This window comes from Sabethes cyaneus, chromosome 1 (assembly GCF_943734655.1).
Source record: "Sabethes cyaneus chromosome 1, idSabCyanKW18_F2, whole genome shotgun sequence".
Classification (NCBI taxonomy): domain Eukaryota; kingdom Metazoa; phylum Arthropoda; class Insecta; order Diptera; family Culicidae; genus Sabethes; species Sabethes cyaneus.
The window spans coordinates 68,489,703-68,608,119 of NC_071353.1; the positions used below are offsets into that span (position 1 = coordinate 68,489,703).

Here is a 118,417-nt window from a genome sequence, read left to right on the forward strand (position 1 = left end):
GTTTCCATTACAATTTTCGTTATTACCATCATTACCATATTCATCATCTCCATCATTTTCATAATTATCATAATCATTTTCAACATTCCATTATAATTTTCATTTCCTTTATCGGCATTTCCATTCCTATTTTCGATATCATCGTTTTCGCTTCAAACTCATGCCACAATGTGTTGTGAAAATCAAGCTTTAGTTGCCAATATCTAAATTACACTGTATTTCGTCCTTTTCATTTCGATACTCAGAAAAAACTGGCAAAAACACGCACACAACCAAGAAAGTTCCTCTCAATGGAGCTATCGCACACAAGCGATTCAAACGCACACGAGCGATTTTCAACAGCCCTCCCAGAGGCGTTCAATATACGCATACCAACGTATTTCAATAAAGTAAGACGCGCCCAAGCGAATTACTATAAGTCCCGCTCAGGGGAGATATCGCACTCAAGCGATTCAAACGCACACGAGCGTTTTTAATAGCCCTCCCAGACAGCGTTGCCAACCTTCCAGATTTGTCTGGATTTTCCAGACTTTTTGATGCCTAATCAGACAAAAAAAGACGTTTTTCAAACATTGTCTTCCATTAGATCAAATGACAGCCAGATTTTTCCAGACATTTTTATTCTCGTTTTCCAGATTTTCGTAAAAACCGGTTGGTAACGCTGCTCCCAGAGGCGTTCAATCTACGCATACCAGCGTATTTCATTAAATTATTCTGCCTTCTCAGATGCGCACGAAGCATGCGTACACAAACCAAACAGACGCGCACAAACGTCTTTCGTTCCGTTTCAAACAGGCGTTTGCCAGACGCCACCAATTTTTCACTGAATAATTTAACCAGAAACTATACTCACTCTTTGGGAGCATTTTCCTTCTGCGCCAATGTAGTATCCGTCAGTGTTAGTTACTGTTAACCGAACCTTTCGGACGACAGAGCAACAACAACCGATAAAGTCTACGTTCGTCCAAAAACTGGCTTTTTGCTTAGAGCATAATATAACATGCCCCAGTATGCGTAAGTCTCATATTGAACGATTTCTTGATTTCTCTCTGTTTCCCTCATCGTTCGTACGATGAATTCTCGCAACACATGCGAGAGACTTTCAGTTACACTGAAGCAAATAATTCAGTTTCATCAGATTTATTTTTACGTTGATTCATCTAACTCGGTACATTCCCTACATAAGTATGTATGTATGTATGTATGTATGCGAGTGTGTGTATGTATGTATGCGTGTGTGTGTGTATGTATGTATATGCGATTTGCAATTTTAAGATTTGCATAGAAATACAAGAAGAGTGAGAAACATTTCAATTGTCATTTTCTTTACTTGCTGTTACTCGCAAGCGGACGAGCGAAGCAAAAAGCGAAGAAAAATATTTGATTTAACCATACTGGTATAGCGGTGTATAGGATTGAAAATACTAATGATTTGATTTACCCATATAAATTTATACCAATTTCAAACAAATTTTGCGCCTCAATAGATGCTTTTTCAATCAATAGATACTAGAGCTTAGAAATTTTATATGAAAAAGAGGAAGAAAGGTTACTAATAATTCTGTACGATTTACGAATACGGATAAGGCCATTACAAATATTTTATAAAGTTTTTGTCCTTCCGGTGTTCGGACACTGAAGGGGGGGGGGGGGTTGAAAAAAACAAAGTGAATTTTTTAATCGAGCAAAAAAAACATGGATTTTAAGAATTTCTATTTAAGGTTTCAACGTGAAAACCGAATCTATTCTTGCTTATAATATATACGTTATTATTTTCTATGCAAAAATATACGAAAAAAGACAAAAACGAAGGAAATTTTTTTGGACGATTTTCGGAAATTCCATTGTTCGAATTTCTGTTTCGTGCTAGAAGCGTTAATTTAACTCGGAGACTCATTTTTTGAGTTTTTCAGCCTGTAGAGCCCACAGACAATTGATTTTATGAAAAGAAATTTGACTCATCCTACAAATTATTTTTTTACCATATCCCCCCCCCCCCCCACCCCCGATTTTTCCAGCCAATTTCCAAGGGGGGAGGGGGTGACAAAAGCTTTAAATATGATTTGCAATGGCCTAAATATGTGTCCACCCATACCAGCAAAAATAACAAGCGCCGAAAATTATATCGATCATATTTTCCAGCTAATGACTATTTTTTCATTAAAGTTTATTCAAAAGAAGCTCAAGTTTTGATTTTTATACTAAAATAATTAACTGAAAGAGCGCCAACTAAGAAAAAGTCCAATTTCTCTTTTTCGTTTTTCATATCTAATGCTCTACTCAGTTATATTTTCAAATTAAGATATTATCTTTTTTCTTATATTTAAAAATGAAGTTAATTATAGATGTTCCTGAGAAATTAAAAAATAATTATTGCGACAGTAGAAAGGCTAGGTCACACCGCTAGGTGGATTAATTCGGTTTTTTTGAAAAGTACAATAACAAAACTACCACCACCAAAAAGCTCATAGAGCGCAATAAGAGAGCTCTTTGTACATTCACTGGCCTAGTAACTGGGCACTGTCCGAGTAAATATCATTTTAAAAACATTGGTCGGATTGGTAATGATATCTGTCGCTTTTGCAATCTTGAAAGTGAAACTTCGGAACATCTGTTATGCAGTTGTGGTGCGTTATATAAGTATAATCAATATATATATAAAATGCCAGTGTCGCTGCAGTGCGCGTGGTAAACATCACACATGTTCAGATAATGTATTTACATTATATATGGATATGTGTGTGTGCCTGAGATACATCAAAAGAGTTTAAAATTTAACAACCAGTTTAAAATTTCAAATAAGGCTGCCAAGCGACCCCCTGGCACGTCGCCATTTTTCTGTGACTGAATCTGAAACGTCAAAAATACTGGGCGGGAAATCACTCCATAGAAAATCAATGCGACGCCATTGTTGTTTGGGGTACAATACTGAGGGGTCCAACTTAATGGGGGTAATGTCAAACTCTGTAGACCAAGATAGCGATGTCGTGGAGGTGCTGCCAAGTAATGCGATTGGAAACTTCGCTTGCTTCAAATTTCTGAAAAATCGGTGCAAAAGGAAGCAGTTGTGGGATTCAATTCATCCGGACGAAAAGAAAAAGAACGTTTAAAAACATTTTACTGGCATGAAAACACAGCGATGAGCGCACTGATGACTAGTGATGTCCGTTAATCGTTCGATTAATTCAACTAATCGAATAACACATGGAATATTCGAATAATTTTTAATCGAATACTGCCAGCACGAGTAGTTGAATTAATCGAATAGTTCAATGAGTACGTATAATGCCCGAATAATGCTCGATAATCGTTCATAATCGTTCGATTAATCGAATTAATCAAAGAAATATTCGAATATTTGCAATCGAACACCACTGACACGAATAGTTGAATTAATCGATTAGTGCAGACAACGCTCACCGATTAATCGGTAATCGAATAATTGAAAATTTCGGACATCACTACTGATGACAGCGGACAGCACCAACCAGCGCACAGATAAAGAACAGATAAAAAACAATGAGCAACTTTGACAATGAAGTTCCCGATTCACAGACTTAATACAGATTGTTAGCCACAGACTTAATACAGATGTTTACCACAATGAGTCCTGTAGAAAGACAGCGACACTGGCATTCTATATATATTGATTCTACTGTTATATACGAGCAGATTTAAATTTCTCGATAAGAGTTGTTTATCTCCCGGTGAGCTTTGGTCTGCTAATCCCGGGAAGGTTATTGGTTTCATAAACCATATCATACCAGACTGGGAACGTGTAGCGGCAAGTGGCCAATTACTTGTATAATGGTGTTTGGTTTGCCTGACACGTACAGCAAATAAGGATATACTACAAAAGTTCAATTCAATGGACAAAGTAGTCTAAGTCCCCCCAAAAAAAAAACAAAACTATTCATTACCTATGGAGTCAGATGTCGTAGGCCACCATAAATTTTTGAACATTGAGCATTTATATGGTTATCCCATTCTAGGTTTTGCTGAAAAATGACTCCCAGATTGGAAGCTTTTTCAAGATATTCTAGAACGTCATTATCGAGAACAAGGATAGGCAACGAGGTAGGTAGCTGACCTCTAGTGATAAACATTACTTTTGTTTTAGTCGCGTTGATGGGAAGAAGATTGCGTTCTGACCATTCTGAAATATTTTTAATGTCAGAATTGATTGAGCTACCCATTTCTATGACTGAATTATTAAGAAAGAGAAAGTAAACTTGGACGTCATCCGCAAACATATGTATGTATAGAGCTGAACTTCAATACTGTCGGTAAATCATTAATGAATAATGAGAAAAGTAGGGGACCTAGCACCGATCCTTGGGGTATACCTGATAGAATTTCAATTTGATTCGAAAATATTTGGTTAACTTCAACTACTTGAGAACGATGTGTTAGGTATGACTGGATCAGATATACTGCTTCCCGAGAAAAATCAAACTGATAAGTCAATTTTTTTAATAATTTTACATACGATACTTTATCAAAAGCTGTGGAAAAGTCAACCAGAATTAGAAAGGCTACTCCTTTTTTTACTCGTGTCGATGGATATCGTCATTTACTTTTAACAACGCAGTAGTAGTGCTGTGGCCTGCCCTGAAACCTGATTGATACGGTGTAAGCAAATTGAAGGTATTTGAAAAGGCTTGAATTTGATTTTTGATTATTTTCTCAAAACCTTTCGACAGTGAACATAAGATACTGATTGGGAGAAGGTTATTTAGGTGATTGTTTCTAGATTTTTTTGGTATTGGGATAACTTTTGAAACTTTCCAGCATTGGGCGTATTTAGAGGTCGAAATTATTAAATTAAAAACATAAGTAATAGGTGTTATAACAAACGCAGGGTGGCCACAGAACTTTTTGAAAAAAATTCCCGACTTTTTCCCGATCGGATTCAAGTTTTTCCCGACAGAAACTTCCTTCATTTTTCCATTATAAAATAAAGGTAACATATGATACACAGCACCTTTATTGCAGTTTGCAGAGCAGAGCTCAAGGATCGAAACTATCACTCTACTATGAGTCTATGGAGTGCACTCATCGATTCTGCCACGAAACAGTAGTGGAAGTTCAAATAATGTAGTAGCCGAAAATCAGGTATCTTTCTGGACAGCCTGGGTACGACTGGCTCTCAAGCCTACTAAGTGTGCATCCAAATTAGTTTAAGAGTGCAGCACAACTAAGGGAACTTTCCCGCCAAAACAAAGTTACATTATTCAGGGTGCTTGGACACTGCGGAAACGAGAGTAATAAGCTTGTTGACAGCTTAGCGAAACAAGGATCAGCTCAGACAGCAGTCCGTCAATGATACGCCAAGCTGAGGAGGGCTGTTAAGAAGTCTTGTAAGCAGGACTACAGAGCCAGGGTCAAATATCTAGCTGATGAATGACGACGTTACTTTTTACAGCCTTCCGCTAGTGGCAAATTTTCGCAGGCTTCTGTCGTGCTCTGCAAAATATCTCAATGCTCGGCGTTTTCCTGGCAAAGCACAGAAGACGAATCGATTTGCTCTCTCTCAGTCGAATGTTACCTTCGTCGAGTTTTGTGTTGCTTTTGCAATGCTTTGATGCTTTGCTCTACCGGCGAGTGAGCATCAGTTTAGTTTCATCTTTCTTTTTCTGCCGGAGCGCTACCGAATTCATACTCTCAAGGTCACGGGACAAATCGCTCCAGTCCATATAATTGCCTAACGCATATTCTCTTTGGGGCACGGAGCAAATAGCCTCGTGTCTCCAGCGTGCGAAGAAAATATTAGCTCTGCTAGTCGTTTTCCGCCTTCTGCGCAAGATGAGTGGTCGTAAGAGTAAACAGCATTTAGGCATCGTTCGGAGGGCAAGGAAACGGTTGAACAGAAAACGAAAGCAATTTGATCGTTGTGAAAAGCAGATTACTCTGCCTATGTATGCACAAGATAAGCAAAATGAAGCCTGGGCAAACCCATCTTTATTAGCTCAGATGCTGCATCAGCTTTTTAGCAATATATTAGCAATAAGAAAACTGCAACTTTTCCGATGGACTGGATGCAGGGCATATTGGTCAAAGTCCCTAAGAAACTAACTGAACGCGGTAACTGGCGTAACATCACGTTGCTTTGCATTACTCTCAAAGTACTCTGTAAGCTAATCCTCAACCGGATCCGAGAAAATCGACGCTGCTCTCCGGCAATAGCAAACTAGATTCCCTGCCAATCGATATAAATTCTGACCTGTTTTCTTCTGGTACTTGTTGATTTCGAGAAAGCATTCGACCGAAACATGAAAACATCTGGGGCGTACTAAGGCGTAAATGAGTTCCTGATAAAGTAGTCTATCTCATTGTTTTAGTGCAAATTGCTGCACGATGGCTTCCTGTCGGTCCCTATATGTGTTACTGCAGGAATGACATAAGGCTACATATGTACTGTCACCGCAACTGCTCCTCGTTGTGATGGACGAGATTTTAATTGGAACCATTGACAGTGAACCAGACCGAGGATTACCCTAGAGTCTTTTGACTTTGCCGCCCAGTTAGCTTCGAGGTACGATGCTGGTTGAACAAGCCAGTCGTCGTATGTTCGAATCTCGGCTAGGCGGTGCTTGCTAGATAGAGTCAGTAGGATTTTTACACTGGCCCCGTAATTTTCCTGTACTCTAACAGCCGGCTGCGAAGTCTGTTGATGTAGAAGGGTAATGTCTAAAGACGGTTTAAGCCCAAGACTTTGCTTTTGCTTTGCTTTTGACTTTGGCCGACGACATTCTCTTGCTCTGCTGACGACAATATGATGTGCAGAACAACCTTGATGACAACTCCAAGATAGTAGGTCTCATATTCAACGTCGCGACGACCAAGACAGTGAGATTAAACATTATTAATCCAACCAATTTCAAAGTTAGATCAGGATGGCCAGGGATTTGGGACTATGAAATTTGGGAATTTGGGCTCGACACACAAATCAGATTACCGTACCGATCCTAATACGAATTTTCAATTTAAACTTGAAATTCGTTCGATTGCCTGCAAGACGTGGTCCGTCTATTTGAGCCTTAATCATTCATGTATTTGGTCTCCGACGCGTTGATTTTAAGCACAATCATGCCAGGCTCCGCTTCCAGTCTAGCACAGACGGCCTTCGTCGTGGCAGAGTTTCTGTCACCTGCTTAGCCACCTGGAAAAGTCATCTGGTTAACCAAGTTTGCTACATTTATTGAGAATCAAACCTCTCTTTTTGAAATCTGATCGTTGGATCACCTTAAGAGCGATGTTGAGAATCATACAGGATAAGTTGTTCTTCAGCACCCTCGCTGCGTCTCGAAGAGATTCAGTTCTATGGACTTAACCAGTCTCTCCCAGCCGAGATTCGAACATACAACGTACCTTAGTGCCGGTTGGGAGGCCATAACTTTAACTCTATTATTTCAATTTGATTTTTTGTCTGATGAGCAAAGCAAAGCCGTGGGATTAAACTTCCTTTCTAAGACTTGACCCTTCTTAATCGACAGACTCTGCAGCCGTCTATTAGAGTACAGGACAGTTACGGGGCTAGTGCAAGAATCCTACTGACTCTATCTACCAGCACCGCCTAGCCGAGATTCGAACATACGACGACTGGCTTGTTAGGCCAGCATCGTACCTCGAAACCAATTCAATTTCAACCAAAATAGTTTTTAACTGAAAATCATTCTTCATTTCCTGAATAAGCTGTTTACGGTTAAGCTATGTCAGATTTGTTCTTGTCCCCCCCCCCCCCCCCCAAGGAACTTTTCTGGCTACGCTTGTTACCCTCCCCTATACTACAAAAGATCTATTCAATGGACTAAATAGTTTAAGTCGTCCACCTTTAATAAAAAAAAAACTGGAATTATCCGGGTTTTTAAACTCGATCCAGGTAAAAAAACTTTTTCTTAATGATTTGTTTTAAACTTAAATATCATAGTTTAGTAGCTACAGGATGATTCTAGCTTGACAATTATTGATGTTTCTCCGTAGAGTTACAAAATTACTATATTTTTTATATCCGAATAATAAAATCCTGCAGATAATGGAATCAACTTTTTTTTAATTGTTGCATGCTATAATTTATAATACAATATCATAATCATCATTATTATTAGTATTAGTTACTAATAGAGCGATCAGTGGGAAACATAGGGTAAACGGTACTTGCTAGATTATTGAGCAACATGGACAAACAACTATGATTTCTAGCACTTGTAATTTCGATCACCGCCTCATTTTTGCTAAGGAATAGAAATCTAAGGAAGACTACGTGAAACTATCATGTTTGTTGGGATGTGATATATACATTTCTAATTGATTCAAATGAGACCTTTTTGTTTTATCTTTGTCCTTTATTATTAATACATTTGAAAAATATTAACCATATTATCAATATAACTATTCTAATTTTATTTGATGCATTATTTTTCTCTCCTAAAATTTTTTCTTCGCGTTTTGTTCGTTACATATGTTCACAGAATAACAAAAATAATATATTACAATGATAGTTGGAATAGTTAAATAATGATGGAAACGTTTAAATTCCCGTGAATAAACTATATTTGGAGACCGCGCAAGACGGGATCCTCGTAAACTTTCGTGAGATAAATACGACTAAACATTTTTCCCTGACTATTTTCTTCGTTTGTTCGCATGTGTTTGAACAGAATGCTTTTAGAGTACAAAAAAATAGACATGTGCTTTTGAATCTGGGAGGAAACTCAGTTGTCTTGGAGTTGGCTCGGTAGATTGATTAACGGTCTTACCAATATTAGGATGCAAAATTGAAATAAAAATAATGTAAAATATTTCAACTAAAACTTGTTTTGCTTTTGTTAGAAGGGGTTTGGATTTCTACAACACACATAGAGTTTTCAAAGACAACAAGAGATGAATATATTTCAAAGTGATAGATTTACTTTTTACTTTCTTGTTTTGTGTGTTTCATCTTTTTCAGTAGATCAATAAGCCAATATATTGGTTATTTCAGCCTAAGATATTCTACTATTGCTGGCAATAACGCAACGTCTCAACGCATTTGTGTTAAGTTACGATTCTTGCGCAAAGTGTACTCTAAACTTTTGACACATTGTTTCAGCTTGTGTGCGATACGGTTGTTGGGCTAAGTACCAGGCCAGGCGACTTAAAATTATTATTATCCACAGTTTGAATTAAAGTCACACAGCTTTTTCAAGTTGTTTTAAAAATAAAAATCATGGTTCGAGTAACCAAAAACCGAACTAGCGAAACTCATCCGTACTTTAATGGATGTTAGCTATTATGTGAAGTAAGAGCAAGTCGGGAGTGGGTTGTATCAGCAAATCTCTTCATATCCTGTAGTTGAAGTATGCAAAATCAATAAATGTCTCAGAGACAACAACAGGGACATTGGGGTAAAACGAACTCAAAATCTCTTTGATGTTGACTGCAATTAACCAAAGGCATTAAGCCACCTTCATATAAATCTTGAGTGTAATGCAATTATTAGTAAGGGTATAGACGCGGCCCCAGCCATGATTATTTGAATCTTTTCAGACTACCACGAAACGTAATAATAGTTTGATATTGAAAGGAGTGCACTATTCTCACCATTATGCTCGAGTTGACAAGTGACGAAATACAATACGACGAATACGAAATTCAAAGCGCAGTATTGGTCGCTCAAATCGAATACTGTCAATAATTTGTGTTGTATAATACACAGTTTGAACACTTTTATTGAATCTATGTTAATAAATACAGTTCAAGAGGAAACGAAAAATGATTCTAGCAGATGTATTGAAGATATTTAAATTTGATCTCTCAATATATGCCAGATGCGTTGTTATAAAAATAAGTACATATGCTTTTTGGCAATTTATTGAATATTTGACATTGATTAAGTTTACTAGCTTGTGTCTGTAATTAAGTGATTGATAACATGTTCAAGACACCTTTCATGTATAGCATGAATAATCAATAAGTTTAGAAGATATTGGACACATTCCGCCGTGACGTTACAATGTTTTGACTTTTCTTTGCACAGTATTTATGTTTTAGCTGGGAAAATCGTTGAGAAACCCCCAAATATTATTATATATTTGGAAAGAGCATAAAATTTCCTATTAAAAGTGAACAAATTAATAGCATTTGCTTTGCCCAGATTGTTTTGGAAAGCAAATATGTAGCGTGACGTTACAACGCGCCAGAAATACGTCTTTTGGTTCTTCTGTCAAAAAACATGAAAATTCTGCTCTCTTTCAAATTTTATCTAAAGATTTTCTTCTATGATTTGATAAGAGATGAATACTGAACAACTTGCCGTTTTCAGAATTCCGATAGTTAGTGAAGTTAATTTTTAAACAGCTTTTACTTTTCGTGACGTTACAACGCTCTGCTTTGCACAGAGAGGGTCGTAGCTCCGTTGTAACGTCATGAAAAATCTGTTCATTTAATATTCGTTAATTATCGCTGTTGCTGCCCTCTGCACATAAGGGATAATCCAAAAATGTGTTGTTAATTTGTCTTTCACTATTTCGCCTACGTAATTGTGGGGTTGTTCACAAATTACGTCGCGCAGTGGGTGGGATGCTAAGAAAGTGAGACATAAGTAATAGCATCGAAACCTTAAGACATAGCATAATAGTTGCTTCAGAAAAGTTTCTTCATTTAAAAAGCACTTTCTAGTGGTGAAAAAATATTCGGACATTAGGGTGTCCTCAAGCAGATACAAAAAATATTTTCTCTATTTTAAGTCAGAAATGATAGCTTTCTGCAAAACATTTGTATAAAAGCTAATTTTAAGAAACTTTGTTGAATACTGAAGATTTATATTTCGTACATGAAAAAAGTTTTAGAGCCAAACTCTTAGGGACACCCTCAAAAATAGTTTTTTTTTCTTCGATCTAGTTCTTTAATAACGCTTCGTATGGCTTGAAAATGTTCTAATAAATTGGTAATCTAATTAAATTGCACATTTTTGTCGAAAATAGTAGGCTCTATCTTTTTCCCTTTAGAAGCTATTACTGGCTTTTTTATTTTTACATGTACTCTTTAATGTACTGTATCTCGGGGAAAAGCAGCTATAAGCAGCTAATCTCACTTGTTTTTGTGAGTCAATTTATGCTGTATTCCACCATGTACAATATAGGACAGAACACTGAGGAATATCTAAAAAAAAAGGTATTATGAAGGCAACCGTAGGTGAACATGTCGAAATGAAAGAAACAAGGGATAGCTCCTAAAGGGAAAAAGATAGAGTTCTAGTATCTTCGACGAAAATGTGCAATTTAATTTGATTAAAAATTTATTAGAACATCTAAAAGGTGTACGAAGCGTTATTAAAGAACTAGATCGAAAACCCTGTTTTTGAGGGTGTCCCTAAGAGTTTGGCTCTATAACTTTTTTCATGCAAGAAATAGAAATTTTCAGCATTCAATGAAGTTTCTTGAAATTAGTTTTTCTTCAAATGTTCTGTAGACAGCTATCATTTCTGACTTAAAATAGAGAAAATATTTTTTGTATCTGCTTGAGGACACCCTAATGTCCGAATATTTTTTCACCACTAGCAAGTGCTTTTTAAATGAAGAAACTTTTCTGAAGCAACTTTTATGCAATGCCTTAAGGTTTTGATGTTATTACTTATGTCTCACTTGTTTTGAATCCGTCCGGCTGACCGCCGTGACGTTACAACGCGAGTTTCAATCAGTTGTAACTTAGGTTCTACTTTACTTATCATCATTCTTTAGGCACCGTTTTAAAGGTATTTTTGAGTACAAAGAGCATACGGATTATTAGATTGTTCGAATTTGTACTTTTCTGCGAAAGCGAAAAAGTACGCCTTTTTCGTGACGTTACAACGCAAGAAAATGGCCCTATTTCATCCACTTGAAATACAAAATAACTGCAAAATTACATCCAAACTATTTTTGGAATGGATTCAGCATATATTCCCTTGTAAGTTGGTCGAAAACAAGTGATATTATGAAAAGTTTTAGCGCACTGTAGCAGCATTTTCAAAAATATCACGAAAAATCATTTTTTTCTTGTAAATTTCATTTATTTTCGATACACGTTTTATATAACTTTCGAAAATGCTAGAATACCAGTTACGGCAGTTTTGAAAGGTTCAAACATTGCCAAATCATGGAAAAATAATCAACAATGCAAAAAGCATGTTTTATAAAATGTCTGATTGGTATACCGGCCCGCGGAATGTGTCATTGGCATATTTTGAGCATATGTATGATCATTAGATGAGCTACAAGTCAACCTTTCCGAACCGTCGTGTTTTGAAGTGAAGTTTACTCAATTTTTAGGTTATTTTACTGTATCGACCAATTGGAAAATACTAAGGCAACATTGGTATGACCAGTAAAACTTGAATGAATGCAATTTGGTTAAACATTTCGACTGAAGGACTGTAAATTAAGATAGTCAATTCAATCTTTTAATTTACATTGAAATATCCTATTTATGTGGAAATTTGGATGTGTCATAGGAGAGGCTAGGGCTATAAAATATAGGAAAAGACTCAGAAATTAAGGATACTATAAGAGGTCTACCCACGACAGACAAATTTACATTTTGCTCGGTAAGTTACTTCCCATACTATGATAGCAACTGCTATCTTTACGATGCCAGAGATTAATCAGATAAAATAAACAATTAGCCAGTTTCAAAAGTATACTGGTCAATCACATAATTTGATGTTAATCTATTTCTTTTGCAAATTCCACCAAATGAAGTTGTGTCGTAATATGAATAATCATACATAAAATAACTGGAAGTCTTTTTCAAGCACATATTACTATTCTTTGTTATACAAGTCGTTAAGTTTTATGTTGAAATATCACATTTGTGTTTTCTTTACTATTATTGCTAGCATTATTCTGTTTGATAGAGACTTACTCCCATTAGAAGCAGATTCGAGACTAATCTCAATCAACAGATTCGCACTTCTTGACGATCTTAAGCTTACAATATCAATAGAGTATCAGAATAAGAAGGTTATTAGTGTGGATTTCGGTGCCAACGGCGAGCTACTGCGAAAAAGATGCATTATTATGTGACATCAGTTTAAAAGATATATTTTTGAATTTGATATGGTTCGCTTTTCAATAAGCCGTAGGTTTCTGTATCGTCATATGCGGACAAATAAAACACGAAAAAACAAATGTTTGTTCATTGGAAATAATCGCCAGGAAGTTACAAATGAAACAAAAGTTTTTATTTTAGATCGCACAGGTTTTTTCTTTTCTTCAAAGTGTATTGCTACACTTCGATTCATATTTGTCCCAAATATATACATGCCGTAGGACAAATATGCCATTACGAGTAGTATTGCCTGTATCTGTAACATGTGATGTGCATCGCAAACTAAACTGCATGTTTCAAAAAAAATGTCAAAACAACAAAATTCAACGAAAACGATGGTTATCTTTCCGTGCTAGCTTCGCAACAGCTGACCAGCCCGTTTGCTAGCTTCTTCAAGTCTGGTAGTGTTTTCATCGCCCTATAAAAATAAAGAAAAAACGAAAAAACACGAAATAAGTAAACAAAAAAGAAACGACTAAAGTTAAGATTGAAACTAAACTTAACAGAAATTTAAAGCATAATTAAAAACTGTACTGTCATTTTTCCGAGGCTCTTAGTTATGCGTCGTGGTATACATTTTCGTTTGGAAATGCTCGTTATCATTATCACGTATTTTCTCAAGTTATGTGTTGTTCAAATAGGTAGCTTTTACTTTGCAACTGTACTATGACAGAAATGGATAGGCCCATAGAATGAACGGTTTATTATTGTTTCACGTTTTAGTAGTTAGTCACACAATTCTTAAGTTACTTTAGCTAGAGTTGAGAATCAGATAATTTCTGTGAACTAATGATTTTTCAAATTTCTTTTGTTATTGATGTGTTTTTATTCAGAAAGCCGTTTAGATGATATTTATTTAAAAAACTGTTTTAACTGTACGAAAAGATATTGAAGGTTTGCCTACAGAAGCGTAACAGATGTAATCATAAATAACAGGATATTTCTTGCGTTCATGTATTTACCGTACTTATTTACCGTATTGCCTTTACAATAAACTTGCTGAATTTCTGAAAGCGGGATAGTTACACACTAAAGGTCGTTTTTCGTTTTCGGTGGGAAAAAGTATTGAAAACGGAATTGATTGTTATTTACTGTTTGTTATAACCATAATCTTAGGAAGCCTAGAAACTGGGAATTCATGTATGTATTGACCTCTCATAAATCAAACTCATATGATTTGTCTAGAAAGCTGCAAAACTAGGTTGCCTACAGCAAGCTAGGATAATAGTTCAACGGTAAATGCACATCGATTCTATATTGCTTACATTTGACCTTACATTTCCGAGCGAATAAACGTTTATAACGTAAAAAACAGTAACACCAACAAACGGTCGCTTGTGGCACAACGTTGCAAATGCGCACTTTCTATTATTTCCCCTTAACAAATAATTCAACCGATGACCAACATCATCACTCCCACCATATGATGTAATCTGAATAAGTAACCGCTTTTAAACGCTGGTTCTCTGGCCAGATACTTTGGTCCCATTATTTTTGAAAATCTCGATCTATGGGATATCCAATGTTTATGGATAAACATAGCACTATGCTATTGTAACCATCGTTGCTTTTATATGTGACTCATTGTAACAATCAAATGGAACTTACAATGAATAGGAATATTGAAAACTAGACTGAGATAAAAGCAAATTTGCTTATTTTTGAAATACTAACCTTCAATGTTCGCGTATTGGGGAATTTCAATATATTTCTCGTAGTTTTAATTTGTTTTGTATATATATGTATATAATTTAACAAGCGGATTTTTAATCTTTTTTACAAGGTTATTATTTTAATACATACTTTTGTTATGATATTCAGATGGAGATACCATATTTATACAGGCAACAATAATCTTCATATCTGTGATAAATACTCGTGATAAAGCAGTTTAAGAGAGATCACCTATATTGCATTTTAAAAAAGTCGATCATTTTGCCTATTTATAGATAACCTTATCATGAAAAACTAAATAATAAAAGTATTCTTGCAGCTATTTTTCCTGATGCAGCCCACATAATTGGATGGAAATAATTTACTAGAAGTCAATTTATTTTTTTTATTTCATTACTTTTGAATTGCATGAGTTTTGCATAGAAGATAGTAGCGAATATTAAATTGAATTCAATTTAAGTGACTACAATGTACGACGTACATATACTGCAGAATTTTGAATCTTTTGGTTCATATTTACAATAAAAAACATGAACAACAATTTGTTTCTGGGTTTGCAATTTTGATAACATTGGAAAAATTTTGCAAGACACTTATGACAGTTAGCTCGGTAATTGGTTCATAAATACAAATCACCGTCACATTGCGAAGGTTCCGTCTCAGCCAATAGTGAGTCAAGACCTTATAACGCTCAAAAGTAATTAACTTATAAATTGGTTAAAAAAATTGAATGGCTCTTCAACAAGCAATATTTAAAAATCACGCAAGAATGGTTCTTGCGCGGGTGATCCTTCTTAACAATAAATCTTCCGATGCATTCTTTATTTGCCATCAATGGAAGATTGCCTATGCTCTGCAAAACAAGCTAATTAGGATTTATAGCTAATGAACAAATTTTATAGCGAGGCTAACCTTGTTTAGAAGGTTTGATCAATAGTATTGAAAATGATTGACAAAAATATATATATATATTTTTTCATATCTCTTTTTCGATCATATAATATTTAAGTGTTATTTGCTGTGGATTTGAAACTATAAATGATAGAGATTTCACTTTCACTTCTCTGTGTCACACATTCGGAATGCGCTAGCAATCATACATACAATCTTATCCAGAATAACATTAAACTTTCATGCTTCGTTGGGCCTGTTTATTTCAGAAGACTGTGGGCTCTCTCGTTTGCCGCTGCTATCCTGGTTGCGTTGGACTCTCCCTGTAGGATGTGGATGCCGTGCGATAAAGTAAGTGTCAAAAGGTGCGTTAAACAAAAATAAGTATTTATCAATTATACTATTGAATGTGCCCGGCTTCTAAATCAATATCACTTGGATAGTTATAGAATAACAGATTGTTTCTATAGGAATTATATCAGTATCATCGATTTTCCTGAAATAACAATCTCGCGCAAAATGAAATCAGAGTTTAATAATACCATGATCAGATTATTCATTGAAGATTTAGGTAAAGAGTTCTTTATTGTTAAAAATAAATTATATAAAATTAATTCAGGTAATACAATGTCTCATACTTAATTGTTTGTTTATCTGTTGTACACATAAAGTTTATACTAGAATAAGAAGAAAACGCTGAAGCATCAAATCAAACATCAACGAAATTCTGCCACTAATTACATATGTATAGTAAGTTGTATAACCAAAAATGTACAAATTATAGATAACCTTCTTATTTGAGCAACGAATGTGCTTTCTCGTTTGCCACCTTTATCCTGTCCTCGTTGGATGCGCCCTGGATTGTTGAGAAAAGTATAATAACCATCACCACATGCAGAGTTAGAAGCAAGTAATAATTGATTTATTGAAATTATTGGATTCTACTATTAACTATCAACAGGAAGGTAACTATCATAAATGTGTCTAATAAATGAGTAGTCTGAAGAAAACAAATTTTTGAATTAAAATTAATCTACATGTTCTACACTAATTGAGTGAACTAGAAAATATTTGTGTATAGTGTGCGTGTGCGTGTGTGTGTGTGGGTGCATGTGTATGTGTGGGTGCGTGTGTGTGCAATGTTTGTGTATGTGTACAATGTTTGTGTATATGTGCAATGTTTGCGCATGTGTGCAATGTTTGTGTCTGTGACGTTTGATGTGTGTGTGTAATGTTTGCATGTCTATCTATTTGTATGCAATGTGTCTGTGATTTGTATGCGGTGTGTGTATGTTCATTTGCGTTTATTCGCGTATATGTGTTCGTGTGTTGGCATGCGTACACATTTGCATGTGTGCATGCGTGAATGTGTCAGAGTGGTGTGCGTGTAATGCGACCGAGCGTGTGTGAACTTGCTACAGAATTCGAACAATTTTTCTGATACGAGCAATGTACAACCAGAGTATTAATTATCCCTTTTATCAATTTTCGCAGCTCGCAGTTTGCCATAAATCTATGTGGAACATTTTTCGACATAGAAGTAGCTGCCGCTGGAAGCATATTTGTCCCATGTTACAAAACACGAAAATGAGAAAATCGCACTCAAAGATGAAAAAGTGATTTTTTTAAATTATTTAGTTTTGATGTTTATTATTTATCCCTCTTTGAGATAATGTTGAACAACTTCGCTAAATTCTGAATACAACTTGAAAACATTTTATGTGAAAAGGTAAATGCAGCGAGACAAATATGCGTCTTTTTTTCAGTGGGACAAATTGTCTTCAAATTTTTTCGAGGTTTTCTAATATAAACACCATGTTTTCGATTCATATTATAAAAATACATATATAATTATAACGTTTGACAACAAAATGTCGAAAATGACAAAATGTAACATGGGACAGTTATACTTCCACTGGCAGTAGGTACATGTAATAATAATTGATGAAGACTATTTAGTTAAGGAAATATTTGCAAAGTCCGAAAGACGCAACTAAATTTGTAGTAAATATTGACAACCTTAATCTTGAAAAATCATGAATAATAATTACATTGGTTGATGTCAAGGTGAAATTAGTCGTCATCGATTCTGCAAATTTCAAGTTTTTTTTTCTTTGAAACAAAAGTTCTGCTCATGAAAATATTTTCGCTGTTTTCAGATTGGTTAGAAGAATGCAGTGAATACGTTTTTGAATACAGAATCCCTGAAGTTTTTGGAACGTCTTAGTAGAATACGAAACCTAAGGTAGTGTCGTATTAGTAGAATACGACACTGAGGAAACCTGCAAGTCGTAGGCGAAATACGTATCTGTCAAGAATAAAATGTAGAATTAAATTGGATAAGTTTTCTTTTTATTTAATTTCCAGGACAGAATCCCTGTTTTGTGCCCAAAAACTGCTTCCAAAATTGGACTTTCCGACGAAAAGGTAATGACTGCTAGTTTCCCGTAGCATCATAGCATTACTTCAGCTTCAGCTATCGCGATTATTGAAAACGCTGATGAAAAATGTATTAACACTGTTCTCGTTTGTTTACGAACCTAGAGTCAGCAGTTATTAACCCCAAATTGTTAATCTTCAATGGTTCGATAACACACGCGTTTTGTCTCTTGGGTACATTCTCCACTGCGACCGGTTATTTGATTGATATATTTTAGCAGGCCCCTATTTACTGTAAACCACGTCACGGTGTCCTATCACTATTAGCATGAGTGGTTTCCACTTGATGATTAAGGGCTTTGTCCCAATAAGGTTTTATATAACGAATACAGTTTATTGTCTTATTGGGAGAACTCGTCCATACTACTGAGGGTTGTATTCAACCCTTACCAAGGAAATAACTCGTTCTATTATAGAGTGGTTCTGGTCCAATCGAAGATTTTATCGATCCATTTTCCACTGACTAGCATTTTCATCACCTTTAATTCCACAGTGCCCAGGTACAAAAACAAAAAAGATTTAATGTTCATGTTATTTCAGCCACCTGCTGTAGGAATTAAATGCATTTCCAAACCAGTTTAGATGAACACGAAACTGACTTCAGTGCTTTTAAAGCAGCATAGCTGTCAGAAAATATACATAAATTTGTATGTCTGACAACAACAGATCTCTAATAATGATCGCAGTGGTTCAGTCTCCTGTAAATTCGCAGCAGACAAACTGCAACATCATTCAATGGTTGAAATACAGTCGGCCATTGGTCCATGGATATTGATAGGATCCGGTACCAACTCTGTTGTTTAATTTAGAGTCGTCACTGTAGAAGATAATCGATCCTGGTTGAATATTATGTCTATGATTTCTGCTCCGTGCAACTTGTTTCAGTCACATGGAACAGTCGTGCAACGTTCAAAGTTATATTAACTATCCTTCCAGCCATCCTAAATTTAATTAATCAATTTGAATTAATTTGAAAAACTGAGAGATCGCAGTAAACCGCGACCACGAATGGTCGTAATTTTTATCGTGTCAAAATTTTTCGAATCTGACAATTTTTAAATTACCTGTATTATGGAAAAGTTTTGCAAAATAATAAATGTCGATGTTCTTGTGTTTTGTGATTGATTATTAGCTATTACATGCCGAAAGCAGACCTGGAGCTACTTTTTCAGACACTGCTCTTGCTTCAAATTGTAGTGCTAGGGTAGATGTTCCAGTAATGGTGGGATTATGTCGGAGGATAGTACTTAAAGACTATTTGAATGCGGGTAATTCCATCTCAAACGTACACAAAAATCGGAAAAATTGGATCCAACCATCAGCGATTTCAACCAAAGTTGGCATAATTGTTCATTCCGACCCCACAACCAATTTCCCAAAGTTTTACGCCAATTGATCAATCCCTCTAGCAGTTGCGTTACTTCTTTTTTTTACAGATTTTCAAAAAGAGGCATTTTTCGGGTTTAAAAATCTCTGAAACAGTTTAATGTAGAGACATGCCAATATACCTTTTCTGTGGGTTTTTGGCCGCGCAATCGAATGATGTTATCAGTCTTTATCTAATTTTCAACATCATACTTTTTTTTGCAATTTAAAACGAAAAATGCGAATATCTCAAAACACCCCCAATTTTATTTTCAAATAAATATGCTTAAAATGTTAGCCAGAGAATTCTACATAAGAATTACTTAACTAGAAAAAACAATATTGGTAGTTTGGGTGATATAACATTTTGAATATTTGGGGCAGGCGTAATTCTATTTGAATGGTCGAATCCAAACCTTGTGTACGTTTGAGATGGAATGACCCATGCTCAATTTATCATTTTTCAATTGAACTAGATGATAATATGGTGCGCTATAATGTTGGCTTTAAAATCATACCAAAATTATACCATTCTTTTCGTTAATACATCTAAAATATTGTTTTTCCTGACACTAGTCTGTGCTCCTACAATAGTGGTAATATTCCTCTAATAATGAAAAATGTTCCTACAATAGTGGAATTTTGCGTATCGCCTTTAAATTACTCGCGGTGACCATAGCAGCAGGTAAAAACAGTGTAGGCTTATTAAAAGTATTTGGTTTGATATGAATATGAGAACGTCATTGGTCTGCCCAAAAGGAATTTGTAATTTTGGTTGTTTGATTTGTATGGGTGCCCTCCCTTCTAGATGGGGGAGGGGTCTCAAACTATGCTAATAACATTCATCAAAACATACGTAATGTGTATGGCAAGTTTCATCCAAATCCGTCGAGCGGTTTGCGAGTCTATACCGGACAAACGAACAGCATTTCATTTTTATATACATAAGAGATTTTTAGTGATTGGGATGTTTGATCTATTTTAAGAGAGCGAAATAAGGCGCTATATCCTTGGCCTATTGCAGCCTGGCTTTTGGTGTTGGTCTAAATACCATAAGTTCATCCCCGAGGGTCCGGAGTATTATTTAACTATTACTAGCTAAATACTCCCAACGAAAAAAGCTCAGTCACTAATAATTAATCAGAAGCGGTTGGTACGAGACGTCCCCGTTTCTTCTTCCCCTGTTGATTCAGAAATGTATGTATGAATAATATACATTTCACAGAATCGTCTTTGCGGTAATGCTTCACAGTTGGCCTGGCCGATTTGACATTTGTGACATACCCTCAAGTCGCTTTTTACGCGAAAGATACGTCCCGCGTAAATCAAAACCGCGTAAATTCCGAAATTCGCGTAAAAAAGCGCGTAAATTCCGAAATTCGTGTAAAAAAACCGCGTGAATTCCAAAATTCGCGTAAAATAAACCAAAATATCGCGTAAAAAAAGCTTTATGGATTTCAACACTACGCGAAAAAATAGACGTTTTGAGCACATCCGCGTAAATTCCGAAGATCGCGTAAATTCCGAAATTCGCGTAAAAAACCGCGTAAATTCCGAAATTTGCGTAAAAAAGCCGCGTAAATTCCGAAATTCACGTAAAAAACCCGATTTAATCCACCTAGTGGTGAAAGGAACCTTTGTTATACGGTCTTATTTGCTATTTGAGATAGAAATCGACACGTCTTCGGAACATAATTCATCTATTGGTTAACGTTGCGTGGTGCGTTGGTTTTCATAAAATTTTTGGAAATTGAATAAGTTTACAAAATTTAAACAAAATAGCAGCACCTATAAATTTTGATAGATCCTTTTTCATGAAATTACTGAGTAAGGGTAAGCTGGTTGTTACTAATTTTAGTAAGTGCAAGTAAAAGCAAGTTATAAGAGGAAATATTATTCTTTAACATATACATTGCGTAGTAAAAGTCTAGTTTATAGGTTTTTGAACTACGCATAAATTTCTGTAACGCCATTATTTTTGATTGACATCAATAAAGTTTTCTTGAATAAATTTCATCAATTTTTATTAACCTTCGATTACTCACGCTGTACAACACGCATTTTGTACAACACGTGTAGGTTTTTGAATGCCATATTGTTATAAAGTTACAAATCTCTGTTTAACTAACGTATATTCTTCAATTACCTTGTTATGAGCAAAATGTCATAATTATTCAATGCATTAATACTTTAAATTGTTGGGCAAATAGATCAGCATAAACTGACATCACAGAAACGAAGCAATCAGCATGTGAGTTGTACCACGATTGGCCCTGGAAGTTTCTCTCGTTTCTTCATATGTAAAAATGGTGTCTGTATGCAGCAACACAATCAGCAAATATAAAATGTTTAAAATGTATCTGTTGGTAGTCGAGTCATTCGGGGTCAAAATTAAGGCATTTTTTTTAATCAAAGTTCTACAGTATCTAAACAAACAAACATAGAGGTATACTATATTCATCAAAGTTGTGTATTTTTACTATTTATACAATTTTGTAATACATGATAAAGGAATACAACAATTACAAAAAGAGCTAAAATAGAAAAAACTGATCTTACAAATTCATATACAATAAATAAGATTTTTCTCTCTTCGCTTAATAGATAGAAGGTTACTGTATTCAACCAAATTTCTTGTAATAATATGTTCTAAAACTTTGCAGAACACATCAATGTGTTATATTGAAACTGAAGAAAAATATTTTTTTTATTTCACTTTTAGGGGGATTAATCAAAATTTAAATTGCACAAGACGATAGAACTTTCAATTTTAAGAAATTCTTCCGAAGGTTCCATAAACTTAAAACCAAGTTTTCCCAGTCAAAATTCTAATGCGCATGTCTTTTTGGCTTTGGGCCATTGTGCGCGCGAGTAACCGAATTACAAAAGTCGGCGCGAGTGTTGGAGGGTTAATATCTTTTGATCGGCAAAACCGATTCTTCTGAAATTTTGCAGATATATTAGTAGCATTAAAATCTCTAATTTGATGCCAAAATAATTCAAACTAGATAAATCATCTTAGATGAAATCGTTTAAATTATTGTAAATTTTAATGTGTTGTATTCAATTGATCATAACTTTCAAATTAAAAGTCCAATCAAAAAACAAATCAATAGTGATCTATTAGGTTATGTTAGCTGTCAAATGAGACTAATAGCGTCTAAATCGCTTTAGTCATTTCTAAGAAACAGGCGATAATTATTACCTTGTCAAAACAGGTTTTTTAAGCATAACTTTTAAACTGATTGTTTGTTTTCAATAAAATTTATCCGAAAAATTTAGTGTTAACAAGAGCTTTCATTCGATACCAAGATCGTTGAAATCGGTCATTTGGGTCCGGAGAAAATCGTGTCACGTAATTTTTACTTGTTCACTTATAACTTTTAAACGAAATGTCGGACCTCGAAACAATTCAATAGTGATATACTAGGCAATAATATCTTTCAAACAAAAGTAATAGCGAACAAATCGGTTCTGCCATCTCCGAGAAATAGGCGATAGAAAAGTTGCGCCCCGCACATACATACACACATACACACACACACACACACAGACATTGCTCAGTTCGTCGAACCCTGTCGATTGGTATATGTGGCTCGGCCCTCCGGGCCTCGGATCAATTTCGTGTTTTTCGACCAATTCCTAAACCTTTGTTATAGTATAACAAAGGTAAAACAAACCGCGTAAAAAGCGATTTTAGTGTATCTAGGATATTTTACAAATGTCAATACTGACAAGAAAATAATTCGAATTATTTCTTTGCTTAGATATAAGGCTTATACAAAAAAAGTTTATGTCCGGGTCTCAAAATATTGTCGAAGGGAGGGGGGGCAAGAAAAAAATAACATCAAACCTTCAATAACTAAACAAAAGAGAAGAAACCAATGTTTATTCTTCCATATTATTAAGATTTAATATACCAAAATTTTGTACAATACTTTAATTTTATTTCAAACCAAACCAAACTTCAAAATTTTTTGACCCAAGCACATAAAGTAAGCATCCTGGTAAAGATGAATCACTTTAATAATAGTGGAGTGCCACAGGATCCACAAACGTATACTTCATTTGAATTTTGCTTTAAACTTGTGTGTCAGTCGGTAGTTACCTTGTTTTTTTTTTGGATAATCCAATTCCGTGTCATTTACTAGTTCAGAACTCGGTAACCACGAAATAGTATCGTAATCTAATCATAGTGTGGAAATGTGAGTTTAGGCCCTACAACTTTTTTAATTGGAACGCATATGCTGTTCTACCGATATGTTTTAAGAAAACATATCTCTGAAATTATTCACGTTTGAAACCGCTTGTTTCTAGGTCAACCTTTTAGTCGTGAATATTAGGCGGCCATTCCTCAGCTGATGCTTGTTCTCCAACAATAACGTGTTTACCTTTGTATATTAACCTATTTCCTCCCAGCGTTGCGAAAACGCAACGCACTTTCATTCGATTCTAGAGAAGGCTCGGTTACATGTAACATAATTACAGCTGTGACAAAACAACAGGTTTTGCTTTTTACCGGCAGTTAAGGAAAAATGCTCATAAAACTCGATTTTACCTCTATTAACGACTGACCTATTAATCAGTGTTAGTAAGAATCGGTTGCTTGCCAAAAAAAACTTTGTTTCATAATTTTGATTATTTTTGTAATTTTAAGATAGGTTTTGAGCTTTGCGTTGCGAAAACGCAACGCTAGGAAGAAACGATATTCAAAATTTGCAACGGGAACGTTTGTTTTCGTTCGTTCGCTGCGGTGTTTCATTTGATGTAGTTGCTTTTTAGTAAACAAATGAATGTAAATCTTATCTTTCGCTTGTTTAAAATGTCTAGGAAACATTATAAAAGTTTACATAACATAGAATTCGCAGCTTCAAACACTGGTGGCAGATGGAGCAGCCATTGTGATAAGAGCGTAATAAAATTGTTAAAGTACCTTTGCCTCCGGAATATCTGGAGGAATTGAGTGACAGCAACGACAGTTTCATGGACCCATATTTAATGTTACAACCTTTCCGGAACGTGTTGGTAGGCATTTAATCATCTGTGATGATATGCATATAGCATTCAAACTGCATACTATGCGTCTAGTGCAAAGATGGTCTCCAACCCAAATGTTTCAATACTTTATATATAAAAATGGATTTCTGTCTGTCTGTCTGTCGGGATGTTCCTTATAGAATCAAAAACTACTGAACCAATCGGCGCGAAAATTTGCATGTAGAGGTTTTTGGGGCCAGGAAAGGTTTTAGTGATGGTTAGAGACCCCTCCCCCACTAAGAGGGGGGATCCAATACAAATGAAACACAAATTACTGCATAACTCGAGAACTAATCAAGCAAATAGAACAAAACTTGACATGTGGGTGTTTTTGGTGACAAGAATTTATTCTATGGTAAATTGGGACCCCTCCCCTCTTTAGAAAGGGAATTATGACTCCTCTCCCCTTTAAGAGGGGGGGTTTCCATACAAATGACAAATGAAATACAAATTTCCTCATAATTCGAGAACTAATCAAGCAAATGGAACCAAATTTGGCAAGTGAAGGCTTTCGAGGGCAAGAATATTTTCTATGGTGAATTAGGACCCCTCCCCACTTTAAGAGGGGGGGCTCCTGTACCAATGAAATACAAATTTCCTCATAACTCGAGAACTAATCAAGCAAATGGAACCAAATTTGACATGTAGGTATTTTTGGAGGCAAGAATATTTTCTATGGCGAATTAGGACCCTTCCCCACTTTAAGAGGGGGAGCTTCTACACAAATGAAATACAAATTTCCTCATAATTCGAGAACTAATCAAGCAAGTGGAACCATATTTGGCATGTGGGTTTTTTCTATAGTGAATTAGGACCCCTCCCCACTTTAGGAGGAGGAGCTCCTATACAAATGAAATACAAATTTCCTCATAACTCGAGAATTAATCAAGCGAATGGAACCAAATTTGACATGTAAGTGGTTTTGGAGGCTAGATTTTTTTCTATGGTGAATTGAGACCCCTCTCCACTTTAGAAAGCGAGTTATGACCCATCTCCCCTTTAAGAGGGTAGGCTTCCATACAAATTAAATGCAAATTTTCTCTTATCTCGAGAAATAATCAAGCAAATGGAACCGATTTGGCATGTGGGAGTTTTAGATGGCAGAAATTTTTCTATGGTGAATTACGACCCCTTCACCTTTTAAGAGGGGGGCTCCCATACAAATGAAATACAAATTTCCTTATAATTTGAATACTAATCAAGCAAATAGAACCAAATTTGGCATGTGGGGCTTTTAGGGGGCAGAAATTTTTTCTATGATGAATTAAGACCCCTCCCCTATTTAGCAGGGAGGGGCTCCCATACAAATGAAATTCAAATTTCCTTATAACTTGAGAACTAATTAAGCAAATGGAACCAAATTTGGCATGTGGGAGATTTTGGAGTCTTGAATTTATTTTATGGTTGTTAGAGACCTCTCACCCCAGTGGTAGGGAGATATGGACTCTCATACAAATAAGACAGATTTTTTTGCGAAACTCAAAAACTAATTGAACTCGAGAAATTCGAGACTCTTCTATAAAACATTAGTCAATAACAAGACCACAAAAACTATCTATAGTAACACTAGATCATTCAGGACGAGACGGCCGTGAGTGTTGCCGGCGACCCGCCGTCGGAAGCGCCGCCCACTGGGGGGAGGCAACTCCCCGCAGAAATCACTACTGTCTAGGTTTATTTGTTTTCCTAGGTCTACCTGGGTTTCCTGGAACGAGCGACAGCGAGTAAGGAGAGGATCGCGAAATGGTACTTTCCGCTTAAGGTTTTTCGCAAAATGATATTCGGCGAAACGTTGTACAATCATGGCGAATATTACTATCCGCTTTCTGGCTATGCAAAGAGGGGACATGGGAGTTGTTTTCTACTTTACTGTGAGGAAAAATTGCAAATTTGTATATTAAACTGCCCATTCCTGGTAACTAATAAGCATTAACATTACAGCAAATCAGCGTATCTGGCATTTTATACTGCACGTTATTGTATGTTAGCTTTTTGACTGCATAGGTGTTGTAAATTGGCGTCCAAAATTGTATTCAAATTCTTCGTGTCGGTAATTAGCTGTAAATTAGCATTGTCAGCACTATAAGAAGGTTATCAGTAAAGTAGCTGTATATTTTGCCAAAATAGCATTTAAGTAGCATTTAAGGCGACTTAAATGCTTATTGGCCTACATTTGAATAGCATTGGTGATGCGTATTGGTTACCTGGGATGCTTTCATAGTTACGTAACTGGCAAAATGAATCATCTAAGGTTGAACTCCTCAGAAACTTGCAAAACTCGAGATTGTGACAAAGATCATCCGAGATTCATGATTTATGTACAACACAGGTTAATTTGTGGCAATACGAAGTTTGTCGGGTCAGCTAGTCTATCATAAAACATAACATGTAATACTCTAAGTCGTTTATTCAATCTTTATCAATACTAAAAATCACAAAAAAATCCCAAATTTGATTTAACGGTAAAAAAGTATGAAGTATTTATATGAATAATAATGAAGATATGCAAAAACGGTATACCCTTAACGCCCAGCGTTGCGTTTTCGCAACGTAGCGTTGCGGGACACAGGGTCAAAATTAAAAATACATGTCGGCGGCTTTTTCTTAGTTGACCTAAGAGAGAATTTTCCTAAAAGTTTCAACTTTCTATCCCTGCTGGGAAAAGTGTGGGACTTAATGGGTTAAGGATGCAAACTATATCAAAAATTTCAAATAGATCATTGACATCCTTTCTGCATGCATCCAAAAAAACTATCTCTTTGAGTTTTACGTACCCAACATTCAAAAAATAAGGTATGCACTTGGACACTACAGAATAAAACGACCAATTTGAACTCCCGAAAGCACCGATAGCTGATATTCCGGTGTGTCTAATTTGTCGTATTTCTATTTTTATCTTATCTAATACCTATGACCGGAAAAAATAATCCCACTGCAATTCGGAATATCTTCGTCAAAAGAGGTAGGGTATGTTGCTAGATCGTCATAATTGTCTATTCCCGTCCTATCCAACACAAATTATTAAAAATATCAGCATTTTTATGACATACAACGCAAAACTAGTTATTCCCTAATAATTTACTTTGTTGTCTATCAGACGCGATCAATCAAAGTGAGCTGAGATCTATTTAAATGTTTTTTATCATTAAAGAAGTCCTACTAGCCAAATTTTCTACGTTTTTTCGTGCGACGAAGAAGACAGTGTCGACTAATCGTTTTAATTTCCGTCATTCATAAATGAAAATAACTCACGCAAGGCATTGTCGTTATTCTACTTCCAGGAGAACTTGCCTGACCTGCAGAAATTTTGTAGAATAACATTTGTCATGCCATCCCACACAAATACAATCGCGTTAGCTTCGTAAACATTGTTGTGATTTTTAGTTCGGACGATGAAAAATTTTGATGGACGGATTTTAAAACGGTACGACGAATTTTAGAAATAAAGTTAGTTGCGTAATTTCCATAATATGCTTTAATAGTCGCTTTTCAGTGATTTGAAAGTTCACGGATCGGAAGGTAAGTGTGTTTTAGTCAAATCAGCACAAGAACTTTTGAAGTATTCATTATCCATCCATCCATCCAACAAATGATGAAAATTAGAATGGCTTGACTTATTACGACGGGAAAAAGAAAAAACCTTACTGAATGTTACTCACATATTGTTTGATTGAATTTTGTCTCAATCTAATTCGGTTCTTTTATAACAAATTGAATTAAGATGGAACAAAATTTAAAGCAAATGAAGCCAAAAGTCTGATTGTAAGCACCCTAATTTTCGGTCAAGCAAAATAGCTGCCTGTGAATTGCAGCAGGAATCAGAAAGCTTAATTTGTGAAAGAAAGTTGATCAAGACTAAAGGGATAAAGCGCCAAACAGAATGCTGCGTCAACGCGTCCGTCAGCATTGTTCTGAATCTTAAAGTACTCCATAAACTATTTATGCTATTTAAAAGATTAGATCGAGAAAATAAAATACTCCGGAGAAAACGGCATGGTCCCAAATTTATGCATGCACAAATATCTGTATTTATGGCAGCTCTGAACAGGCCTCGAGAAGCTGCGAAGCTGATGCGTCGGTGGCCACCATCGTTCACGTTGATGTGCAGGCTATGGGGCCATATATACAGGCCCATGTGTGCAGGCTATATATAATACATATTATACTAGCTGACCCGACAAACTTCGTATTGCTACAAATTAAACTGTGTTGTACATAAATCGTGAATCTCGGATGACCTTTGTCACAATCTTGAGTTTTGCAAGTTTTTTGGGGAGTTCATGGGTGTTTTAATATACAAATTTTCCTCACAGTAAAGTAGAAAACAACTCCCCCCATTTCTTAGCCTGATAAAATAAAGCGGATAGCATTTAAACATTCGCCATCATTGCAAACCATTTCGCCGAATACCATTTGGCGGAACACCAATTCTCAGTTGACCATAACGCGGAATACAGAGTTTCGCAGAATACCATTTCGCGAAAAACCTTACGCGGGATGTACCATTTTACGGAAAATCTTTTCGGAGAAAGTAGGTACCATTTCGAAGGGGTGACCCAACTGAAGGAAAGTAATAGAGGTCAGTAGATCTAGGAAAATAAATAAACCTAGATAGAGGTGATCTAGAGGCCCTGCAGTGGCCGGTGCTTCCGACGGGAAGTCGCCGGCAACACTCGCAGCCTGTGGCCGTCTCGCGCTGAATTGCCTAATGTTAGTATTGATAGTTTTTGGTGGTCTTGTTATTGATTAATGTTTTATGAAAGTCTAAAATTTCTGGAGTTCGATTAGTTTTTGAGTGACGCGAAAATTTCTGTTTCATTTGTATGAGAGTCCTTATCCCCCTACCACAGCACCCACACGTCATATTTGGTTCCATTTGCTTGATTAGTACTCGAGTTATGAGGAAATTTGTATTTCATTTGTATGGGAGCCCCCCACTGCTCCTAATTCATCATAGAAAAAATTCATGCCTCCAAAAACACCCACATGCCAAATATGGTTCCATTTGATTAATTAGTTTTCGAGTTATGAGGAAATTTGTATTTCATTTGTATATGAGCCCCCCCCCCTCATAAAGTGGGGAGGGGTCTCAAGCCACCATAGAAAAAATTCTTGTCTCCAAAAACACCCACATGTAAAGTTTTGTTCCATTTGCTTGATTCTCGAGTTATGCAGAAATTTGTGTTTCATTTGTATGGGAGCCCCCCCTCTTAGTGGGAGGAAGGGTCTCGAATCATCATAAGAACCTTCCCTGGCCACAAAAACTCCAATATGGAAATTTTCACGTCGATCGGTTCAATAGTTTTCGATTGCATAAGGAACAATCAGGCAGACAGTCAGAAATCCATTTTTATAGGTATAGATTTGTATGGAAGCCCCCCCCCCCTCTTAGTGGGGGGAGGGATCTCTAACCATCATAAGAACCTTCCCTGGCACCAAAAACCCCTACATGCAAATTTTCACTCCGATCGATTCAATAGTTTTCGATTCTATAAGGAACATAGAGCAGACAGAAATCCATTTTTATAGACATAGATTTGTATGGGAGGCCCCCCCTCTTAGTGGGGGGAGGGGTCTTCTGCCATCGAGAGAACCTTCCTTAGCCTCAAAAACCCCTACATGCAAATTTACACGCCGATCGGTTCAGTAGTTTTCGTTTGTATAAGGAACATAGGGACAGACAGACAGACAGGCAGAAATCCTTTTTATAGGTATAGATTATATATACCTTTTCCCTGCTAGAGATGTCCTTTAGTCGTTCGATTAATTCAACTAATCGAATAACAAAACATATTCGAATATTTTTTAATTGAATAGGATAACGACACCACAAATCGCCACTTTTTCAGACAGCAAACAAGAAAATCGAGATTCATTGACATACAGTTCCATATCAATGAGAATTGTTTGGGCTATATTAAACAGAAATATTTTTGCTATGTTTTCAGCATAAAACATTGGCCCAAATATTTAAAAAAATCGTTGTCAATGTAAAATTTCTGATGCATGTTGAGGGACCAGTTTTCGACCCCCAAGATCCAGTTTTCGCCATTTCTGTGCTCCAGTTTTCGCTACCCCCAGAAGCATTGTTTATATCTTGTTCTAGTCTGAAGATCCATTTATCTTTATATTTTTCCGAAAAATAGAATTAATTTTCAGTTGAATAGTCAAAACAGAGTAGATTTTCGTTAAGAAATAACCGCATCACTGGTTCCCGCCATGTGGTTAGGAACGGTCCATTGATATTCGCTAATTGTGAAAAGTGGTTCACGTTTAAATCATTTCTATATGATGACCCCGTTCCGTTACCCTACTACTGGCACGAATAGAAGAATAAATCGATTAGTGAAGACAACGTTCATCGATTAATCGAATAATCGACGTGAATGCTAACCGCTTACCTGGATTGACCACATTAAAGTCATGGATATTTATCATAATGATTTAAAGTCTGCTATCTGTGCTAATATATGGCGGATTGAAAGAGACTGGTAATGAGGTAATGAGAAAATTATAGCATGAATTACATGCTCCTTTACATAAAAATGCTTCAACCATTAAGTCGTTAGTACTACAATAACTACAGTAATTCTCGACCAAAATTAGGTTATTAATTGTCAAATAACATACATAAGAATTTAAACTATTTATCTTTCTACGAAAACTAAAAAAATTGTCTTATTACAAGAATTGGTTTGCATGGCGAAGCGTTATACAATGTACAATAAATGATAAGTGTTGTTACATTTTGGCCATATGATTCACTATATACTATAAAAGTATTATTTGTACAACTTTTAGAATGAAAAAAGTTTATCGAATAAATTAACATGGGTTTGCGAATTAATCCTGGATGACATTCTCAGTGTCTTTGACCTTAACCTTATAACGGGTAACATCATGTAATTGACCAAACTCGTGATTTTTAGTACCGTGATAACCGGATTCGAACCCTTATAATCTCAGATTATAGCTTGGTTCGACCCATGCACCTTCCAGCATTGGACAAAAAGTAGGAGTCACAACGACAACTTGTTAAGCGTAGCTACCTATTACCCCCCCTCCTTTCCACGCTTTCCCATCTATTCTCAAACAATCCTTCTTCATTACTTTCCCTTACCATCCCTTCATCAATTGTAGAACCATCGTTTCAAAAAAATATTAATATATGCCTGACCGCATTTCAAGGTCATGAATAAAATCACGAGGTTTGGTTAAGAAACTCTGTCCGGACTCTGTACCGGCACAGAGATCTTTTCGCCGTTCTCAATATCAGAATTTGCAATTGCTCTCCTTTCGTGCAACAATAATGCTCCAGGGTTAGACGGAATTAAATTCAAATTGTTGAAATATATACCTAACTCTGCCAAAAGGCGTCTATTGAACCTGCTTAATAGGTTCCTTCAGCTAAATATTGTTCCGTATGGCTGGAGACAGGTGAAAGTTATTGCCATTCGAAAACCAGGAAAACCAGCCTCCGACCACAATTCGTACAGGCCGATTGCAATGCTCTCCTGTATCCGGAAATTGATGGAGAAAATGATCTTTTAAATTGAATTACTTTCAAATACTCAATTTGGCTTTCGCAAAGGTAAAGGAACAAACGATTGCTTAGCGTTGCTTTCTACAGAAATACAACTCGCTTTTGCTCGTAAAGAGGAAATGGCATCCGTATTCTTGGATATCAAAGGAGCTTTTGATTCAGTTTCCGTGGAAGTCTTAACCGAGAAGGTTCATTCACGAGGGCTTTCACCGAACTTGAATAATTTTCTGCTCAATTTGTTGTCAGAAAAACACATGCTTGTTAAACATGACGATCTGACAACCTCCCGAATCAGCTACATGGGCCTCCCCCAGGGCTCTTGTTTAAGTCCTCTGTTGTATAATTTCTACGTTAACGACATTGACGAATGTCTTGCTAACCCATGCACGCTAAAACAACTTGCTGACGATAGCGTTGTATCCGTAACGGGAAACAAAAGCGATGATCTGCAAGGTCCTCTGCAAGATACTTTGGACAATTTGCCCAGCTGGGCTCTTCAGCTTGGTATCGATTTCTCCCCGGAGAAAACTGAGCTGGTCGTTTTCTCACGGAAGCATAATCCAGTACCAATGAGGTTTAAAAAGGTGTGGCAGATGAAGACATTTGATGGTATTAGTAGCGAAAAATCAGAAAACGACGTCAAACTACAAAAACAAGCCGTGTCGGACAATGGGGTTTGTTTTTGGAGTTTAACGTCACGCTTCATCGTGATTGGTCGATTTACGATTCCACCCACACCATGATGAAATTTCTTCATTGCACTAACATCACTTAACCACCATTGCCACACCTGTATATATCACATTGATCCAGTACAACTGCAACTTCTACTAATGTGTAGAACGATCTTGCAGGTTTTAGTCACAAAATATCTCGGGGTCTGGTTCGATTCTAAATGCACTTGGGCATGCCATATTAGGTATCTGAAACAAAAATGCCAACAGAGGATCAATTTTCTCCGTACAATAACCGGGAACTGGTGGGGCGCCCATCCAGGAGATCTTTAAAGGTTGTGCCAAATAACGATACTGTCGGTTCTCGAATACGGTTGTTTCTGTTTCGGCTCCGCCGCGAACACGCATATTATTAAGCTAGAGAGAATACAGTATTGTTGTTTGCGTATTGCCTTAGGATGTATGCAATCGACACATACGATGAGTCTCGAAGTGCTGGCTGGTGTTCTTCCCTTGAAACACCGCTTTTGGGAACTGTCCTACCGTCTGCTCATTCGATGTGAGGTTATGAACCCATTAGTGATTTGTAATTTCGAGAGGCTTGTCGAACTTCAATTTCAGTCTAGATTCATGACTTTATATTTCGATTACATGGCTCAAGATATCAGCCCTTCTTTATACACTTCCTTTTGTGTCGCATCGCAAGATACTTCTGATTCTGCTATATTCTTCGATATCACCATGAAAGAAGACATAATTGGTATCCCGGATCAAATTCGTGCACTTGAGATCCCTAAGATTTTCTTCAATAAATTCGTAAACGTTAGTTCCGATAAAATGTTTTTTACTGATTGATCTAAGCATAATGAGTCCACTGGCTTCGGTGTCTTCCATGCTTCTTACAAACTCGATGCTCCTGCTTCTGTGTACGTGGCAGAATTGGGCGCAATTCACCACGCTCTAGGGATTATCGAAACCATGTCCATAGACCACTATTTTATCTTTACAGATAGTCTCAGTGCTATTGAGGCCCTTCGCTCAATGAAGCCTGCAAAGCACTCTCCGTATTTCTTGGGGAAAATACGAGAGCTTTCAAAAACTTTGTCAGGGAAAAATACCAAGTTACTTTAACGTGGGTCCCCTGTCACTGTTCCATTCCGGGCAATGAAAGGGCTGACTCATTAGCTAAGGTGGGCGCAACCGAAGGCGAAATTTGTTGTAGACCAATTGCCGATAATGAATTTTTTAGCATTTTGCGCCAGAGAGCGCTCATCAGCTGGCAATCCTCATGAAATAAAGGAGAACTGGGACGGTGGCTATATTCCATTACTCCTAAGGTATCGACGAAAGCGTGGTTCAAGGGGTTGGATATGGGTCGAGACTTCATTCGTTTGATATCCAGGCTCATGTCCAACCACCATACGTTAAACTCGCATCTCTACCGAATGGGACTTGCAGAGAGCAATCACTGCGTTTGTGGCGATGTCTATCACGACATCGAGCATATTATATGGTCGTGTTCCGAATTTTGTGATGTCAGGTCCCAGCTAACAGATTCCCGTCGGGCCCGAGGAAGACAACCAAACGTGCCGGTGCGAGACATTCTGGCGAGCAGGGATCTTCAGTACATGACTCTGGTTTATAACTTTCTAAAGAAAATAGACGTAAGAATTTAATACGCTCTTGTATAATTCGCAGACCAACCATCCCAACGATTCCCACGTACCAATGCCACCCCAATGAACACACATTAACTCTAACGTTTCCACGAAGTACGCTGAAAAGCACCTTATCTATTGGACCCTGCCCATCGCAAATGAAAGAAAATAATAATAAGCTTCGAACCCTTGAACCTATCCGCCTATCCCTCCTTGTCCTCCAGCTTTGGGATATAAGTAATTAAACCATACTAACCCCAGTAAATCGGGTAATGACATGATAAATGACATGATAAAAAAAAATTGCTGTCGAATGTTATGATAGAAAAAAAAATATATATTTTGTAAGCTCAAGTATTATAAATATCGCATTTTAAATTAGGCCATTACAAATATTTTATAAAGTTTTTTTCCTTCCGATGTTCGGCCACTGAAGGGGGGGGGGGGGGGGGAGGAGGGGGCGAAAAAAAAACAAAGTGAATTTTTTAATTGGCAAAAAAACATGGATTTTAAGATGGATATTTTAGGTTTAAACGTGAAAACCGAATCTATACTTGTTTATAATATATATGTTATTATTTTCTATGTAAAAATATAGGAAAAAAGACAAAATCGAAGGGAAATTTTTTTGGACGATTTTTGGAAATTCCATTGTTAGAATTTTCATTTCTGTTTCGTGCTAGAAGCGTTAATTCAACTCGGAGACTCATTTTTCGAGTTTTTCAGACTGTAGAGCCCAGAGACAATTGATTTAATAAAAAGAAATTTGACTCATATCCTACAAATTATTTTTTTGCCCCCCGATTTTTTAAGCCAATTTCCAAGGGGGGGGGGGGGGTGACAAAAACTTTAAATATGATTTGCAATGGCCTTAATTAACGGCAATGATTACTAAGTCATTAAACAGTACGCAGCGCATACAGCGTGCAACGATTTCAAAGAGCGATTGAACTGATTAAACAGTCGATTTGACCAAATATGTTTTTCGGTGATAAGTATGAATTGTGATGCAAGCTTTTTCATTAAGAAAGAACCTTGCCCAAATTATTTCCAGTGCACATTTTGTCAATTTTCTGTAGTGATGAAACCTAACTAAACCATGTAGCATATGTACCATTTTTACGAGGCGCATTGCGATAACAGTATGGACATTATCTATTTCAAAACCTATACGATTGATTTTAACAGCCAAAACTCTCTCCTAGCCAAAGGTATTGCTCTGCTATTAAAATGGTGACCCAACCATGCGACATTCTCTTACTTGGTAGATTCTGGTCGTTTCTGTATTATAGTCGCATTTATGACTATTCTATAAATTTTTACAATCGCGAATGCAATTTATAAAGTTGCAAAAAACACAAATATTACAATAGCTTAGAAGCTTTCTGAAGATGCTAAAATTAAATGATAAATTAAATAGTGTGCGCGAAGAAGTAAACTTGTTTGTTTTTCCATTACATTTAATATATAATACAAACTTTTTTACGTTACCGTCCTGTTTTATATATCCAGTTTCCTTTTCAGTGCATACAAGAGATCTTATGTGCTATATTTACATTTATATAAATGTAATTCGAAATAAATAAAGCAGCTAATTGCACGCAGCCAAACATAAGAATTAAAACTTACAAACTGATACTAGAGAAATAAAAGGTAATTAAATTTTTATAGCATAAAAAACGACAAACGCAAGCTTATTAAAAATATAAACAATTCAAACAAATATTATAGCAGGTGTATTGAAAGGTGATAAATAATCTGATCAAAATTAGTCACACTCTAATCAGAAATGGCATCAAAGCATCCACCATTTTTATTATAATTAGATGCAAAGTTTACATCTCCGAACAAACATAAGGCATAAGTGGAACAAACTGAAATGATATATTTTGGTCTTACCTTACGATTGACTCTGTCAATTTGTCTGTTCTGATTTTCGAGTTCAGATCCCATATCCAGGGCCATGTTTCGCAAATTACCGATCATTGTATTAACCTGTCCCATGTTTTCTTCCATCTCGTCTTCACGCGCGTCGTTGGTTATTCTTTGAAAAGAGGCATATAAAATTTTATTTCTTGATTTCGGAACTGATGGATCTTCTTCTACCACTACCGCCAACATTCCCGTTTTTAGTATGTTGGTTAAAATATATATACAGCAACTTCATAAAAAAGTACTGCCAAATTTTAAAATGCTTCGGTTTTGTTCAAATGTCGGTACGTGTTCTGCTCCGCTTGACACCATTGCAATGATTCGATAGGTCTATTACAAAGAATTGAAATTAGTTCTGAACTGCCCATGGATTCATAGTTGACGTAAAAGTCAAAATGACCAAAATGTACTTTTTCAAACAACATTTGTTTGTTCGAAAATATTCTAGAAATTTGGGGAAATAGAGCTACTCTGCATAGTTGACGTAACTTGCCGCATAATCATCTAGCATAGCAACCTGCTTTTCACGGGTTTTACGCCAAGTTATGAGAATAAACAGTCTGTTTATTCGCATAAATGGACGTATGTATTTTTTGAATACAATAAACGAGGAATGAATCACAAAACCCCATAGGCCCTCTTTTGACTAATAATCTCCACTAAATTGACAGATTATTTGATTGAAAAAGTATGCAGTTAAGATTATATGGCCTTAAACATTTTTCTCGATAAAAGTGCGTGTTTTTGGATGAACCATTGGTAGAAGCATTGTCTTTGGTTGTTTTACAATGCTTTAATGTTGCTGTATATTAACATACACAATTTTCGGCTATGTTATGGTTTTTAATCAAATTTGAATGTGGGTCCTACTTGCCCCGGTAAATGAGGCAAGTGGGACCTAAACGCCATGATTTGGAAAATTCCCTTAGATTCATTTCATGTAAATCGATAGTCCATTTTTATAATTGATGCGTCGAAGTGATACCACAGAAGAGTTTCTATGCTGCAAGCTGCAAGAATTTTAAAATAATCAGAGGTGTGCAGTCGAATATACCATAACTATGCAATTTTTAGGTCCCACTTGCCCCGGGGTACCTTATCCCAAATCAAAACATACGGGTGAAAACAAACTAACCATACAAGATTTGAACAAAATCGGAGCTCTTTGAAATTTCGATAGAACTTTTTTTTATCAAATTGGTGTATGTATGTATTTACTTATAAGATGTACATAATTAATAAAATATATAAGATGGTGTTCAGGAGATTCCTCCAAAATACCACGGTTTAAGTTACGAAACGAAACAGTAGAGTAGGATCCGTATTCTATCATTGTGAAAGTATATGTGTTAGTTGAATCTTTGCCAGATCACTATAAAATAACAAAATAGAATCTTTAGAATATTTCTTAAAAATATTAGATTCGGAGTAGGGTTGCGGAGCTACAAATACAGAAATCGGCTGATCGGCATATTACTCAACACCGAAACACGTGAGCAATTATTGGTACTAATAATCCATAATGCAAAGTAAACATACACAAAAAAGGAATAGCTAATTAGATTAGCAAATAAGCCTTCACTGGTTTCTTGCACATACTGTTCAATTTAAATTTATTCTGTCTTTACTTCTTCGTAATTAATTTTTTTTTTATTTGTTCAACGTTTAGTTGCAAAGATTGTTCGCTAACTTTAGAATGTGGTATGTATTAAGAAAAACATTTTATTTTCATAGAACTATTCATTATCAGTACGGTCAACTTTCACTCGTTGGGCTATCTTGAAGTGGGCTACGTTTAATTTGGGTTCCCGTTAATTGGGTTATAGGAGGCCATCCAAAACTTCATTTCTGACAGTGTATTTTTTCTTCCGAGAGGCTCTTGGAAGATATAATATATAATATAATAATATTTGAAATATTATTTCAAATGCAGAAAATAGGGCATATAGTCTTAGCAACTGGCCTTACACTTAAAGCTGTCAAAACAGCTCGAACGAGAAAGAAGATGAAGTAATGTAGAAAATAATTTATATAGAAAATATCAAAATTAATTGAATGGTATACAATTGCATTATGTCGTTTAGCATCATTTTAGCATTACGGTAAAACAGTTAAAAATACCTCCATTGTCATATGAAATTCTACTGCATTAAGTATATTAATGCTAAGGAAAGTGCTAACACATTTGAATCTTAGTAACTCGCTAGCTAAAAAGTTAGCGGTCAGCTGATTAGCGGTGCCTAACTCTAGCAAATGGCTTTTGTTGTAATATTTTTATCTGGCTTTATTATTTTAGTCTGGTCTGCTCGACAGGCCTGAGTATTTATTATACAACGTAGCAGTGTGCATGGAAGTAGTGGGGTAAAAGCAATCAAATGCAACCAAGACTACCGAAATAAATTGGACCCCATTTTTATACACTTTATGGTATTGACATTAGTTTGAATAAAAATAACATTGTAATATTAATCTAAAGCGACCTGCCTTATTCGAAACAGATGTATTATGTTTTGATAAGTCTATGAGTTTTTTGTTTGTTTTGAAAATAAATTATCTGAACTATATTTGCAGACAAAATTTTCCAACTAACGTTGACCTGATCATGAAATCGTTCAGAGAAGCCCAAACTGTAAACTCTGTCATTATCAAAGCAATTGGCAAAGATTCAACATGATTTTGAAGCTGGTTGTAATTTAAATGTCAATCATTTAAGTTGACGATAAAATACAACATCAATCATTTGACAAACACAAGAAATACCTTCCAATGTAACCGGCTTGTGGTCCTAGTCCATTACGGTCGTCCATAACTCTTTGTGGTTGATTGTTCACAACTTTACCATCGTCGTTACCTTTCCAAGTTCCGTCGTCTTCCTTAAAAGATGCGCTCCTAAGGCGAAGATGATAATGGTCGATAGAATATGAAATAAGTCATTAGTTTTTTTTTTAGGAAATTGTATCCTAAAGCAACCTTCTTTTACTATTGTTGGAAAAACTAAAGATTTACAGACGCATAATTTGACTTATTTCGAATGTCGATTAGTTCCATTGCTACGAGTAGATTAGAAGAAAGTATATTAGTATAAATGGTCATACTTATTGCATGGTAGTACACAAATGCCGCAGCATTTCTCCATTCCGCTGAGATTCTTTTCGGCTTCTCGCATGTCGGCATTTATTTGGTCCATACCCTCCTCAATGCGGTCCAGTTGCTCTGTAGAATCATGAAATCCAGTCATGTCACACGAATAAATTCAAATGAAAGCATTAGAAATTGTCATTCAACTAGAAATAAATTTGGGTTATTTGATGGATTGAGTAGATGGACGTTATTTTTTCAACATGAAAAAGCATTGTGTGCATGGTTTATGAGCGTAATATAACAAAAAAGACTAATAATTGTGCTTTTGCTAGAAGATTCCAATCGTATGGTGTAGGAATATAGTAACTCGATAAGAAGTATTCAAAATATAACAACTGTTCTTCATTGAAAAGTATAAAATGATTGAAGGAAATCTAAAGACGAATCAATTTAATAAAACACATGCAAATTGTTTCTATTCGCGAATGATGAAAAGGAAAACAGTTACTTTTATAGAAAAAATTAGTAGTACAATAGGCAAAGTAAAAATATTTCTACTTTATCGTTGACCGGTAATTGTAAAAAGACATTTGATTTCTAGCTATTGAAATAGCGAGTATTTATTACAGATGAAGGATAATGTGTTTGTAGTAAAATTGTTATTTAGAAGTGTATGTTAAGGTAAGGGAATCCAAAACACAAAGTTCAACACAAACGGTTAGTAAATACTGGGACAAGTATGTGATTCTTTCAAATATTCTGGTAGATTACTTCAATGTTCTTGCAACTGTTAGAGTGAAAGAAAAATCATGTATTGTTATCTCTGATAACGCAACCAGCCTACATAGTGTTTCATAGTGACAAAATAACACAACTTTTAGGTTAACTAACGTATCACAGATTAGCAGTGTTGTTATGATAAAATTGCTTTCTAGCCGTTCAGTTCTTCCAACAATAAAAAAAAATTTTATTGAGTTGAAAACTTGAAATTAGAGATTGCATCAATATGTCAAGGTTATGCATTTCAAACTATATGTACATAGTAAACGAAATAAGATAAATTATACACGACTTTTTACCGGTAAACAAAATCTTACAAAAATCAACAAACTAAGTATGAATAAAATAATCAAATACTTAATAGTAAGAAAGATTAAAGTTGTGTTTTTTTCTGAATACAATGTAACGTATGTTATTACTCACTTGTGGTGGATCTACATTGAGAAATAGTTGTATTTTGTGATGGAGTTCTTTTTGATATATAATTGTAAGGCAATAAGAAGCAGAGTTTGCGTTAGTTGTTCGATGTGGAAAATTTATGTGCGGTGCTGTTTAAGTTCTGTTGCTAATCGTAAAATCAAAATGATTACATATTACAATTGAAATACTTTACTATCTGTAGTCTTGGTTTGTTAGTGAAATGATTTTTCAAGTTTTTGTGCTCGCTCTGAACGTTGTACATTGTAGTGATTTGTGATTAAAATTTTGTTTTGTCCACTGTTGCTTGGCCTACATATGGTATCAACTCATTAATTGAATTTAAGAATAATATTGAGTTTGATTATAGAAAAGATAAAATAGTTGATAATTAGATCTCGAAATTTATTTAAGTGTAGCCCTATGATGTGATGCCTTCATGCTCAACATATTTTATTTCATTGTAGAATTTTCTTCCTTACCCTTAAATTTTGGTTCTTAGTAATAGCATTGTGCGAAGCTTTTGCTTTCTTCAAATTAAAAAGGAAAACCACCAATAAAACCCAGCTTTTCAAAGACCTATGTATACCAGGCAGGCATAAAAAATTTTGATTTTAGCGCATTGGTGACATTCCTTTGCAAACTAATTTGTATTGAAAACAAAAACTATTCGCAGGCTCGGTTGATTGTTAATGTTAGTACAGAAGATAACAAGCAGTTAATGTCTTACCTCCTTGCTCATCCAGCATAACGATGGTACGCATTCCCACTTCAGTGCTCTAGATCAGAAAATATTACAAATTGCGTCTTAGCAAGTACCGTATCATTTAAGTAACTAAAATCTTAAGTTACTTAGAGCTATGTTTGTATTTCGTAAAAATGACAAAATCGTTCTGAATACAATTATCTGCTGACTGAACCATGTTTAGCCGTCATTTTATAATTGTTATTACATCAGTATTACATATGTGTATCAATTTATAAAAGCCTCACTCACTAATCACTACAATTTTGCACACTTGTACTTTGCTTTGCTTTGCTGCTTATTCTTCTTAAGCAGATAATTATAACTAACTTCATATTGCAACATGTTAAGTCGATCTTTCAAGTTGAAACTTCATAGAATTTATAACAGACGTAGCTTACCGCCTTGCTTACAGACAATGAATCAACGATTTAGATCCCGCTTCTTCGCTCTACAATTGGGACAGGAAAGAGGAAAAAATATCAAACTAATGCTAACTATACATAACTTCATCATCCAATATACCAAACAGTTTTATTTTAATTACAGTTATTTTTACACATTTTAACTCTCTGAAGTACATAATTAACTTAAAACAAATCCGGCAGATGATTTCACATCCACTTGGATATCGAACCAACTCTTTAACTAAATATACATTTTGTTGTAAGTGTAGACTGAACTAATGTAAAATGAAACAAATATCACAACAAAAACAAGCACTCTAAATTCCTACAATGACAATAACAGAAACATAATCATATAGCTAAGAACGACAAAGATTACATAACTAAATTCGCACTTCCAAAATTTAGCGGCTAATGAAAGCAATTGGCAAAAGTTTTTTACAATAAAAACTCTAAATATACTTTGGAAAGATATTTGAATTATTATCTGATTATTTGAAATGTGTTTTCAAAGCCTAAAATAACAAAGAATTTGTTTTTGGTACGTGATAAAAAAGGTGTAGGTGTTTTATTTTCGTGTCTGGGGAGGTTGAATGGGAAACATGTGGTAGGGTAGGACGGGGCAAAGTGTGTCACGGGGCAAAGAGTGTCAGTGAAGTTTTCTATGTCCTATGACATTATTCCAAGATCGAAATATTTTTCTTCAAAACATCTCATCAGTACCTTTTGTTACCAGGGATAGATAATAAATGAGTTTCTACTTAAAAATCATTGAAATTTTTGGCACCGTCGCTTATGTGATACTTCAAAATGGAAAATTAGTTATCATTTAAAAATGCAATGTCTTTAACCCATATTTTAAATTAAGTAATTATTTAGGTTTAACGACTGCATAGAAAAGTGATTTACATGTTTATTCAAATAACATGAATCGGGGCAAAGTGTGTCACAGTAGTCTGGGGCGAGGGATATAAATGTAAAGTTAGAAAAATATTGCTTTGAATACATTTTAAACATCTACCGTTTAATCTGGATTACCTATATGACATAAGTGTGCATTAAATAACAATGATTGAGAAAAGAACGCTTAAAACAACGTGTCGAAAATATTAAATACACGTTGCGGAAAACTGCAAAATTTGCACTGATTGACTTGAACATGCAACTACAATGGTTTTTCACTATTTTAAATAATTTTGCTGAAACCTACCAATTTTAACCATCCTGTTTAAGAACGTGACACACCCCGGTGTTTTACCACCGCCAGAAAAAAGGGTCTTTTTTAAGCTCTTGGAAAAATAGAAAAAAACATTTTCTAATGCTCACTATTTCCACGATTGTTTAGAAAATATCCTAAAATGTTATGTACACAGCGCATTCCGGTTAAAATATTAATATTTTTTAATTTAGCATAGTTTGAGCTCACGTGACACTCTTTGCCCCGTCTTACCCTATATATTAAGGTAATTATACTTTACCCTACACCTTTCAAGAATTTTTGAGTTAAATCTGTGAACATACAAAAGACGCGCATCCAATTCAAAGTTGAGTCGGAGTGCAAAAGCGCTCAAAAATCACTACAAAATTCCCATGATTCTCGAATTATGAGTTACAAAGTATCCTTTATAATAATTCAATTCAATTAGGACAAAGTTCAGTGCAATGGAGTCAAAGATTTAGGAACGTAAAGTTCGTATATTTTCTGCTAAATGGTCCAAAACAACAGAAAACCTGATAATATCCTAACCTTAGAAACACTTTTGGTTGCAAATTGTTCCCTCGCAAATAATTACTTTTATTTTTCTTCGTAAATTACTCAAAAAAGCAATTTTACCCAATGTACTTTTCATAATAACGAATCATTGTTCTTCGTTGGTGTTGGAACCTATCAGTCAATCACAGAATGAACGTGTGCTAAAAATGAGCACGGTTCATTTTATTAACTAGTGAATATAGTGATACGATAGTTCTTTTATCGAAGTTATTGCGTAGCTTAACCATCGAAATGTTTTGCAATACTTTTCAATTGCGGCATTTAGCTTCGATCTTCACTGATAAACCAGAAACGATTCATTTTTATCCTCTAACTACTCCAGTATAACAATTTTAACATGTTTCATAGAAGTTATGACTGAACCTTTGCTTCTGGCTATTTTTATTATAATTATCGACAAAAGTTCAAAGGATCCAGCAAAGCCAGTAAATAAAAAAATATTGCTAGAAAGACTTATTTGGTCAAAAGTTAAAAGTGTAACGGTAATCAAATGTCATACCTGAGCAGCGATAAAAGGCAAAATAATGTTAAATACCTACTTGTGTTATTTGAATAACAAAGCAATAACCACAGTCATGTTAAGAGTTTGAAATATTATATTTTAGTGTTATTAAGGTATTAAATATCGAATGCAGTAGCATATGGGATATTAAAAAACATTTTATGATAACACAATCAGTTATTAAACTCATGTTACTACCAACATTCCAAATATCTACTCAATAACTTAATGTGTTATAATATATATCACCATATCTACTAACAAATTATATTATCATAACGCAATAAGATATTGGTAAAAGGTATCTACGGTAAAATTGCAACACACTCAAATTGATCTAACTTGTTGGGCAAAACTGGTGGAAATTTTGCGTGAAGAAAGTTCAAAGTGCATTGTTTACACTGTGTAAGTCTTGTCACCAGGTGCTTAAAGATCTGGAAAATGACATCGAAAGAATAACCCGCTCATGAAAAAATTCTGTATAAGTACATCGAAAAGAAAAATCGGTAAGGCATCGGTAAAAAGTTGAGAATCCCGAATTCTACGGTTTCTCGTGTCATAAAGCGGCTCGAAAAACGTTTGGCTGTCGATCGCAAGCCAAGATGCGGAGGAAAAAGTTGTCCGTATATAATTAAGGATCACATCCGCGTAGTTGGGGTCTTCGACGGGAAACCAAATTCCTCCGTTCGAGATATGGCAAAAAAACTGAATCTGTGCAAAAATTTACTGTGCACAGATACTATGAATGGACAGATGTATTTGAAAGGGTGTCTCTAAAAGCTACAACGGTCCTACGGTCTTCTGGCCGGATTTGGCTTCATGCCATTACGCAAGGGACGTTCTGGAGTTGTTTAAGGCAAATAAGGTCGATTTCGTGCCAAAATATCTTAACCCCTCAAATACACCGGAACTGCGTTCAATCGAAAAATACTGAGCTATTATAAAACAAAATCTTCTGAAACGTCCTAAGGTAGTCAAAACAGTTGAAGATATGAAGTAAATATGTAAAAACATGTCGATTTTTAGGTTGTGCAAAATTCGGATACGGAGACGAAAATAAATGAAATAAAGACGCTAAAACTAAGTTTAATTGTTTCATTTAATACCCTGGAAATTTGATGGCAATCGGATAAAAACTCGAATTTTGCGAATTTCTTTTGAGTGCTGCAATTTTACTGTCACCCTTCGAGATATTCTTTTGGTATGGAGTATTTTGCACGATCAAAATTGCTGTTTGCAGTAGGAATAATATCATCAATGTCAAATTCCAAACACCCGGACTCACTCCTCCACTTTTTGCCCATACACACGGGCCCCAGCTAATGTCACTCTTGTTAGTGACGTAATCTCAAATTACTCCAACGCCTCCTGCTCAGGAAGGTATAAAAACACTCCCACTTTACTGTCAGGTGTACAGTTGTATTAGCATTGGGGGTTACGCAACATGCTCTCTAACCTAAACGGGAGATAGGCCAATAAATAACACTTGTGAAGAGTATTATCGAGCAGCGATTCATCGTGGAGTTTAGAGTGTTATATTACGATCCTGTTAACGAAAATTTCCAGCTATATCCGTTAAGCTCGCTGCTCCAAAATAGAGTAAGATTAAAAATTTTGTAATTTTGAAAGCTATGAAATAACATTAAAACAGTTAACCATTAGATATAATTTTTATTTTTTAAAATTTGTTGGACACTGAAAAAATACAGAAATATATGAGGTTAGATTAACCTGGAATTCACAGAGATGAAGAATGTGAGCCTGCACACAATATTTTTACATTCTAAATATTAATTTATAGAAAACGTTTTACTTGATTTAGACTCTCGGAATATTGTCTGCGGAGAATCTAGTTCCAAAGTATACAGCGGCGATATACGCATAAACGGTTTATTTCTACTGATTTTGCACCATAAAAGTTCGGGTCAATATCGGTTGAGGGAATCATGGCGAAAATGGCGATTTTTTGGTAAATTGAACATGGCAGACGAATCCAAGATGGCCGCCATTTTCTTTTCACTTCGTTTGAAAGCTCAGTTCTTCTTCTTTACGGAACTGTGCCATTTATTAGTAGTTTCATTGCAAATTTAGGAAATATCACATGATATAGATCTCCAGGTTTGCTGAATATTCCACACTTTTAACTGTCGGGCTCCTTTGCGAGCGAGGGGTCCACTATTTCGAGGTATTATTTGTTTATTTGTTTATTTGTTATAAAATACATCATCTGACAATAGTAGTCTTAATGATTAATAAGCAGCACAAAACAAGCAGTATAGATATACACAAAAAAACATATTCATCTTCGAAGCCGTTGTTTAAACGTTGTTGCGGTAATATTAAAATCAAACAAATCAGCTACAGCATTAAGGTGAAATTAGTCATCATCGATTCTGCCAATTTCAAAAGCAGTTTTTTTGTTTGAAACAAAAATTCTGTTCATGAAAATATATTCGCTGTGTTCAGATTGGCAAGAAGAATGCAGTATTTACATTTTTATAAAAAGAACCCCGTTTTTGGGCCCAAAAACTGCTTCCGTAATTGGGCTCTCCGACGAAAAGTTGTTGACTGCTAATTTCCCGTTAAAGCTTGTCGACATGAAGCGGATAGGGTCATGTTGCCCATATGTTGCATTTCGCTGAGGTAAGTACAACAGATCTCTGGGCCTTAGAGTCCTTTCGGGTGCATACATATTAAGCTGTCGTAGAATAACAGGTGCATCGATCACGCCAGACAAAACCTTTCCCACAAAGACAGCTTGAGCTTCGAACCGCCTTCGCTCTAAAGTCTGCATTTCAAGAAGTTGGCAGCGCTCTACATACGGTGGTAGCTGGTGTTGATTTCGCCATGGAAGAAATCGTAAAGCATATCGCACGAATTTTCGCTGAACGGCTTCAATTCTTGCTATCCAATTAGCATTGAATGGGCACCACACAACCGAGTTGGTCTCAAGGACGGAAGTGTAATTCTCATTTTTTAACCATTTTCAACCAATCAAGTACAAAAGTTCTAATATTTGAAGACCTCGTGTCAGTAATGGCCCCGTTTCAACGAGAACTAATCAGATATAAATTTATTCTAATCATTACTTTAAAACTAACCAAAATTGTATGAAATAAGGAAATTTATTCATTTGCTTAGAGGTGTCAAAATGAATTCAGCTAGTATTTTGCTTAAACGTTACACACACATCCACTTTAATTTACATAAAATTAATTAAAGTTATGGAAAGTTATAGTTTACTAGTTTACTCGTCTTTGTAAAATTTGATCACACAATTTCTTGATGCGGAACGAATTATAACAGTGAATTTTTAAGATATAAACAAAACGTTCATGCAAACTGCTGTTGATTTTCGTGTTTTGTAACTTGAGATAATTATGCATCCATCGGCAGTTTAGCTTTTACGCCGCGCGGAGAAACATTAGATTCCATGAAGTTATCCACACGGCAAAAGAAACTGTTTTATTCATACGGGCTAATATCAAACATCCGCCCTCTCCTCTTGTTCCCACACAAACGGGCCTTAGCTAATGACATTCTCGTTAGTGGCGTAACCGTAAATTGTTGCAAACCTCCGGTAGTTGGGGTCAGCTTTGCCTTTTATTGCAGTTTCTTTGTGACCCAAAAATTTACAGTAAATACGACACGCATGAAAATTGGGAAAGCGATTTTGATAAGTAGATACTTCATTTAGTGAGGATTGACCACAACACTTTTTCTACAGAGTTTTCATAGCTAAATTGACAATGTTCCTTGGTAGAAATAAACCGTATACATTCATATCGCGTCTCTTTTCCTTTGAGGTAGATTCCCACTGACCAACGCATCGGGAATCCGGTTTTTATGCAATGTATTTATCATGAGTCGTAATATTTGATTGTTCGAATAGAATAAAATGGAATATTTTTTTCACACACTCTAGAAGTCTATTGTTAGTAGACGAAACATTTCTAAAAACAATTTAGAATAATAAAAACATTGTGTGAATGCTAAATTTTCACCATTCTACTGATGCTATCCAGGTCAACATGTTTGTGTCACTTGGTTTGTAGACCCATTTTAAAACTGTATGAAAAAATTCTTTGATATAGAATTTATGGTTTCCACAAAACCGATTTAAAATTAAAAAAATTCTTGCACTTTAAAAGGTGTCGAAAATCCTCGTAGCAAATTACGTTAAAACTGTCCGGTGGTGTAATGGTATCCCACTCGGAAAAATATGTAATATTCAACAAACAGTATCAAGAGGGAATTAGGCATCCGTTGATTCGAAATTTTGTAATAAGTATGACAATCAATAATATATTAGTTTTTCTCATTTCGGGTATAAGCTCAATTTTATGATTGATTATATTATACAATTACTCACTTTTAATAAATAGCAAATCGTGAAAAGTCTTGGCAAACTATTTTTGTTGGATTTTATTGAAAAATGATGTGGAAAAATATATAGTCCCAACAGTTTAGAAATTTGTAGGGAATAAATCTTCTTATAGTGCTCAATATAATATTTTTATGACGATAGAATATCTTTCAAAAATTGTTCCTCAAATGTAAAAAAATACTTCGCGTCTGTAAAAACAGTGCTGTGAAATATGGTGCGCTATTTTGCATACAAAATATAAATACATAAATAGATGCATGTATGAATACAAAGCAATATTAAAGAATCAGTTAATCGAGATTCTAATATGAACAACTTTTCGTTCATTATCGTATACAAATGTCTGAATTCGCATCATAAACAGTTATCTAGCTACTTTTAAAATTTTATTAGTAAAATCAAATCTTTAATGCAGAAATATTAGCTTGCTTGAAAACAAGCATTCTTGGAATGTATACGAATTAAATCTGTAGTCTTTTTAAGATTACATTAGATATTCGCAACTAGTATTATTTTCAGAAAGTATGGTTGGTTCATGTATTGGGAGTGCAATTAGATATGCAATAATAACGCTATTTTTAGAGATTATAAATTTTTAAATGTAATTAAATGTAATTTGTAACCAATCGGAAAAAGCAAATTAACAAGTTTCAAGATGCTACTCAACAGAACTTATGAATTAAATCTAAAACTAAAGAGATGTAGCATGAAAGTTTGCGAGGAGGCATCAACATTTCGTTCAAGAAGACGAACTAATACTGCTAGGTAGTAGAGATAGTGAAACTGTCGAAATTTAGGAACTATTAAGAAATTAGCGACTTTTTGATGTTTTAGGATATTTTAAAAGTATTGAGAATAGCATGGTTTCACAAATGAGGAGCAGGGGAATAATAAATATATATTGCGACACGCGTCTTTATGGCGACTCACCTCCCTGATCGTCAAGGGCTACTAGGGTGCGAATCCCAGCTTCCTTGCTCTGTGTTTGGCGGCATAAGAATGATTAGGCAAGCAATAAGTGTCATTATGTAGTAGGACCCGTAATGTTTTGTAGATATCTCTGATTAAATTTTGAATAATTAATGTATTGTTAACAACGAAAAATTTAAAAAAAAAATAGCCAAATCTTGTCTCCTGAATGTAATTACTACTGCTGTGTTAAAATCGATTTTTCTATTCTGTGAAAATCTCATTTCTTGTTTTCGAATATGACCTGCATCAAATCTGTATGTAATGCTAAATCAAGTGCGAGTTGTAATGAATATTTGAAGAACTTATAACTAAGAATGATTTTCGGTATAATATGGTGATTATATTGTAGTAAACATAAATGCATTGTGGATCAGTGTTATTTAGCATTGTAGCATCTAATCTGTCATGTCAAAATAGTAGGTTCAGTTTATATTTACCTGTATTACAAGTTTTACATGTGCAAAATGTTCTTACCATACATATGTATATTTTGAAGTTGAAAAACAAACTAAAAATTGTTATGTAATCATATGTAATCCTCAGTTTATTTGATATTATTTTTGGAATAAATCAATCATTCTTTCGCAATTTTGATTTTTTATTATCATTTCAAGACATTAACAAAAAGTAAATATTGCAAACATGTTACCATAGACTGACTAATTGATAGCAAGTTACAATTTGCCCGTAAAGTTCACTTCACACTCTGTGTAGAACAACTGATGATTCATTTCTTCAATCTTGGAGTTTTCACTCTGTACCGAGACATTGACTTTCGAAAAACGCCTTTTAAAAGCAGCCACGAACAGTAAACGGCATTATACAAAAGAATAAGCAAGAAATACGTATAATACTATTAGAAACAAACAGATTCACTAATTATTTTATAACGTTTTAAGCAATTATTTTATAAAAATTGCCGGTACGCTGCTTGGAATACTATATTTTATTGAGGAATATAAACTAGACCTAGAATTAGATCAACCACCTTGTGCTAAATGAGTAATAAATCTATCTGGAATAAGTGGTAAATAACTTCATGACCTTTATCTAGTTTTACTGGAATATTTTACACATTATTCCCGTATAAATTATTGTTTTGTTCTGGTCATGGGGTAACACAGGGTATGAGGCACAATGTTTATAATAGACTATTTAATCGAGAAACTTTTCTATTTCTATTCAATTCGTTATTAGATTTGCCTCATGTATGGTAATTTAGCGTGATTTAAAGCATTAAAATGAGCAGGCTAGAAGGTATGATGAATACTCCATAAGCAGTACCTTTGAAATGAAAGTGAATTGTATTAAACTTTGAAAATGTTTGTATTTTTTTATAGTACTGAACCGGTAACACCATGCCACCGCAAATTATATTAATTCAACCCCATAAACACAACTGAAATAAAAATGTTGCTAAAGTTGGGTTGTTTCAGATACATTTGTATTTGCTGTCATGCACTACCATTAGCCATTATAAAAAAATTACGTATTAAATTGATACTATACTGATGTGATAAAACACAGTATTCTCTCAGTATTGTTCTCACAGGCTGAAGAAAAGAGTTGATTTATCACTCAAAAAATCTTTACATTTATTAATTTAACTATTCGTTATTATCGTTCGAGTTTTTTAAAATCTACTGTTTCTTTGCAACGTATTAATTTGATTTATGCCGCAAAGTAATTGAACTTGAACCTTCATCACTTTTCTTGTTGTAAGTCATTGCCACTACGTCAAAAATATTTGTTTATTCTGACAAAATGTAGCACACAACAAACACGATAATAGAATTAGTTTAAATATATTTCTGTGGCTTGAAAACAAATAGAGTTAAAGGGGATATAAGTATCTATTTATTGTTTGACTAATATGACGAATTAGGAGCACAAACGTGTGGTGCATTCTAAAGTGGAATAGAAGTTATAGCTTAGGTGTCTTGTAGGAAATATGGTTACGAATTATATCATAGTAGAGTTGAAATTCAATATACGTGGCAAGTAATACTTTATACAATATAATCCATAATGTGTAGAAGATGATATATCAGATCTGCAAAACTGGAGGAAGCCTTAAAAAAGGGCTAAGTAGTCAGAAAGATACACTAGACACGACAGAGGCAGACTAACAGCTCAACATACATGTTCGATTAAATAGCATGCTTTGTATCTATGTGAATTTATATTATGAAGGTTTAGTTTAATGTTCTGTATGTTGAATTATATGAATCGCATCGTGTTTATGTGGTAGTCGTCCAGATTAATGTTCTTTTTTTGCTTGGTTAAATCAGTATTTAATATCATTTCCGACACTTAGGGACCAAATTAAAAGTGAAACATGCAACACGGACATACAGCCTCAGCAAAAGAAAAAAAACGAGTAACAACGAAAATCTGACAAACTAATAATAATTGAACATATAAAAAAATCGAATAACTGATATAGCAATAACAAGTGAGCTTGTTGTGTTGTGACATATTACATATCGCTCATCGAATTACATATTTCTTAATCCGAAAATCTCTTATACAAATAGTGACCGAATCAAAACAATCACAGGGTGGTAAGAACGTACAATCAATCAAACTATCATCGTTTATTGAACATGAACTAACGAATTAGTGTAACATTACGCTGATAATTTTTAGCACGAAAAGTTGGGAAATTTCTTTTCAGTATAAAGTACAGTAATAAAATAATACTAGATTAAGCTGATGGCCGTATTAATAATCGTTTCATTCTTTCGTTGAGTTAACCTTAATGGTAGTAACATTAGGTATAGTCACCAATTATGTCAAATTTTCATTACACGTTGCCGACCAGTTATCGTGCGCCAGAAATTTTTATCAATTCTTGACATCAAGCAAATGCTCTCACAGTTTCATATAGGGGAACCATGTTCAAAAGCTGTTATACTAATCTGAACTACGTAAGCACAGAAAACCTCACTTATCAAATTTGCACAAAATTTAATAAAAAGGTGTATGTATGAATATTCACCACACAAGACGAACTTTAAAAGACTGTCGCAGTGGTCTTTTGACTCAATGCCTTTCTGGCATACAAAAGAAATGTATCAATATTACCGATTCCAGATATTGAAAGAGAAACTGCTGTCTCATACAAAGCTCGATAGTGCTTTTGGCTTTCTGTTCTATTCTGAATTAAGAGTCGCTTTTAAATTAAAATTTATTACAGAATTGAAGACAATGGCAGATAATCTCCTCAATTGATTATTTTCACCTTAACACTACAACTGAACAAATTCAGTCAAACGCCACCCTCATACAGACAAAGATCTTTAGCATTTCACAAACTTAATTTACTGCTAGTATTATTTTAACACCGCTATATAATTTCAACAAAATGTGATCCTGGACAACTCGATTGCGTTTTTGACTCAAAATAATTCATATGCTTCAGAAATAACTTTTAGTAGCGCACAGCTCACAGTTCTGTGCATAACTTCTAACCTGCATGAAATTAGGCTTATACAAATTTGAAAAAAAGTTTATGTCACCCCCCCCCCCCCCCTTTGAAAATTTTCGAAACGTGAAGGGGCAAAAAAATAAAGTGTCATATTAGTCTGTTGCATTTTTTAGTGACAAGCAGATTTTTTCACAGACTTTCGGCTTGATTCCATTTTAATTTACCTTGTTTTAAGAGAACCGAATTAGATGGAGGCAACAATCAATTAAACAATATATTAGTGAAATTTGGTACCGCTTTTGACGGAGATATTCCGATTTTTGAATTGCAGTGGGATTATTTTTTTCCGTCAGAGGTCAGCTGAGGAGAGGCCTGATATTCATGACTAAAAGGTTGACCAAGAAACGTGAAGAGCTTCAGAGATTTGTTTTCTTAAAACATGTCGATAGCACAGCATAAGCGTTCCAAGTAATAAAGTGGCAGGGACTTAAACTGCCATTTTCACAATATGGTTAGATTACGATACTATGTCGTGGTTACCGAGTTCTGAACTAGTAAGTGACACGGATTTCGATTCTTAAAAAAAGCAAGGTAACTAACCGAGTGGTTCAAAACAAAATTCAAATGAAGGTCAAGTTATACGTTTGTGGCTCTCTAAGGTGATCCTGTGGCACTCCACTATTATCAAACTGGTTCATCTCTGCCAGGATGCTTACTTTATGTGCTTGGGTTGAAAAATTTCGAAATTTGAAAGTCTTGAACTAAAATTTAAGTACTGTACAAAATATCTGTATTAAAATTTTAATAATATGGAAAAATAAACGCTGGTTTCTTCTCTTTTGTTTGGTTATTGAAGGTTTAATGTTATTATTTTTTTCTTGCCCCCCCCCTTCAACAATATTTTGAGACCAGGACATAAACTTTTTTTCAAATTTGTATAAGCCTTATTGATTAACTAGTTAAAGTTTGCTGATAGACCCATTTCCTCCTAGCATTGCGAAAACGCAACGCATTCTTCTCTCGATTCTAGAGAAGGCTAGGTTCGACATATCAACTTGGACCCTAAGAAACAAATAAAGATTGGGAAAAAATCTAACCGATCGGTTTTTACTTAAAGCCCAGATGTTAAATATAACAAAGTTACAGCCGTGTAAACTGGTCTAGCTAATTTTCAGTCAGCTCAAACTAGTAACTTTGTCCTCGGAAGGCGGAGGCGAAAGCGGTGAAAGCGAAAACGTCAATGACAGCAGGGGTACCTGGGGTAATATGCACCGTCGAGACAAAATGCACCCCCTCCGTTTCTAAGCTAAAACGCATTTTAAAAACAAAAAAAAAGTAATTCTGCCAGTTAAATCGATGTTTGTTTTGAGTACTGTGTCAATTTGGCAGTTTTATCTAACAAGGAAACGCAAATAATAAAAAAATTATGTTTTATATAAATAACCTGTAACTTTTTGCTTCGTTTCGCTAACGCTGTTTTACTGCTCTGAGAATATCAATAACCGGTGAATGTTATAGTTCGATTAATTGTGGTTCGAGCTACACAATTCTGATAAAACATCGAAATTCAGTTATTACTTTTGTTTTAACCAAGAATATTTTTTGTGTAAGTTCGGGGCAAAATGCACCCTCAGTAAACATGTTTTATTTGCTTTGCTTCTTTTAAAAATTGATACGCAATTACGTCCGAATGTCTAATACGTTTGTCAGGTATTATTAAACAACTGCAGTCAGTACTGGAGACTGTTAAATACTGTGTTTTAAAAATTATGCTACTTGAGTACACAAAATTGCAAAGTAAACACACCTCCAATAATTCTTCTAGTGGTGAAAACTAGAAACGACTTTGTCAGTTAGCAGTTAGCACGCACGAATTGTATTACAGTTACTGAATTCATTGAATATATTCCCGTTAACTGATGCAAAACATGCATGGGTGCATTTTGCCCCGGTTAGGTGCGTTTTCAGACTTTTGCCTCAGTATCAAAAATCACTTTGCACGCCTTTTTCTCAAAAGTTTTCAGCATGATAGCTACAGAAACTTTTAATCAATATGCATGAGATTATGCTCAGTATATAAGATTGGTATTAGTTTTAAGCTTTGACAAGCAAAAACCACGATTTCCTTAAACGGTGCATATTACCCCGGGCTACCCTATTTCTGGATTCGAATCTAATGTTCTAACCTGTCCGGAATAAGGTTTTGCAAGGTGACGTCACGGATGAACCGGAATGAACGCAATTCACCCATTTGACATCCACTCGTGGTTTGTTTACTATTTGGTAGACGAACGCCATATGCATAAATTGGAGTTAAACGTTTTAAAAGCGTATTATCCAGCAGTGTCGCCCTCCAAACTACTCGGAATGGTAGTTTTTGTGCTTTTCTGACTGCCGTTAAGGCCTTTAAGCAATATTCAGTTTCAACATGTTAACCCATGTTCTAAGTCCATGTACACAAACCACTGATAGACGTCAAAGAAGTGAGGTTACGCTCGCCCGGGCAAAACCTTATGACAAAGCTGAGTAAAACTGCATACCACCTCCACCCCCTGATGTCCCTGCGTTTGAATTTTTTCCGCATACCGTTGCTGAAGCCACCACATACTCGTTAGTACAGAGTATATAACTCAACGAGGAAGTGACGAAAACGTTCTATTAATTTCTACTCTACACCAAATGTTACGTTTCTTTCTACAGAAAAGGGTATTTCAATTACTGATAAGTGTGGATAGCTATGAATTGCAGACTGATGGTATGGTGTACTAAATTTAAATGGAACATTGCAAATTATTTTTAAAGTTTTTGTCAACCCCCCCCCCCCCTTCTTGGAAAATGGCTTAAAAAATCGGGGGACAAAAAAATTATTTTTAGGATATGAGTTAATTTTTTTATAACATCAATTGTCCGTGGGCTCTTAGCCTGAAAAACTCGGAAAATAAGTGTACGAGTTAACATTTCTAGCACGAAATAGAAATGGGGATCAATCAATAATGATGTCCATTGCTTATGGGGAGGGGTTGGGGGGGTGTCAATTTTGTGACACGTTGTGACAAAGTGGTGGGAGGGGATCTAGGCAAATATGACATCCGTCGAAAAAAAATTGCATTTTCATTAAAAGGCAGCAAAAATATGTATCTCAGTCATTCATCACTCATCGATTTATTTCGATTTTCGAACTTATTGTTCCAGCTGATGACGCTTGAAAGTCAGGCACAATTCGCGTTGACGAACGTAAGCTGCTGCCATCTCCAAAAGTTTACTGTAGGGGTGAAGCGGAATAGAAATTTCTGGAAGAGCGCAAGAGACCGAAACATTTTGGCAGATTTTCACCCACACGTACATACGGGAATTTCTATGAGTGTGCAAGAGATCGTTTAATGCCGTCAACGCGAATTTATCAATGTTAACTATAGATAGACCACGCGTTACATTGAAGGATATGTGTAAATCAATTTCAGTTCATTTGCAATCAAAGTTTCTAGCTTTTTACTAAATATTGGATAGAAAAGTACAATGAACTCTAAAAGCTGTCGTCACGATGTAGTGAAACCTGCTTCGCCGAGGCAGATTGAAGCTTGTTTTGAAGCAGAGCCGTGCTACTTCAATTGAAACCAAAGCTTCATTTCTTTATTGATTTGTAACAATTTGCAATTGAATGTTGTTAGAGCCGCAGTTCGCAGTTATTTTTTATTAATTGTTATTTTCTATATTTTTTTGAGCATACAATAACTTACAATAACAGGTTAAGCTATTTTTATAAACAAACCAGAAAATTGGTCTAGGAGACCAATGTTCGTGTGATTTGTCACCTCTAGATTTTTGTTGTGGGGTTACGTGAACTTTGTATTCTATACGAATAAATCACCAACGAATGTCATTCGTAATGCAGAATGTTCGAGCAATGCTACAAAACTGGACGTATCACATAGGGCAATGACCCTATTGACTCTAGCAGCACCACCCAGGTGAGATTCGAACATGCGACTACTGGCTTGTTAGGGTAGCATTGTACCTCGAAGCCAACTGGGAGGCTATTTATGTTTTCTAGGCTATCATCGTTGAATTATATTTTGATTGTATGTTCATATGAAAGTTAGGACTATTTCCGTGAAAAACATTTAAAAAGTAACATATCTATTTTGTCCGAAATCGTTCACCTATTTTAATCATTTAATACTTATATCACCATCCAAATCTTTCAACCCAATCATTTATCCAACAATAATGTTATATGATATGGATAAGGTTAGCTAAGAATATTTTATTGGCGGCAAACAATAGTATCACATAGTTATATTTCAACGAGAATATATAAATACAGACTGTATCATGCAATAGAGGATGATGATTAAATTCTTTGTTTAATGTAGCCTACATAAAAGTTCATATTGGGCAATCAACGCTGATGCATTTCGAAATTTAAATGTCAGCCTTTTGCTTAGCCAGAAGTTTCAGTCGTCTTTTGTGCAGGAAAATTGCAAGGTTAGTGCCTTTCTCAGGCTGTGAACCATTTCGCGAAATTCTTAACTTTTTGGTTAAAATTTGACAGTACGATGGTTTTTCGAAAATAACCCTGCTCGGGAGCATGGTTAGTTTTAACCAAGTTCTGAGAGCCAATGAGATATGCACAGGTGAGGAAGAGAGCTTCGATGTGTTTCACTGATTTTTCGTTGCATTTTTTTTTTACATTGGTATGGATGCTTATCGCATAATAAATTTATTCAAACAACCCGGGTTGAAATGAGATGAATTTTATCTATCAAATAAAAGCAAATGAACATCAAAAAGTCATCCGATTTTAACTCGGACAGAATAAATAATATTTTCATCCTCACCTTATATGCTCTCATTGAGCAAAAAAAACTATCTATCCGTCAAATATGAAATGGTTCACATTCTGAACTGATTTTAACCACTCAAGGAGAAATAACCATCGAACTGTCAAATTTTAACCAAAAAGTTAAAAATTTCGCGAAATGGTTCACAGCCTCAGAATATCTGCGGCTCTTTCCTTATTGGGAGTGTACTATCTTTTTAATGAGAATGGAAATGTAGTAGAAAACGTTGAAAATTTGCCAGCGTATGCACGCACAAATAATGGGAATGACAAACGCCGTAATCATCATTATATTTGAAATACTTTTTTTTTACAAAATTTTGTAGAATTAAATAAATGTAATAATTAAAGATTTTGCTTATTAAACTGCCATATTTTTTTATAGTTGACGTAGGAACGATTTTAATGCTACTACTTCTTAATTACACTGTCCACAGCAGCATTGTACACGATCTAATTGTATAATTAAAATTTATGAAGATATGGTTTAGGAATTAAAAATGAAGTAAATCATTTGGCTTTAAACAACAGGATTTAATTTTCAAATAACTGTTATCTTAATGAACATCTAAAACTAAAATGTATGAAATAAACAATTCAGAACATACAAATCTTTAAAAACTGTACTACATATTTAGCTTTCACTAATGTAAATGAACGTAATATTTATGAATAATTATGAAGTTCAAAATAAAATGCTTATCAAAACGACTTTAGCTATATCCTGATCGCGAATTATTTAAAATTTAGTTTAGCGTTTCTAACAAAATTAACTGCATTTTCCCTGTCTAGAATACTTTTCTTCCAAACGATTGCTTTTTTGTTGTTATTAAAATACAGAACGATTATCCTTGCGGTAATTGAATAATGTTAACTTACCTCTTCGCATAGCGCCAACATACGTCGTGTACTGTCAAGAGACTGAAATAGCAAAATATGATTAATACAAAGAGAACATTTCATAAAGTTTGAATAAAAACCCCACCTCATCCACCACCTGCTGTTGTTTGAGCTGCAACTCTTGCAACTCTGTTTTTGGGACACCGGCCCCATTTTCTGCGGGAACTGCAGCCGGCATTCTGAAAATAGCGAAAAATGCAAAATGCAATAAGATTAAAACTAAAACTTGAATTAAATAAGAAAAAACAAGAATCAATAAGTTATAACTGCCCGGTTACTGCTTATAGTTTTGAAAATGCAACGGTGTGATTTGATATATTATATAATTCAGTCTTCAAGACTAAACCCACAACTAATCTACCATAATGATATATAAAAAATCATCTCGCGCTGCTTGCATACTACTGAACCTGCTGTACCTATACGGCTCGTTCGCAGAGGAGTGGATATATCTAACCATTCTTATGTGTCTTATAAATTCGGTCTCGATCTAAATCTGAAAAGTGCTGCCCTTGATCCAGTTGATCGTGGTCAACTAGCATGCTGTTCGGGGAATTTGTTGATTTAGCAAAAAACTAGATGTTACCTGTTAAGAGCCTACTGTCGGATGCATCCACTCGCTGTCGTCGTATTATTATTCTGTTGCTGCTGTGGACCCAGGACACCCTTTAACAGGCACTATGGAAGCCCCAACCCCCTCTGACGCAGTCAAGCTTTCTGCTGTCACCCGCCATCGTTATCGTCCCGGTTCTGTTGTCGGAGTGCGGGATGGGGTCTTCCAGCATGTATAATAATAGTTATGAACTTTCGGTACCTGATCTTTTCCACTGTTGTAGTATTTCGGCTTCCCGCTGCGCCCGTTAGTAGTCTACTACGTGTGAGACAAACAACATTTGACTCAACTATCAGAACGTGCGCGGGCTGCGCACAAAGATTGATGAGATTTTTCTGAACACGGAAGATGTCATAATTCTTACTGAAACTTGTCTGGACGACCGTATTCATTCTCTTCAAATCTTTGGCAAGTCATTCAGCGTTTTTCGGCGCGATAGAAGCGAGTTGAATAGTGCTAAACGTTCGTTTGATGGCGTTTTGATTTCCGTGGCAAAACAATATCCATGTGCTTTATTCGAGCCCGTCCAAGGAAGATATTTAGAGAAAGTTTGTGTGAAGGCATTCGTGGCTCAATAGTATTACTTTGTGCTATCTATATACCGCCGAATAAAAGTAACGAAGTAGCAATCATCGATGCCCACATTGCATCTGTGCGCGAGTTTTGGAAAAATAATTTTGTAAATAGTACTGTGGTTGTTTGCGCTTTGCGATGATTACAACCAGCCGCGTATAGTCTGGAATATTAACAATGGCGTGACTCAACATACTGACTCTGCGCAGTTTTCTGTGTCAAATGTAGCGCTGATTGACGGCATGGATGTTTTAAATCTATATCAGGTTAATACGCGGCAAAATCATCTGATAGCATGAGTTGGTGTTTAGTGATAATACCGATCTACGAGTGGATAGGTGGTGTTGTACACACTTAAAAAAAAGTACCGAGTTCGGTAAATTATCGTAAATTTTACCGAACTCTGAGCAGCAGAACGTTCGGTAAAAAATTTTTATGATGCCAAACAATACTAATGATCCGTAAACGTCGATTGGCGCCATCGAATTTTACCGAACGTTCGGCTGCTTAGAGTTCGGTAAAAAAAATTTAAGTGTGTAGTACCTTTAACACAACCGGTTTTACATCACCCCCTTTTGCGCATTTCGCTTCCCACCATCCACAAACATGTGACTGTGCTGGATTGTGCTGCTCTAGAAAAACATGAAATTACCACAAAATTAATTTTGATGCCCATTTCACGCACCTTTCGAATGTCGATTGGTCAAACGAGAATTTATCTGTTGTGAAACGTCATAGCTCTCAGGCGTGGGGTACTCTTCAATTGCGTGAACTAAAGCGACTGAAGAACAGCGACATCGACAGCGTAAATATCGGCGGTTTAAAACTACTATTCGCTATGACGGCACCGCACGACCTCTTTTCCACCTACAGAACTGCACGTAGTTGAATGCGTGAAAATTATTTTCGACATATTCTGTCTTTTGCCCTCTTTAACAAATCGCTATTCTGCTTCACGCAAACTCGAAACTAATGTAGGTGTCTCCACTGCGGCGCCGTCATAGCGAATAACGGGGCTTGACTTCAACCACCAGGATTACCATCGCCTTTATATTCATTTGACAATATCGTATCAGCCACGCAGAATTTGAAAAACTTATATATGGGGCATTTGTAGAGCAAGTTATTATCTACAATTTTCCTGAATAAAGTAAGGCTGCATCTTTTGTAGTTACGATGCTAAAATGCTCCTACACCATTGGTAGCTAAGTGAACGTTCATTTGATTACCAACGGGTAGCAGCAGTATAGCGCCATAAATATGAAAGATGCAGCTTAACTTTGTTAAGCAAATTGTCATCTGTCTGTCGCGTGAGAGTAGGCTTCGTTGGCTTCTCTCTTGATTTGCAACATTGGCGCTAGCTTCTAACTCGATCAACTAAAACATGTCAATATTTTTTTGAAACGATGGTTCTACAATTGATGAAGGGACGGTAGGGGAAAGAAATGAAAATTTTAGTGAAGGAGGGGAAAGAGCGGAAAGGAAGGGGGGGGGGGGGTATTGGTAGCTATGCTTGACAAGTAGTCATTTTGACTCCTACCTTTTGTCCAATACTGGAAGGTGCATGAGTCGAACCAAGCTGTAATCTGAGATTATAACCGGATTCGAACCCACAACACCCTCCAGAATCCGGTTATAATCTCAGATTACAGCTTGGTTCGACTCATGCACCTTCCAGTATTGGACAAAAGGTAGGAGTCAAAATGACTACTTGTCAAGCATAGCTACCAATACCCCCCCCCCCCCTTCCTTTCCGCTCTTTCCCCTCCTTCACCAAAATTTTCATTTCTTTCCCCTACCGTCCCTTCATCAATTGTAGAACCATCGTTTCAAAAAAATATTAATATATGTATGACCTCATTCCAAGGTCAAGACTAAAATCTTGAGATTAGTCTAAAACATGTCAGTTGAGACTCTCATAAAAAGTCCGATATTAAGTTCTTTGAGTTGTATTCATCTAAGAATTATTTTAAATTGATATGACTGATAATGAAACACCCAAGCGATGGCGCATACAATATTGGTAACTTTCGATTAAGCTTAAAATACCAATTTATGTTTCAAATCCCTATATATTTCATATGTTTCAACACAGATTGAAATGTCCGTTTTCCTTTTATGAACGCTTGTAGTTCACAATAGGATAGCAACCGTGTTCATTATAGGAAGTCTAGAGTATTATGCATAGAAAGGGTCCAGTAATTCGCTAATCGCTATGTAAGCACAAAGCGATCTCTTGTACTCTCATGGAACTACTATTTGGAAAGATTGTAAAAATTTGGTGCAAAGTTTTGTCTATCCTTTTTACTCTTTAACAAACCTGTGCACCGACTTCACAAATAGAACAAACTTCGGAAGGTGGTAGCACCGTTTCGCGCACATAGCGAATGGCGATATTTTTGCATTGTTTACCGTATAATTGACCCTCACTTGTAGAAACCCGAAACCCAATATTTTTGCATTGTTAACCGTATAATTGACCCTCAGTTGTCAAAAACCCGATAATCTTTAATTATATTATTTGATGGTACTAAGCTGCGCAAAGTCGACCAAGTTTACGACCTCGGTATCTTACTGGATAATAAACTGACATTTAATTTGTACCGTGAATCAATCTTCTCTAAAGCATCGTGGCAACTTAGATTTATCTCCAAGATTGGGAGAAACTTTAAGGACGCTCACTGCCTTAAATCGTTATATTGCGCCCTCGCTCGTCCGCTTCTGGAAAATTATAATATCTGGTTTGGTTCCCGAGGCAGCTTACGTGGATCATACGAATTGACTGCGTACAAAGAAGATTAATTAGACTTGCTTTGCGTCATCTTCCTTGGCGAAATCCAGAAAATTTGCCACTCTTTGGAGATAGATATCGTCTACTTGATCACGACACACTGGAACGCAGAAGTAAAATGCAACAGGCGATATTTGTAGCTACAATCCTTAACGGTGAAATTGACTATCACAACTGTTATCCATGCTCAATTTCCGGCCATCGGAACGACCTTTACGGTCAACGGGACTGCTGCAGACACAGTTCCATTGGACGGCATTTGGATCTTGCGAGCCAATGACGGAATGTATAAGAACGTTTACAAAAGTGGAAGAGTTGTTTGACTTCGGCGAACCATCGCGCGTGTTTGCAGTAAAATTAAAAAGATCTAGGTTACTTTACTTCATGTAGATTATTTTGTGTGTCAGATAAATCACCAACAAATAAATAAATAAAATGTCGATTTTAAGACATTAATAAATATATGCAGCTAAAATTTTATAAACTAAAATGTGTGTTATGGTTAGTACTATCTATTTTATGTCATATATCCTCAAAAATAACTAGAACAAGCTAATAAATACGGCAATCATACCCAAGGGTCAATTATAAGAAAGGGTCTACTATAGGTTAACTTACGCACTTTTTGGGTAGATTTTATATGTGTGTACACCACATTTTTTCCTGTATGGTCTCATCACTGCGACCAGTATCGTTGATCTATTGTGATATGTGATATCGCCCGGGTGTTTGCTGTATGACCCGCACAGACGACATAGAAACGACATAGACGCATAGAACAGACGACACTATTAACACGGGGCACAACACGTACCAATATTTTTGAAACGGGGGTTCTACAATTGTATATTTTAATTTCCCCAAAGAGTGGGGGTTTTCACCTCATTTGATAGCCCGTCGTTTTCTGAATCTAACAGTTCTTGTTTTAATTCAATTAAGTCAATATTTAATGAAAAAATAATAAAAATCAAAAATAGAATGTTCTGCTGTTTGACATATATCAACCAAGCTGATTGATTGAAATGATGTCAGAAGTTCTCTCCCTCTCTTCTATCTTTCTGATAGAGCTCTTCATTTTAACGATTTTGACCGAGCTTTTGACAGCTACCATATAAAATCTGTATCGCCCGATGACCATAGTTTTTTCAAACTAATTGAAAAATTTTTCAAATTAAAAAAATGCTTTTTTTATTACTTTCACTCGTCAAATTTGAAAAAGTCTTCATGTGACGATACAGTGACATCATATGTTACCATCAAATGTGAAAGTTTATATACCGCTAAAATACCCAATTGAGAAGGAACGGTAGGAGAAGTAATGAAAATTTTGTTTTGGAATGGTGGGGAAAGAGCGGAAAGGTGAGGGGGGGGGGTAATTGGTAGCTACGTTTAACAGGTAGTCGTCCAGCTCTATGGTTCAAAGGTACATGGGTACCAGCGAGCCACATGCCCTGGCGGGCGTTGTGGGTTCGAATCAGGCTATAATCTCAGATTATAGCGTGATTCGACCCATGCACCTTCCAGCATTGGACAAAACATAGGAGTTACAACGACTACTTGTTAAGCGTCGCTACCAATAACCCCCCACCCTCCACTTTCCGCTCTTTCCCTTCCAATCGGCAATTCAAGGCTCATAAAAAATTGAAAAATTGAGATATCGAAAAATGGCTATGTAACAATTTAGATAATTCATTTTTACCTACTGGAAAAAATTTTCAGCCAAATCGGGTCACTAGATTCTGAGATACACGTACCGTCAGATGAACAAACATGGTATCGAGAAAAACGCGTTTCGTACAACGATGCGCTTCCCTTGAGGTGACCGACCAGTTTTTGCCGTAACTTTTCAATGAAAAAATCCTTTTGGCATGACATTTCTGAAGGTATGCACACTTAAATTTTTAAACGTTCAGCAGTTCCAATTCCGTCAAAAAATTGCGGTATTCTGTAAAAAAAATTGTGTGTAAGCCTCTCAAAAACGCGAAAAAATAAAATTTGATATTTCCGATTTTCCAGAATAGGGTCCCCCCTTAATAGTAATAGTTATGTGTTATAGATAGTTAACTTTATTTTATCGACCTCTGAAGACATTTCTCTGGTTGTACTTCATTTAGACATATCTGCAAATATTAAAAAAAGTAAATAAAAATTCATTTCCTATTCTACACTCTTAAATGAGCAACTTGTAAACAGGTTGGATTTAACTAAAACTTGGTTAACACTACTCAAAATGCCCCTAAAGTGTACAAGCTCAGATTTGAGAAGAAAATTTAATCAATTTTGGCTACCTGTTCCCAATAATTGAATTACTCGCTGTGACAAACAACACAATTTTGAGTTTCGACTACCAACTATTTGATTGAAAATAAGTTTCAATCTCTGAGTAATCTCAGAGTCTGAATTTGTACAGTTATAAATTTGTATACTGTATAAGTTTGAGTGCTTTAAACCAAGTTTTAGCTTAATCAAGCCTCTATACTCGTAAATTAGTTTAAGAGTGTAGTCTAGTAGAAAATAACTGTTATATGGTTTGAAATATACGTCTAAATTTATATGTATTCGACGAATGTATAGCAAATATATGATAATATATATCACACACTTAAAAATTTAAGTGCATGATTTGATTTTTATGTCAAGGTAAAAGTTATATTATAGCGAGTTACGTTATATGCGAATTACGTTAGTTGCTTTAGTTGCAGGTGGCCTTATATCAAGGTACTACACTACTGTCAAGTGAATATTCTCATAAACTAAGTGCATTCAATTGATTAAATTCTATACGAGTTATAACACATTCATTATGCACACACGTCAGATGTATATTTTTTTATTTTCAGCTATTCTGCCTCTACTCGCATAACAGGCTCATTTATATTGGAAACTCCATGGAAAATGACTGTTATGTGAATTGCGGCAATATTCTGGTCACCAGTTCAGTTATAGAAAGTCGAGCAAAAAAACGCATTCATTGGCATAACTCATTGCATCGAAACTCACCTTTGGGATGATTTCAAACAACTTCAACTATGTTGGTCGAAATTGAGTTTAGCACACACCGTAATTGAGTTTATATACAGACGAATTTAATAGGGATAACACTTTTAGTCCATTGAAAAAGAGTAAAATAAAATTTCAACATTTCAATTTTCTTGATATGGATATTGCCCATAAATAAATAAACACATTTATAAATCTGCGAATAGACTCTTATTTTCTATCAAAATATAACTAATAACATAAGAGCAGAGTTTAATACGTTGTTTGATATAGAAATGATCAATAGCATGCACATTATTCTACGATAATACCAGACACAAGAACTGTTCAGTTATTACAATTGAAGTCACGATTCAAATACACTAACATTTGAATTTTTGAAATAATTGTCTGTGCTTGGCTGTATTAAAAACATAACAAACCTGTTTGTTTCGGGAAATCTGCACCCAGTAATCTCTTTTCTCGTTTCCTAGCGTTGCTGCTGTCGTATTTGCATTTAGTTGCCGATGAAAAATCAATACACACGAGAAAAATAATTGAAAACGGAGAGGACTACGGAGTTTGCGCCAAACAAGCCCTTATTATCTATTCTCTAGCTATCAGTGTGCCCGAGTTTTATTCGCTTGTGTTTGGTTTATGTCTACGACAAACATACACGTATGAAGTCTTTATTCCAGAATAAGTTACTAGGAACGTTGAAATACTTAGGCTACTCGAGAGTTTTTAAGATTAAACAATACTTAAAGTAATCATGTTGAAACGGTTAGAATCGTGCCAACAAGCTGTTTTTTACGCAAGGGAGAGCTGAAGGTTAAGAAAATAGTTTTTATATTATTGCACCTGGCAGCAATTTTACGAGTCGTACAAAATTTCATTTTTTAATAAAAATTATCCTATACTTACTATCCTTACATCCTATACTTACTAAATACATTGAAAATAAGCTTGTCAAGCAAGGAGGGGTGCAGTGGGGAGGCAATAATGAAAGACTGATGGCTCAAATTGCTAAATTGCAAACATGTGTGGTAACGGTAAACGCAGAAAATAACCACGCTAATAATTTTCGCGTGGGACTCTAAATAGGTGGAAACTCCGCAATATATGCGTTTCTCTTCCCTGGTGACGTATAATTCGGTTATAAAACAATATTATCTTTTAAATGATTAAATGTAAGATTCTGCGAAACTCTATATTCCGCGTTATGGTCAACCGAGAATTGGTGTTCCGCAAAATGATATTCGTCGGAATGGTTTTTAATGATGGCGAATATTTAAATGCTATCCACTTTATTTTATCAGGCTAAGAAATGGGGGGAGTTGTTTTCTACTTTACTGTGAGGGAAATTTGTATATTAAAACACCCATGAACTCCCCAGAAACTTGCAAAACTCGAGATTGTGACAAAGGTCATTCGAGATTCACGATTTATGTCCAACACAGTTTAATTTATGGCAACTGAGAAATACGACACCATATCTGAACGAAAAAGTGGGCTGGTACCGAATGGCTGAAACACAAATGGCCGAATCACGAATGGCCGAAATCCAAATGGCCGAATTTCAATAACAGTCACAGAAGGCCGAATCACGAATGGCCGAATCACGAAAGGGCGAAATTTTTTGGAATGCCTAAAAAACTACTCAATAACAAACCATGAATTGGCAAATAACATTAATCAAACAAAAAACAAACTACTACTATTAAACAAACAAAACATGCTTTACGAACGCCTTTGTGTAGCGCTTAATAAAAGCGCAACTGCGTCAACAAAATTTTTGCTGCTCATTTTGTGAACATTAACACATTTCAAGTAGATTTTTTCGTCTATTTCTCGGCGCGAATTCGGAACATTCCCCTGAAGAATTCTAAGGATGTTCCCCTCTATCGCGTTTTGCTCCACCCGCAGCTCTGTGATGATCCTGGTCATTGACAGATGATGGGAACCAACAATGGTTGTCCATCGTTGGTGCCGTGCTTCCAAGCTGTTTGTGGTCCGCGGTAGCTTGTCAATGACAGGCTTAAAATTTGACCACTGAGTGGGGTGAAACAATGGTCTTTTATTCCGGTTCCTCCCATTTATGTAAATATTCCGAAAATATGTAAGGAAATTCTCCAATTCTTCAGGCATCGTTCCTTCTATCGCGACGTACGCCTCCTGTATCCGATTTTGCGGCAGAAAAGACAAAGTCTAGAATGTTTATTACATTATAAAAACATCAAATAAAAGTAGGGTAAATGATTTTGAAATGGACCTAGTCGAATTCTGATCTTGAATGGACCTATTTTTAAATAAGAATTTTAGGATATAATTATCAAGTCTTTGTACTGTATTTAGCTTTTATGTTTATCTTTAATCATTTCTGAACGTAAATATATTAAAATTAAATTAAAATTATAGCCAAAACCACTTTATTGCCGCTTATTTAAAAGTAGCTGTTTTTCAGCGTTTTGGCAGTCACCATAGAGTATTTTCAAACTGTTACTACCCGGAACCCTTCTGGTTTGAAATAAAACAATACTCTTAAAATGATGCTAAAATATGTGTAATTTCAATTTAGGTATTTAAAAATTCAGTAAAACTAGTAAAATCTTCAAATTCCTTAAAAATGTTAACCCCCTTTTTTGATCTTGAATGGACCTAGTATTGATTTTAGAATGGACCTAGTTTTGCGCTCCGAGACATCACTGCCGGTAGCTATCATTGCCTACCACCAACGAACACGCCGTTGTATATTCCATAAAACTGCTTGTTGTCACTATAGTATCTCCGTTTATAATTAATCTATAAGCACGGGATATTGAAAGTAGGCTTGATTTATAGCCTAAATAAAAACTTAATTATATTGATAAAACTAACTATCACTCATGCTTTTTCGTAGTTGCTTCATAGTGTTTGTACATTGTAGCCTCTAGTTTTGAAACTAAAAAGTCTTCCTAATTAGTTAGCTAACATATGTCATTTTATGCTTAAAATAATATAAACTTAATTTGTACAAAATCAGTATTGTACAAAAATTTTAACCATCATTGATTAAAAGATAAGATGGATCAAAAGATAAGAGGGATACTAACTGCCTTCTGTTAAGGGGGCATAGTACCTTTTCAATTTTTTAAAACCTAAATTTTTTTATTGATTATTTCGAAAGATTAACATTTTGACCATATGTGTTTGAAGTCGTTTGCATGAATTCCAAATATTGACAAAGTTACAGCTATTTGTACCGCGCATGTCTGGAGCGATTAAACAACGAGTAAAAACTTCAGCGTTGTTTTTCTCGAAACCAGGTTTTGAAAGTCGGTACCATAAATATCTCAAGAACGGCTCAAGCAATTTTTATGATTCTTTTTTTGATTGAAAGCCAACAAAATTATCTAGTGTTTGACCCATCCTTTTCTTGATATTGTAATTTTTGAATTTTTTAGAAATGTTTAAAGTCAATTTTTTCGCTTAAAAACCATACTTTTATGTTTCAATGTCCGCCATTTTGTTGTGTGTTCGAATTCTAAAAAAGGATGGATCAAACACGAGATAATTTAATGTTCTTTCATCTCGTTTTGGAATTTTTCAGTTCGGATAAGCCCCCCCAGCGCCAATCCATGGTACCACAATTCATGGTTTTTTTGAACGACTATCTTCAAGGAGCCGTAGGGGCAAGGGGAAGAGGTTCCCTTATGAAAACAAAATTGCAAATATTAGTATAAAATGCAATGTTTCAAATGCAAAAAACCCGATTCAATTTGCCTTTTGCGTTATCGAGAAAAAATTATTTGAAATTAGGCAAAAAATATGGTGTAAAAGGTACTATGCCCCTTAAAAAAAAACTATTTTTGCTTCATTTGCATTTAGCACAAAACCAGTTACACTTAAATTTTTCAATTGGATTTTACGTATTTGTATTAGCACGAAGCAAAAGTGTAATCTATATAATCTATATAAGTAATCTATATAAGTAGAGCAAAATTTTCCCAATTTATTCGCCCTATGTAAAAAAATTCCCAAATTATGCTAAACGGGACAATTCTTGTATCATTAAAAGTAATGCACAGAAGAATGAAACAAGTTATTTGAGAATACAATTCTGAAGATTTATATATAGCTTTATTGTATAGGAAACTCTAATATTGGAACTTCGAATTGAGAATTCGAAGCTAATATTCCAAACTCTATTTAAAGTGGTTATCCCTGCTAGATAGTTAACTACGGGCAACATCGTAAAAATGGTTGGAATCAAAATTTTTTTCATGGACAAATAACGCCCTGTATTTTCCATATAAATACAGCAAAAAGTTTTGTTGTAAGTTTAAGTTTTGACAAAACTCAGATGAGAAATAGTTTAAACACGTTAATCAAGCATATACCAAAGCTTCAAAACACCTTTAGCGCGCTGACCGAAAACCCTAAGGTCAATAAAATTCAACCGGATCCTGTAGTCACAAAATCAGACTCGTCTGAGTAAAAAGAAGCAGCCACTTCTGATGGTTAAGAACGCCAACTTCCTCACCCTCGTGAAACTTTGTGATGCCCAACCGCCCTACAAAATTACCCGGTTTGGCAATAAAATCATCTGTGTGTCAATGGAGGATTTAGAAATTAGGTAAAGGCCTGGATAATAATATGGCGCAAAAAATATAAATTTTGGATCAATATCTGGACCATTTTCGAACTGGATATGCCTAAAAAAATAATATTGTATTTGATAATTTTCTAGTTTAGTTAAAATAATTATGAGGCTCAGAATAAAGTAAAATTGGGCCATTACAAATATTTTTTAAAGTTTTTGTCCTTCCGGTGTTGGGCCACTAAAGGGGGGGGACAAAGTGAATTTTTTAATCGAGCAAAAAACATGGGTTTGAAGCATTTTTATTTAAAGTTTCAGCGTGAAAACCAAATCTGTTCTTGCTTTTAATATATACGTATATACGTTATTATTTTCCATGCAAAAATGTACGAAAAAAGGCAAAAACGAGAGAATTTTTTTTGGACGATTTTCGGAAACTCCGAATTCGAATTTCCATTTCTGTTTCGTGCTAGAAGTGTTAAGTACACTCATTTTTCGAGTTTTTCAGGCTGTAGAGCCCACGGACAATTGATTTTATACTCATATCCTCAAAATTTTTTTTAGCCACACGATTTTTCAAGTCAATTTCCAAAGGGGGGGGTGACAAAAACTTAAAAAATATTTTGCAAAGGCCTTATATTCCGCCGATAAGTAAGCAGGTTGACTTCACATCACCTTTTGGTCGATTGACAGATAGATTAAAAATCAGTTTAGTAAAATATTCAAAATCATGCAACCGTACTAACGTTGTACTACATCATCCGTGGTCGTATCTTATACACAACCCCTCTGATTTTTTTCTTGGGGGATGTAAAGTTTTCTTTAAGCACCTCTCCCCTCTGACTTGTGACAAAATTAATACCTCCTTGTCCACCGGAATTGAGTGACTCTGAAATCTAAAATATTCATTTTTGAAACTTCCTATTTTCTATCTGGTACAGTTCTTCATCGACTATCATTTAAAATTAAAACCTAGTATCTAAGCTTACCTTTAAACCTAGTAGAATTACCAAGTCTAATTTTTTCAAGCACCATTTACAGTATGATTTCGAATTTGACAACAAATGCGTGTCGCCTATGTTGCCAAAATCGAAACCGTGGCAAAATCTAGACCATTTTTTAACTGAAAAAATTGCATATAAATGTGTCAAAAATTGAATAATTACCACTAATTAACGAATTTTTCACGATTGCGACGGTTTTACATTCAAAATGTTCGACAGAGGCTGTCGCAAACCTTTAGATGCTTTGCAGTAAGACGTAGTCCTACGTCAGTAAAAGTCTGACCTTTCGAAATATGTAGTCACTAAATAAAAACTCGAACCCCACTGTACTTGATAAACTACGTTTAATACAAGTTATATTACATATTTTTAATGAATGGTTTAAATTTTTGAAACTAATAGGCGACATAATTTTTTTATGACGTGGAAATCGTTTCAACCATATCTGAACAACAGGTAATAATAAATTCCCAATATACAAATGTCACACACAGATACATACACAACGCATATCAAGTCACTGAAACATTGTTCAATTATTGGGCTGACATAAAAACAAGACCCTCGGTGACTGTGACCGATTTCAAATTTTTCAACCGACTTTCATACCTTTCTAACAGAGTATAAGAAAGGTAAAAGCTGTTCAACCTTGTGTCCTATTAATAAATAACAGTAGTATAGTTGTACTATTAAAAAAAAATTCTTTGTTATTATTTTGTTCATTTACATGGAAGAAACTATGACAATCCTAATTTAGGTCCATTTCAAAATCAAAAATAGGTCCAATTCAAGATCATGTTGGGTCCATTCAAGATCAAAAAAAGGCTTTGGCAAAAAACGATATATTTAATAAAAGTTTCATCAATTATACATTTTTAAAGTACTGATAATGTAGAAAAAAGGTGGTACTTTCCAACAAATAGTAACATCACCACATATTATTTATAAATGACGAGTAAATTGAGCAGGAGTGCGAGTGGTGGTGTTAAAAAGCGCTAAATAGGTCCATTCAAGATCAATTACCCTACTTTATCGACAAACCTGCAGCCATTTTACCGCCATGAATATGTCTGTGTTGGTCGAGTAATGTTGTTTTAGTCCGCGTATATTTAATTGTTTTATTATATTTTGTGTGAAATGAAAAAAGCATAAGAAGCATTCCGCTTCTGCTTGTTTTTATTGAATAGTATCCCATCAATGGAAAGCATCGGTTTTCCTCTCTGCGACAACACAATTTTAACGACAGGTGCACTTTCTTCGTTATTGAAACCAGCAACATCGGATGAATCGCCGGATGCACTCATTTTTCACAGGACAACTACCAACTACCGTGCGGAAAGCAAACCGTGTTCAACAACAATGGACTTACATGTGCGGTCAACAAAGATGGACACGGCGAAATATTGAATGAAATATTTCGGCCGCTTTAGTAATAGGGTAATAAACTTGTAGTTTACTGCATTTATTTCTTTATGAAAATCCATGACAGTAAGAATAAAATTACAAAATCTATACCTATAAAGAAGGATTTCTGTCTGTCTGTCTGTCCGTATGTTCCTTATAGAATCGAAAACTACTGAACCAATCGGCATGAAAATATGCATGTAGAGGTTTTTTGGGGCCAGGAAAGGTTTTAGTGATGGTTAGAAACCCCTCCCCCCACTAAGAGGGGGGGCTCCCATACAAATGAAACACAAATTTCTGCATAACTCGACAACTAATCAAGCAAATAGAACAAAATTTGGCATGTGGGTGTTTCCGGTGACAAGAATTTATTCTATGGTAAATTGAGACCCCTCCCCTCTTTATAAGGGGAATTATAACTCCTCTCCTCTTTAAAAGGGGGGGCTTCCATACAAATTTCCTCATAACTCGAGAACTAATCAAGCAAATGGAACCAAATTTGGCATGTGAAGGTTTTCGAGGGCAAGAATATTTTCTATAGTAAATTAGGACCCCTCCCCACTTTAAGAGGGGGGGCTCCAGTACCAAACAAATACAATTTTCCTCATAACTCGAGAACTAATCAAGCAAATGGAACCAAATTTGACACGTGGGTGTTTTTGGAGACAAAAATTTTTTCTATGATGAACTGGGACCCCTCCTCACTTTAGGAGGGGGGGCTCCTATACAAATGAAATACAAATTTCCTCATAACTCGAGAGCTAATCAAGCAAATGAAACCAATTTTGACATGTGAAAGTTTTCGAGGGCAAGAATATTTTCTATGGTGAATTAGGACCCCTCCCAACTTTAAGAGGGGGGGCTCCTATACAAACGAAATACAAATTTCCTCATAACTCGAGAACTAATCAAGCAAATGGAACAAAATTTAGCACGTGGGTGTTTCTGGAGACAAAAATTTTTTCTATAATGAACTGGGACCCCTCCTCACTTTAGGAGGGGGGGGGCTCCTATACAAATGAAATACAAATTTCCTCATAACTCGAGAGCTAATCAAGCAAATGAAACCAAATTTGGCATGTGAAAGTTTTCGAGGGCAAGAATATTTTCTATGGTGAATTAGGACCCCTCCCAACTTTAAGAGGGGGGCTCCTATACAAACGAAATACAAATTTCCTCATAACTCGAGAACTAATCAAGCAAATGGAACCAAATTTGGCACGTGGGTGTTTTTGGAGACAAAATTTTTTTCTATGATGAATTGGGACCCCTACCCACTTTAGGAGGGGGGGCTCCTATACAAATGAAATGCAAATTTCCTCTTATCTCGAGCACTAACCAATCAAATGGAACCAAATTTGGCATGTGGGAGTTTTAGATGGCAGAAATTTTTTCTATGGTGAATTACGACCCCTTCCCCTTTTAAGAGGGGAGCTCCCATACAAATGAAATTCAAATTTCCTTATAACTTGAGAACTAATCAAGCAAATGGAACCAAATTTGGCATGTGGGAGATTTTGGAGTCTTGAATTCATTTTACGATAGTTAGAGACCTCTCACCCCTGTGGTAGGGGGATAAGGACTCTCATACAAATAAAACAGAAATTTTTGCGAAACTCGAAAACTAATCGAACTCAAGAAATTCGAGACTCTTCCATAAAATATTAGTCAATACAAGACCACAAAAACTATCTATAGTAACACTAGATCATTCAGGACGAGACGGTCGCGAGTGTTGCCGGTGACCCGCCGTCGGAAGCGCCGCCCACTGGGGGGCTTGCAAAACTCGAGATTGTGACAAAGATCATCCAAGATTCATGATTTATGTACAACACAGGTTAATTTGTGGCAATACGAAGTTTGTCGGGTCAGCTAGTATAATATAAGCATATATCTACGAAAGATAATTTTTATAATGGTTTTTACCTCATATTTCTTGATTATAAATACATCTTCATTATAAGTCGCGAGACGTATTTACCGTGTTAGTAGCAAATGTTTCCTAGATGATTCAGGGCGAGACGGCCGTAGGCCGCGAGTGTGCGCCGGTAACCCGCCGTCGGAAGCGCCGGTCACTGCGGGGAGGCAGCCCCCCGCAGAAACCACTACTATTTAGGTGCATGCATTTTCCTAGGTTTACTGTCTATTAGGGATTATCCCTTAGTTAAGTCCGAACGAGCGGCAGCGAGTAAGGATATCATGTACCCAACGTTTGCGCAGGTTGAAGGCTATGAAAATTTTCGGTCGAATATGACATTCGGCCATTTGTGATTCGGCCATTCGTGATTCGGCCATTTGATATATTATGCCATTCGTTATTTCGGCCATTTGTGTTTCGGCCATTCCTAGGTAATCCGAAAAAGTTATATTTCACGCCAGATAGAACATATAAGTACCAAAATGGAGGCAATATACCTTCGAAAATTTTGACAATAGAGGTTTTCCGTCAAAATTTTTTTTTCATTAAATGTTCGGTTTTGACTCTTAAGAATAGTATACAGTTTCAAGCGAAGTGAAAATTGAAGCAGGTGAAAAAGTGTGTCTTTTCGCTCGCGGAAAATAAAGACTGTGGATCTCTTCAAAATTTCATGAGCTTTCGGTTTACAGTTCATGCGAAGTGAATTGAAGGGTTTACAGTTCGAGCGAAGTGAAAATAAATTTAAAGCCAATGCGGTATTTACAAGTGGGGCAATGGTGCTGCAGTAGTTAAGTGTAGCGCAAAACATTATCACTACATTTTTGGAACCGAAAAACCAGGGGTGACATTGCGCATCTCGTTTCGAGTGATTTTCGTTCGTTTCGACCACGTTAAACAAATGGGCGTCTCGAACTACCCCGTAACAAAGTGACAGTTATTAACAGTTTCCCATAACACCCGCCAGTGTCAAAAATGTCGCGACGATCGTTTTTACGTGCCGATCAAAATTGACGCACCTTCGATTTCCAAAGGAAATGTTAATTTTTGTTACGTTAAATGTGAACGCAAAAAGCTGTCTGGACAACGATTTGAAAAGTGCATATTGATTATTTCAGTATTGTTTCATGTTTTCGGTAAAACTGTTTGAATTCTTGGTGGGTTGTTTGATTGATTTGTCTACAAGATAAAAAGCGGTATTTATTACAAAATTGTCACTCTTGTGTACGAGTTGTCTGCTCTAAAGTATTTAAATATAGCGTGTTTCATTGAAAGATATCCAAAATGAAATGCTCTTTCATGATTGCTGGATCGATTTTGTCGTTAACAGAACAGGTTAAGCAAAATTCAAGAGTAAATCCAAGCAATAGAGATCGTTGCAGTTGTACAAAAACACTCTGTTACATGACAGAACCAAATAGAGCATGTTATTATGACAGAAGAACCAGTTATGCTGCTATTGTCATTACCACGGAAACGTTTTGATACTTGACATAATGTTGTCAGTTCGTAAAATACTCTATTGAAATAATAAACCAATTTAGATCTTATATGCACAAGGGATTTTTTGCCAAAACAAATGATAATAAACTCTTTCTTAGATATTTACGCCGCTTTCAAACATCTGTCGTGAACCATGAACCAGCAGTTTTAGGTACGTTTGATTAGTATGGGAGCTGTCACATTGTTACCGGGTTGGTCTCGAACGAAAATCACTCGAAACGAGATGCGCAATGTCACCCCAGTAATAACGGTTAGGCGTGACGTCCAATTCTACAAAAAATCTGCATTGCTTGTTGCGGTATGTTTTTGGAGTCATAAAGTTTTTGTTGCCAATATTGCTGATTGCAAGGAAGATTGTCCAATCAATAAGTGAGGAATCGCTCATAAAAGTGCTATTTTGGCTTAAATCGTTTCGTTGTCTTCAGGGCACTTATTGCTTTGAATGTAACGAAAAAGTGCGCCGAAGATACCGAAACGATTTAATGCAGGATCGCACTTTTATGAGCGATTTCGCACTTTGGATGGTACAATTTTCCTTGCAATCAGCAATATTAATAAATATTTTCCTTTTCCACACCTCTACACACTCATTGGCTTGAAACGTCAAGTTTTCGCTAGCTGCAGCCTTGTTCACGAGCGTAGGCCGTAGGCGCATACGAAAGAAAAGTACCCAAGTGAAAAAGATGTCACCCACAATCTTTAATTTCGGTGGATCACGTTTGTTTACAGTTCCGAGTGAAGTGAAATGCAGCTTTTGCGCTAGTGAAAAAGTTGAACGTTTTGTATGGGATTTTCACTTCGCTCAGAACTCTATACTAGGCTTTAGGCTGTGAACCATTTCGCGAAATTTTTAACTTTTTGGTTAAAATTTGACAGTTCGATGGTTTTTCGAAAATAACCCTGCTTGGGAACATAGTTAGTTTTGACAGTTCGATGGTTCGCTTACGAGAACCAATGAGATAGGCCACAGGTGAGGAAAGAGCTTCGATGTGTTTAACTGATTTTTCCTTGAATTTTTTTTCACCAATGTATGGATGTTTAACATATAACAAATTTGTTTATTCAACCCGAAATGAAATGAGATAAATTTTATCTATCAAATAGGAGCAAATGAACACCAAAAATTCATCCAATTCCAACCTGGACTAAATAAATAAATTCGCTGTTATATTGCCCCTTTTATGAATATTTTTTTTTTTTTTTTTTTTTTTTTTTTTTTTCCCTCCACTGACCCCCACACCAAAGAGCTCAGAAAGAGCCCCCTGGTAGTGGACACTTACAAAACAAAATATTAAAAGAAAAACGCGGAGATTTAATTAACAACAATTAACAACGAAGTGAGAACCCAGTGGAACTTAGTTCCTTTGAAGGGTTTCACGTACAAAACGGAAAAATAATTTACAAAACATGAAAATAATTTAAACATTGATAACGTAAATTACAATTAAGAATGCAGGAAAAAACCAGCAGGAGCCAGAAAAACCTACATTTGCAAAATGGTGAACAGATCTATGTAATATATTCATTCACGTTCCTGATTAAGTGATGTTTCAGTCTGTTTTTAAAGAGAATGTTATGTGTTATTCCTTTCAGTTCATTGGGGAGCGAGTTATACTTTAATGGACCATAATTTAGAATGCGCGACAGGCCTAGGTTCGTGCATGCCCTATTTCTCAAAAGTTCATTCACATGTCTGGTGTTCTGAGGATTGACCCTAGTGGAGAAACAAATATTGTGATGGAATTTAGGGTTGTGCAAGACATTGTGTACAAACGCGATCGTTTGAGAGTCACACAAGCCTCGAATGGGAATAACTTTGTGATGTAAACTTGTATAAAGTGAAACTGTTGAGTATAGGTGAGGTAAACCGTAAATTACTTTTAAGCATCTATTCTGCAAAGTTTGTATTTTTTTAAGTTTAGATTTAGCAGCGTGACCCCAAACAATAACTAAATATTGCAGTATGGAATGAATACATGCGTAATAGAATCTTAGCAATGCTTCATTGGGAACAAAACAACGCACTCTTTTCATGAGACCACACAATGCTGCAATTTTACTCGATACATGCTTAATATGAGCATCCCATGAAAGGGAAGAATCTAAATGCAGTCCTAGGTACTTAAAAGATGGAACTTTTTCAATGGACAAGTTACCAATCGATGGGTCAGGGTGTTGAAGTATTTTTTTGCGCGGCGAATGGAAAACCATATATTTTGTTTTAGCGAGATTCAGAGTAAGATGATTGCCATTAAAATATTCCATAAGAGTCACTAAATCCGTTTCGATGTCTGTTACAATTGATTGAGTACTAGACCGAGGGTAAAATAGAGCTGTGTCATCTGCAAAGAGCCTCGGTATTCCACGCAGCTTTAAGTTACCGAAGTCATTTATGTACACTAGGAATAGTAGAGGACCTATGTTGCTTCCTTGGGGAACTCCTATATCGATTGGGCGCAAACTACTACGTACACCATTAATTGACACATATTGTTGTCGATTTGATAGGTAGCTCTTTATTAAGTCGTTTGCTACTCCTCTCACCCCGTAACGATCAAGTTTTTTCAGAAGAATTTCGTGGTCCAAAGTATCAAATGCTTTTTTGAGGTCAATAAATAAACCCCCTACTATTTTTTTTTGATCAATTTGACCAATTAACTCATCAACGAGTTCAGTGATGGCAGTCGATGTGCCACAGCCTTCTCGAAAGCCATACTGAAATTTATATAAAACATTGTTGGCACAAAAGAAGTTTACAAGCCGACTAGTTAATAACTTTTCCAATATTTTGTTAATGACAGACAATGTTGAAATTGGACGATAGTTGGATGGATCACAATTATCTCCAGATTTGAAAACGGGCGAAACTTTAGCGATTTTCAGTACACTTGGATAATTTCCAGTTACTATAATTCTGTTGAAAAGTTTAGCGATAACCTCTGAAAACCGGTTTATGTTTGCTTTCAGCAAATCTGCAGGAAAGTTATCATGCCCTCTACTTTTTTTAGCGTCGAGCTGATTTATTAGAACGATGACTTCATTCATACTAGCAGGTCTTAAGAAAATAGACCTACTTACACATTTAACAGTTTTCAAATAATCAAAATTATTTTTTGGAAGCTTGCTAGCTAAATTGTTCCCAATACTAGAGAAATAGCAATTGAATGCTTCAGCAACATCATGATTCGTGTCCAATTTTTTTTCGTTAACATTCAATTTGATTTGTTCATTAGGTTTAGATCGGCCGAAAATTTCATTCAGTTTTTTCCACACGTTAGAATGACTTGAACTTTTGAGCACATTTTCATAATATTCTTTTTTACATCGTTTCTTGAGAGTTTTAACCTTTTTCGATACATGAACCAGCATTTCCTTGGCTCGAACGTCATTGGGATGGCATTTAATTTTTTCGAGATATTTATTTTTAATTTGTATTAATTTCCATAGGCCATAAGTCATCCAAGGGCAATATTCACCTTTTACTTGGACAGTTTTAATAAAAGTTCTAGTACACTCAGCTAATAAATTATTATAAGTTGTAATAAGAGTATCAAGAGTAGTATCTACATCGTCGGCAACTTCAAGTTCTTCCAAAAACATTGAAAATTGATTATAAAGTTTTATACGATCAACAACGTTCACTCTCAACTCTTGTTGTCTTTTTTCATTGTTCAAGGGAAGGGACGAAATAACAGGAATGTGGTCACTGATATCACTAAAAACAGTGTGATTTTGAAGTTTCGCGGCAATGTCGATCGAACAGATGAAATGATCTAAAATATTGGAACTTGCTGGGCGAGTAGGGAAGGTATTTGTACATACATTTAGACTACTGTGATAATCATTTAATGAAGCATACCGCATCTTGCAGTGTTAATTTGACACTAGAGTGGGTTTTACTTTAATCAACTTATGAGTTGAATTCTTTTTCCTTCTTGCCCTTCTTTTTCACTTCATTTTCCTTGAGCGAAATCGTGTGCGAGATGCGACTGTGATAATTGTGTAAATCGGGGTAGTCTAAATAGGGGCAAATGTCGCAATAGAAACATATCTTCATCCTCACCTTATATATACCCTCATTGAGTAAAACAACTATCAATCTGTCAAATATGAAATGGTTCGCATTCTGAACTGATTTTAACCACTCGAGGAGAAATTTGGTTTTAGATTTCAAAAGGTCGCATAATGCATGTAAAAGGGTTGATTATGCGACCTTCTGAAAACTAAAGCGAGAAATAACCATCGAACTGTCAAATTTTAACTAAAAGTTAAAAATTTCGCGAAATGGTTCACAGCCTTAGAAATGATACCCATCACCCGTCGCTTCTCGGATGTATTACATGCCTTTTTGTTTTTTGATTAAAGCAGAGGAGCGTTTGGTGCGAAAAATGTTAGACTGAATACTGGGCAAGTTTCGATCTGCGGCTAAAAATATATTGGGTTTTAGTTCGTGGCACTGGGACTCTAACCCAGAATTTCTCGATTAGTACTCGAGTGCTTTACACATTTAAACTATACCACACCCATGTATTAATTAGTCTCAGATCTAGTTTTTGTCCTACCAGCACAGAACGGAAGATCAACTTCAAGTAAAAGCGAATTCAAAAACTGGCCACAAAAGGAATGCAAAAATCAGCAACGATTTTTTCTTACTTCGAGTAAGTTTCTCAGACCGTGCACATTTAAGCCGCTTTGACTGTGGTATAAACTGAATCTAGTCTGAACAGCATTAAGCTGAAGACAGTACGCAAATAAATAAATAAAAACCCGATTTAATCCACCTAGTGGTGAAAGGAACCTTTGTTATACGGTCTTACTTGCTATTAGAGATAGAAATCGACGTCTTCTAACGTCTACGGAACATAATTCATCTATTAGTTATCGTTGCGTAGTGCGTTGGTTTACATAAAATTTTTGATAATTAAATAAGTTTACAAAATTTGAACAAAATACGAACACTTTTAAATTTTGATAGATTCTTTTTTCATGAAATTGCTAAGTAAGGATAAGTAAGTTGTTATTAATCTGAGTAAATGCAAATAAAAGTAACTTATGAGAGGAAATCTTTTTCTTTAACATATACATTGTCTAGTAAAGGTCTAGTTTATAGGTTTTGGAACTATGCATAGTTTCCTGTAATCCTGTAATTCTATTTGAATCACATCAATAGAGTTTTCTTGAATAATTTTCTTCAATTTTATTAACCTTCGGTTACTCACGCTGTTGTATTTTATATTTTGACGTAGGACTACGTCTTACGGCAAGTTTTGAGATAGGGTGTCATTCCAAAAAATCGAAAAATGCGAGCGTCACGAAAAATGAAAGGTTTTGAGCGCTAATAGCTCAGTGGTTTTCCGATCGATTTTCAATATTCTTACACCAATCGATCGGTAAATCTTCTAAGAATTGACCCAAATGAAGAAAAGTATGGATCCTTGATGTTGAATTATTGAAAAATTGAAAATAATGAACCTATGTTTTACCAGAATTCTCGCTTCGTGATTGGTTGGAAGATTCTTTGCGATAATCTAAACCTATACCAATTTGATATCTTGGGAAGTAAGCCAAAACAAGTGACAAAGTTTTCTCATTTCAACAAGATTTCTTAACACCGCGGTTAAACCTAGACCATTTTGATGTCCTTGCTTGGGAAGTACGCCAGAAAGAGTGACAAAGCCCCCTCGTACCAACAGATTTCTTACGAACGCGAATAAACCTAGTCCAATTTGATGTCTGTGTTAGGGAAGTGTGCCAGAAAAAATGACACAGGTTCGTTGTCCCAACAGATCGCAAATTCTTTACTGCGAGACGATTAAACCTCGGCGAATTTGATCTGTGTTGGAAAAATGTGCTACAGCTGTAGTGTTCGGTTATAATACGACTCTGTATGAATACGCATGCTTGCCGTTTCATTAGAAGTGTAGTGGAAAGATTTGCTGTTGATAAAATAGGATTGAATTGGTAAAATCCCTTCAACGTGGGGAACCATGGGTAATAAAAATAATCTTTAGTTTCAGTAAGGTAGCAGGAAAACAATAGTTTGTGTTCTTGATTTTGTTAAGTGGTTTTCAAATGCACAATCTTTTGAGACTTGAACGTATGCAATGTTACTACTTTGATAAATGTTACATACAACGCATGTAGCATGTATATATGTTGCATATAGCATGTATACACGAAGAATGGAATGATTACAAGCATGAATACAAGCTACTATCACTACAAAGAGACTTACGTAGTCCTGCGTCACCTATATATGCGGTCGTGTCTTGTACACAACCCCTCTGATTTTTTTTCAACGCCATATTGTTATAAAATTACAAATCGTTATTTAACTAAGGTATATTCTTCAACAAACTTCTTGTGAGCAAAATTCAAATAATTATTCAATGCATTAATAATTTAAATTGTTGCGAATATGTATGCAACAAAACTATCAGCAAATGTAAAATGTTTAAAATGTATCCGTCTGCTGGTAGTCGAGTAATTCGTAGTCAAAATTAGGGTATTCTTTATAATCAAAGTTCTACAGTTCCTAAACAAGCAAACATACAGGTATACTGTTTTCAGCAAAGTTGTGTATTTTTACTATTTGTACAATTTTGTAGTACATGAAAAAGTCATACAATAATTACAAAAAGAGCAAAAAGTAGAAAAACTGAATTTACAAATGCATATACATTAAATAAATTTTTTTTTATCTTCGCTGCAGAGATAGGAGGTTACTTTCTTTAGCAAAATTTCTTGTGTTCTTTGCAGAACACATCAATGTGTTATATTGACACTGAAGAAAAATATTTTTTTATTTCACTTTTAGGGGGATTAATCAAAATTTAAATTCCACCAGACGAAAGAGCTTTCAATTTCAAGAAACTCTTCCAAAGGTTTGATAAACCTAAAACCCAGTTTTCCCAGTCAAAACTCTAGTGCGCACGTTTTCTTTGGTTTGGGGCTATTTTGCGCGTGAGTAACTGTGTTACAAAAGTTGGCGCGGGTGTTCGAGAGTTAATATCTTTTGACCGGTAAAACCAATTCTTATTAAATTTTGCATATATATTCGTAGTGTGAAAACCTCCCGTTTGATATTAAAATAATTGAAATTAGGTCAATTATCTTGGTTAAAATCATTATAAATTATTGTTAATTTTGGTGTGGTGTATACGGTTGCTCATAACTTTCAAATTAAACGTCCAATCAAAAAATCATTCAATAGCGATCTATTAGGATATATTACCCTTCAAATGAGACTAATAGCGCATAAATCAGTTTGGCCATCTCTAAGAAACAGGCGATAATTATTACCTTGTCAAAACCAGTTTTTAAGCATAACTTTTAAACTACTTTTTTATTTTCAATTAAAAATTGCTGAACAATTTAGCATTTATAAGGGCTTTCATTTGATACTAAGATCGTTGAAATCGGTCATGTAGTTCCGGAGAAACCCGTGTTACGTATTTTTCACATTTTTGCCTATAACTTTTAAACGAAACGTCGTATCACGAAACAACTCAATAGTGCTCTACTAGACAATAATACCTTTCAAACAAAAGTAATAGCGAACGATTCGGTTCAGCCATCTCTGAGAAACAGGCGATAGAAAAAATAATTACATACATACACACACACACACACACACACACACACACACACACACACACACACACACACACACACACACACACACACACACACACACACACACACACACACACACACACACACACACACACACAGACACACAGACACACACACACACAGACACACACACACACACACACACAGACACACACACACACACACACACACACACAGACACACACACACACACAGAGACACACACACAGACACACACACAGACACACACACAGACACACACACAGACACACACACAGACACACACACACACAGACACACACACAGACACACACACACACAGACACACACACACACACAGACACAGACACACACACACACACAGACACATACACACACAGACACAGACACATACACACACAGACACAGACACATACACACACAGACACAGACACATACACACACAGACACATACACACACAGACACAAACACATACACACACAGACACAAACACATACACACACAGACACATACACACACACAGACACATACACACACAGACACATACACACACAGACACATACACACACAGACACATACACACACAGACACATACACACACAGACACATACACACACAGACACAGACACATACACACACACACAGACACACAGACACACACACACACACACACACACACACACACACACACACACACACACACACACACACACACACACACACACACACACACACACACACACACACACACACACACACACACACACACACACACACACACACACACACACACACACACACACACACACACACACACACACACACACACACACACACACACACACACACACACACACACACTTGGATGGTAAATGGTTGAACAATGCGCTCCAGAACTATCACGAAGTTCCACAGCCTCTTATTTAGCAACTCCTATCTCTACCTCCTCGTGGTACCATCCGGGATACGCTCCTTAGTGGAAATCGGACAACCGGTGGAAACTAGGGTCGTATGCGGACAGAGAAGGGGGCACTCATGCGAAGGCTGAGTGTAAACTCTCCGCCTGCAAATGACGGATCTCGGTAGAAGCATGTTCGATGAACCTGAAAATACCGAGAACCTGAGCAGAGGGTCCAAAGCCCCCAAAGGAGGATGGTTTTAATAGCTATTATCCATGGCTAAAAGTAAAAACATGAATGGATAAACCCCTAATCCAAGGTGTCATGCAACCCGTGCCGAGGGATGAATGGTGGGGGGGGGGGGGGGTTCTATAAATACTCAGCCTCAAACGGAGCCTGTGGAGTACCAGAGCGCCCTCCACAGTAATCAGCCCTTACCGCATCATGAGGGGCTCTGATGTGGCGGACTTTTCTTTCCCCTCAACTCGTGGGATTCTTATGGAAGACAAAATCAAGGAGCGCTAGTGTGGGTGGCAAAGGCAGCGGTATGCCTACCACGCCGGACACAGCGATGAACGGCCCAGCGCTTATCAGGGCGATGGAGAAAAATAGAGACGCTGTACCTAAAGTGGTAGCAGCGTCACAGCAGCTTGAGGTAATAATTGAGTTTACGTCAGGTCGCGGCAACTTCTCCAAGGACCTGAAGCAGAGCTTGCTCATGCTTCGGAGAACCTTGAATGCAGCGACCAAAACGCACAACGACCTCGTGGCGCGTGCAGGAGAGGCTAAGAAGATGACCGTGAAGGCGTCGAAGGCAGTACAAACGGACGCTTGCCCGTTGACGGAGTGTCGTAACGCGGCCCAGGAGGCTACGGAAAGCGCTACCAGCAGCGGTAAGGTATCCGCCAAGCGCCCGAGACAGTCCCCGGGGGATAGCACCCCTGGCGGACCGAAAAAACGCCTGATCGGTAAAAGCCCTCAGGCTAGCGGGTTGGCAGAGCTAACCGATGAACCAGTGGGAAGCTCTAAGACAGGTGGCCCGTGGACCGAGGTTAGGGCCAAGAGAAAAGGCGAAGGAGGCTCCAGTAAAAAAACTGCTCCACCTAAACCGGCAAGAAAGCGAGCGAAGAAGGGCGACGCTCTTATCCTGAAAACCGACGGGTCGAAATACTCGGAGGTTCTGAAGGCCATGAGAGGAGACGCCCTACTCAAGGATCTGGGCGCGGACGTACGGAGCATCCGCCGCTCACGCACGGGCGATATGATCCTCGAGTTAAAGAAGGACGCCACAAAGAAGAGTTCCGCATACAAGCCCATAGCGGAAGGAGTGCTCGGGGACGGAGTGAAGGTACGTGCTCTCACACCAGAAGTGACTCTCCAGCTTAAGAACCTGGACGAGATCACCGAAGTGCGTGAGGTCGTACAAGCTCTCAAAGAGCAAAGTGGAGTGGTGGTGGCAACCGAGGCGGTTCGCCTACGCAAGGGTCCGGCCGGGACCCAGGTAGCCACCATACGACTTCCGCTGATTGACGGAAACAAAGCCCTGAAAGCTGCTAGGCTAAAAGTGGGGTGGTCGGTATGCCCACTGAGCGTGTCCAAGCAGTCGGAAGCTTGCTTCCGGTGTTTCGAGCACGGACATAAAGCCTGGAACTGCAAGGGGCCAGATAGGAGCCAGTTGTGCAGGAGATGTGGCAGTGCTGGCCATAAAGCAAAGGACTGCGCGGAGCCTCCTAAGTGCCTGATCTGTACCGGTAAACGGGACGCAAAGCACGTAACGGGAGGTCCAAGGTGCCCGGCCGGTGTGCCGGCGACTAAGCCACGTTCATAGTGCAAGTGACACAACTCAACCTGAACCACTGCAGCACAGCTCAGCAGCTGTTACACCAAGCAGTTTCTGAGTCGGCAATGGACATTGCTATAGTCTCGGATCCATATCGCGTCCCTGCCGGAAACGGCAACTGGGTCTCGGATAGATCTGCGACGGCGGCTATATGGACAACAAGCAGGTTCCCGGTTCAGGAGGTTGTGTCAACTGCAGACGAGGGATTTGCGGTTGCCAAAGTGGGTGGAGTGTTCTACTGCAGTTGTTATGCTCCGCCGAGTTGGTCTATCGAGCAGTTTACGCGGATGGTAGACCGAGTATCAGTTGTGCTGACTGGTTTAAGGCCGGTGGTTGTGGCGGGCGACTTTAACGCTTGGGCGTTAGTGGGAAAGTCGTCGCACGAACCATAGGGGTCGGATTCAGCTTGAAGCTCTGGCAAAGCTCAACGTAGATCTGGCCAACGTCGGCAACACAAGTACCTTCAGTAGGAACGGTGCGGAGTCTATCATCGACGTGACTTTCGGCAGTCCTGGTCTGATAGGAGACTGGCGGGTAGATAATGGCTACACTCACAGTGACCACCAGGCGGTCCGCTATGGTGTCGGTCAGATAACGAGGCGGCAGGCGGCGAGTAGGGCCAACACTCCAACCACCCGTGGATGGAAGACATCATACTTCGATCCCGAAGTATTTGTGGAAGCGATCCGGAGAGAGTGCGGTGATCGCGGTATGCCCGATCCGAACGCTGATCATTTGGTTGAGGTACTGTCGCGAGCATGTGACGCTACCATGCCTAGGAAAGGTCGTCCTAGGTATGGCAGGTCACCGGCTTACTGGTGGACAGATGAAATTGCGGAACTCCGCGGAGCGTGCTTTCGTGCGAGGAGAATTATGCAAAGAGCTCGTTCGGATGAAAGCAGGGCTGAATGTCGAGTAGCACTTGTTGCTGCACGCGCAGCGCTTAAGAGCGGGATAAAAGCTAGTAAACGAGACTGCTTTGAAAGGTTATGTGCTAGTGCCAATGCGAACCCGTGGGGTGATGCCTACAGAGTCGTAATGGCAAAGACCAAGGGTGTGATGGCGCCCGCTGAGCAATCGCCAGAGATGCTGGAGCGGATCATCGAGGGCCTCTTTCCGCGCCACGAGCCAAGGCCCTGGCCCCAGGCCGCTGAGTCGTCCCACGGCCGACGTTCCAGTATCTCAGACCATAGCGTAGGATGGTCGGCCTCCCAGCCGAACATCCAAAGTAACGTGGGCGACGGCGGTTTGGAGGTCGGGGAGGAAGTGACGGTTACGAACGAGGAACTCATTGATATCGCTAAATCCCTAAAGGTGAGCAAGGCACCGGGGCCAGACGGTATCCCGAATATGGCCATTAAAGCGGCTATTTTAGAGGCTCCCGAATTATTCGGGGCAGTCATGAATAGATGCCTGGAAGCTGGCCACTTCCCGGACAGATGGAAGCGACAGAACCTGGTCCTATTGCCGAAGCCGGGAAAACCTCCGGGTGTCCCCTCGTCATATAGGCCGATCTGTCTACTCGATACTGCCGGCAAGGTGCTGGAGAGGGTTATCCTTAACAGACTCGTACAGTACACGGAGGGTACAAACGGTCTGTCAAGGAACCAATTCGGCTTCCGAAAAGGCAAATCTACGGTGGATGCCATCTTGTCTGTCACTAAGACAGCCGAGGTGGCAATCCAGCCCAAGAGGACAGGTATTCGTTATTGCGCAGTTGTCACGCTCGACGTGAGAAATGCGTTTAATAGCGCTAGCTGGGACTCCATAGCCAGCTCGCTTCGGAACGTCCAAGTGCCGGTGTCGCTGTACAGAATTCTGGAAAATTATTTCCAGAATCGTGTGCTATGCTACAACACGGAGGAGGGTCAGAAATGCGTTCCAATCACCTCAGGGGTTCCGCAAGATTCCATACTGGGCCCGGTGTTGTGGAACGTCATGTATGACGAGGTGTTGAAGCTAAAGTTTCCGGTAGGGGTGGCGATTGTCGGCTTTGCGGACGATATCACCTTGGAAGTCTACGGTGAATCTATCAGAGAGGTTGAGTTGACGGCTGCCCACTCTATAAGCATTGTTGAAGATTGGATGCGATCCAGGAAACTGGACCTAGCGCATCATAAAACGGAGGTTATCGTGGTTAACAACCGCAAGTCGGTGCAGCAAGCAAATATCAGTGTCGGGGACTGCACTATTTCGTCAACGCGGTTCTTAAAACTCCTTGGAGTCATGGTCGATGACAAGCTCAAGTTCGGGAGCCACGTCGACTATGCCTGCAAGAAGGCTTCCACAGCTATTTCGGCATTGTCTCGTATGATGTCTAATAGCTCTGCGGTATATGGGAGCAAGCGAAGGCTTTTAGCCAACGTGGTCCAGTCCATACTCAGGTATGGCGGGCCGGTGTGGTCATCGGCGTTAGGTACCAAAAGCTATCTAGCCAAGCTGGAAAGCACCTATCGTCTCATGTGCTTAAGAGTGGCGAGTGCGTACCGCACAGTTTCACATGACGCAATCTGCGTCTTAGCGGGTATGATGCCTATTGGTATCATCATCAGCGAGGACGTAGAGTGCTTCAACCAACGTGGAACTAGAGGCATACGGAGTACCACAAGATCGGCCTCGATGATCACATGGCAGCGGGCATGGTCTGATTCCACAAAAGGCCGGTGGACACATAGACTTATCCCGGAACTATCCGGATGGGTCAACAGGCGTCATGGCGAAGTCAACTTCCACCTGACACAGATTCTGTCAGGGCATGGTTGTTTTAGACAGTATCTGCACAAATTTGGGCATGCGGAGTCCCCCGAGTGTCCCGAATGCGCGGACGTTGAGGAAATTGCAGAACATGCTTTCTTCATATGCCCTCGTTTCGAGGGCGTGAGAAGCAACATGATGGCAGTTAGCGGACAGGACACTACTCCGGATAACTTAGTCCAAAGGATGTGTTCTAGCTCGGACGTCTGGGGTGCGGTCAATGCGGCTGCTACCCAGATCGTACTTGAGCTACAAAACCGCTGGAAAGCCGATCAACGGCGAATAAACAGCCTAACTACCATAGTCCAGTAGTTATCTAAGAGCGTGCGTTAAGCACAATAGCCCCTCCCTGAAGTAATACCGATAAGGTGGTTCCAGGGGGGATTGAGGCTGGAGACTCGAGTAGGGTTTTAGTGAGTCTGGATCTTCACGATCTTCACGGGATACCAAACCCCACTCCCTGAGCTGTCTTCTCAGGTGTCTGATAGCAGATTTCCCTACTCGTTAAAAAAAACACACACACACACACACACACAAAGACATTGCTCAAATCGTCGAACCCTAACGATTGGTATATGTGACTTGGCCCTCCGGGCCTTGGATCAATTTCATGTTTTTCGACCAATTTTTAAACCTTTGTTATAGCATAACAAAGGTAAAAATAAAGTGGTATAATATTTTTCTATGTTTTGAATTGACCGTTAGCTCTACAGTTCTACCTGGTTAATAAGGATTGTTGTTATTAATGACAACTTAAAGAAGATATTATTGAAAAATTATAATCGGAGCAGAAAAGTAATGCACTATAATAAAGATTTTACTGTTTTGAAATCTAAAATAAAATATCGGCTTGGCACATATCAGTAATTGAAACTGAAATTAAGATTTCAGTTCTATGGAACGGAGATGATTTGGGACTTGGAAGCCGTTAATAGATAAAATGATTTTAGTGGAAGGAATTTCTTATACAGGTTGTTCCTCTATCTGCTACCTGTCCAAATTGCACAACTTAGACGTTTAGCAAAATGGGGCCTGCTTGTTTTTTCCCTAAGTTCAATAGATCAGTTCGTTTCATTTTTGGCACCGATCGTTTTTGGTTCATCACTTCATGTGTCTAGACCAATCAGCATCTATATTAACGCACATATGTATGAAATTTGACACCAATAGAGCCTCTTTGTTCGAAGTACAATTCTCCGATAAGAACGCTAAGACGGACCGCTTTAACGGCTGTAACGCTCTGCGGCTGGTTCGCCTTAGCTGAATAAATGGACGTAATTCGACCCCCGGTACATAGCCATTTTTCTGTGGTTGAAATCTAGACGTGAAAAGCACTGGACGGAAAAGAATTTCATAGAAATTCTATGGAGCGGCCATTGTTGCTCCGGGGCCAGCATCGATGGGCCCATCAGTATGGGGCTATTGTCAAATCATATGTGAGAGTGTATTGGTGATACCGGACTGACTTAATTGGTTCCAACATGTAGAAGTATGTGTGTTTGAAAATATTTACATGCTTAAGGTAACTTTGCTCACCGCAATTTGACACTTTGACTCATTAACAAATCATTGCGTACTACTGTCACTTTAAATGTAACATTTATGTACGTTATTTTCACAGTTTAAAATTATGCGAGGGACCGTCGCTCCTAACGATTTGTATCGGATCGATTTTAGGTGCGAACACAAGGTATATTCATTTTGCTTCTGGTAGGATTAAAGTAGTTATGTGAAAAAAATATAAACATCTACAAAAAAATTTCACACAAAACACAAGCCGCTTTACAAAGGTGAACTTGTTATCTCGCACATCGTTAATTTATACCAGAATATTAGACATGTCTATTGAAAGTGGTATAATTTTTTCCATGTAAAAAGCGTTCCTGTTACCACTAGATGACAGTCAAAAATGAGCTGAGTTGTATCCAGTTTTCAAATCGAAGATGATATTCCTTTCTTTGCTACCATTCCAAGCATTCCACCTTTCGCACACATACGCTCCCACGGTGACGGTTATTATTTGTAATATGACTGCCCTTTGCTTCTACACGAGAAGATAGACTGTTACCGACTGCATTGTGTAGAAGCTAACAGTGTGGTGCCTATCGTCGTCGAGGCTCCTCTGCTTTAATCAAAAAAGAATTTACGTTTGACCGCGAAAAAGTCAGTACCAGTAAAAACAAACAATGCCTTTTTGTACCAGTGTCCTCTATTTTCACCACTTCGAAACCATTTGTGCCACTCTTTACTCTTGTGGCAAGCAACACATGAAACGAAAAAGAAGGTAATCATTAGCTTTTCATTCATTTTGTCCTTTTCACTCAACCGCGGATACACGCTGATACGCTGATCAAAATCTGTTGTGCAATGCTGCCAGAAAAACTAAAAATTTTGATAAACAGTGCTGCAGAAACGAATTTTTTAAAACTCAACATTCGTGATTTGGTGAAAAGAAATTCAACATTCTTGCAATTTTCATTGTTTTAAAAATCGTAGTAAATTCTAGAATCAACGAAAAAAATATATTTTTGCACCATTGTCACTCGTATTGGGAGTACTTTCGAGAAAAAATAAGAAAAGGAGGGATAGGATCTGACGCCTGACGGAAAACCTCTATTCTTTCTAATTCTAGTTGCATTTTATACAGCGGTTTTTATAACACGCAACTTAATACTCCTGAATATATGACTAAGATATAACTTAATATTGCAATCATCTACACTGCTTTATAATTCACAGACATGAGTTGTATATGAGAATACGTACGACTGAAAAACAACTTAATGTTCAGTTTGTTTTGATATACTCCGGTGATGGCCAAACTGCGGCCCTTCGGGATAATTCGTGTGGCCCGCGGACTAATTTGAAGGACGGTGGATTTATGAGTCAATGACACAGGGGTCACTCATTTCCATGTGTGGACTCATCACTGCGACCAGTATCGTTGATCTATCGCCGATATCGCCCGGGTGTTTGCTGTATGACCTGCACTGCATTTCTTTTAGCTATAATCGCTATTAAATGAGCGATATTGCTTATTAAATTTTATGAGTGTTTGTGTGTATTGGGGTTTACTGTTCCTTCAAAGCTTGATCTACTTTACCCACATATTCCTCACTGCCAGTACTATCCCCATTATAGCCGTCCCTGGTGAGGACTCATTCGTACCTCTGACCAGTACACACTAAGCTGTAGGAGGGACATTTGCACTGTCAAGAGGCGTCAGAGGGTAAATACAGAATTCAGCATGAAGGAAGAGTAAATGGAGGGGCCTGAAAATAAACCCATGCTAAAGTCACTTGAATCGAATGATTCTACTAAGATTCGAACCCACGACCACTCGCTTGTCAAAACAGACTCGATAACCTTGCGGCTACGGAGCCCCCCACAGGGGTCACTCAATTTAGTCCTAATGACTCGTGTATGTTGTGGATGCTTTCCGGCTTAATCCTTTCCTAAATTCCTTTCCGAAGGTAATTCCTAAATGGTTTTCACTGCGGCATATTTTATATTTTGTAAGGACTGTATCGAAAAGTCTTTAGCAACATCTATCCGTGAATAAAAATGAAATATGATTACTATTTCAATTTTTGTTTTCGGTTTATTGAAAATCAGTCCGGCTTGAAACAATAACAAGGCTACGTCAAAATATTAAGTTCTAAAAAATGAGCGCACTTTTGATGGAACTCCTCCCAGCAAATTCTGCACACTAGCTTTTGTGCATTTCCTGGATGCTATCCACACTGCTTCAATTGACCCAGCGCAGGGTGTACAATCCATCCGCGCAGAGTGCGGCTCTTGGTGTGGTAAAACACGCAGCAAATTTATCACACTGCGTTTGCGACTGCCTTTTTTTCGTGCGCGTAAAACACGAAAGAGCGTGTTTAGCAAAAGAGACACTGAAGGGAATTCTTGTGCGAACACACACCGCATGGCGAGTGTTGTGTTGTTTAAGAATGTGTGTCTTTTGGTCTGCGCTGCGGTTTATACCATCTCTGCTCGACGAATTGGATATTATTATCTGAAAGGCACTGTAGTGCAGCCTTAGCGCAATGTACAGATGCCAAATTCGGCCAAAAGAGAGCACGAGACTGATACTATTTGTAGAGGGGCCACAATTTTTTTTGACGTAGGACTACGTCTTTGTTTACTATACTGGGACTGGGTAGCACTTTGTGAAAACGAAAATAGAAGTGTAACGTTTGAATGAAAGATTTCAAATGCTAATAACTACTAAACTACTGAACGATACTGAACAGTTCATATGTCGTTGGATAGATAAAATGACCAGCAATTTTATAGAGGGGAAGAGAGCAATTTCAAGGAGGGAATAAGAGGGGGGGCTCCTATACAAATGAAATACAAATTTCCTCATAACTCGAGTGCTAATCGAGCAAATAGAACCAAATTTGACATGTGGGGGTTTTTGGAGGTAAGAATTTTTTCTATGATGTACTGAGACCCCTTCCCCTTCTAAAAGGAGGGGAGGGGGGGCTCCCATTTAAATGAAATACAAATTTCCTCATAACTCTAGAACTAATCAAGCAAATGGAATCAAATTTGGCATGCGGGGGCTTTAGGAGGCAAAAATTTTTTACGGTGAATTGAGACCTTTATGAGGGGGGGGGGGGGTTCCCATACAAATAATATGCAAATTTCCTCATAACTCGAGAACTTATCAAGCAAAAGGAACCAAATTTAGAATGTGGGGGTTTTAGAAGGCATGAATTTATTTTGAATTTATTTATTTTATGATGGTTCGAGACCCCTCTCCCTTGTGGTAGGAAGATAAGGACTCTCATACAAATAAAACAGAAATTGGTCATTCATTACCATTTTAACCTTTATGATGCACACAAGTGATTTTTAAAAGAAATCTCTTTGTCTCAAAGGTTACAGGCGTTATACTTATGAATCCCCGTCAACGTATTTTCAAAGTCATCATTGCATTCAATGAAGAATTGAATCTGAATATTTCGCTCTTGTCTTTTAAACATTCACTTAAACAATGACACTCACAGATTCTTATAAACAAACATATGCCAGAAATGCAGTTTACGTTAGTCTTTGATCTGATATAGTCCTACGTCACCCTTTCGTACAACCTTCAGGGCTGTATACCTTGTAGTTTTTCAATTGTTCATTTTTGTAAATTTGAGCATTTATTGCACACTTTGTGAAGAAAATACGCATCCCGGACCACAAGTACAAATAGCTTACCATACTAAAACCTTTTGCCCAAATTTTTCCAGTACAATCGTACTGTCGGTGTCGTTCACCATCTCGTCCGCCGATTTCGTGTAGAATTTCGGCCCTGGAAGGGCTTTTGAATCCTGTGTGACATAAGTTTCGTCGTCCATATAGATGCACTTGTTGCCGTTGTCTATTATCCGTTTATAATTACCGTACTCTTATTTAGGCTCGAGATTGTTGCTCTCCGGATGTCTTAGACATCTTATGCTTCTTGTATGTCTTTACGGAGTCCTTACCTTGATTCACTGAATTATCGCTTGTTTTAAGTATTTTAGCCAAATAAGACGTTGTTACCAATCGGTGTGGTATAATATGAGTTATTACTTTAGAATCTACCGGGGGCTAACTGGAACCAGGTTTTCTTCCGGAACGAGGCAGATACTTCAAAGATAACTCTTTTCCTTACTTATCGATGACATTTTTACGCTTATGTGGTGCACTTTAAACCGTTTTGCGACTTGGTTCATAGAAAACACCGTTTTCAGTGCACCAAGTGTGCAGATTTTTTTTCTGATTTCAAGATCAATCCGAGCCATAGCGAAAAGTAAAAAAATAATCGAAACAAATCGATTGCACAACTTTTTTTTAGATAGTTAAACAAACTTTTGCTTGCATGCACATAAAAATTACTTCACCCATTTTTGAGTAAAATCATTACTTTTCGATACAGTCCTTAATGCGCAGGAATAGTCAGAGGTCGTTGCGGCCCGCGGCACTAATGGGACGATCAGATTTGGCCCGCACCATGACTATGCCTGGACACCACTGATATACTCTAATCATTATACAATTCCAATGTAAAATTGACATTCATACGACTTAAGGTGGATTTTCTATTACGATGTTGTGTTATCTGGGTTCTCCTTCTCATTTTGGCTTATAACTTTAAAACGAAATGTCGTATCACGAAGGTATCCTTTGCTTATGTTAACTTTAAAATGAAATGTCGTATCACGAAACATTTCAATAGTAATATAGTACTAGGCAATAATACCTTTCAAACAGTAATAGCGGATGAATCGGTACAGGCATCTTCGAGTAACAGGCGTCACACCCATACATACATACATACATACATACATACATTCATACATACATACATACATACATACATACATACATTCATACATACATACATACATACATACATACATACATACATACATACATACATACATTCATACATTCATTCATACATACATACATACATACATACATACATACATACATACATACATACATACATACATACATACATACATACATACATACATACATACATACATACATACATACATACATACATACATACATACATACATACATACATACATACATACATACATACATACATACATACATACATACATACATACATACATACATACATACATACATACATACATACATACATACATACGGGTCATTCCACGGGAAATTTACAGTCAAAATTTTTTTTCTCTTCGCAATATTTTTTTTACGTTCTTTGTTCAAAAAAAATCGACACGTATTTTTGTATTTCGATGTCACTGTTGGAATTCGCAAGATATGATTTTTTAAAGTATTGTAATCTGGAAAAATCACTATTTTTTAAATACTGATTGTAAACATTGTTTGTAATATCAAAAAATGACTTTCTACCAGATGTGTTCACTATTCCACAAGCTTTCAAAATTGGTATACCATACCTCCTCTCGATTGTTTTTCAATAGTTAAATAGTGCATTTTTATAAACAATTGCAATTTTTTCAAAGTTGGAACTTTTTTTTCTCGATTTTTTTTATTTTAAAATATTTGTCCATCTTTCTCGAAGAAGCATGCAAAATTTGGAAATGGAGAAATGAAAACTCTGGAAGTTATGAGTTTTTATGTCGCAGCGCGTGTGTTAATGTGAAGCGAGCGGAAATGCTCAATCGATGTTCTAACCCACGAGCAGCTTCATAACGAGGCCGCCTTTGATGCTATTAAGTGTAACGTGTCGTTGAAGCACGCGTGTTCGTCCTCTCGTTTGCATTAACGTGCGCGCTTCGATATAAAAAATCATAACTTCTAGAGTTTTCATTTCTCCATTTCCAAATTTTGCATGCTTTTTCGAGAAAGATGAACAAATATTTTAAAGTAAAAAAAATCGAGAAAAAAAAGTTCCAACTTTGAAAAAATTGCAATTGTTTATAAAAATGCACTATTTAACTATTGAAAAACAATCGAGAGGAGGTATGGTATACCAATTTTGAAAGCTTGTGGAATAGTGAACACATCTGGTAGAAAGTCATTTTTTGATATTACAAACAATGTTTACAATCAGTATTTAAAAAATAGTGATTTTTCCAGATTACAATACTTTAAAAAATCATATCTTGCGAATTCCAACAGTGACATCGAAATACAAAAATACGTGTCGATTTTTTTTGAACAAAGAACGTAAAAAAAATATTGCGAAGAGAAAAAAAATTTTGACTGTAAATTTCCCGTGGAATGACCCATACATACATACATACATACATACATACATACATACATACATACATACACACAGGTATGGTTCAAACACTTTGACTCAATTTTGATTTATTTGAGAGTACCGTCCCAGCCTAGAACAAGTTATGATCTACAATTTTGCTGAACAGCTGAAAGTTTTGCTGTATCTTTTGTAGTTACGGCGATACAATGCTTAGTGACTAATTGAACGTTCATTTAGTTAATAAAGAGGTACTTGCATTGTAACACCGTAAATACAAAAGATACAGACTAATCTCAAGATTTTAGTCTTGACCTTGGAATGAGGTCATACATATATTAATATTTTTTTTTTTTTTTTACCAGAACCATCGTTTCAAAAAAATACAAAAGATACAGCAAAACTTCAATCAGCAAAAATGTAGGTAAAACTAGTTCTATAAATGTCCCATACACATTGTCAAATTTTGCTCGGCTGAGACGGTACTGTCAAATGAATCAAAATTGAGTCAAAGTGATCGAAACATCCTTGCATACACACACTCATACTGCTCATAAATGAAAAATTGGCTAATACCGTGAAAGCACCTGTCGCCGCGCAGTTCCAGTGGCCGCGCACCCGGCAATATTTTCATTAATTACATAAAATTAAGAAAAAAACATATAATTTTATGCATACAGTTCTGTTGTTACACTTGTTCTGTTTATGTTTAAGCAAAATAGACAACCAGGCGACACTTGAAGAAACAAAGAAAAAATAAATTCAAGCGGGTGATACTACAAGACGCCATCTTTGCAAATTTGCAAAACAAACTAAAAAAGTGCATTCTTGAATTTAAGAGCTTCTTGGGACGCGTAGTAAAAATATTTCACAAAAACGGAAACGAGAAGTGAACTAAACATTTCTTCATATGAAATGCTGCACATTTTGATTGTTGTTGCAATTTTGCTGGTATTTTCGAGTGCGCGGCCATTGGTACAACTAAAATATTACCTTATCCTATCGCCGCGCATGGGTCTTTGGAAGATAGCATCTACTTATAGAACCAGGAAAAGGTTATGGAGAATGTTCTAATGTGCTATTGTACAACAGTTTTTCTAAAGGGAGGGATTGTTTTGCATTTGGATGTAGGTATATAGAAGTATTTTTCATATATTTTATATTATTTTGCTCTAAGAGACTAATACCAAAATAGATCAAAATAATGGTCGCAGTGGTCAAATCTTCCGACAAAAAAAAAGAGACTAATAGAAAAGAACTATTGAAAAACATATTTATGATAGTAAAATTTCTAACAACATATTAGCAGTTGAATATAATATAAATGTTTATTGAAATAAATGGGTACGGAAAGTCCGCGGCGATTGAACCATTGGTGTACTGCAATGGAAACGGAGCAAAATTATGTGCGCGGGGATTGGTACATATACATGATACACTATAAGTCGTGTTTTGCTGGTTAGTGGCAACAAAACGACGTTTTTAATATATTTGTCTGAAAGCGTAATTAAAACACAAACCGAAAAGTATTGCATAATAATATGTAAAAGAAATATTTTTATACATGCATTTATGTACCAGCCAACGTACTAAGCGCGCTGCGACTGGTGCATTCACGGTATGCCACGAACATGAAATTGAGAAAAATGCAGTTTTATTATTTTTGTGTGTCAAAGAGGTTTTACGCGGTAATGGCAACAGACAGACACTGAGAAAGCCTGCAAGTCGTAGGCGCAATACGTATCTGTCGTGAATAAAATATAGATAGTAGAATTAAATTGGATAAGTTTTCTTCTTTTTTAATTTTAGGTAAATGGCAACCTGTTTAATGTGTATATTACCACTCATACATGTTGGAGCCATGCCGTTGTATTGAGACAACGATACCTGTGGCCAAATTCCCTCCGGGAAATATTTTTAAGACAGTAGCCATTTTTACATTTATATACGAGGCGAGTTGACAATCCAGGGAAAAATTTGGCTAACGTGCATACGTTGTCAATTATCTTATGCTGGTTAGTCTTCAAAATGGTTTTAAACTATTTAAAACAGTGCGGAAGTACAAGTGACGACGAAGTGGACGATGAAACATCTAATCCGTGCACCCCGAAGAAGTTGCCAACAAAGCGTGAGGTTCAAGCGCTTGAAACTAGAAGGTAGAAGGAGCTTCGTCATGCCGTCGCGGCTGTTGTAAAAAAACGAGATTCGATCCAAAAACTTAGCGATTGTTAGCTTTACGCCTGAAACCACCACACCATATGATCAGTTTGTATGTGTGATGGAAAATGCGAAATAAGAACACATCAGTTGCTGCGCATGCGGTTTGATATCATCACGAATATTAACCAACTTCTCATTTATTTTGGCTATTAGCCAAATTTGTTTCAGGTCCGCGGGAACGTTGGTTGGGATGTATACTATCACGTAACATTATGATCTCAATTTTGGGAAAAATGCATATTAGCCAATTTTTCATTTGTAGGCAGCATACACACACGCACGCACGCACACACACATGCATACATACATCCCAAGTAATAATGTGAGTTTTATTGTACCCTTTTGGTACCTAATTTTGGTCTTAAATACCATCATAAGAGTAATAAAACCCAAATTGTTACTTGGGATACATACATACATACATACACACACATACATACATGCATACACACACATACATACATACACACAGGCCGGTGAAGGCCCTATACCAGGTTATGGTGCCGATCAAAGTCAATTTGGGTTTGTACGACCCTATATAGCCATTAAGATGGGAGCGGGAACTCTTATCCCTACCTCCACGCGGTGCCGGCTGGGACGCAACCGGGTCTAGGGTCGATTAAATACCAGTCTTTGGTTGCACCCTCGGTTGTGTGCTAACAGGGAAAGGGAGGCACGCAGTGCTTTCGGGCGGCGTAGTGCAGTGGTGTAAAGACGCGGGCTTAGCTCAAATCTCATGAGCCAGCTGCAGACGTCGCGTCGTAGTGTCCTGTAAGAGCTCAGGACTTTAATCCCAAAAGCCATATCAGGAGTGCCGTGGGTACATTAGGATCGGTTCCAGGAAGATCCTAATTACGGTATACTGCAATTGCGGGAAAGCACCGAAAGTGGCCAGAAAAAAGAGGTGTAAAGGCGGTACCCTTATCCTCAAAACTGAGGGACCAAAATATTCGGAAGTTTTAAAGGCCATGAGAGGGGATGATCAGTTGAAGGAGTGTGCGGAGTATCCGCCGCTCTCACACAGGCGACATGATCCTTGAGCTCAAAAAGAATGCCACTGAAAAGGGTTCTGCTTACAAATTGCTGGAAAAAAGGTCCTTGGCGATAGCATACAGATCTGCGCACTAACGCCCGAGATGACTCTCCAGCTTAAAAACCTGGACGATATCACTGAAGCGGGCGAACTAGCACGAGCTCTCAGGAGCAATGTAACGTGGCGGTGACTACCGAGGCAGTTCGTCTGCGCAAGGGACCGGCGGGAACCCAGGTAGCAACTATAAGACTTCCACTGGTAGACGGAAATGCAGCCCTGAAAGTGGCTAAGCTGAAGGTGAGATGGTCTGTATGCCCACTGAGCGTGTTCCAGCAGCTGGAGGCCTGCTTCCGGTGGTTTGAGAGAGGACACAAGTCCTGGAGCTGCAAGGGGCCAGACCGAAGCCACCTCCCTAGTAGCACAGTTGCTACAATCCAGTTCTGGCAACCGATATACGACTATTTTCAGTTATAAATAAGTACCTACAACCAGAAATGTCATAAGTGGGTATGAAATGGGGAAGGCAAATGAGCGTCCAATATAGCTCTAGCCATCCCAAGCCCCTACCTAGCGCCTCCACGTGTCCATACCTGGTAATGCTCTATTGAGTAGCCAAGCTAGGAGGTGCGTTGCTGGGTGGTTCCCGGCTGCCTGGTCTCAAAACCGCGGTTTTGGGCAGACGGCGGAGCCACACGGCCTAGCTAATAGGTAAGCCTAATAAGTTATTTTAATTATTTTTTTCGTTTTAGCTTATGAAGCATCTCCTGCTATATAGTAAAAACTGGCCAAAACGAGTTTTAATACTGCACATGGATACCAGAATGAAAAATTAAATTAACTTTTAAAAATTAAAATTAAATAAGAAGCATTTATGGAACCCAAAGGACGCTACTCTATTCCATACGAAGGACTGCTGGTGAGATTGTTCTATTTTTATCATTTATACCACATTTCATCTTAATATCATATCATATATTAACAGTATTATTATTGATATCATAAATGTGGAAGGCTGGATGACGGAGTGGATTGCCAACCTGAATCCTTAAGGTCTGAAGCAAATATAGCACTTCTCAATTCAAAACAAACAAATCATCACGTGGGTTAAAGTTGGTATAGCGAAATTGATTATTACATGGAAGGATCCTAATGCTGGAAGGCGACTCTTATAACCCCGGAATGCGCACAAGTGCCTCTGCTTGTGGGTCCGCCCAATCCCTTTTGGCCCTTCTGTAACAGCATTAGTGTGAAATTCATTTGATAATCAAATTTGGATCTACTGTAATTCTACCCACATACATTGGCAAGTCCTTGAAATGATGGTGGCTTTCCCCTACTACTACTACTACTACTACAACCAGAAATGTCATAAGTGTGCTGCTTGGGCTGTGTAGGAGATGTGGCGGTACGGGCCATATAGCGAGGGACTGTACTGCGCCGCCCAAGTGCCTGATATGTACCGGCCAACGGGACGCTAAGCACACAACATGAGGCCCAAAGTGCCCTACAGTGCCGGTGACTAAAACACGGGCGAGTGCAGGTAACGCAACTAAACTTGTAACACTGCTACGCGGCCCAGCAGCTGTTGTACCAAGCAGTTACTGAGTCAGCAATGGACATTGCCATTATTTCGGACCCATACTGCATCCCTGCCGGAAATGGTAACTGGATCTCGGATCGGTCCGGAACGGCGGCTATATGGACGACAACCAGGTTCCCGGTTCAAGAGGTTGTGTCAACTGTAGACGAGGGATTTACGGTTGCCAAAGTGGATGGAGTGTTCTACTGCAACTTTTATGCTCCGCCGAGTTAGTCTATCGAGCAGTTTACACGGATAGTAGACCGAGTATCAGTTGTGCTGACTGGTCTAAGGCCGTTGGTTGCGGCGGGCGACTTTAACGCTTGGGCGGTAGAGTGGGAAAGTCGTCGCACGAACCGTAGGGGTTGGATTCTGCTTGAAGTTTTGGCAAAGCTCAACGTAGATCTAGCCAACGTCGGCACCACAAGTACCTTCAGTAGGAACGGTGCGGAGTCTATCATCGACGTGACATTCGGCAGTCCTGGTCTGATAGGAGACTGGAGGGTAGACAATGGCTACACTCACAGTGACCATAAAGCGGTCCGCTATGGTGTCGGTCAGATAACGAGGCGGCAGGCGGCGAGTAGAGCCGACACTCCAACCACCAGTGGATGGAAGACATTATACTTCGAAGTATTTGAGAAGGCGATTCGAAGAGAGTGCGGTGATCGCGGTATGCCCGATCCGAATGTGCGAGAATTATGCAAAGAGCTCATTCGGACGAAGGCAGACGCAGCACGCGCAGCGCTTAAGAGTGGGATAAAAGCTAGTAAACGAGCCTGCTTTGAAAGGTTATGTGCTAGTGCCAATGCGAACCCGTGGGGTGATGCCTAAAGGCTTTTTTTTTTAATTTTAAATTTGCAATAACTTGAGAACGGTTTTTTTTATAGAACATGATTTGTTCAAAATAATGTAGAATTTAATTTGGTTTAGTTTTACAATAAATATTGAATACTTTTGAAAAATTTGTCTAACTTCAAAATTAAAAAAAATTCCAAGAGAATGTAGCTCTTCATCATATTTTAGGGCATAATTTAAGCTTTCTTTTAAAAAAATTAGGCAAATTAGAGGGAATGGTTTTGAGATAATTCGGCACCAAGCACCAACTTTTCAAAAAAACCGATCTGCAAAATGTAATCAAACTGACTGAGGGTTTCTTATCATATGTCCAGCAGAAAGCAACCCTCACTCGGTTTGTTTACATTTTCCAACTTGGCCCTTTTGAAATGTTGGTGCCGAATTAACATTTTATGATTTTTACCATGGTACCGTGAAGTTTTTTCTTTCAGTGTAATTTTTTTTTTGAAAATACGTGCTTAATTGCCTATACAACTTTTCCTTTGACGCCATTTTGATCAAATAAGTGGTGATGCTTTGCAAAAAGTATTCTGAATACGCCCTTCCCAGATAACACAAGATCGTAATAGAAAGTGCACATTAAGTCGTATGCATGTCAATTTTACATTGGAATTGCATAATGATTAGAGTATGTCAAGGCGAAGTGTACAATAAGTTGTTTTGCGGTCGTGCGTGTCGTCATATACAACTTATTGCTATGAATTGTAAAGCAGTATAGATGACTGTAACATTTAGTTATATCTTAATCGTGTATTGAGGATTATTAAGTTGCGTGTTCCAAAAATTGTTGTATAGAATGCTAGAATTATCAAAATTTTTGCACGTATATTGCCTCCACTTTGGTACTTATATGTTCTTATGTGGTGTGAAATATAACTTTTTCGTGCGGATATGATTTCGTATCTCTCAGTTGCAACCGAAATATACAAACCAAATTGTTTACTGGGTTTTGAAAGTTACTCTTGACGAAAAAAATCAGAGGGGTTGTGCACAAGACACGACCGCATAGGTGACGTAGGACCACGTAAGTCTCTTTGTAGCGATAGTAGGATGTATCCATGTATGTAATAATACGATTCTTCATGTATACAAACTACATACGTAACGTTCAAGTAGAAACACTGTATACATTCAATCCTTAACCGATTTTGGAGTTATATCCATGAATCGATTGAATCTATTTTATTAAAACGAAACCAAGTCAGTAACTAAAACAAACAGTAAATAAATTTTTATGATCTGTTTCTACGTTGAATAGTGCTTTTCCTCTGGTAATCGGTAGACGGTACGCGCGAGTTTACAAAAAGTTGAAAATTTTGCTCAACTTTTCTGCGGCTTACAAAAGGACACGGATAAAGCATTTACAACGTGCAGACGTATTGGAAGTCGCAGAAAATGTCACCTGTGACCAGAAAACTTATTGCCGTCATTGGTTGGTCGTCCGCAATGGCGAAAAATTCAACTTTTCCCTCGTTGACTGTGTTAATTATGGTATTAACTGGGCAAGAAAATATAATAAATTCTTCAATCGTTGTGTGGGCCTTAAAAGAACAGATTGTTTGATTATCATAACTCCTGCTTGCAATAAACTTGCACTAACGCATTTAACGTAATTGTCTGTTCGGTAAATTGGAGTACCGATAACCGCTAACCAGGCACGGCTTGTTGCAATGGACCAACCGGAAAGCCTCAGCAGTTATGCGATCAACGAAACCGTTCGTGTATGGTCCTGAATCACGATGAAATACCACTCCAAGTGGCCAGCTGCAAGTGACGTGGGATGCTTCTGGTCGTTTTGTTGTCGCGAGCAGCATATTTGCTGCCAATTCCAGAACTTCAGCAGCCAGATATGCCATCACGGCTACGAAATGAACCACCAGCAACAAGCGAACAAAACCACGAGGCGATCGGTTAAAATTATTTGATAAGAAGCGAACAATTAGAATCAATCTAAATTAAATCAGTGAGCAAAAATTCCTCAAATCTTCATGAACATATGTTTCGTTCTTAAAAGAACGGTTTTCCAACGTGATATGCTGGAAATTTAAGCCTTCTTTTCCATTGGGCAGCAACAAAACATGGATGTTCGGAAAGACACTTCTCATAGCAGTGGTGACACGGGACAGCAATTTGTTCAACTCTTCGTTGTTGCAGATGGCCAGCTGCAAGTGACGATAATTCTGATCGTTTCGTTGTCGCGAGCAGCATATGTCCTGCCAATTCCAGAACTCCTGTCGCCAGATATTCCATCACGGCAGCGAAATGAGTACTCCAGCTCCAACACCTCTTGGTGAATTTGCATGTCTTCGTTGCCTTATCCGTGGGAAGCAGCAACAGCTGAAGCTCAACAATTTTCGATCGGATTCTATAGGGCGTAAATTAAATACAATCATAAGGAAGCTTAACCCATAGCTTATATCGTATATATTTCTGTCATCCATGCTAGGGAAGCACTGACGAGGGAAGGCAAAAATATGAAAATAATTCAAATTTTCAAAATCAATTCAAAAACAACAATTTTTCAAATTCAATTTCAAAAACAAAATCAATAGTTTTCTATATTTTCAATCGATTTCCCGATCAATTGGTGTAAAGATCTTGGAAATCTATTGAAAATTGACTGAATTATAAGCCGAAGCGTGAAAACGCGTTTCTACTTTGATGACGTCATTTCCAACAACCAATCACGAAGCGAGAATTCTGGTAAAACAGGTTCATTATTTTCAATTTTTCAATAGTTCAACATCAGGAATCCATACTTTTCTTTATTTGGGTCAATTCTTAGAAGATTTTCCAATCGATTGGTGTAAGAATATTGAAAATCGATTGGAAAACCGCTGAGTTATCAGCGCTCAAAACCTTTCATTTTTCGTGACGCTCGCATTTTTCGATTTTTTGGAATGACACCCTATCTCAAAACTTGCCGTAAGACGTAGTCCTACGTCAAAAATCAAGTTTAGTATTAAATGAGTTCTTGCGTGGTACCGTGCCAACACCATATTGAAGACAGGTGCCTACCCAACTCAAGTAACCATAAGCATTAATCTAACACCGTATATTGGAAATAATTCTGCATCCCAAGTGCCAAACTTTTGTATATTAGCAATCTCAATGCTTATAAAACGTATATTAACATTGTTGATGCATAGAAGTATTAACGTAAATCAGCATTAAAGAAAGCAATATATGCGCATATAACGTAACAATATAATGCATTTAGTCAATTGCATTAAAACGAGCCGTAAGTGTTGATGAACGGCTTGTACTTGACTTCTTATTTTGCTATTCTGCGGCCACCAAGTAGCTGGCAGGCAGCCATGTTTTCGATGCCACTAACATGTTGGCAACGTTAGCGTAAACGTTACTTCCAAAGTAACCGTAAGCACTAAACACTAGTCCTTGGACAACATTGTATAAGCATACAGAACTATTATTAAAAGCATATTTTTCTTTATATACTTCTGTAGAATTTACATAATGCTAAAAAGGCGAAATAGCGGGTTGTTAAAATGCTACGCCACAAGAATCCAATAAGCATTATCAGTGTTTGTTTGAGGCTTAAACGATACGTCATTTTGTCTACATTATCGACGTATCGAAAAAGTTTCGATGGCATATCGTTTGCTTGTTATGGTAAATAGAAATATAGATTCGGTCGGGATTTAAAAAACTAAAAAAGCTGGCGATTTTTTTTTGCTGTATCTTAAGGGAGCAGGATAAACAGAACCATTTTTGGAAATGCTGAATAATCATACCACCTAGACAGGGCTCGAACCGGGAGTTAGTCATGCAACCTCATTCGTTTCCTTGCACCTTTGCTATCTAAACCATAGCGGATGTGATTGAGTGAGGTGAAATTAGTCGTATTTAAATCTTGGTGATATTCCCTCTCATATCATAGCTACTTGTCCTGCATTACCAATAGGGTATAAAAAAGACGGCAACCGTCAGATGGAAGAGGGCACAAATAGTGGCCGCAGAATAGCAAAATAAGAAGGCAAGTACAAGCCGTTCATCAACACTTACGGCTCGTTTTAACCCTCTAACGGGTAAGGCCGTCTGTAGACGGCCTTCGCTTTTGATGCTCCAGAGTTGCATACGAAATTTGTTTTGAGTTGACAATATGCAAAGTGTGTTCAGAATAGATTTCTTGACATTTTGCTATTAATATCACAACATCCTGACTATGCATTCAAAAGTTATCATCTTTCAAAAACAAAAATTCCGAAAAATTTCTAAAATAATTAATGCGCGAATATTCCCATTCTTACTTTTGGAGAAAAAGGATATCTAGTACAAAATGATTGACCTTAAATTTTTTCTATGAGTAAATTTCATGCTTTATTTCAATTTTGTAATGTATATGAATTGAAAAAATATCTGGGTAGAGCGTTAGACATGAAAAACGAAAAAGAGAAATTGGACTTTCTGTAAGCTAGCGCTCCTCCAGATAATTATTATTGTATGAAAATCAGAACTTAAGGTTCTTTTGAGTGTACTTTCATGATAAAATAGTCATTAGCTTGATCGCATCGTTTTTACGATGTTGCCCGTTAGAGGGTTAATGCAATTGACTAAATGCATTATATTGTTACGTTATATGCGCATATATTGCTTTCTTTAATGCTGATTTACGTTAATGCTTCTATGCATCAACAATGTTAATATACGTTTTATAAGCATTAAGATTGCTAATATACAAAAGTTTGGCACTTGGGATGCAGAATTATTTCCAATATACGGTTTTAGATTAATGCTTATTGTTACTTGGGTATTGAATGATTTTTTGATTGGACGTTTAATTTGAAAGTTATGAGCAACTGTATACACCACACCAAAATTAATTTATAAAGATTTTAACCAAGATAATTTACCTAATTTCAATTATTTTAATATCAAACGAGAGGTTTTGACACTACGAATATATATGCAAAATTTCATAAGAATTGGTTTTTCCTGCCAAAGATATTAACCCTCGAACACTCGCGCCAACTTTTGTAACACAGTTACTCGCGCGCAAAATAGCCCCAAACCGAAGAAAACGTGTGCACTAGAGTTTTGACTGGGAAACTTGGTTTTAGGTTTGTCGAACCTTTGGAAGAGTTTCTTGAAATTGAAAGCTCTATCGTCTGGTGGAATTTAAATTTTGATTAATCCCCCTAAAAGTGAAATAAAAAAAAATATTTTTCTTCAGTGTCAATATAACACATTGATGTGTTCTGCAAAGTTATAGAGCATATTATTACAAGAAATTTTGCTAAAGAAAAGACAGTAACCTTCTATCTCTGCAGCGAAGATAGAAACATCTTATTTATTGTATATGAATTTGTAAAATCAGTTTTTCAATTTTTGCTCTTTTTGTAATCGTTGTATGACTTGTTCATGTGTTACAAAATTGTCCAAATAGTAAAAATACATAACTTTGTTGAAAATAGTATACCTGTATGTTTGCTTGTTTAGAAACTGTAGAACTTTGATTATAAAAAATACCCTAGTTTTGACTCCGAATTACTCGACTACCAGCAGACGGATATATTTTAAACATTTTACATTTGTTGATAGTTTTGCATACATACATATTACAATTACATACAATTATTAATACATTGAAAAATTATGAAATTTTGCTCACAATAAGTTTGTTGAAGAATATACGTTAGTTAAAAGATTTGTAACTTTATAACAATAACGGGTCAGTCAGTAGTGCTTAGCATTCACGCCTCTCTCGCCGAGGACCCGGGTTCGAATTCCAACCCCGCAGAAGTCACGAATGACCTAAAACTGGTTAAAGTGACTATAATCTAAACAAACAATTATAACGATATGGCGTTGAAAAACCTACACGTGTTGTATAAAATACAATAGCGTGAGTAACCGAAGGTTAATAAAAATTGATGAAAATTATTGAAGAAAACTCTATTGATGTGAATCACATAGAATGGCATTACAGGAAACTATGCATAGTTCAAAAACCTATAAACTAGACCTTTACTAGGCAACGTATATGTTAAAGAAAAAGATTTCCTCTTACAACTTACTTTTATTTGCACTTACTCAGATTAATAACAACTTACTTATCCTTACTCAGCAATTTCATGAAAGAGCATCTATCAAAATTTAAGTGTTCCTATTTTGTTCAAATTTTGTAAACTTATTCAATTTTCAAAAAAATTTATGTTTATTATTTAAAAATTTACGCACTACGCAACGATAACCAATAGATGAATTATGTTCCGAAGACGTGTCGATTTCTATATCAAATAGCAAGTAAGACCGTATAACAAAGCTTCTTTTCACCACTAGGTGGATTAAATCGATTTTTTTCGGCTCGTTTTAGCCCATAGTGCATAAGGCCGAATCTACACAATTTTTTTTTCTTCTCTTTATTATCGAGATTTTCAAAGGTGGAATCTACACAATTGTGTAGGTTGCCAAATTTTGCAAATATTTATTGCAATGTGATATCTCGAGATATAAAAAATATATGTTGATCCAAAAACCAAAAATATTGTAGCTAAAACCCTCCGTGGGTTAAACGACCTTATTCCATTAGTATTCACTATCTGCTCAAGCATTTTGAGATATCATCCCAGAATTACATGTCATAGTTTTGTACGTTGCTTTCGATTTTTCTAATGAAATAATATTTCACATTCAACGCGTCAATGACAGCTGGAAGATCGTTATTCATTAACCGTTTTTGTCTGGAAAATGTTTATAACAATAAAAATAATTGAATTTGCCAGTTATTTTTATGTTTGTAAGTAATGATTGTATAACAATTCCCCGAAAACCATTTCCCCGAAACCCGTCTCCCCGAAATATATTTCCCCGAATGTATCAATTCCCCGAAAACTCTTTTCCCGAAAGATATTTCCCCGAATGTAATAATTCCCCGAAATATATTTCCCCGAATGTACTAATTTCCCGAAAGATATTTCCCCGAATGTACTAATTCCCCGAATATTTCCCCGAATGTACCAATTCCCCGAAAAACATTTTCCCGAAGGTATCATTTCCCCGAAAACCTGATTTCCACGAGTAAAATTCATGTTACATTGCATTGCAAGCCAGTTGTCAAGTGTATGTCTGGTCTCACCCAAAATTTTATTCCCAGTATCTTCAAAGTAGAAATATATGTAAGATTATAAGACATACGGGGAAATACTTTCCCCGAATGAAGTTTTTCTGAAAAATACTTTTCCGAATGTAGGTACTAGATTCCCAAAATACAGTTTATAAAAACCAATTTCTCGAATGCCGCTTCTTCGGAAAGCATGTTTTTAAAAATAAGCCATTACTTCCCCTGCGCAGCATTATAGAATAGGTGAAGCAGTTTTATGCTGCAAATCTGATAAGTTTAAAATTTAAAAACTGGGGTTGAGTACCACAGAAGGCTGCAAATCAAAAAGTAGAAAAACACATAAAGCTGAAACAATTGAAACGTCAATGAATTTTGACGGAACATGTAACATACTATTTAACACCTCAAAACAAAACCAGTTTTCACATATTCTTGCTGATAAAATAACTGCTGCTCGTGCGGAATCAACTGAAAATTAGTTACTACGACTGGGTATGCGGAAATTCACAAATTTGTGCGTGCGAAAGTCTGCTACATCCAACGGTGGATTGGCTATCATTTTTCTTGGTGAATAGATGGATCATTCTTCGTGAACAGACGCAGAACTTTGACCTTCTTAGGTCCCTTGGTATGATTTCCAACGTAAAAATCGTTTTCGGATCATGTAGGTAAGGTCAGTGCCGTAGCGTGCGGTTGTCAGACTAGCCACCGCTAAGGGCACTAGGTCTTAAGGGCGCAAAAAGGGAGCATTGCTTTTAATAATAATTACAACCCTTTTTTACCATACTTTCACTCGAAACACTGTGTAAAGGTCAATTAAAGGTAATGACATTATATTTCATGAAAAACTGAAACAAAATTTGCAATTATTTCAAAGATATTCTCGCATTTTGCTATTGATATTTGATACCGCTCATCAGACGGCGCACATCTTCTTCAATTACGATCTAGGCCAGCAAAATCGCTGGTGACTGCTTCCTTCTTTCATCTTCAGTCAGAGAATTTAACTCTTGCAGTAGGGAAATATCGACTGTATGTCAAAACATTCGCAGCCTTCGGTCTACTTAATTGTTGGTTATATGCTGTCCTTACTCGCTATCGCTCGTTCGGACTCAACTAAAGGATAACCCCTACTAGTCGGTAAACCTAGGAAAACACATGCACCTAAATAGAGGTGGTTTCTGCGGGGGGGCTGCCCCCCCGCAGTGGCCGGCGCTTCCGACGGCGGGTCGCCGGCGAACACTCGCGGCCTACGGCCGTCTCGCCCTGAATCATCTAGGAAACGTTTGCTACTAGCACGACAAAATAGTTAGGTGCCACATCTTGTAATAAGCGTAACTCATTGTACTCGTAACATTGATTTTAACAACATTCGTTTATCCGAGAAAATAATTTTCGGGGAAAGTCGAAAATGCGGGCAAATGCGGTAATTAGACGATGCGCGAAACATCCAGAAAAGAGAGATACTTAATAAACTGTAAGATAGTAGATGAAGATGTGGTTGGAAGAAAAGATATTAATAATTATAATAATACCTACTGCAGAATAATTTAGTTTTGTTTCCTGATGTAAGTTAATTCCTTTAAATAAATGAACGCTCCATTTATTTTTAACTTTGGGTTACTCCTTGTTAAATATTTTTCTAGATATTGGTTCTTTCTTGCCAATAGCTTTCTGGTAAATAGTACTTTCTGAGAATCAGTTCTCTGGAATTTGATACTTGGAATTGGTTTTCTGGAATTTAGCATTTCCTGAACATTGGTTTTCTGGAGAATGATTCTTTCTGGGGAATATCCTTCGGTATTTTATTTTCTGGTGTTTAGTTTTCTAGAGAAAGTCGGACAACCATTCGTTGAGTCCGTGAGGTGCCGCAATTGCGTGCGACGCCTAATTTCATACGCTTGGTCTAAAGGTGGCGGTTTCCTAGCGGAAGATACAGAACATTTTCGACAAAAATGTTTGAACGTATACTCTCAAGCATTCAAACATTGTTGAAGGAAATGTGCATGTTTTGTTCACAGATATTGTTGACTTTAATACCATTTGCACGGAACTAGGAGCCAAAATTACCCGAACGGAATTTGCGCGCCTCGGATCAGTAATGCCTAATACTCTGATCTCTGATGTGCCTAGCTTCAACACCTATATAATTTGTGACCTCGAAATATAAAACGTTACTTTTCGGGGAAATGGTACATTCGGGCAAACGGTTTTCGGGGAAGTAGTATATTCGGGGAAATGGTTTTCGGGGAAGTATTATATTCGGGGAAATGGTATTCGGGGAAGTAGTACATTCGGGAAAATGGTTTTCGGGAAAGTGGTACATTCGGGAAAACAGTTCATTCGGGGAAATAGGCTTCGGGAAAATATCCTTCGGGGAACTGGGTTTCGGGGAAACGGTTTTCGGGAAAATGTTGTACAACCGTAAGTAATATTAAAAAGTGCCCATCTTATCCCGGACAATGGCGCTCATTTTACCCCGGCAAAACGGAATATTTTCAAGTTATGAAATATGAAAGAATCACTAGAAAATACTTTTACACAATTCAATTGGCAAAGTACATGTTGTTCAATTGTATTGCTGTAATTTATAAATGAGCATCTCCTAATTCTTTCAGATGCTTATTTTCTGATGGTAAAATGTTAGAAGAAATCAAGGCTGTCGATAATTTATTTTATGGAATTTGTCCAACAAGCACATGATATTTTATGTTCAACGTTAAAACGTTACTTGCGTTTGGTACAATTTATTAGTTTGTGGGAGTTTTTTTTAACCAAAGGCTGTTTCGCAGCTGCGAAATGGAGAGGCCCCCATCTTGTCCCGAGCTCCCCTATTATTATTCATTACATTATTTATTATCTGCCAGTAAAAGTGATATGAAGTATGAACCAATTACACACATAGCGTTAACTAACCGTTGAATTATGTTCCGGAGCAGTATCGATTTTTATTTCAAATAATAAGATGGTATAATAAATGTTTTTTTTAATATTAGAGTGGATATACCCCGAAGGGTCATTCACCATATAATAATAAAGGTTCTTTCCACCACCCGGTGGATTAAACTGAGTTTCTTGATGAATACTGATGGCTCATTTGCAAACAAGCTCTGCTGTCATAACTAATTTATTCAGAGGCAGCAAAATACAAAACTACATCTATTTTTTGAGGAATTAAGAACTACGAATTTTCGAAAAATCTTGACTGTTACGTTTCTCCTAGGACGATAAAAAAAATCAATATGACACTTTCCGACGCTTGGTTATCCGCGACAGGTCATCCATATCCGAGACGTCTGGTTAACCTAGTTTATGTCAACTAGTTTAACCTAATAACAGACCTGCGATCCACTAGGGAACAAAAACTGGCACCGATACCCTATTCGGTCTTGGCGTGGGACGAACTTCTTATGAAAAATAATTTTGCTTTGCATATTGCTGATTGCAAGGAAGATTGTCCAATCAATAAGTGCGGAATCGCTCATAAAAGTGCTATTTTGGCTTAAATCGTTTCGTTGTCTTCAGGGCACTTATTGCTTTGAATGTAACGAAAAAGTGCGCCGAAGATACCGAAACGATTTAATGCAGGATCGCACTTTTATGAGCGATTTCGCACTTTGGATGGTACAATTTTCCTTGCAATCAGCAATACCTTACGAGATTTCGTGCAACTTCTGATCAATTTTGATGTTTAATGCTAATTAACCCTGAATTGAAAATATTTTTGTACGTATACCAGGTGCCTGTGTCGAAAACACTTTTATTGAAGCACAAAACCCACAAAACTCCATTCAAACGAATTCTCTGGCTGATTCCTCTCTCTCTCTCTCTCTCACTAGACATATTTTTTTCAGGCTCTCTGAAATCATTAGAAAGGGCGTAGCACAATAGCCTTAAATGACACTTTCCAAATTTTTAATAGTTTTACAGCATACAAAAATTAAAGTTTTCATCTGATTATACGAACAAAATATATTTATAAAGATATATTTGTAATATTATTTGTCGTAGAGCAAAAGTGAAACAAACGTACACGTTCTAGCTTTTTCGCTAAATCTCGCCTTTCATTACAAAATATTTACCTTGATTAGATTGATAGTTTCGTGATTTTGCAACGAGACGTTTTAAATCGACTTCCAAATCGAATACCTATTTTGCAAAAACTTTTTTTTTCTCTTCGAAATCACAGAAACACCCGCACAACTCAGCAAACAACCTCCTATGAATTCGCTCGGGTTAGTAACGTAGGGGTTTGAATCGTTTGAATCGATGAGTCAAAATATCCGTATTGACGGGATTGACGGTGGTGCTATTGTTTTCATGAGTTCTGTGTGAGATAAAAAGGAAGAGAAGTATTTTTGGTTTTGTTTACATTCGCATTTTGACGATTAAATGTCAAATTTTGACAAAATTATTTGAAGATAGAATTAACAAAAGGGCGAATGTCGCAAGCGTAAACAAACCGAGTGAGGGTTGATTTTCCTTGCTAGTCCAGCAAAAAATAACTCTCACTCGTTTTGTTTACATTTGCGACATTCGCCCTTTCGTTAATTCTATCTAGAATTTGTCATAGATCATTACACGGGAGCTCCTAACCACACTTTTTTGACAGCACTTGATGGTTTGTTTACGTGGTGTTAAATTTTGAATTGAGTTTTCTATCTTTGTCCGGCAGATAATGATAAAAATTTATAGTTTTTATTTAAGAGAAAGTGCCGTACATGCATTTTACAAAAACTTATGCAGTAATCCTTCACGAAATTTCAAATCGAAACTGCTGGATGTGACAAAAAACATGTAAACAAACCACCAAGTGGTGTCATTTGACGGAAAAATGACGTCATCGCAAAATGATCTATAGATCATTACACGGGAGCTCCTAACCACACTTTTTTGACAGCACTTGGTGGTTTGTTTACATGGTGTTAAAGTTTGAATTGAGTTTTCTATCTTTGTCCGGCAGATAATGATCAAAAATTATAGTTTTTATTTAAGAGAAAGCGCCTTACATGCATTTTAAAGCAACTGATGCAGTAATCCTTCACGAAATTTTAAATCGAAACTGCTGGACGTGACAAAAAACATGTAAACAAACCACCAAGTGGTGTCATTTGACGGCAAAATGACGTCATCGCAAAATGATCTATTTCTTCTCTTTATATAGTTGTGCGCAAAGGTAAATCATGTATTATTGACAGTGTAAGCACGAGTAATGTCGAATTTGTTTATTCAATCCGGGTTGAAACTGGATGAATTTTATCTGTCAGATAGGAGCAAATGAACACAAAAAGTTCATCCAGTTCCAATCCGGATTGAATAAACAAATTCGACATAAGTTTTCTATGTTTATGCTCTTATTCTTTGCTTAGATAACATTCGTTTTGTTCTATTATTGTCAATTGCAAGGAAAATTGTATCATCCAAAGTGCGATATCGCTTATAAAAGCGCTATTTTGCATTAAATAGTTTCGGTATCTTCGGCGCATTTTTTCGTTATCTTCCAAGCAATAAGTGCGCCAAAGATACCGAAACGATTTAATGCAAAATAGCACTTTTATGAGCGATATCGCACTTTGGATGGTACAATTTTCCTTGCAATTGACAATACATACAGACTTACAAACAACACAGTCACAATGTTTTACGTTAACCGAAAATGATAAAATTTAAATGCTGATTGCGTTTGTAAAAAAATTGTGCATGTTTGAACGGGCAAACACGAAGCAAGCTCTACGGGGTGAAGTGGCTGTCAAATTCATACATTTTCGATGTCCCACGCATAGGTACCAAAATGTTAATTTTGACAAGAACCAAAAAATTTGCTGGGAATTCCCGGAATTCCCCTTTACCGAGGACCATTTGAAAGTTGCTCTCCCCAAGGAGCAAAACGGCAGCACTTAAAAGAGCAGGTGTCGAATAAGAGTTGTGTGGTAGCATCCGGTGCTGAATAAGCGAATTTGCTGAAGTACGTGTTGTTTAAACGTCATATCCCACATTTTTCCTAGCTTCTAATCAACATCTACATGTTGTTATGTAAGTGTGGAATGAGAGTCGAATAGGCATTGTGCAAACGTATCAGTAGCACAGCTAAGAGCAGGTGTGGAATACCGGTCGCTTAAAAGCTACCGTATCAGCTAAGAGCAATTGTGGAGTAAAAGTGGAATAAGAGGGGAATCAGCATTGCGCAAACGTATCAGCAGTATTACAGAAAGCACGTGTGGAATAGTAGTGGAATAAGGATGGAATAAACGTGGCGCAAACGAATCAGCAGCATTGCTGAGAGCAAGTGTGGAATAGTGATGGAATAAGGGTGGAATGAAAGTTGCCCAAACGCATCAGCTGATTGCTAAGAGAAATTGTGAAATATGTGTCGATTAATCGTCGTACAAACGTATCAGTAGCACCACCAAGAGCAGGTGTGGAATAAAAAGTGCTTGATGGCAGCCAATAACACAATAACTTGAATGACACTTCATACTTTACACTTTATAATTTATATAAATAAATTTGTATTAGGTACACTTTATTTCTTTTTTTTTACAGATTAAGAATAGAAAAAATTTTCATAACCACTTTTATCTGAGACAAATCTTTGCTGGTCGTGGCAATCCTTTTATTTGTTGTTGTCTGGACGATCTGTATCTTCTCCCTCGGCGTGTCTTTATCCCTCGTCCAAGGCAACCAGCTCTACTTGACGCTTTGCTCAGCGAGATGAATTGCGTCGGGCTAAAGCCGCCAGAATTGTTATGATCGGGTGGCATAATGGCAATACCACCACTGCTGGTAGCGCCGTAATCGCGTGACCAGCTCCCGCTGCCGGTGCGCGAAAACCTCACTTCTTCTCGTGCCATCCACTGCTGCTTTTTGTTTTTTGGATGAAAAAAACTAAATCCGACCCGTTGACAAATATACCTGCACAGACAGCAAGCAGAAGCAGTACTATCTGCGTAAACTAATGATGGGGTGACAAAAGTACTAATCCTCTGCTGTACTAGCACGAACCACTTCTGCTGTTAACTAATCACTGCTGCTGCTAACTAATCACATCACTGCTAACTAACTGAACAATTGCACACAATGTTCGCAGCTAGACGAAAGTTCTGGATTTCCAGTTTCCAGTTAATTTCACTCAGTAGCACCGCTCACCGTCGTCAATATTCAAGAAAAAAAAAACCTTTGCGTTGTGAGTGTGTTAAGGCCCAAACAGAATGCTGCGTCAACGCATCCGTCAGCGTCAATTTGGAAATAAACCCATGGGAAAACTGTCAGAATGACGCCGACGGACACGTTGACGCAGTATTCTGTTTGGGCCTTTATGTTGCTGTCATTGTTGGTGGTACAAGCGAAATACTTTAGCACAAATAGTTTATTAAATGTTTAACATGTGCAGAATAAATACTTCTAAAGCAATCTTGTACAGCAGATGCCAAACATGATTTAAGAAACTACTCTTCAGCGCTTAAATGTATTTTAGCCCATTTTTGTTCCACGCTTGACAAATTTAAACAGGTAAATCCACATCGGCTAAAAACTCGGCGCCTGTCATATGTCAGATTATCTCAGATGTGTTCGTCGATGGCTTCCGACCGTCAGTATGTAAGTTCGAATCCGGATGAATGAAAAAAGTATAATGGGCAGGCTCGATAAATTTTGAGTCAACCAACGATTTCCTACTAAGTCTCTCATTAAATTATAAAAATACGAATACAAAAGTGAACATAAAAATAACGAAACCCACAAAATAAAATAAAAATACTTCCTGCATATTTTATTCTTTTTGCTTGTCTAAATGTTGAACTGCTGTGGAATAAACGTAATTTCAGTATCATTAGCAGCAGTTTAATAAACATCTCTATGCGTACTGAATAAACATTTTACTATACGTTGCATAACAGTCATACAAACGCATCTTCCACGCCCATATTCAGCACTGTGCTGTTTAAATTCTCCAAAACCAACTGTATAAGCATTGAACAGAGGTGTTTAGATATACTTTAAAAGCAGCTATACAGCATGTGCTGAATAAAAGCTGTCGGTGAAACGTTTAATAAGCAAAAATTGTTCCTTGGGTCTTCACTCCCACATGAGAAAGAGATAGCAACACACCATGCCCTTGAGCAAGCTACCCTAGCATTCAGCTGATGAGCGAGAGTGAAATATTGTTGCTTTTCTCATCACTCTTGCGTTGACAGTTTCTTACGAAATTTCGTGTGAGTGTAAAAGAGATACTTTGACTGCGAGCAACCAGAACAGAGCTGCGCGCAACTGTTAGGCGCACAACTAAACCTATACGAAAGAAAAATTTTAGATATTGTCAATTGCAAGGAAAATTGTACCATCCAAAGTGCGATATCGCTCATAAAAGTGCTATTTTGCATTAAATCGTTTCGGTATCTTCGGCGCACTTTTTCGTTATCTTCCAAGTGATAAGTGCGCCGAAGATACCGAAACGATTTAATGTAAAATAGCACTTTTATGAGCGATATCGCACTTTGGATGGTACAATTTTCTTTGCAATTGACAATAATAATCGCAATACATTGGATCATACATTAAAATTGGAATGATAATTATCTGTCAGTGTCATTCCAGACGACCTATCCAACGCGTATGCAGGAAAGAGAAAGAAAAACCTTGGAAAAACCGCATTGCATACATTTGGGATGACTTGTCGCCACTCTGTATATAGTCACTCTAATTATTTCCATTATTTCCACCCCATCGGCAGGCAACCATGTTTTCGCTGCCAACATCTCGTGTGTGCGAAAACGAGATAGCAAGTCAGCACTGCGTTTCACTCAACTGCCAGCAGTCTGATTTGGGCCCGCTGTCAAATTTTGAGCCCAGGACATGCTGTCGCTGACGTTCACTGCAGCTCGTTATAGAGATGTCGATGGGGTGATTATTTCAGATCAAGGGGCTGGCAACCCTATCCTTACTCTATCCA

The 118,417-nt window shown here is 36.9% G+C and overlaps 1 protein-coding gene across 3 annotated transcripts; it reads right to left on the reverse strand.

Annotated features, from left to right (window-relative positions):
* Positions 1-8,349: 8,349 nt before the first annotated feature.
* LOC128732476 (synaptosomal-associated protein 25) lies at positions 8,350-113,764 on the reverse strand. Of its 3 annotated transcripts, none has more exons than XM_053825731.1 (8): positions 113,553-113,764; positions 58,602-58,695; positions 58,496-58,537; positions 41,290-41,338; positions 39,377-39,494; positions 39,042-39,170; positions 36,249-36,393; positions 8,350-13,486 (listed from the first exon to the last, which is right to left on the reverse strand). In XM_053825731.1, the coding sequence occupies exons 2-8, from the start codon at positions 58,692-58,694 to the stop codon at positions 13,421-13,423; spliced, it is 642 nt and encodes a 213-aa protein (XP_053681706.1). In that variant the 5' UTR covers position 58,695; positions 113,553-113,764; the 3' UTR covers positions 8,350-13,420. The 3 variants fall into 3 exon arrangements, with proteins under 3 accessions (XP_053681706.1, XP_053681708.1, XP_053681707.1); XM_053825733.1 differs by lacking the exon at positions 8,350-13,486 and adding an exon at positions 14,892-15,956; XM_053825732.1 differs by lacking the exon at positions 8,350-13,486 and adding an exon at positions 16,259-16,489.
* Between the last annotated feature and the right edge of the window lie 4,653 nt (positions 113,765-118,417).

Excerpts from the sequence above, each read along its gene's own strand:
- LOC128732476 (XM_053825731.1), bottom strand. The coding sequence starts at position 58,694 with ATGCCGGCTGCAGTTCCCGCAGAAAATGGGGCCGGTGTCCCAAAAACA. Across the intron at positions 58,538-58,601 it reads AACAGCAGGTGGTGGATGAG|TCTCTTGACAGTACACGACG; the intron begins GTGGGGTTTTTA and ends TTGCTATTTCAG. Across the intron at positions 36,394-39,041 it reads CAAGCCGGTTACATTGGAAG|AATAACCAACGACGCGCGTG; the intron begins GTATTTCTTGTG and ends CTCTTTTCAAAG.